The sequence below is a fragment of the Ooceraea biroi genome, chromosome 8 (assembly GCF_003672135.1).
Source record: "Ooceraea biroi isolate clonal line C1 chromosome 8, Obir_v5.4, whole genome shotgun sequence".
Taxonomy (NCBI): domain Eukaryota; kingdom Metazoa; phylum Arthropoda; class Insecta; order Hymenoptera; family Formicidae; genus Ooceraea; species Ooceraea biroi.
The window spans coordinates 2,257,090-2,401,268 of record NC_039513.1 but is presented as its reverse complement, the minus strand read 5'-3'; the positions used below and the strand labels follow the sequence as shown (position 1 = coordinate 2,401,268).

Genomic DNA, 144,179 nt, shown 5'->3' with positions numbered 1-144,179 from the left:
CGTCTGGTTGCGCCCTTCCTCGAGCTCACGGAGCTCTGGACGTAACACTATCAAAGGCCAATGTATTGAATGTAATACAGAAATTCATTTATATACAACCTAATATCATCGCGGACACTGGCAACGTCTGATGGATGGACAGAATTATTATTATGATAGCAGCAAGCCAACAATTCGTTGAACATACTGCAGCTACTTTTACTCCCCTACCCCTCTACCCCCAACTATGCGCCAACATATCGTTAGACTTTATAACGTAGTGATCTCTTTTACGGAAATAATTAGATGAAAATACTCCATGGTTAATGAAGAATTTGTAATTAATAGTATTTCGTTGTGAAAAAATACCACCCCATGCCAGGGTTCGAACCTGGGACCTCCCTCATTCCGTGCGGGCGTCTTAACCAACTCGACCACTTGGGGCATGTGATATCTTCTCACAACGAACGATATAAACATCTTGTACGCGCGGTGTGTGTCAATAACAAGTATAGATATTCGCCAGGTAATTTTAATTCAACGTAATATCATCGCGGACACTGGCAACGTCTGATGGACGGACAGAATTATTATTATGATAGCAGCAAGCCAACAATTCGTTGGACATAATGCAGCTACTTTTACTCCCCTACCCTCTTTTCACAACGAAATACTATTAATTACAAATTCTTCATTAACTATAGAGTATTTTCATCTAATTATTTCCGTAAAAGAGATCACTACGTTATAAAGTCTAACGTTATGTTGGCGCGTAGTCGGGGAGTAAGGGGGTAGGGGAGTAAAAGTAGCTGCAGTATGTCCAACGAATTGTTGGCTTGCAGCTATCATAATAATGATTCTGTCGGTCCATCAGACGTTGCCAGTGTCCGCGATGATATTACGTTGAATTAAAATTACCTGGCGAATATCTATACTTGATATCTATACTTCATTTATATAGTCTAACTGAACCAACTGCTGACGGAATTGATTTTCATGTATCGACTCTAGATACGCGAGGAATACTTCACACAAAAAAACGGCAACTTCGAGGAGATAGAAGAAAACAAGTAGCTCAAGAACTGAAAGGAAAGTCGGCATACTTATGGCAACATGCAACTGCGCACAAGCGTATGGATTTTGGTGATAATAAACCTGCTGATTTATATTCATCAGAAGTCCTGCGTAAAGTGATGCAAGAAACAATTGAAAAAGAACTAGGATTAAAATCTGGAGAAAATCCAATTATTTTCCTGTTTAAAATAGCACAAACTACTGAATATGCGGGAAGTATTAGACAGATATGTCTCCATAAAGCATTTATCATGTATTGGTTACCGGAACAAATTACACTGTATAACTTGTTCTTAAAAAATGACAAAGTACGTGCCATTAGTATTGATGCCAACCGGTAGTTGTACAAAACCGCTACCAACAACTGATGGTTCAAAGAGTATCATTTATTTATATCAAGCTGTGACAGGTTATAATGGTAAAATACTTCCATTATTTCAACTGATATCTGAAAAACATGATGCAAATACGTTGTGCTATTGGATACGAGAGTGGATACGCTCAGGTGCTAAAATTCCAAAAGAAGTTATTACAGATTATTCTTTAGCACTTTTAATTACTTCTTCGTTGGCATTTAATCAGCGTAATCTGCAAAAAAAATTGGATGAATGCTTCTATCAAATATTTTCATCAAGTACGTATTTGGAAAGAATGTGTCTTTTGCGCATCGACATCGCTCATCTGATAAAAATGATTACTCGATGGCCATGTTTTTCTAAAGATCAGTCTTACGTAAAGGATTTTTTTACACGATGTGTTGCATTATTAGCTCTTCAAACAGACGTTACAAAATTTGAAGATCTCTTGCTAGCCATATTGATAGTAGCTTACTCCCCAAAAATTGATGAAAATGAAGACAGTGATCTCTGCTTCATATCACGAGAGAAGCTTTTAAAATTTATGAAAACTGGTCTTGATACTTGGAAACCAAATGATGATGAATCCAGAGATGACATTTTTGCAAAAGTAAGTAATTTGAATCGTACTACTGATGAAAAGTATGAGAATGATAACAGACCAATTGTTAACTTCATAAAAAAACATCGAGAAGAAAAGTCTGCAAAATATAATATCAAAAGGAGTTCCTAATATATATATGTGCAGAAGTTTTGGGAAGAAGCTTACTGAATTATCAAAACAATTCGTTTTATGGACTCATATTATGCCAAACCTTTATCGTAAAAATGAATATCATAAGACTGATGAAATTGAGAGAGCATTTTCGGCACGCAGTGAAGAATGTTTTAAAGATGTTAAAAATTTTATTCTGCAGAAAAGAAAAACTCTGAGACTTGATAAGGTTATAATCCAGCATTTAAAAGTTTTAAGTGGTACTGTTAACTTGCTAGCACCGAATAAACACGTCAGTAATCTATCTACCAATGATGATAGTTCAAGAATCAGTGATGATGAAACTACTAATATAAGTCAGGATACTAGTGCACAAGACACATTAATGGAAAGTGATAAATCACTAATACATTATACACAATTTAACCGAACTGGAATTGTGATTAGTGAAACTGAAGAGGAATTATCTTCATCGATTCTCGACAATTTAAATTATAATAGTAATCAATCAACTGGATTAAAGAATCTCCGGATGAGCCCATCACTGTTACAGATGTATTACAGGATATTTTATCAAATCATGAAAATTTTTATTTAAATAAAGTAGATGAATGGAAAGGATTGCTCAACAATAAGAATCAAACAACTGTATACTTCAAAAATTGTTCTGATATTGAGAACCTCCACAAACGTCCAAACTTAACTAAAAAAATATCACTTGTGATAAATGGCAATAGTAAACCTCCTATCCAGACCAGTGCAGGATTACTCAAGTTCTCAAATACTTGTTCCATTGATTCGATCATTCATTGTATTCAAGCTGGTTATACGGACTGAACTCCGTATAATGAGTACGTGAATCAATCCAATAATAAAATATTTGACATTATTAAAGTACTATGAACTAAAGGAGCAATTAATTATGTTTATAAGGCTCGTGCAGAAATATTGTTAAAATTCAAGAAACCTAAAAGCAATATTGTGAATTGTGAGTCGAATATTAGCAATATTATTGACGAAATATTTCACGATGAACCTTCCATTATCATGAATCAAGTATGCAGTGTTTGTAAGGAATCAAAAACGAAAATTAAATCAGTATTGGAAGTAGATTTGGTGCCGTTGTACAAAAAGGGTTTAAAAGGACTTCAAGAATCACTAAACAATTATTGTCAACATAAACTACAAAACTGTAAAACATGTAATGAACAAAAGACAGTTGTTTTCAGTCACGGATCTCATTTATTTCTCGACTTTGAAGCATTACAATGGACCAGTCTTGCTAAAAATTTTGGATATTCAAGTACCTATGAATATAAATTTTCTTTAGAAGACCTACCAAATAATTTGTACTTTAATGACCATTTCTATAAATTAGTTGGGGCCATTGAACATATTCCAGCAAAGAGTGAGAATTTTATATCCCACTATCAAGCGTTAATTTTGCGAAATCGAAAAATGTTTGATTTATGGGAACTTCACGACGGCCTATCTCCCACGGCAAAACCATACAAACTTAATAAAAGAGAGAAAGAACAAAAAAGGTTTATACATGTCCTTTTTTATGTAAGGTCTGCCAAAGCTCGTGCTAATATTTAAACACATAAAACCAACATTAAGAAAAAAAAGCAATATTTATTGTATTTATTTTATATATTATTATTATTATTATTATTAGCTGGCATTCAAAACTCGAAAGTTCATAGCTGCAATTACCAAAGTTCGCCATCGATCCCTGTCCTGAGCTACTGCCTCCCAATCCCCACTCTCGGCGCCTATATCATTGAGATCCGACTGAATATTGTCTACCCATCTACGTCTTGGTCTACCTAACGGTCTCTTGCCATTTGGTCTACCCGTCATAATTTTATACGCGGTTCTATCCTTTCCCATACGCGCGACATAACCCGCCCACCTTAATCTGCGTGATTTAATTACATTAATTATATCCGGACTATCATAAAGTTTATGCAGTTCGACGTTGTGTAGCCTCCGCCATTCCCCCGTTTCCTCATCGCGTTTCGCCCCGAAAATTTTCCGTAATACCTTATTCTCGAAAACCCTAAATTTCTTTTCACCTTGTAAAGTAAGTGACCACGATTCACTTCCGTACAAAGCTACCGGGAGAATAATGGTTCGATATATTCTAAGTTTTAAACGCCTAGATAATAACCGCGACCCAAGTAATTTACGGACCGAATAAAAGGCTGCATTTCCCGCGTTGATTCTTTTCTTAAGTTCTACCCCAGTATCGTTTCCCTGATTAATAATCGTTCCCAAGTATTTAAAATTGTCTACTCTTTCGAATATATTATCGCGAACCTATAAATTATCGTTATCCTGATCCCTACTAGTTACCATGTATTTGGTCTTTTCCACACTAACCTGTAAACCGAGATATTTAGCATAATCTATCAATAATTCCGCATTTCTTATAATCGTTTCCTTATCGTCGCCTAGCCACGCAGTATCATCCGCATATGTTAAAACTTGAGTTTTACCGTTCAACTGCAGGCCATCCCCACTCTTCTGTACTTCTCTAATTGCATATTCTAAAACTAAATTAAATAAAAGAGGGGATAATGCATCGCCTTGTTTTAGCCCACTATAAATATCAAAAGTGTTTGAGATTTTGTTACCGACTTTTACTCTACCCTTTGTCTCTTTTAAACAAGCCTGAATTAAACTATTTAATTTTTTGGGTACCCCTATATAGGCCAGAATTTTAAACAGTGTCGCTCTGTTAATTGAATCGTATGCTTTTTTAAAATTTACATACAATTGATGGACTGGTTGACCAAATTCCCATTTTTTCTCTAAAATTTGTCGAAGAGTAAAAATCTGATCCGAAGTTGACCTATTTTTCCTAAATCCGCATTGATGATCCCCGATTATATCTTCCGTGTATGGTGTCAATCTCGCGAGTAAAATGTTCGACAAAACCTTATACCAAGTTGATAAAAGAGAAATTCCACGATAATTATTGCAATCCATTTTGTCCCCCTTTTTAAAAATCGGAACTATCAACGATTCTGTCCATTGTTCCGGCAGCTCTTCTTTATTCCAAATAATTTTAACTAATTTATGAATTTCGTTCGTTACCTTATTTCCCCCCAATTTTAATAGTTCTGCCGGAATCAAATCTATACCCGGAGCTTTGTAATTTTTGAGCCTTTTAATTGCGTTTTTAGTTTCTAACACCGTCGGTTCGTCGATTAAAGGTTCCGCCGTATATACTTCTAAGTTTTCGACAGCCGGATCATTTTCAAATTGAACATTTAACAGCTGATCAAAATAATTTTTCCACGTATCCAAAATTCCTGCCGTGTCCGTAATTAAATTCCCGTTTTCGTCTCTGAGCATCTCCGTTTTAGGCTGAAACCCTTTTCTCCAGTTATTTATTCCTATATACATCCCACGTACGTTTTTATTTCAACAGTTTTCATCGATCTCCTCTACCTTACGTTTTAAGTAGTGACGCTTCTTACTTCTAACTAAATCCCTGGCCGATTTACTACTTTTATTATATACCTCTTTGTTAGTGTCCGATTTATCCGATAGCCATCTTAACCGCGCCTTAGTTCTTTCTTTAATCATGTTTTCGCATTCCGAATCAAACCACGATTTATTTTTACTTCTTCTGCAATAACCGATCGTACTTTCCGCCGATTTAATCACAACATCCCGCACGTTTTCCCATTGCTTATTAACCGCGTTATCTTCCGTTTCGTCGACTTCTTCTAATGCCTCGAATCTATTAACTACTTCGACCGCGTATTTGACGCCGTTGTCTTCTTCCGCGAGATTACGTACGTTTATGCGCTTAATTCCGGCCGCCTGTTCTTTATTTTTCCTTGTCGAAAGACGCTCTCTAATTTTTGCAATGACGAGAAAATGATCTGAATCACAATCTGCCCCTCTGTACGACCTAACATCAAGAATATTCGTGTGTCGTCTCCTATCCACGAGAACATGATCGATTTGATTAATCGTATTTCCGTCCGAAGAAATCCACGTTTGCTTATGTATGTTTTTATGTTTGAAGCACGTGCTTTTGATAATCATATTCCTACCGGTCGCGAAATTAATTACCCTATTACCATTTTCGTTGCTGCCATCGTGTAGGCTTTCCAATCCGATGGTCGGTTTAAAAATTTCCTCTTTACCAATTTTCGCGTTAAAGTCCCCTAACACGATTTTCATATAATCGCTTGGTAACTGATCTATGATGTGTTCGAGCTCGTCGTAAAATCCGTCTTTAATTTCGTCTTCCTTATCTTCGGTTGGCGCGTATGCGTTTATTATCGCGATTTTATACCAACGACCTTGTACGACAAGTAACCCTAACCTTTCGTTGACGAACCTAATATTCCTGATCGCGGACGAGATTTTGTTGTTAATAAAAAAACCGACGCCAAAACTATGGGTTTCCGACCCCCCATAGTGTAGTGTATACGCGCCCGAATTTACTGCCCCATTCCCGTCCCACCTAGTTTCTTGTAACGCGACGATCTCCGTTCCGTATCTCCCTACTTCCCGTATCATCATTTGAAACGCGCCCGATCTATATAAGCTTCGAACGTTCCACGTACCTACCCTAATATCCCCCCCGTTTTTCGATTTTGTGCCGCATGAATTCCTCGAAGTACCCCTCACCCGGAGATCCGAACGGAGGGGTATTTTACCTCCGGAAAATTTTACCCCGAAAGAATCCATGGCGACTTCTGATTGTTTCTTGATAATAGTCGTTTTACGGTGTGAGTTTATCAGACCTACGCCCAACCCCCGAACAGGAGGGCCATTTCCAGTCGGCTGTCCGCGGCTGCTTATTCAATTTATTCGCAGCTAGCCCCACATAGAGGCCGTTCCTCTATCCGCAACCTGAGGACGTGCTGTGTCATGGTGTCTGGGACCCACTCTCTTAGAGAGTTACTACACCTAGTTAACCTACCCCTAAGACTAGCGGCTGTTGTGCTAGCACAGATTTATTTTATATATTACTATATTAATTTTATATATACTATTTTAAAACTTACTGAAAAATATATAACACAGAAAAGCAATATTATATTTATTTGGGTAAAAGTTCAGAAAAGGGGACCCCCCTCCAATGACCTTCACCTTGACATATGTTGTCAAGGTCACCCTCCTGAGTGACCTTCAGGAGGTTTTAGCCATCGCTCATTGTTTAGTAAAAAGTTATTAACAAAAAAGTTTAATGATTTCGCAGGAATTTTTAGCTGTCCACGTGAAGCAAGAACATGATATTGACATATATTACAAAGGTCACCTTCCCGAATAACCCGCACTAGGTTTTAGTCGTCGATCGTTGTTTATGAAAAAGTTATTACCAAAAGAAATTACGAAAATATAGTAGTTATTTTGAATATTGAAAGATATAAACGACGAATATGTATATGAACGAAGAAAGGAAAGTCATTTAAAGCAGTGAATTGTTAATATATAGAATAGTTTCTTTTAATATAAGTACAAAGTATTCTTCACTTTAACCAAAAGCATAAACAGTTAAATACAAAGTATTCTCTGCTTTAACCTAACCTAACCTAACTTAACCTTGGCGGGGAGGAGCGAAGCGTATGTGTTCTGGGCTCCAGTTTCGGAAAATAGAACCGGATTAGGTTAGGTTAGGTTAGGTTGAGTTTCTGCAAATTTATCCTATTAATAATAATATTGCTGAATAAAGTATATGAATCTGAAATATTTTTTTTTTCTTACTTTGTTCTTCTTTTGTTAATAACTTCTTAACAAACAACGAGCGACGGGTGAAACCTTCTACGTGCTACTCGGGGAAGTGACCTTTGTAATATATGTCAAATTCAGGTCCTTACTTCGTATGAAAAGTCCGAAATCCATACAAAACCACTAAACTTATTTTGTTAATAACTTTTTAACGAACAACGAGCGACGGCTAAAACCTCTTGAAGGTCACGCAGGAGGGTGACCTTGACAACATATGTCAAGGTCAAGGTCATTGGAGGGGGTCTCCTTTTCTGAACTTTTACCTTTATTTGATATACTTTATACAGGGTGTTCCACGTACAGTGTCCAATCGCTCTGCTGCAGGTGAATCTTATTAAGATGAACAAAAAATTTTTATACCATTTTGCAATTAACCATGTAAATTTCGAGTAATTAAGTAAAGAAAGTTCACTAATTTAACGGACGCGACTGCCAGCGAGGGAAGTAGGCATGAATGAAACGGCTAGTCACGCGCGCGACGCGATATCAGCGAGTATCGGATTATGGCGGCAAGCGAGACGACGCGTGGACAATAATTTCTCAGCGTCTTATTCATGTGCTCGTGTTGCCGAGAAAGTGTTGTCCACACGTCGTCTCGCCTGCCGCTGTAATCCGATACTCGCTGTTATAGCGTCGCGCGCGCGGCTAGCCGTTTCTTATTCATCACAAAAAGTCGTCTCGCCTGCCGCTATAATCTGATACTCGCTGATATCGCGTCGCGCGCGCGACTAGCCGTTTTTTACGTTAGTCACGCCTAGTTCCCTCGCTGCCAATCGCGTCCGCTGACTTAGCGAACTTTCTTTACTTAATTACTCGAAATTTACATGGTTAATTGCAAAATGGTATAAGACTTTTTAGTTCACCTTAACGAGATTTACCTGCAGCAGAGCGATTGGACACTTTACGTGGGACACCCTGTTATAAAAAGTAATATTTATTTTATTTAGTTTATTAACTTTACTATATCAAGCGACGCGTAGCATCGTGACACCAAGTACATAATCAAAAATAAGGTTCCGAACAATGAGAGTCACTGTATAATATCGAGTGTTACCAATTTCATTGCATAAACGTCGCGCGCTACCAAGTAGCTTATCTGGAATTCATGCCATTTGACAGGTCATATCAACTTATGATTAAAATATCTCAGGAATTAAAGCCGTAATCAAAAATCTAACGGCACTTGTATAATAAAATGTGAATGCGAGCTTTCGATCGCGATCAGTTCGAATAAGATTGGTGCAGACAATCCTGAGATATTATAATCGTACGTTAGAATCGTGACGTTCCGTTTTCCGTATTCTGGTTCAGACTCACGTACGTATGTTCGCACATACACATGCAAAGCGATTTTGTCCCTCAAGCTGTTGTTCACACATGCATGATTTAATTTATTATGAATTAAAAATGATTTTAATTATTATTAAAAAATGTATTCACGGGAAATGTTTTATTTTACGATAAAGATATAAATCGCAAATACTATAAAAAATGTGATATATAGGAAATGTTTTATTTCACAATAAAGACATAAATTGCAAGTAATTGCAAGCAACATCATCGACGACGACGACTATGACATTGCACCACGTCGATGACGACGACAACAACGACGACGACGTTGCACCACGTTGATGACGACGACACAACGACGTTGGACCACATCGACGACGATGACGTTGCACCACGTCGACGACGACGACAACAACGACGACGACGTTGCACCACATCGACGACGACGACAACGATGACGATGACGTTGCACCACGTCGATGACGATGACGACGATGACGACGATGACGTTGCACCACGTCGATGACGACGACGACGACGACGACGACGACGACGACGACGACGATGACGTTGATGTGGTGCAACGTCGTCGTCGTCGTTGTCGTCATCGACTTGGTGCAACGTCATCGTCGTCATCGTCATCGACGTGGTGCAACGTCATCGTTGTCGTCATCGTCGTCGTCGTCGTCGTCGATGTGGTGCAACATCGTCGTCGTTGTTGTCGCCGTCATTGACGTGGTGCAACGTCATATTAGTTAGTGAGAAAGAGATTGACTGCATCAATACCACGAATTTCATTGCATAACGGCGAGCGCTACCACATTCATTGCATAAAATTATAAAATTCGTAACAATGATTTATGTGAAAGTAAAGTTATATTGTTAAAGTTATAATAAAAAATATTGTAAATCACATAGAGAAATTTTGTTAGCAAAGCAGAAAAAGTACTTCAATGTCGTCATGTGATAAGAGAGTATGCATGGAAAACATTTGGATAAAATACTCAAACTGAATTGCTTCGAGGGACTTGGCTAGTTAACTATTGATTTCATATTTAGTTTTGATTTTTATAAATAGCATTTTAAACTTTTTGTTGCATACAAGGTGAGATTTTTTATGTACTTAGAATACTTTTTTCACCTTTATAAGGTTTTTTTAATGGGATCTCATTGCTTTTTGCAAAAATTTTTTATATATATTTTTTCTGCAAAAAATATATATGCATTTTTAGCATTTCGAGGCCAACTGCACTTTTGTACTTTCGAATCATTTATTAATTGCCATTCGGTACCTTTAGCACGTACTATGTTTGTATAATGTCCATCAATTGTACGTTCACCTTGATGAAAAATTCCACTAATAATTTTATATATATTTGCACCAATACAGATCTTTTCTGTAGGTACACCTTTAATTTTTAAATCTGTTATTTTTATAATGTTTGTATCAGTAATTTTAAATAACATTAACTGTAAGATGATAACATTTCCTGTCATTAGTATGCATAAATACCCATTGGAGTTGGCGCAATTTGTTCATATCATTAGTTTTGTAGAGTCCTTTTTTGAAAGAACTTCAGGCGCGTATACTTGGCGCTTTTTTTGTACCTTTTTTTAAAATTAGGAACTACCTACTGTTTGACCTTGAAAGTATGTAACCAACAACATTTGAGTCTGAAAATTTGTCGATCTGTCCTATTCTACAGTCAAAATTAATTTCACCATTGAGAATATTCACATGACCTTAGAAATTGATCCGCGTGGTACAACTTGAGTAATGGGTATTGTAACTTTCAAGTCTTATAACTCGAAAAGTACTTAATGAAAAAATACTTCATTATAGTGTTTTGAAAAGCTCTCGAGGTAAGCTATGGGAATATGCAATGAAAAATTGGGGGTTCTATTTAAAAAATTCGAAGTGACCTTGCCCTGACCTTGACAACGCCACCCAAGGTCAAACCAATAGTACCGTCTTATGTCCCCCTGGAAGTCACAAAACGTTTGTTTGAAACATTTTTCGATTTAACGCAGTGTTTCTGAAATATTTTAGGGGAAACGTTAAAATGGGACACCCTGTATATACAGGGTGAGTCATTTTAATGTACCACCCCTAAAAACTTATTTGTTTTTAATTTGAGAACAAAATGTTTCAGACAAAAATTATATGGCTTCGAGGGGGCAAGATGATGATATTATCAATTTAATTGTAGATGGCGCTACTTTAGAGATTTCATCATGGCGGCCATTTTTTAAATGGGAGGCGATTTTTCTCTCGAAGTAAAAGTTGTAGCTGACAATGAGATGAATACAACGAGTTTTTGTTTTTTGCAATTGGACCATTTTTCAGTGAGTTACAGCGTTTCAAAGTTTATAGCGTCTCTCCATGGTCCGTAATAATGAGAAATATTGAGATCCATTTTACAAAAAAAAGTTAACCTTCACATAACCTTGACAGGTGCACCCGTTCTATCTACTATCCTACTTTTAGCGCTACTCAGGAACAACGGCGTGGACGTAGTAGATTTCTGAGGCCCTGTTCTCGACGCACATGAATCCTTTTCCATATACAGAACTAGCTCCGTCAACGGAAGACTATCGATAGCTGAATTGTTTCGTGAACGGAACTAGTTTCGTGTACGTAAAGAGTTCCGTTGACGGATCGTAAAATTAGTTCTCATCATACAAAAGAATTCACATATTGAGTGTATCACGTCAACGTGCACCAGGTAAATAATAATTAATTTCAAATAAAGGACTTTTATTAAGTGTTGTGAGTAAGTGACATTAATACATTTGAACCTATAACCTCATTAAAATGCTATCAAGAAATCGCCAAACAGTAAATCCTTTAGTTATCCTGTTAGGAAAAAATAGATAATTTTCGTAGATATGTATATTTCGATCATATTGGCAATAATTTGGAAGTAATTGATGATGAGGATAATTATCCTCGGCGGTTGTATGCTCCTACTAATCCCTTTGAAGAGCTATCAAGAAATCGCTTTATAAAAGTGTATCGTTTAACGAAAGAAAGAGTTTCAGAAATAATTGATATAGTTCGTCAATATCAACTCATACCAGCACGACGATCAGCGTTGGATGTTCAAAGTAATTATTATAATAAAAAATAATAGCAATAAATTGTTAACGAATTTTAAGTTACCAATAATGTTAAATTGTATGTAGCTGATGCGACTAAAAGTAAATAAATAAATAAACAGAAAATGTTTGTAATATTATGAAGATTTTAAATTTTTAGGTACTGACCGCCTTGAAATTCTTCGCAACCGGTAGTTATCAATTAGACATTGGTCTTGGCAGATATTCTGCAATAAGTCAATCATCAGTAAGCCGAAGTCTTCACACAGTCATAGATGTGTTTAATCGACCAGAGATATTTCAAGAAAACGTCTTTTTTAGAAATATTGCAGAAGTTCGTGCATCTCGAAACAGGTATTTGGCTGATAATTGAACTTGATATTTCTATTGCTTTTTTTTAGTTTGAATGTTATTTAAGTTTTGGTTTAGATTTTTTGAAAAATTTAACTTCCCTAATGCAATTGGATGTATTGATTGCACACATATTGCAATTGTTCCTCCAATAAATAATCATCCAGTGTATCCTGAAAATGTTTATATAAATAGAAAGGGATGGCACTCTTTAAATGTGCAGTTGGTAAGTCAAATTCTAAGAGGATAATAATTAAATAAATAAATAAAAATATCTTGTATATATATATATATATATATATCCAATGTAATGTACACATATTTTTTGGCAGGTTTGCGATGCTGATTTAAAAATTTTAAATGTCAATGCAAAATATCCAGGAAGTTCGCATGATACCTTTATTTGGAATAATAGTAACGTTCAACCTTTGATGCGAAGATTTTATGCTTATGGTAATGAACGCTTCTGTTTACTAGGTAAGAGAAAACTTGATTGAAAATACAGAATGTAATTGTAATTATATGCTTGCTTTCTTCGTATTCAATTCTAATAGGCGATGCAGGCTATCCCTTACACCCGTGGCTTATAACACCATTCAAAAATTCATTGCCTGAATCTCCAAAAGAGAGGTTTAACAATACATTTTGCCGTGCAAGATCTATTATAGAACGTGTTAATGGAATTTTAAAAATGCGATTTCGTTGTTTATTGAACATCGCGTACTACATTATACGCCAACTACTGCAGCAAAAATTGTCAATACATGTACCGTTTTCCACAATATGGCCATTGAGGATGGTTTACAATTTCCTGAAGAAGCTGCAAACATTTGGATAAACAATCCAGACTTCGGGCTTTTCAATGATGAAGGACTTAATGAGATAAACCCTGAAATAGCCCGCGTCAACCCAGAGTTGGCAGCAGGCCGCAATCTTCGACACCGGATTGTTCGTGAATGGTTTGCATAATGAAAAGTTGCATTAAATAGAAGTTTTCTCGAAGGTAGCATAAGTGAGATACATGTAAATATGCATTTTTTAATATTTAAAGCATATTTGTAATAAACATTTCGTTGATTGTGAACAAAACATCTTTTTTATTGATACAACTCAAACGCTAGAATATCTTCTGTACTAAAATAAATCACAATGAAGTAATTATGGTAATAATTATTTTTTCATCAATATATTACAGCCACACATAGCTTAATCACATCATATCACATAGGTTTTTTTAACTTAAAAATAATGCACAAATATAAAATTATAATTTTCATTGACTTTTCAGTCTGTAATGATATATATTAATTACCACGGTCGAGTAAGTTTATTGCTCATGTCTATCAGTGCTTTTACTTTCATATTTTTCAATCGAACTTCCTTTGATAAGAGATATGTCTTTTGTTCATAGTATTTCTTCTTCATAGCCAACTCATCGTTAAATATTGCAATAGCATTTTCGCTATTTTTTAGGGATTCTTTTTGCCGATGAATTGCCAATGATCTTTTTTTTGGTGGAAAAGCTGAAAAAATATTAATACTACTGTTTATTTTAAATGTTATTTTTTTAAAACCATAAATATTATCATTATTTTTTTCATATGTACCTTTTACTTCTTTTCTGTCTGTAATTGTTGAAGGCTCTGCAGCTGAATCTGTAAGTAAAAAATATTAATATCACTATTTATTTTAAATTTCATTTCCTTGTTAATCATAAATCATTCAATAACATGTACTTTGCCTTTTATAGCTAAATTGTAAATAACTATAAATATCGCGAACTAATTTCTCTATATGATTTGGTAACTTCTTAGATGCATAAGAAGCACATAAAGCCAACGAATGGCAAGTACATTTTAAAACAAATATGTTTGGAATATCATTCTTAAGTAATGATTGGAAAGAATTGTTAGCACCCATCATTACATTGGCTCCATCTGCCCCTAATCCTATCAATTGTTTTTTGTAATCAATAGAATTTAATTTTCAACAAAAAAATTTATTACAGCATTATATAAATTTTGAGTTGTTGCGTTACTTATTGGTAATAAACATAAAAATTCGTCTTTAACAGTAAAATTAATTACCATATACCTATGAGATCCCTGGTAATGGAAGTCTGCACCTATCTTCTAGTTTGGTCGAGGAATAGTATAAGGGAAAAATAGAAATAAACACACATATATTATATTATATATTTGTTTATTAAATTATATATATTTTATCAATGTTTTTATTGATGAAAATAAACAATTTTGTTATAATATGTAATATAATGTATTGTGTAACAATATTGAAACAAAATTACAAATAAAACAAATTGTTAATACAATTTGGAATAATGTAAATATTTATGGGTCAAAATTATAACAAAGATGATGGTCATGAAAGAAATATTGTATACAAAGAGATTTCTTATACCATGCGCAAGTAATTATAGCAATGCCGCCGCAAACATCGCATGTCGGTTTAAAATTTTTTTAAAACAAAAGTCAACTGGCGTTTCAAATTCCGCTGGCCTATGTTCTATATAACCGCTTTTATACCATGCATATTTAAATACATTTCTAAATCTTGGTGATGAAAATTGAAAATGTGTTAATGATTGTAATTTTAAAATGGCATCTCGCGAATGAAGGTTGATTTCTAAATCTAGAAGTATGACAATATCCGAAAAATGTTTTATAAAATTTTTCCACAAGCGAAAACCATACACATCTAATGGTTGTATTCGACCCGTTGTCCCTGCTGGTATAGTTAGAAAAAATGCATCTTCTGCAGATTCTGGTTTATTTCTTGCAATTACATTTGGACAATGTCCACTCCAAAAATCCAGTAACAAAACCGATTTAGAACCAACATTTGGAAAATAAACTTCTCTTAACCAAATCTCAAAATGATGTGATGTTAATTTTCCAGATTGAGAAGCCATAACATAAATATTGTTTTCTCTAAACATTACTTCTTGTACTCTCGGACCGAATGATCCAGTGCGTTCTTTTAAAACAATAAAAAGAGGCGATAATAATCTACCATCAGCTGAAATTGTCGGTTGTATAGTGTAACTATGTGTAGTTGCCGATATCGACTGTGCCGTGCATTCAACATTTTTTGTACCTTGGATTGCTAAAGAACGACCAGAGTGAAATTCTAATTGAAATCCGCTTTGATCTGAATTATAAACATTTTCAAGTCCATAGCACGTAATATAATCTTTAACATTGTCAATAAACCTATTGCTTTCGGTTATCAGATTTTCTTTTGATTGCAAAGTCTTTTTTGTAACAAATTTTGTAATTTTTCGGGAAACAATATTATGTTCTAGCTTAAATCTTTTTACCCATCCAATTGATGCTGTAAATCCTGATGCATTTATTTCCTGTTGCGCTTTCAGGGCCCATCGAGTAATATCAGTGTCGTGAATAATTACTCCTTTCTCAAGACCTTCTTTGAATTTCTCTAATGTATATGATGCAATTTCTTTTAGCTTCTGCAATCTAGTTCCACCTCTATTCACTTGTTCTTGCCATCTTCGTAATTGGCGTAAGGATGTAACTTTCCGAAATCTATGTTTCACAGACTCGAGAGGTTTTGTCTTAATTGAATTAACAGGTTTCCAAAACTCAACAGCATTTCTTTTATATTCAATTGGAATATCATCATTTACACATATCATTTCCTTTACATATGTTATTTCGTTTTCATTTTCTTCGTCCTCTGCTACTGGTTCTGTTTCAGGTATATCAAATGAATTTTCAAAATCAAGAGAATCTTCTTCTTCAATTTCGTATTTATCCTCGTACATTTTTTGCAGCATGTTTTCTATTTTCTCTTTTACTTCCATTTCCTCATTTGTAACAGGAGTTTGTGGCAAATTAAAAGTAGCAGCAGTAAACAGTAGTATTATGACGTTTCTCGGATTGAATTGCATTTTGCTTTAAAAATTATACATAATAAATTACGTACATACATGCATACATGTTTAAAACATAATTAATAATCGTGCTTAAAGAATAGTAACACATTTTATTGTATTTACATTATAATACGGCATTTAAATAAATATTTTATTTTATTCTCATTTTAATAACAAGCATACATAGTATTGTGTACCTTTTTTAAAATCTTTGTTTTTCAAGGGAGGTCTGTTTCAATAAAGAAGTTGAATAACGTAATACATAAACGTCTGCGTATTTTCTACATATTTTCTACAAAAGATCCGAAGTACCAAGAAATATCTTTGCTATACTGTAAGAAAAACATGACTAATATAAATTTATATTATATTTGACAAAAAATAATAAAAGTGTAAAATTGTAAAAAAAACATATAAAGATTAGTAGACATTTTCAAAATATCAATACATACCTATTACTCGTAGCTATTAATAATTCACACTGATAATAGTACACGATAAGACAGTGTAACGTACTAGAGTGACGCTGGCAAAGTGACGGCATTTTATACTATTGCTCAAATGATATATATATATATATATATATATATATATATATGTCTACATTATCTATTTCATATCACTTACAACGTTCTTGTATTGTTCTATTACAATTCAATTTTTCCACCTATTTCATCTTTTCCGTAGATTTTAAATTAAAGTTATAGAAATAGCTGCGATCTATGATGTCTTAAGATATTAATATCATTTCTACCTAAAACAATAAGTAATAAATAAGTGCAACATGTAATGTATACATCTATCCATCTATTGTTATTAATGAAGGAAGCATCTAAAATTAGTCTGTCTCGCCGCATAGTAATCTGTTACACGACGCATTCAACTTGACTTTTGACATATTAAAGTTCTCTTTTGTTCGTTACAAAATATGTTTTACCAGTTATTATGTAGTCATCTGTTATTAAGAGAAGATGCGGACAAAATGTGTTGCGTAAAGAAATCGGTCACATGGACGGGCACAAATAGCGTATATACGGAGGCGTTTATAATTAATTATCGAAAATGATTTCTCGGAACGCAACTTTATTATACATGGTTGAATTCGTAAAAAAATAAGCTTTCTATTGGTGATAAAAAAATTTCAAAATTCTGAAAAAAGTGATGAGTGGTGGGGGTATTTTGAAAAATAAAAAACTAAAAAATTTTTTTCCTTATTCTCTTTTAAAGTACTCTCAAAGCCATTCATGTTTTATTCGAAAACAATTTTTCTATCTTTAATAGTTTCCAAGATATTCGCCTCGAAAGATAAACACCGACTTTTTCAAAGGGGTGTTTAACCCCCTAAAAGTGAGTTAGGACACGTATAAAAAAATACGTGTCCCTTATTTTGAGCTGAAAAACAACATATTCAAAGCTCATCAAAATCGGAGGGGGACACTTCCGTACCTTTCCTTGTAAGTGATCTGCTGTTTGAAATGAAATGTTATGCTCAGTAATAAACATTGCTACTTTTATTTCTGCAATCTTAATGTTTTTGGAAAGATTCATATTTCGGGATGTCGAAGGCATATTGAGCACAGATGTTGTATTTTTAACAGTATTAAAGTTACTGGTATGTTTTCTTGATAAGTTGTGTTTTTTCACAGCTGAAATTCCACCCAAATAATCTTGATTACACACCTTGCAATTGAAATATAAGATGCCTTTCCTACTTGGGGCGATCCATGATTTAAACTCTTTATGTGTCTCCCAGCTGATGTTGTACTTGTGAATAAACTTTTTCTGCTTCTTTCTATTTGGAACTGACTTTAACTTTTCTTCATCAGTAGTGTAATCAGATTGAGATTATGACATCTTTAGATCATAATCAGATTCTAATAATATGAAGTATTTTCTAAAAGAAGAATATTAAACTAATATTAATATATTTTATACTAACAGAATTTTAGAACTGTATACCTTTATAATTAACAGAAAATGCTTACCTTTGAAAAACTATGCCACAAAGGACAAGAACTAAAGCAACAGTACAGCAGACAGCAGAGTACAGAAGTATGAATGCAAAAGATGTCTCAATATGCACGTTACAATTAGAATAGAAAACAGGTGTTCCACAATATCTAATCATCTAAAATAGAGTAAAGAAACTAATTGTGATAAGAATCCAATACCACTTGCAATTTTGAAGGGCTCTTACAAAGAAGAAATAATGGTAGCAACATGGGGATAGCGAATGGTTGGTGAGCGCTTCGGACTGTAAATGTAAATACTGTCTACGGCCTTCTGCACACCAGCGCGACGCGACACGCATATCGCACGTCGCGTATCGCGCATCGCGAGCCGCGTCGCGCTAGTCTGCAGAAGGCTGTGATTTTTCAGTTTTCACCAACTTTTTCCTACTTTTATAAAATACCCAATAATTTCCCCACTGAGTTAAAAAATCCCCAACTTGAGGAAAATCGCCACCCCTGGCAACACTTTCGGGCTGACTAATAAGAAAGCTCAAGCGCGTTTACTGGAGCGGAAGGATTTGGATTTCGAGGAGGCAGTACGAATTGCAGTAACCATAGAGCTATCAGAGAAGAGTTCCGAGCAGATGAAGGCCGGCAGTTCTACTACAAGCATCGACTTGTTGAAAGCAGGCAAGAAACCAGCGAGCAAGAAGGCAGAGGATCCGAAGGGCAAGCAGATTGTCAGGAAGCCTCAAGGTCATACACCGTCCAATTCCCGTCCCAAAATTAAACATAAGTCTAATATTAAATGTTTCAGATGCGGAAAACCTCATTTAGCGAGTGAATATACGTTAAGTCGCGATGTTAGATGTCACAGTTGTGGAAAGCAGGGGCATCTGCGTACAGTCTGTAAGAGTTCTGAAGCGAACCAATTACAGGATATTATGAGCTTGGAACACACGAAACACAGGGATAAGTTCCTGGTCTCGCTTATCGTGGAGGGTAAGCCAATCGAATTTAAGGTTAACAGCGGGGCGGCAGTTACAGTCGTAAGTGAATCAGATATTGTACGTCTTTTTCCGGGAGCGACCATACACAAGACCGATTTGCACTTAGTTTCGTATTGCGGACGCGTGTTAAACAGTAAAAGTTATATCACGGTTAATGTTAAACAGTAAAGGTTATATCACGGTTAATGTTAAGTATAAGGATATTATAACAAGATTGAATTATATGTAGTGGCAGGCCAACGAAAACCTCTTATGGGTAGAGAGTGGATACGTCAGTTAGCGGGCGGACGTAGTTTTCTAGATTGCAGTGCTTCGATTGACAGTGTGGCTGAACGGTGCATTCCGGTGCATTCAAAATTATATCCGTTGCTTGAGAAATATAAGAACGTACGTTCACCAGAATTTACAGCCATTAAAGGAATTCAAGCGTCGTTGACGTTAAAACCAAATACTAGTCCAGTGTTTGTGCGTGCGAGACCCGTTCCATTTAAATTGATATTATTAGTTGAGCAAGAGTTAGATCGCTTAGAAAAAGCGGGGGTGATCGAGAAAGTTGCCACATTGAAATGGGCTACTCCAATAGTTCCGATTTTAAAGAAAAACGGACAAATTCGTGTGTGCGGAGATTATAAAATTACCGTTAATCAGCATTTAGTGGTCGATGATCATTCGTTTCCTACGGTAGACGAGCTATTTGCGAAGCTCACAAACGGGAAGAAATTTTCCAAAATAGATTTGACACAAGCGTACTTACAATTAGAACTCGCACCAGAATTTCGTGAGGTGTTAACTCTTAGTACTTGTAAAGGTTTGTTTAAAGTTAATCGGTTAATGTTCGGCATTTCTTCAGGTCCTACGATTTGGCAAAGGGAAATCGAGAACATTCTTCAAGGTATTTCGGGAGTCGGAATATTTTTCGATGATATAGTTGTTACGGGAGAAACCGATAAATTACATTTGCAGAATCTCGAAAAAGTTTTAGCGAGATTACACGAATACAACGTTCGAATCAATTTTGAAAAGTCTAGTTTCTTTTTGGATCAAGTTACGTATTGCGGTTACGTGATAGATAAGGAGGGCTTACGAAAAGAGCCTAGCAAAATGGAAGCGATTAAGAAGATGCCGCAACCGAAAAACGTTTCGGAAGTCAGAGCATTCACCGGCATGATTAATTATCACAGGCGATTCATTTCGAATTTGAGTTCGATTTTATTTCCGTTAAATAAGTTGTTACGTAAAAATACTCCGTTCGTGTGGTCAAAACAATGTGATATCGCGTTTTGTCGGGCAAAGGAAGCTTTTACGAGTAATAGGATATTAGTGCATTTTGATCCTAAACTTCCGTTAGTGTTGGCTACGGATGCTAGTTCCTATGGCGTGGGAGCTGTGCTCTCCCATCGTTATCCTGACGGTTCTGAACGCGTAATACAGTTCGCGTCACAGACATTTTCCGCTACGCAGTAAAAATATTCGCAGATCGACAAGGAAGCGTACGCGATTATATATGGAATTAAAAGGTTTTTTCAATTTTTGTACGGCAATAAGTTTACACTCGTGACAGACCACCGACCCTTGGTGCAAATCTTTTCACCAACTTCCAGTCTTCCGATTTACACCGCGATGAGAATGCAGCACTATGCTATTTTCTTACAAGGATTTGCGTACGATATTCAGTATAGGAAATCGGAAAATCACGCTAATACGGATTGTTTATCTAGGCTTCCAATTCAATGTAACGAAAATATTGCGGATGTAATTGATGCATTTCAGTTGGAAATTTTTGATACTTTTCCAGTAACGGCGAAACAGATCACGCATGAAACTCGCAAAGATAAGGATTTACACGAATTAATGGACGCGATACAATCTGGAAAACAAATCCACAAATCAAAATGTTTTAATTTACCACAGATCTAATTTAGTTTATTTAACGGAGTCATTATGCGAGGACATAGAGCAGTTATTCCGAAAAAGCTACGTCCATTAATTTTGAAGGAGCTGCACTCGGGTCATTTCGGCGTTATTAAAATGAAGAGATTAGCTCGTGGATATTGTTGGTGGGCTAACATCGATAACGATATCGAGAACGTCGCGAGAAACTGCAAATTGCAATGCACATAAAAATAATCCACCTAAAGTCGATACGCATGATAGGAACCTGTGTCTGCACCAATGCAACGGGTTCATATCGATTTTGCCGAACCATTTCTCTGCAAAATGTTTTTAATCATGGTTGACGCATACTCCAAATGGCCCGAAGTTCACGTAATGCCAGATATTACTGCTAAGTCGACAATTTTTAAGTGTAGACAAATATTTTCGGCGTTTGGTCTTCCACAAGTAATGGTGACCGACAACGGCAGGACATTTATTTCACATGAGTTTCAACATTTTTTACGAATCAATGGTATTAAACACAAGGTAACAGCTCCGTATCATCCAGCGACTAACGGCCAAGCCGAACGTTTTGTGCAAGTACTTAAACAATCGTTAAAACGTGCGAATTGTGATATTTCCAATGTACAATTAGTTTTAAGTCAAGTTTTGTTGCAATATAGATCTATGGTTCATGCGTTTACTAATAAGTCACCTGCGGAATTATTTTTAGGCAGAAAGTTGTATACTCGACTAGATTTAGTATTACCGACCAAAGAAAATAACGTTTTTAGTCACAGTCAGCAATGTAATTCTTTTCCGGAAGGGGCGAGAATTGCTTCTCGGAATTATTCCTCCGAGAGGAAGTAGAAGTTCGGTCGGATTGCGAAGAAAATAGGTAGGTTACATTACAAGATAGCTCTCGATGATGGTCGTTCCTGGACGAGACATACAAATCAGATTAGGTTAATAGGCGAGAATACTCCTAGCGAAAGTGATTCTCAAGCCGAAAATTACTGCTGGAATTCACAGGGAATCAATAGAAGCACCGGTTACGAACGACATAGTGCCTCAGAATGAGGAAGTGCAAACCGCAGCCAGACGCAATACACCTGGATGCACCCGCTTCTCCACCGACTGTACTAGAGCCGGATATTCAGAGACGTTCAAGTAGAATTAAGAAAAAACCGAATTATTTATCCGAGTACGTACCAAAGTAATTTTTGTTAACGCGAGAGGGTGTTACGCGGTTATGAATGTGTCATGCGCACAAGCAGCAAGAGTTTATATATATCCGTTTGAAGATTGTCTTTTGTCAAGTACCGCGCGTTTCCCGCGTTAGTTGGTTAAGATATTCATTCGCTGTTCGCCATTTATGGTATTCACGCGCTACACTTCGTGTACAAGTTAATCCAGTATTATTAAACCAAGTCTTGAGGAAGTCTATGCATATATAGACGACATCGTCATCATAGGTTCCACCCGACAAGAACACGACGAACGTCTACGCAAAACTCTCCAACGTTTACAAGAACGAGGCTGGAAACTAAGAATCGAAAAGTGTTGTTTCGGGCTCGAAGAAATCAAATACCTTGGCTCAATCATAAATGCACAAGGTATATCAGCTGATCCGGATGCCACTAGTGCTATCGCCAACATGCCAAATCCAACGTCAGTCGCAGAAGACGGAGTTTTCTGGGAATGGTGAATCATTACGGAAAATTCATTCCTCACCTACACCAGATGAAACAGCCGTTAGAAGATCTTACTCGTAAGGATCGCCCTTGGTCTTGGAATCGGACACACGATCAAGCAATGGACCAAATCAAGGAGGTCATGCTCAGTCTTCTTCTCCTGGAACACTATGATCCCTCGAAGACTCTCATCGTAGCAGCAGACGCCTGCGCTATTGGAATCGGTGGTGTTCTCTTACAACGAGATTCACACGGTCATGAGCGTGCTGCCTATCACATGGCACACAGCCTTACAGACGCCCAGCGAAATTACTCTCAACTTAAGAAGGAAGCGCTCGCGCTCGTCACGGCCGTCGAAAAATTTCATAAGTTCGTCTGGGGACGGAAATTTATACTTCAGACGGATCACAAACCTTTGGTAGCTCTACTGAAGACAGAAAACACAAAGGGTCTCAAGTCTACCACAGCAGCTCGACTAAAGCGCTGGGCGCTACGACTGTTAGGCTACGACTTTGCTATCGAGTATATTCGCACCCAGGATTTTGGTCCGGCAGACGCATTGTCACGTCTCATCGACAAATTCCGCCGCGACAACGCAGATGAACTTCAGGTCGCCAGAATCCAAGCGACTGAAGCTGAAATTCTTTACGTAAAGAATCTTTCAATCGATACCTTCGGCAAGGAACTTCGCAACAAGTTGAGGAAAGATAACCCTTGAGGACCCTCTTCTACGCTCCGTTTTCCAGGCCATCAGGGAAGGTTGGAAGGCGAAAGGAAACGCTGAGCCCTTAGAACATTTTAGACAACGCGCAGAGGAACTCAGCATCATCGATGATACACTACTCTTCGGAGATCGAGTAGTCATACCAGAGAAGCTCAAGCCGACGATCCTAGCAGCTCTTCACAAAGGTCATCCCGGCATCAGACGCACTAAACAGTTAGCGCGCGAATTTGTGTACTGGCCGAAAATGTCAGAGGACATCGAACGTCTTGTTCGACAGTGCGACTCTTGCGCACTTAATCAAAAATTGCCAGTGAAGGTACCAATGGACCCATGGCCTACTCCATCGCATCCTATGGAACGTGTACACCTGGATTACGCTGGCCCGGTCGACGGACATTACCTGCTCATATTCGTGGACGCTTACTTCAAGTTCTTAGACGTAGCAGTTACGACCACAATTTCAGCAAATCGTACAGTTGCCTTGTGTCGCGATTTTTTTTCAGATACGGCCCTCCGGAAGTGCTCGTCATGGACCATGGCACTCAGTTCACGTCGGAGCTGTTTCCTACCTTCTGCAAGGAAATGCAGATCTCTCATCTCCTATCAGCGGTCAATCATCCGCAATCGAACAGCCAAGTGGAGAGGATGGTGGACTCCGTAAAACGAGCTATATCTAAGGACTTGACCAACTGGAGGAGACAGCTACTTGATTTCCTTTACAGTTACCGCTACACACCGTGCTCCGCATCTCCTGAGAGCAAGTCTCCTGCGGAACTATTTTTCGGTCGTCCCATGAATTCTCCTTTCACCAAGTGGCTTCCGAAATCGGATAATCTGGAGCACGTAGCGACAGATTTGCTTGCCAGGAAGCGGCAGGACATTGAAACACAATTTTCGAAACACCATGGCGCCAAACCACGACAACTATCAGTAGGAGTGGTGGTTCTAACGCGCAAGAACAAACGCCAACAAGGTGTCATTCACAAAGTTTTATCCAAAACTCGTTATTCCGTATGCCTCGACGACGGTGGGGTCATCGACCGGCATATCAACCACATTTGGAAGGGAGGCTTCGCTCCACCGACTTCAATTACAAGTCTTGATGACGACTGGATGTTTTTACCTACACAGGCATCGCAGACCCCGCGACAAGAGTCTCCACCTGTTCCAGAGAACATCTGTCAGCCAGCAACATTACCCGCAGTTCAGTCTCCAGCTACTCTAATCCAAGAGCCGCCCATAGTTCAGACAACTCCGGTTAGTCCCGTCTGTACTCGAGTGGCTCCGAAAAGACTGATCCTGGATCCGGCCGCCAAAAGCTACTCGCAGCGGTGACTTCCCAGGGGGAAAGATGTTGGGTATTGCCGATCGTCTCGTGCGAACGGCACTGTCGCGCAGCCGCATGCGCGTCGCGTTAAGCAAGTCAGTCCGGCTCGGCCAAGGCTACCGATACCGCGCATAACCTCGTATAGCCTATGTATAACGTTAAGTGTTTTATCACTAATAAATATTTGCTCATCATAACTCGCCTTGTGTTCACTGCGATCTCCCGGGTTTCCGTTCGCTCACACGGAACCCAACACTAATATTGGACCAATAAAATAATTTCAGTTTTAAGTAATATTGGCTAACAATATACATCTAATTTTTTATGTTGGTTCTGAATTACTTTCTTATATTGGTCCAATATTGTATAAGCAAAGTACTCTGTTTTTTAGCCAATTATACTTAATTTGATTAAATTTAATTTGAAAACAAATTTAATGACTTCTTCAATCAATATATATTTGAAAATTTATATTTATTTATATAAAATATATTTATTTATACATTTATATAAAATATATTTATTCTATATGTATTAACATACAATATGAGTTTTTAAAATACATACATATATATGGGCGCTTTTAACATAAAGGAAACATACATTTTGTTTTTATTCAGAGTTATTTAGTCTTTCTTTGTTCTCTCCTTCCTTTCTCCTTCTCTGTTCTCACTTTCTGCAAGGAACTTGGAATTGTTTTAAGAATTTCACTTTTCGATGCGTTTTCTAATTTTTTTGAAACAATCTCTAGAAACAAAAAATTGTATAAATAAGTTTCTATTACTAACTGCTTTTTAATATAATCACACACACACGCACACGCACACACATGCATACACATTTATATATTTTATATTAATAAACTCAAAATATGTGTGAAACATTTTACTTTTAATTATAATTATTAATTATATTAATGAATTATAGTAGGATAATCATATATCAATATATAAACATATATCAATATATACATTAAATTTGAACAAAAAGTAGAAAAGTATATTATGCTTAATGTATATTGCATTTTTGTAAAATTTGAAAAATTTTCTTCCCTTTTGTTAATATGTATAGAGGAAAGTCCCCAATTATGAGATACCATATCGATTTTGCCGAATGTGAGGAAATCTATAGGCAGAATTTAAAAATGTAATACGTTATCTTGAAGAGAATTTAATAAGCTTTAGGTTGGTAAAATGAAAAATCTAATTTAAATATTATTTTTTCCGAAAATTAAAAAAATTTTGAAAAAAGAGCTTTACGCAGGATCGAGAAAGTGTGCTCCTAATATAAGATACTTCGAGAAATCGGTGTTAAAAGTGCAAAATACATCAGTATTGCAATTAAAATCTTTATTAGATAGTTTTATAAAAATACTGCTACCACAGCCTTTGCCAAATCTTCACGATTCCACTATCGACGCTTCCTCGTATCTCTAACCTCCATAGTCAGATTCTATAACAATTAAATACACAAAAATTCGTAATATAAATTCGTATTAACTTTTCTTTAACCTTAAGTAGTATTTTCTTTCATTTTATTACACTACATAATCTTCATATTCGAGCAATAATTATCTCATATTAAGAGTACCCTGAATATCTCATTATACGAGCCACACGCCTAGCGGTTCCGCGATCATGAAATCTAACCTCTACAATTAAGCAATTCAACAAATTGCGTATTTTCCTGTTACTATGATTCTACTCTATCATTGCATACTGAATTTATTGCCAACCATTTCCTTATTATATAATAAACAAGGTTTAAAGACTTACCTCAAGTTCCTTTGACATGTTCACAATTTCACAAATCTTTTCTTGCAAAGGCTAAACGCAATAACGAACAATGAATTTTTCACTAAATACATTTTACACCAAGAGTAATAAGTTCATGGTGGAACTAACAGATGGTGCTCACTAGTTTAGCAGAAACCCCATTATCTCATATTAGGAGCATATCTCATAATAGGGGATTCTCCTCTGTACATGAATTTTGAAGATATTTTTACTGATAAAAAAATAAAACTTACTAAATACTGCAGCAGCAACCTTAGTTGCAGAAAAATCCCGTTTTTTTGTTTTCCACAACCACTAAAGTTAATTGCAACAGCTTTTTTCATAAGTAACTTCATTATTGATGGCACTAATTCTTTTATTGTTTCTCCAGAAGCAAGGTTAAGATATTTTACCTAAGAATTAAAATAATTGTTCACATAACAAAATTAAATTGCTTTGAAGTGGACATTATGAAATTAATTTCATTATTGTTTTTATATTCTTACCAAAGATATAAAGTCTTTTTCAGAACTTATCAAGCATTGATCAATTTCATCAAAAGATTCCATTAAGGAAATTGGAAGTAGACGGCTAAACTTATTGATAATCAAACCAATATTCTTTCTTAACACCGCCAGTAGATAATTTCAGTAAACGAGTACGATTAATATTCGACACAACTGGCTATAAATTCTCTTTATTAGAACGACGTTTCGACCATACGGGATGTGGTCCTCCTCAGGTGACAATGTTACATCTAAATTACCGTAAAAATTAGTAAATTACATATATAATAATTAAGTAAAGAAAGCGTATAACTTACAAATGAAGTCGTGTGATCAAATTTAAAATTACAATCGCAAACCAGCATCTGTAGACATAAGGCGCGTTACAGCACGTCTATATCGAACAAATAGCACAGATGATCTGGCGAGCCGACAAACAAGAAGCAAAACAAACGGTGTGTAAGAGAAATTCTAGTCAACACAAACTGTCATATACATTATTCAAACTTTCGGTGTCAGTTTGTAAATTGATGGTATTGTCAAACTTTTTTATAAAATACATTTCCGCAATCTGTCTTTTTCTCCAATGCTTTTCTTTATGTAATATTTTCGGGTTTGACCAATCGAAATCATGGTTGCACTGGAGACGATGATTTGTTATCACCGAAATTTGTTTAGAGGAATTTGTCTAGTGCGCACTGAGTGCATACTAAGGCTTGGTTACAATCAATTTTTATAAGAAGAAACATAAGAATATAAATATAAAAATTGACTGTAAACAAGCCTTGGTGTGCACTCAGTGCGCACTAGTGCATCCAATCGAATTCGCCATTAGTTTGTTCAACATATACCGAGTTGCAGTCTTTACAGTCAATGCGATACACTACATTAGTTTGCTTACAATGTTCAAGTCTGTCCTTGCCTCTGCGTATCAGGCAATCAAGCTTCTTCGGTATGGTATGTAAAACGTCAAGATTAATTCCACGCAAAATACGACCAAACTCGTCGCCGTGTGAATCGCAATAAGGAACAACAACGCACTGTCTCTTTTCTCTTTGATTAGATGTCTTCACGTTAGAATTAGTCCGCGTCTTTAATTCTCTGATGCGACGATTGATCACTTTCCTAATTAACTCAATCGGGAAACAATTGTTGCATAAAATATCCTCGACAATCTTAATATTTGCATCATGAAAGCGAATGTCCGATAACAAAATAGCGTGGTCAACTAAATTTGCCACAGTATTCAACTTATATTTTAATGGATGACTGGAGAAGAAATTGATGTAACGGCCGGAAAAGGTCGGTTTCCGATACCAATTAGTCAACAATAAGCCATCACTTCTATGTACAGTTGTATTTAAAAAGTTAGAGAATTTATAGCCAGTTGTGTCGAATATTAATCGTACTCGTTTATTGATAATGTTAATGTTGTTATTTTGTGTGAGCAGGGTATCTAATTTTATTTTTATTTCTTGCTGTTCCTTTTTTACTGCAATTGTTTCAAATCTGACTTCTTCTATTACTTTAAAAATCTTTTCCAAAACTCCTGAAATAATTATATAAAAATTATATTTACTTAATACAAATAACTAAAATCAAAGTATTATTAAAAATATTATTTCTTTTTAAACTAAGATAGGATATAATAAAATCTTACGTTCTTTAACATTCTCTTTTTGGGTTGAAGTAGCTTTAACGTTCTCTTCTTGGGTTAAAATAGCTTTAACGTTCTCTTTTTGGGTTGAAGTAGCTTCAGAATCTTTTTGTAATATTTTTCTATTATGTTGCTCTGTTCTTGCTAACTTGCAATCTATAATAAAAAATTTTGCCAAATTTTAGAAACTTTGAATAAAAACATCTGAACTTGATACGTGTTCTAATAATCTACACACTGTCTATAAAAAAATGTTATAAAAAAATAGTTAAAAAAATGTTATAAAGAAATAGTTACAACAGTATCAGTGAAACAATCAAAATATTAAGTAATTTACAGTTATTAAGTTATTATTTCATATTTAATACATTAAATTATCTTATGATTGATTATCTTAAATTATTGACTTTACCAAACTGTGTAATCAAAAGATTTACTAAAGATTTTGGAATGACTATTTAATATTGTTAAGTTTATCAACACAAAATATTTTTATATATTTGATATTCAAACTATTCAAATTTTTACCTATAATATACATTTTTGTCAAATAATTTATTTCTATAATTTTTGTAACGTGAATTATAAATAGAATTGTAAACATAATTATATTTCAAGTATAACATCAAAAAAATGTACAGAAAAAGATTGCAAAACAGTAAACATGTATGTGATTATCGTAAAATTCATTTCATTTCAGAGATGCAGTAAATATACAAAAAATAAATTATTTGGCAGAACATGCTATATCCCAGATAGCACAAACCTATTTTGTGAAGATTCTATAAATATTTATTGAGAATATTAGAATATTCTGAGAATGTACTGATATGATGAAAAGCACATTAAATAAATGTGCAGAGAATAATAAAATGGGACTACTTATAATATGCTGAATAGAGCCACAGAATATTCTTTGAAATATTCTTGTAATATACAAAACAGAGTTTGGGAATATTTACAGGATATTTTATATAGGTATAATTTATACATGAAAATTTACATTACTTAAAATATTTTAAATATTTGAGATATACCAATTATTTTTCACGTGTCTACTATGCATAAATATTTTGTGTATAATTGCTTTTTAAATTGTAGATATTTATGCAAATACATATTTTGATAGACAAAGGATAGAATAATAATACTTATTAAAATCATAATCTATTTAAACATTTATTATGAAAATGCAGTTTTCTATATTTATATGTTAACAGATATTTTGATTTTGTTATACTGCGAAAAATAATTGTAGGTATTTGAAATTGGTGTATTTGAAATATTTAAAATGTTTTAATTAATGTAAATTTTCGTTTATTTAAAATAAAATTAGAAACAATATAAATTTTTAATATTTTATTATAATTAATATATTATCATATAATAATATCACAATAATAATATCAAAGTATTCATCAGTATAAACTAATCACAATATTGTGATATAACATTAAGTTTCCACATAGTAAGCAAATACGAAAATAATTCTAACCCTCTCACGGTATCCTCTTCTTCTCGTTTCTTTGCCAGTACTGCTTCTTTCCACTTCATACAATTAAGGACACATTGAAATGCGAACAGTATACGAGTTCTTCTTGAACTGGATTATATCCTTAATCCTCAAAAATATTTATATCCTTAAAAAACGGCGATCGCGAATACTGACAAACGCGATAGACTTGTGTTGTATTCGAACCCGATTATTAAATCGGCAGTGTTGAAAATCAATATGCGATGGAATATCGTCGAGGACTTCACTACTTTACGTGGGAGCGTTTGTAAAAACCGAAACACAATAATGATTCTTTTTCGAGTCACTAATATTGAAGGAATTATTCGTACTAAGTACTACGTCGTGCTTTGATGATGTGAACAATTCACTAGTTCCTAACCATTCTATTTTCTAACACTATCTGACTAAAAGTTGTATATTCTTTTAACGTTTTTGAAATATTCTTAGCATATTCTTATTAAATACTTTTATAATGTACTACATACATTTATAGAATGTTCCTTGAAAACAAAAATATTCTAGACATATTAATACATAATTCTGAAGGAGTATTCTCATATAAGTATATTTGACAGTAAATAGAATATTCATAGAATTTAATGTGCTATCTGGGATATTGTACATAAAAATGAGTATGAATATTACATATATAATAAAATAAATATCTATTACATGTATAATATAATAAATATCTAAAAATGATTAAAATAGAATCGTTGTTTTATGCTCAGATATTATATGCAGATATGCTTTACCTTGAAAGTCAGGAAATGGTGGAATAACAGGACGAGTTCGTTTTTCTAAATTCCTATGCTGCTTTCCTGATGTTAGATTTTTGTCATCGAAAAAGTCACTGCTTTGAAATCGAAGTGGTAATTTTTTCTGTCGTTGTGATGTACAATATGTCTCAAACTCAGAGTCATTACTCAAGTGTGACGTTTCTTGTGTCTTATATGCTTTTCTTGTAGCATCAGCAAGATTGTCTATAAAAATATTTTTCGATGGATATTACCATAATGTAGCTCAAAAAAATAGCAGAAACAACTTACATAAAAAATATAAAAATAAATATAGCAGTATAAAAATATAAAGTTTGTACCTGTATATCCCAAAACTCTTATATGGACAAAGCTCCAATCATCATTGGATGCAGTACTGTTTTTTAGGTATTTTTTTAGGATGGATGGAGTTATATTTTTAGGCCATAATGCAGTTTTATTATGAGTGACGCCCAGTTGCGCACAGAATAAATCGGACACAGCAGGTTTAGTGAATCGGACACGGACCCAATCGGACACAATAAGAAACGGACACACTGCGTGTGGAATCGGACACAGTGATAATCGTACACAACGCTAATCGGACACAGTGGCAATCGGACACATTGTCAATCGGACACAGTGCTAATTGCGCACAGTAGGAAACGGACACACAGTGGTTGCAATCGAACACAGTAGGAAACGGACACATTTTCCGTGACAGTTTTATTCTAATAAGGAAGAGTCAAAATTAGATGTAAAGTAAACATTGCTTTGTCTTGCAAAGTACATGCGTGGATACAGTGTGGATACTTTCCCAGTATAAACTTTCTTACTTTAATATTATTAATTTTTTATACTGGGAAAGTATATGCTTGGGTGGAAGAGCACGAGGAGACGGGCTTCGCCCGTCACCTAGTACTCTTCCACATAAAAAAAAACTTTGGGGTGACCAAAAGTACTGCGTGGAAGTTACAATGTAGAACTTTGCTTTGCGTGGAACCTCGCTTCATATACTCTCAGCATATGCTTTCTAAATTTATTAAATATCGCGCGTATGCGCAAAGTAAGCATGGTAGCATCGCTACGCCATATAAAGAAATAGAAATAGAAAAGTCCTTACAAGTAACATTTCCAGGTTAGGAAAACTGTCACGGAACATGTGTCCGTTTCCTACTGTGTCCGATTGCAACCACCGTGTGTCCATTTCCTATTGTGTCCGATTGCAACCACTGTGTGTCCGTTTCCTACTGTGCGCAATTAGCACTGTGTCCGATTGACACTGTGTCCGATTAGCGTTGTGTACGATTATCACTGTGTCCGATTCCACACGCAGTGTGTCCGTTTCTTATTGTGTCCGATTGGGTCCGTGTCCGATTCACTAAACCTGCTGTGTCCGATTTATTCTGTGCGCAACTGGGATCATCCCCTTTTGCATCTATACACGGAAAAAACTAATAGGTTATAAATGAAATGACACGATTATATGTATAACAGTACACTTTATTCATTTTATTTATTTAACACAATTACAAGTACACTTCATTTTATTTATTTAACACAAGTACAAGTACACTTAACCAAAAAAAAGATACGATCGTATTTTATACAATAAACAATCGGATCAGATCGAACACAAACACAGATCACGCTGCCGCACTGACCGTCCATATTTGATAAACGACAATTAAGTGTGCTAATTAGTTCCTTGCTGCTCGATAATTGTGTCATTTTTTACACGATTTTGCAAGATTCATATATAGAATCCTCTCTAGATAGTTCCACTAGAAAACTTCTGTTGCCCAAACAATTGGTTTTGGTTATCACAACTGAATTTCAACGCGTCCAAGAACAAGAATCTCGTGTCATAACTGTATAGCTGTGTTATGACATAAAATATTTCAGTTGGTACAACCGAAATCTTTTAGAAGAATTTTCCTGTTCCTATAACCCAGTTCTCGTTTGGTCTCTAGGAAACAGAAAATTTCATTTGTCACAATCGAAATTCAGCTGTATTAACGGATTTTTTTTCCGTGTATGTATCAGAATGTTTATATAAATGACTTCATTGGAAAAATATATTATTCGTAAAAAATATTTTCAAATACATATTAGTGTCATCAAATCAAAGACATTGAAAAAGAAATTATAATTTCAACAAAAACATAAATGAAATATTATCTTCATTATCTATATAGAAACTATCTATGTAGCAACTGTATATAAAAGAGGATATGCAATATATGAAATATTGTCTTCAAACACAATGCATTTGGCTTCTATTTCTGATAAATTAACTATTTTGGTAATTATGCATTATAGGGGAGCCAGCCCCGATGACCTTGACCTTGACCTTGACATATGTTATAGAGGTCACCCTCCTGAGTGACCTTCAGAAGGTTTTAGCCGGCGGTCATTGTTTATTAAAAAATTAATAACCAAAAAAGTTTAATAATTTTGCACAAATTTTCAGCTATCTACGCTCGTTCACAGCCCGCTTCGCGGGAGGGCGGGGAGCAGGGGCTTCGCCCCTTCCCCTCGCCGGAGCCAGTGTAACAAATTTCACCGTACAGAGTTCAAATTAAAAAGTTATTAACAAAAGAAGTTTCGAAATTGTAGTAGTTATTTTGAATATTCAAAGACATAAACGACGAATATGTATATGAACGAAGGAAGGAAAGTCATTTAAAGCAGTAAATCGTTAATATATAGAATAGTTTCTTTTAATATAAGTACAAATTATTCTCTGCTTTAACCTAACCTAACCTAACCTAACCTGGCTTCGTCCCTCCCCCATCGGGATCCGTGCCGTGTACCACGTGATCAAAATCTGTACTGTGAAATCTGTTACACTGACTCCGGTGGGGGGGAGGAGCGAAGCCTCTGCCCCCAGCCCTCCCGCGAAGCGGGCTGAAAACGAGCGTATGTGCCCGGGGCTCCACTTTCGGAAAATATAACCTAACCAAGGTTAGGTTAGGTTTGGAGTCTGGACGGATGCCTCGAGCTGAGCGGACGTGTCTTCGGTACGCTCCGCACTCGCTGCTTTATCCGGCCTTTCAATTCCAGTTTTCGGTGTTCGCTTTACGCTGGTTTAGTGTATTCAAGTACGCGCTTTCCGATTCTCGTCGAATTTTGCCGCAATTCCGGCGCAATTCCGAGTTTTCGTTGATTTTTGTGTCTAAGTAACAGGCCGGCCATTTTAGGGTTAGCCCGCTCGACATCGCGAGTTTATTACCGCATTCGCGGTTGCTTTTTCGGGTTTTTCGCGTGCACGATGTGTTTTTGCGGCTATTCCGAGGAATCCGGGACACTCTGGTGCCCGCCAGACATTCCGGAAAGCCTTAGTTGGACTTGGTGTTGTGCCGGTGACGGGTCGTGGTCTCCGGCCACCTCATACATTTCGGACGCTTTTGTCGCTTCCCAGGACATTTGCTCGCGTTGTGCGGCTTTTCGAGAGTGCGGATATTGTGTGCGGTGTTTGTACTGTGGCCTTTTTGCCTGTGCGAAACGTGTGGGACTTCGTTTTCTCCTGGCGACAGATTTTCGGCGCGAAGCAGGTTAGCTGCCATTGTAAGGTAGGACTAGACGCTTTGAAGTGTTTGTATTCTCGGTTTGTTCGTAGTATTGCGTTTGTCCAAATTTTGGACAAAATTGTATTTCGTTCTGGGGAATTTTCCCTGGATTAGTGTATTTGCATTTTTGAAGGTTTTTCATTTAAGATGCCAGAGAGAAGCCTGAGAGCGGTCACGCTCGCGTTTTAGCTGGAACGCCTAGTCGCAGCGCCTCTATGTCCATAAAACGTGGACATTGAACTACGTAGCCATGTCCACGAAATATCCGCATGGTAACACGCTATGTCCACAACTCTTGGTTCTCGCTATGTGCACATAAGAGGAATAGATAAGGAAGGCCGATAATCATACTGTCCTTGTTTTTCTTCTATCGTGGAGATGTATCGTATGCAGCGAGTGCGGTCAAGCATGAGAATAAAAACAATGAAAAAAATGAAAACAAATATTCCCCCTTAACTCCCTATTGAAGTCGTATGGTCTGTAAGAAATATATTTCGATATCGTGACCGCGTGTTAGCACGATGAGAGTAATAGGATGTGGGGAAGAATTTCATTTAATAAATCATTTTGCGATTTATGTTTATTTGTTACATATTGTGTATACATGTACGTATGTGTACACACACGCGTGCGCGCGTAATTAGCTATCATTATGTGTATTATTAATATCTTCAATGTATGACAATTTCTATAGAAAATATATACATAAAAAGATATAAAGTCATTATTTCCAGGACATTCTTTATATATATACGGACAGACTAAAGAAAATTCTTGAGAGTACACGCTACTTTTTAGTGTTGGCTACTATAAGTGAAGAGGAAAGAATTTTACATAAAAACTATTAATATTCTATTTTTGGAGCAGGAGGGAGAGTATGTACACCACAAGTTATCTATCATGCAAAGATGACATTTAGTTTTTACTTAAAAAAAATTATTAATGTAGAAAGAAGTATTTTAATACCTATACATTTTACAAAAAAAAAACGCAATAAAATGAAGAGAAATCATTTAAACAATTTTTGAAAAAAACAGCCTGGTTATCTTTTTCTGGCTCTGATTTAATAATATTTCCTCGTCACTCATCACTAGCATTTCGATATTTTGAATCACAGTTATAGATAAATGCTCAGTAAGAAGGAATTTCGTCACTCTTTGAATTATTTTCTAAAACGTAGAGAATTCCTGCATGATTTGATTTTTTACTTTGATGTTTTGAGAGTACGCGGCGCATACTCTGTATTTTTTAAACATTTCTTCAGAGTATGCGGCGTTTACAGCGCCTACCGTTTCAGTCTGCCTCTGTACACACACACACACACACACACACACACACACCACACACACACACACACACCACACACACACACACACACACACACACACACACACACACACACACACACACACACACACACACACACACACACAAAAGGTGTCTGACATAAGGCAAAAACCCTCTCGTCCACAGATAGATCTCGTTAAACTGAAGTAAAAAGTCCTGTACCAATTTGCAAATAACCACGTAAAATGTCGAGTAATTAAATAAAGAAAGTTTGCTAATTCAGCGGATAATTGGCAGCGAGGGAAGGTAGGTCAGGAATGACCTACAAAATATGTATGTAGCCGCGCGCGCGACGCGATTCTTACAATTATATAGAAGAACGCGAGCGACGATTGGTCTTACAAGAGATAAGCGACAATACTTTCTCGGCGTCTCATTCACGTGCTCGCGTTTCATGCTTCATTGGCAACGCCGAGAAAGTATTGTCACTTATCTCTTGTTAGAAATACATCATCGCGCCTACCTACTGCTGTAATCCGATACTCGCGATATCGCGCGCGCGGCTAGACGTTTCGTAGGCCATTCCTGACCTACCTTCACTCGCTGTCAATTGCGTCCGCTGAATAGCGCGAACTTTCTTTACTTAATTACTCGAAATTGTACGTGATTGTTTGCAAAATGGTACAGGACTTTTTAATTCAGTTTGACGAGATCTATCTGTGGGCGAGAGGTTTTTCGCCTTATGTCTAACACTCTGTATATATATTGAATACTTTCGGGTACTTTTTGTTCAGCGTATATATATATATATATATATATATATATATATACATCTGTTCTTTGACAGATGTCAATATTTTTATTGATTGTCGAGATTGAAGCAAACAATTATTCAACGATAAGGCGGCTCGCAGGAACGTCGCAATTTCAGCGACTCACCAGTTCCGCGAATATATTTTTCGCCAAAATCTCGGTGACCACTAGATATCGACATGATTCAAAAAGCACAATGTTCTACGTACTGTGCATTTATAGGATAGCCGCATTAGAATTTCACGAAAACTATATCTTCGATTATTAAGGCGAGAGAGCGCGTGACGTTATCGCCTGGAGACTTTCCCGCCTTTGGTCTAATCGATAAATGTTTTATAGTGTATAACATACATCGGCAATTCCGCGATCGTCTCATTTGCGAGATAAGAAAACGGGCGGCGTTGGCGAGAAAAACAGTTGCATAGCGTTAGAATCTCCGCGAAGAAACTGTCGCGATGCCAGTCTGATGCGTGGCTTAACTGAATACGCAACGATTGATTCCGCTGTACGATCTGATTTTCGACTTGTACAGCAAGTTAGTAGTGTGATTTTCAGTAAAGTAGTGTTGGAAACTGATTTTGTTTTTTCTTTTGGTTTGTACTTTTTCTGAAATAGTGGTAATAATTTCGTGGGCCTAATTGAGAAAGACTATTTTTCTTTGCTCTTTGTTGCGTGAATTCATTGAAAAATTCAATTTAGATGCAAAAAGGCATTTTTTTTCAAAACGTTAGTAATACATTCCACAATAAAAGAATAATGAGTAATCAGTGTCGTGTGGACAGTGTTTATGATAAGTGCGCATATAAAAACTGCCGCAACGGAAGATATTCGACAGGAACGCATCTATATCGATTTCCACTTGCTACAGATGGGAGATATCACTTGTGGATTCGCAACAGTGGTAAGCCTTTCCATTAAAACGTTTAATATAATATAAAACGATTTAATATAAAATGATTTATAACAAATTCTAATGTTATTAATGTAATTCCTTACATTTTCAAGTTGAATATAATACTGTATTTTCCATCGTATAAATTATTTTCGACACGAAATCTTATTCTTGTAGCTTGTGAATGCAATTAATTTATTACTATCAATATCATGTATTGAAACAATAACAGTTTCGAATGTTGGACTACAACAATTGTATCATAGAAACAATGCATTCATATTTTATTATGGGCAGTAATATTTATTTACTATTGTTACGACACAGTCCAGCATTGTGTCGGCCTTTGATCACGCGAAAGACGATCTCCAGCTGTCATACCTATACGTGTGTTTTCTCCTCTTCTGCTTGTTTGCCGTCGTACCGGCACTATTCCTTTTTTACCACACGGTTGTTGCGATCAAAACCAGGTGATCAATACCGCAGGACACATTGAAAGCCACATGAGGCTGCCACGGTCATAATAATATTAAATAATTATTACATTTATAAATAAATTAGTGCTCATAATAAAATATGTATTGCATTGCTATTAATTGTTATAACATTAATTATTAATGTAAAATATTAATGTTTTGTATCGTTATCCTGTTGCAGGAAATACAAAACTGGAGCAATGGTCTGCCAATTCCGTTCGTCGTGCTGGCTTATGTGCAGACCACTTTAATGAAAAATGCTTCAAAGGTAGGAATAAAAAACGTTTAAGACGCGATGCAGTCCCGCTGCGATGGACCGATATTTCTTCACATGAGGAAATAGATACTCAAGGTATATTTTTAGAAAATGTAGAAATGGTGGAAGACGTGACTCATTCTCAAGAAATAGATATTAACGATGAAGTGAAGGCAAATAAAAGTAAAGAAATATCAGCAGCAACATTGCCTGCAATTGTTCAAAATAATACGCTCATAAAACAAGTATCTCAACGGCCTCCATTACGAACCTATATTTCACCACCTGTAACTTTTGAAATTCCATTAGAAGAAGAGAATATAAGAGAATGGGTCCATCTGGAACCGCCATCATTACATAATATTAATTCCACGCCTCAATTAACAAGACAAGAGAATAAGGATATGGAAAAAGAAGATTCCATAGAAATAATTAAGCATTTAAAATATGAGAATAAACGTTTGCGTGCAATAATAAGACGTTTAAAATTTCGTGTACGCTCTAGAAAAGTCTGTAGGAAACCGACAAGTAAAAAGAGCGAAAAACAGATTATTAAAAATTATATTGATAAACAAAACTTGCATCCAGTGGCGAAAGCAATGATTAATTTACAGTTACATACACCAAACGCTCCATATACGAATGAAGAAAGAACTCTGTCGCAACAATTTTTTTATTATTCAGCCACTGTATTACGGCGTTTACGAAAGGCAGGTTGTAATTTCCCTGCAGAGCGAACTATTAGAAGATGGCACGAAAAATATAATATGATGCCAGGATTTTGTGATTTCATATTTTGTAAACTGGAGGAAAAAATATCGAAGTTACCTGCAGAAGAAAGAGTATGTGCTCTGAAATAGGACGAAATGTACATTAAATCGTATGAAGAATATTCTCTTAAATTAGATCAAATAGAAGGGCTTGTTGATCTAGGCCCTTTAGGAAGAAAATGCGAGAGAGCAAAATGCGTATTCGTTTTTTGCCTCGATAGCATAAATGCGCGTCATCCATGGCGTCAACCTATAGCATATTTCCTTCCAGGAAAATGTTTGAAAGCCAGTGAAATAATAATTTTATTAAAGCAATGTTTAGATAGATTAGAAAAAACAGGTGCTGATGTGCGACTTTTAACATATGATCAAGGCACATGTAATCAGAGTGCCTATAATCTACTTGGTGTGCACGCGGAAAAACCAGTTTTTATATACAATAACAGAAAATATTATGCATCGTATGATTTTCCACATTTAGTGAAAAGATTAGCCAGCTTGTTAAGAAGACACCAATATTTATATTGCGATGGAGCAGTACTGGCATCATATGCCGATTTTGAATTGACGTGATCTGTTGATGATGCCGCAAAAGGAGGTTCCAATTTATTATCGCATATAACGGAAGCGCATCTTCGTCCAAATAGTTTCGAAGCGATGAATGTTAAAAGAGCCTTCCAATTATTCAGTCATAAATTTGCAGCCGCAATAAGAACAGCCGGTCACGGAAAACAGTTACAAACACATACATGGGAAGCGACGGCTGATTTCACAGAGCGTATGAATAATGTAATTGACGCCTGTAATTCATATAGCTTTAATATGAAATTTAGAGGAAAACGATTATTATCCCCAAGAAATCCTGACATTCAAAATCTGTTAATAGATTTTGTCGAATGGTGCTCAAGATGGTCAACGTCATCTGAAAAGGTATTACAGATACCGTGCTTGAGAGGCTTTAAGTTGACTGTGCAAGTTATTCTGGATATATATAATGAACTCCGAATGCAATACGAAACATTCGAACTTGCTACAGGATTATGTAATCAAGACTCAGTCGAACATTTATTTTCCACATTAAGAGGGCGCGGTGGATTTAATCCTAATCCTACGTCAAGAATGATCCGACTTTCTCTCAGACATGTATTATGTACAGGATATATCCAAACAAGTGAGAAAGGTAATGTTCAATGTCCAGAAGTGGAATTGTTTTATTAATCCATCGAGTGAGCTTGTTAAGACGATAGAGAAATCGTTGAGTGCAAGCCATAGTACTGTACAATATGACATTGATTCTGAAGACGAATTATTTGCAGAAGATGTTGAAATTCTAAGAAAACATGCCAATGTAGAAGATACAGAAAATTAAAATGCACTTAATAGTTATGATAAGAATGCTATTGCATTTTTTGCTGGATATGTGGCACGAAGAAGCATTACAAAAACTAATTGCGACAATTGTCGTAGCATTATGACGAAAACGCCAATGGATGACGCGACAGATAATGAAAAATATATTGAATTTATGGAGTACCAAAATCCTGACGAAGACGCTCCTGCAGTTACAAAATTAGTACGACCCACAGCTCTTTTCGCAAATGTGGTCGAAACACAGTTAAATGCATTTAATCGCACTTGGTAACAACACTGGGCGTCCACAAAAATTCTAGAGGACATAAGTACTGAATGTATAAATTTCACTAATAATGTACATCCTCAGTGGCTAAATAGAAATAATGCATGCTACAACCATCGGCTGCAAGCATTGCAATACATGATCCGCGTTAAATTATACAGCCGCACAAGATATAACAATCGTGCTGGAAAAAAACCTGGTGCACCTTATAGAAAAGTAAAGAACTTTTCCAATAAGTAACATAGAAATAATCATAGAATGCAAAGTATGAAAAAAAAACCATCTTGAGCACCATTCCATAATAAAGGAGAACAGAAGAAAATGATATTTAATGCTACAATATGGAACAGATAATATAGAAAGAAAGAAGTAAAGGCAGTAAAAATGAAGAAAAACAGAAGGTAAAAATAAGAAATCTATAAAGAAGCAGTAAGAGAAACAGTAAAATAACATAGAACGCAGAAAATTAAAAAAATTAATAATTAATAATTGAAACATGTAAGAGAGTATTTCTTATAATTTCTTATTGTTTGTATCTTGCAATTTCATCATTGTGAACAAGAAGAAAACATTATGATATTGTACTCATGATTTTTCGATATAGGCAAAAGTTTGTGCATAAATTATACTTTGAAATTATTATGTTCGTGTTAAGAGAAACAGAAGCATGAATTTATGAATTCAGTAGACGATCGCAATCACAGTTGAAATAATTGTGTAAATCGTGGGCTAGCAGGTCACGTCACGGAATAAATAAAAGGTTCGAATGCGGTCATGCTACGAATTTTTATAAAATCATGTGTTTTCTTGTTACTAATGATGAAATAGAAGATACAAACAATAAGAAAGTTTTAAGAAAGTACATGTAGCATTTTACGTTGGCACACGGTATTCTACAATTACAGGGCAAGGTTCGAAAGAATACCGTAATATGTACATTATACACAGACTGTGATTTTGATAAATCACACTTATAAAATAATAAGACGTTCTTATACATAAATAATAGGGAAAAAGAACGTCAGAAATATAACTGAAATCCTCAGTTATTCAAGGAAATCTACATCATGTAGATCTCCCCGTGACAAGACCTGCTAGTCTTAGATTTATGCAATTGTTTCAACTGTGATTGCGATCTTTGCGCATGCAAATAACATTAAAGCCAACGAGAATTGCATTTCTGTTTAAAGAGGCCTATTTTTACATTTTCGCATATGCGTTCTATGTTTCAATTTTCAAAGTACAATAAACTTTGCCAAATATAAATTAATTCAGGAGCGCCCCTTTGCTCTCATTGCAATTGGACACAGATCAATCAAATTGCTTAGTTCGGTTGGATTAGGTTAAATTTTATTGGCTGTGAAAGTGTAATATCCGCACTCGGTACCCTCCCACTTAATTCATCTATCTTTTTAAGAAACTTTGATTTTCATATTTAATTTTGATCTTATTGTTAGTTTTAGGAATACGGTGATAATAATGATAAAACTAAGAAAGGTGTAATTGTGCAAATGTTATCAATAAAACACTTTCCAGTATATTTGTAAGAAGTACCTGATTTTACGAATAATAAAATAATTAATGATATTTTCATATTTATCTTATTTTTATATCCAGACGTACACAGTGCAGAGTTCATGCTATAGTCATTATTGGTAAAATTGGGTACTTGTATTATTTTTTTCTATACCTACCCCGTCCTATCCAAAATATTAATAATAAATATTCAATCCATATTTAATGTTAAATGTAGCATTTTACTCCTTCAGTCATACTTTAGTTTAGTAAATCAGACTATAACGAAAAGCCACCACACGCGTCTATTAATAAATAAGTTATGCAAAGTATTGATGAGTCTTCTAATATATGAAAATTTCTGTTACATCTTCATATCCTAAGAGAGAACTGTTCTGTATATTGTAAATTGTTCGTATATTTTCGTATAATGAGTTTCGGAACGGTGCGCATGCGTCGCCGCAACGTGCTACGACGATACGACGATCGAGCAGGCGAGCACGTGTTGCGAGCAGTTGGCAGGTATCAGCTCGGCGGGATGGATGTAATGTAAGTATATACATAAGAACAAGAGTTTATTAACACGTTAACTGTCGTGCTCTTGTTTATTTTTCATGCATATTGTTATGTACACCACTGTTGCATTTCTGGATATCGTGTAATAATTAATGTTATCATTTTCTTTTTCAGCAATACAAAAACGAAGGAAACGGTGGATGAAACCGCCGCTGGTCGTCGATCATCGACACGGCGTCGACGATGGTTGCAGCGGTGACGGATACCGCTGGTGAAGCGGTCCCGATGGCAAGCGCGACACCGACGACGAGTACGGCGTCGACGACGGTTGCAGCGGTGACGGACACCGCTGGTGAAGCGACAGCGACAGCGACAGCGACGACGACGACGGCAGCGACGGATTTACTCGTCCTAAGTATAAGTAACATTTTTTACAATAACATATTGTTATATCCGGGTTTGCCACCCGGCATAACGAAGAACCGGTCAGCTGCCGATCAGCTGAGCGTCGTCGGATCGGCCGTCGGAAAGAAGACGCGAGCCTCCTGGCGACGGGTCGCCGGGGTCGCCAGGAGAATAAATAAACAACAGCGAAGGGGGAGATTCGGACATGACGTGGTATACGACGGACGCGTATTATATCCCGCTCTTATTGTAATAAATCTCTATCGTTCTTTCATAAGAGTGTCGTCTGGTGCGCGAGTGCGAGTGGTGCGTCGAGCGGAATCCGCCGCCCGGACGTAACAATATATATACATCTTTTATTCGCTAGGGAGTTCTTTTAAATACATATTTTTTTTAATCGCGTTATCTGGCCATATCTGGTGGTCGGATAATTTCTTTCTACTTATTAATTAAATTAAATTAATTAAATTATGAAAACAGTAACTATAAGGTTACTTTATTTTTTATACATATTACTGTCGCATTATGAATATTTTACATGGTTATACTCATGGTACCACGTACATTTTGTTACAGAAAAAAGACTTAGAAACAATTATTACGGCCGCTGTTCGCGGGAGAGGCCATGGCGGGCGCTGGCGAGGACGAGGACGAGGTGGAGGCCGTGGCGGACGCGGGCAAGCACAAGGTGGTGCTGCAACTTCACGAGGGGGGATTATTATGTACAATTATAATCAGTAAAATCCACACGACACACACACACACACACACACACACACAAATGTATTTATAGTTACACACATGCACACGTGTTTATCGTTTGATACAAAATAAATTAAAGTAAAAGTAAACATAAATCGCAAAATAATTTATTAAATGAAGTTCTTGCCCACATCCTATTACTCTCATCGTGCTAACACGCGGTCACGATATCGAAATATATTTCTTACAGACCATACGACTTCAATAGGGAGTTAAAGGGGAATATTTGTTTTCATTTTTTTCATTGTTTTTATTCTCATGCTTGACCGCGCTCGCTGCATACGATACATCTCCACGATAGAAGAAAAACAAGGACAGTATGATTATCGGCCTTCCTTATCTACTCCTCTTATGTGCACATAGCGAAAAACAGAACCAAGAGTCGTGGACATAGCGTGTTACCTAGAGACCCTCTAATAAGAGTCTGGCTATAGAGCGATTTGGTCAAAATCGTGCGAGAGAGAAAGATATATTATTCGCTAAGAATGCGCTCACGCACGCGCTACAGATAGTCCACGATACATTTTAATCAGTATATACTCATTAAAATGTATCGTGGACTATCTGTAGTGCGTGCGTGAGCGCATTCTTAGCGAATATATATATCTTTCTCTCTCGCACGATTTTGACCAAATCACTCTATGGCCAGACTCTTATTAGAGGGTCATTAGTGTTACCACGCGGATATTTCGTGGACATGGCTACGTAGTTCAATGTCCACGTTTTATGGACATAGAGGCACTGCGACTAGGCGTTCCAACTAAAACGCGAGCGTGACCGCTCTCAGGCTTCTCTCTGAAGGTGCTAATTCATGAGACGCTGAAAAGCAGCGTCGAGCGTCGTCACGTGACATCACATTGACGCTAGCGTCAGAGAAAAGAAGTCGAATAATTTCAACTTCAAGCGTCAAGGTAGCAGAAAAAACAGCGTCACTTGATTAAAACGAAAGTGAAAGAAATATGGAAAAGATAAAAAATTTTCATTATTAGTTATCAAAAACGATATGTTAATTACGAAAATGATATTATACACAATAATTCAGTTCTAATGAGTGTGTTAAGAAATATACCAGTAAATACTGTAACCTAACATTCACGTGCTAATGTGACGCTGAAAAGCAGCGTTGAACGTTGACACTGGAACGTCGACGCTGGAAATTCGACGCTGAATCTATTGGCGAACTATTGGCGCGATTTGATCACGTGACCTGTTTTGACGCTAAAAATGAGCGTCGAGCGTCAGCATGAAAAAGCACCTTTATATTTTTCGGGTTTTTAGGGTAGTTGTGTATTCTCCTCGGTTGGGAGAATTTGTCCAAAGTCTAGTGACTTCTGGATTTTGGCGGGTTTTGGTTTTTGAGTTTTTCTCGAGGACCAGTAGTTAGATTTCGAATCGTTTAAGTAGTATTGATCGGTTTTCGGTCGCGCTTATTTTAGGTGGGCCTAGGGAATTTCCCCTAGGCCTAGTTACTTTTTGGTTTTTGGCTGTTCGCCTTTTGGAGTGGTTTTTACGTGTTTCCTGATGGCTGACGCGTACTATTGCGACGAGCCTCTTCCGCCGGAGAGCCCTTTTTCCGGCATGCCTTCACCGGAAGAACCAGGCACCTCTGGCGCCTATGTTGAGCCTCCTTCTCAGGCAGCTCCCCCCGAAGTAGGGATTATTGACGCGATTGACCTCACGGACGTCGTTGCGTTCCCTGACGATGACGATATGTCCGTCTGTTCGCACCTGTCGCAGGGGTCCAGCGCTTCGCGCGCATCCCGTGCTAACAAGCATAAGAAGCGTAAGGCTGATAATCGCCTTTCTGATGGAGACTCCGACGGGGGTGCATCCTTCCGTCCCTGCGACGACTCTACGTCCTCGCACGAGATCTGCGCACGTATTACGGGATACGTTGAACGCGTCGACGACATCCGCAAGAGGAGCGGAAAAATGCAGGGGAAGCTGAGTGGGGATATGAAACGTCTCCTCCACCAAATAAAGGATGCCACCTTTATTTTGGCCGGCCGTGGCGGCGATGATGAGTCGGATCATCTGCGTCGTTCTTTGACCTCCCTACAACGCGAGGTCACTGTGCTCCGCGATTCAAACGTGCATCTGCGTCGCGCATGCGACGAAGCACTGGCGAAGGCGTCTATGCCGCCTCCGACGCCTGCCCCTCCGGCGAAGCAAAAGCCAATTTTGGTTTCTAGTGAGATGTGTCCAAGGGTTCGGTTGGTGAGAACGGACCCACCGGTCTGCGCGAGCGCTGATCGTCGTTCCGCGAACGCTGATCGTCGTTCCGCGAGTGTTGACAAGCCCGCTGTTGGAGAGTCGCCTTCGCCCTCTCCCCCGACGGATGTGCAGGCTATTACAAATACCGTTGTTCGAACGGTCATGGATGCCTTACGCCAGCAGGGTGTGCTTGGTCCACGCCCGCGAAGCGCGTCTAAAAGTGTTAGCCGAGGGCGCCGTCAGCCCTCTAGGAGTACTTCCCGTGGTCCTCGTCGCGATGTTCGTGGTTCGACTCGGCCTGCCGCGCGTGTGGCTGACTCGTACTATTCGGATGGCCCGACGCAGGGATATGATGAGGTTTACGACCGCAATTACCCGTCAATGGGTCATAGGGGTCCTCCGTCTGGAGCTTACCCCTCCGACGCGTATGATCCGCGTTTTGTCCCCCCGTTGTCGTACGCTGGGGCTGCTCGCCGTCCAGCCGCCCCACCGTGTCCACCCGTGGATGCACGAGGATCGGTGGATCCTCAGCGCCACTGGAATCCGGCTCTTACCGCTGCTGAGCGTGTTTCGCGTGATCGTCGTCGTCCCCCCCGTACGTCAGTCGTGATGGTAACGCGCGCGGAGAATGGGCCTACGTACGCGGCAACGTTTACTCAGGCCAAGGCGAAGCTGCCCGATATCGGGCTGGAGAAGACCCGCGTCCGGTATACGAATACCAGCGCTCTTCTCATCGAAGTCGGTGGTCCTGATAACAGGACCAAAGCGGACGCGCTCGCGGGGCATCTCCGGGAGATGCTCCAGGACGGCGCTCGAGTAGGTCGCCCTGTGAAGATGGCCAAGCTCCGGTTCGTGGGGCTGGACGAGTCGGTCACGTCGGGGGAGGTCGCGCAGGTTGTTGCGCAAATAGGCGAGTGCTCGCCACATGACGTTCGCGTCAGCAGTATCCGACCTCTGCGCAATGGCCTGGGGATTGTGTGAGCTCAATGCCCGTTAGTTGCAGCGATTAAAGTGTCCAATCAGGGCAAGGTACGCCTTGGTTGGATGCTCGTGAGGGCGGAATTGATGAAGGCTAAGCCTTTGCGTTGTTACCGATGCCTTGAGGTTGGCCACGTCGCACAGGGCTGCACACGTCCGGATCGTACGGACGTGTGCTTTAGGTGTAGCGCGCCGGGCCATAAGGCTACCGCATGTACGGCTGCGAGCCCGAATTGTCTTTTGTGCCGAGAAGCCGGGTTGCCCGCCGAGCACCGCGTGGGGAGTGCGCAATGCCAGCCGGCCGTGGCTAATACGCGAGGGGCGGGTCAGAGGGCTGCCCCACCTGCCGGTTCCCATCCAGCCCGTTAATGGACTTATTGCAGTTTAACTGCAATCATTCGAGAGCGGCCCAAGATTTGGCCTTTCAAGCAATGGCGGAGCGCGGTGCTCCCATTGCTCTATTCGCGGAATCATACCGGGCTGACGGTGCTGGGAAGTGGGTCTCCAGCCTTGACGGGACGTGCGCGATATTTTTACGTTCCGATACGTCGTTTTCGTGCTCCTGGACGCCGCGTCACAGGGGCGATGGGTTTGTCTCGGTGGAGGTTAACGACCTTTTGTTGATGTCGTGTTACTTTTCGCCGAACAAACCTCAACGGGACTTCGAGCGGTTTTTGTCGCGCCTCGAGGACGTCGTGCGCGTGTTCTCTCATCGTAAGTTGATCGTGGCCGGCGACTTTAACGCCCGTTCCGCGGAATGGGGTGATACGCGAACTTCCACTCGCGGTGAGTGTTTGGGTGCGTGGGTGGAATCTCTGTCGCTCCACCTCCTAAACCGGGGTAATACCCCCACCGTAGATCGGTACCAGGGTCGTTCGATCGTCAACCTTGCGTGGAGCACTTCCGCCCTTTTTCTGTTCCTGCCCGTTTGGCAAGTCCTGGAGGATGAGTTTCTTTCGGATCACCGGATGATCCTTTTGCGGGTCGACAAACTTACCGCTCGACGCGAGCGCGATATTGTGGTAAGGGACATTCGGTGGGCCCTTAAGAAGCTGGACAAGAAGCTCGATACCATGCTGGCGTTTGCGGCGTGGTCTTCAGGTGTGGTGGATGCTGGTGTGCCGGTCGATGATCGAGCGGCTGATCTTGTGACCAAGGTCGCGGATCTCTGTGACGTGGTCATGCCACGTGTCCGCCGTGCCGTGGACCACTGCGGCGTCTATTGGTGGAGCGAGGAACTCTCTGAAGCTCGTTCGGCGGCTAATGCCGCCCGCTGTAAATATACGCGTGCGCGTTGTAGCCGGAACGCCGCTCGGGTGTTGTTGACGCGGGGGACTTACGTCGCCGCGCATAAGTCCTATCGGCAGCTTATCGTTCGTGCCCAAGAACGCGCGTGGGCTGAGCTGCTTGGTGAGGTTAATGCGGATCCGTGGGGCCGGCCCTATCGCATAGTTTTGAAGAAGTTGCATAGTTCGGGTGGACCTGCACCCCTCGCTCTTTTGTCGTCTCCGGATGCCCGTCGCATCATCTCGACGTTGTTTCCCCCCGCGCCGGATATTGTAGCTTCGCGTACCGTTGCTTTTATTCCTCTTCCCCCGTCGTCGTCGGGGGATTGGAATGCGCCATACAATATCATCGCAGCGGAAGTTACGCGGTGTATTACCAGGGTCGGCAGACGTCATACTGCACCTGGTCCGGACGGTAACCCGGTCTTATTTGGCGGCACTTACTTCGCTCTACCCCTGACGAGATGATCTCCGTCCTTAACCAGTGTATCGCCACAGTATAAGGATATACAGTAGGGACAAGCACCCGTTTCGAGTCAGCCGCGCAGATTTGCTTGCGCATCCCAAGCGGCCATGTTCTTAGACGCACCAATCCCGTTCACAGTAAAGAACGCACATTATCGCCGTAACTGTGATCAGAGAAATATAACCAAACATAAAAATGTCGAAGAGAATACGTCGAGTGTGTACAGTGCAAACTTGTTTGCACAATGATTGTGACAATATATAATTTTTTCGCTTTCCAAAAGAGAAAGAAAGGTATGCATTACTTATGTATTTATTGTTATTACTATAATAATATGAATAAAGAAAGATAATAATAAATATAAAAATATTCTTATTTCAATATAGTATTTGTATGTTTATGAGCTATAACGAATATAAATTTTTATATAAAAATATAGCTAATTATATTATACCCAGACAGTACAAAAATCCAAATGACATCGTAAAGACATCCTTTAGACATCTTTTGATCAATTAATTTTTGTGCTGTCTGGGTAGGTTTTTAATATATATCCAAGCTCGTCAAGAAATGCACTCCGCGGCCGATTTTCAACTCGCTCCGCCTGCCGCTGCTCCCCTTACCTCAGCGTCCCGCGCGCAGCCTACGAGCCGCTCGAGGCTCAGGAACGTATGACTCGCGTATATTTCCAATAGTTTTCCACGTCACCCGTGAGGTACTATTGTTGACGCGTTTTTTTTAAGTGGTATCCCCAGTAGGTCTAATCCACTGATGACTAAAGCGACCCATTAACTAACTACCTAACTAAAACAAAATATTTAAATAATAAATAACAAAATAAAGTAGTAAAATAAAAATTATTCCTATTGATCAGACGACTTTCGAGATTTTTTAGATACGAGAGAAGGAACATCAATGTCTATATTAGACGTAGCAAGCCGCATAAGACGCGGTAAAGAATTGTCGCTTAGAGAAGAACGTTTTTCATTTTTTATGAATTTCATTTTTGAGAATGAAGTCTCACATAAATATGTGGATCCAAACATGGAATAAATTCGAAGTCCGAAATTACGAAGCTTAGGGTATGATGAGTGTGATAAAATTTTATAAAAATCAGCACCGGTTTCTTTAACCGTTTTAAGAGAAATATCATTGTGTAGATCACACAATTCATCTTGCAAGTCAAGATGCTGTTCTTCGATTGGTGCTGTAAGGGGATTTTCGAAAAGAATTAATTCGGTTCTAAGTTTTTCAAAACAAGTAAAACATGTATCAAATCTGTTATAAGAGAATCTACAATAGAAATATATTGTTTGAAATTACAGCTACTGCCGTATTCTTCGAGAAGAATCTGGCAAGAAGGAAAAAAATGATAAATGTCATTATTTAAATGAGTTTTGAATAATTGTAATTTCCTTCGGAAAGAATCGACATGACTAACTAATTGGGAAATATTTTGATTCTGTCTTTGCAGTTTTAAATTGAGAAGCCTAAGATGATTAGTCATGTCTGTAATAAAAGCAAGTTCGGAAAGAAATGTAACATCTTCTAAAAGAGATATATATTCCTGAAATTTGGAGTTATTCATTTCTTGCAAGAAAAGGAAGATCTCTTTTCTTATCGCAAAAAACCTTTCTAAACATCTTGCAGCACTAAGCCAACGTGATGGACAATGGAGAGGGACATCTGTATGAATAGCCTTATGTTCAGTAAGAAATAATTGAAATTTTCTATGCATGAGAAATTTCTGTCCACCTTTAATTGTATTAATTATTTTGGTTACTGTTTTCATTCCTGTTGACAATTTTACGACTTTGCCACTAAGTGCTTCCTGGTGTATTATACAATGAATAACGGGAATATTAAAGTTTCGCTGCTTTAATTGGCCGGCAAATCCTATCTTTGAACCTATCATAGCTTTTGCGCCATTAGTTGTAATCGAAGAACATTTACTAAGATCAATGTCAAATTTTTTAAGCGCTCCTTCGACAGCTAAAAAAATATCCAGACCCGTTGTTGTGCCATGTAACGGGACGAAATCTAAAAGCTCCTCGACACATGAGAAATCGTTTTGAACGATTCGAATAAAAATACTCAATTGACTTATGTGCCGAATGTCGGTGCTCTCATCAATGCATAAAGAAGAATACGTACACGATATTAAAAGATTTTTCAACTTTTCCTGTATAGAATTACTGATGTCAGTAATTCTTGACGTTATAGTCTTTGCACTGAGCGGAATGCTCATTGCTTCATCGATTGTTAATGAATTACCGAAAGATTTTACTGCTTCGATGATACAGTTTTTCATGAAAGTACCGTCAGTAAATGGTTTTGAATTTTGTCCTATAAGTAAGGAAATAGCATAAGAAGCTAATAGAGGTTTTTCAGAAGAATTTTCAGGAGGAGAAGATACTACATCGTCCTGATAAACTAATTTTAACGCTTCGATGATATTCAATTTTTCTGTATCTGAATAATTGGAGTATTGTACCGAGTGACAACGTCTGAAATGTCTATCTATTACAAACTTTTTTATTATTGAAGCCTCGAAACCACAAAGTAAACAAATCGTACGATTGGAAATATAATTAAAAAAATAATTAATTTCCCACGATCTATCAAATTCTTGAATATACTTTTGATTATCCATCATCAAGTATGAATTGATAAAAGGAAAATACAAAGACTTTCACCGCTAATGATTGCTGCTCGAACTTCGTGTGACTTGAACTTCGTGTTGCAAATATCAGAATGTCATAGTGGCTGTCAGTGCGGTTATATTGACAATTTTATTTATTATTTTTTAGGAACGTGAAAACGGCAGCTGTCAATTCTGTCAAATGTGCATTGATGAAACACGATGAAATAAATAACACCTTTAACGCCTTTTTTAGAATAGGATTTGTGTCATTTATTATATAATAAATAATAGATGAATATTATTATTCAAAAACATTATTAATATTGAAAAATAAAATAGCGCGCGTACCGCGCGCGTGTGTTGCTGGTATAGCAAAAGACAAACGACGATATAGCCATCGCCTACAAACGGCCGCCGTCGACAATGGTTTTTAACGGTTTGCAACGTACCATTTACAAAGCGACCACAGCAGCGGATAGCAGCAATCATTAGCGGTGAAAGTCTTTGTATTTTCCTTTTATCAATTCATACTTGATGATGGATAATCAAAAGTATATTCAAGAATTTGATAGATCGTGGGAAATTAATTATTTTTTTAATTATATTTCCAATCGTACGATTTGTTTACTTTGTGGTTTCGAGGCTTCAATAATAAAAAAGTTTGTAATAGATAGACATTTCAGACGTTGTCACTCGGTACAATACTCCAATTATTCAGATACAGAAAAATTGAATATCATCGAAGCGTTAAAATTAGTTTATCAGGACGATGTAGTATCTTCTCCTCCTGAAAATTCTTCTGAAAAACCTCTATTAGCTTCTTATGCTATTTCCTTACTTATAGGACAAAATTCAAAACCATTTACTGACGGTACTTTCATGAAAAACTGTATCATCGAAGCAGTAAAATCTTTCGGTAATTCATTAACAATCGATGAAGCAATGAGCATTCCGCTCAGTGCAAAGACTATAACGTCAAGAATTACTGACATCAGTAATTCTATACAGGAAAAGTTGAAAAATCTTTTAATATCGTGTACGTATTCTTCTTTATGCATTGATGAGAGCACCGACATTCGGCACATAAGTCAATTGAGTATTTTTATTCGAATCGTTCAAAACGATTTCTCATGTGTCGAGGAGCTTTTAGATTTCGTCCCGTTACATGGCACAACAACGGGTCTGGATATTTTTTTAGCTGTCGAAGGAGCGCTTAAAAAATTTGACATTGATCTTAGTAAATGTTCTTCGATTACAACTAATGGCGCAAAAGCTATGATAGGTTCAAAGATAGGATTTGCCGGCCAATTAAAGCAGCGAAACTTTAATATTCCCGTTATTCATTGTATAATACACCAGGAAGCTCTTAGTGGCAAAGTCGTAAAATTGTCAACAGGAATGAAAACAGTAACCAAAATAATTAATACAATTAAAGGTGGACAGAAATTTCTCATGCATAGAAAATTTCAATTATTTCTTACTGAACATAAGGCTATTCATACAGATGTCCCTCTCCATTGTCCATCACGTTGGCTTAGTGCTGCAAGATGTTTAGAAAGGTTTTTTGCGATAAGAAAAGAGATCTTCCTTTTCTTGCAAGAAATGAATAACTCCAAATTTCAGGAATATATATCTCTTTTAGAAGATGTTACATTTCTTTCCGAACTTGCTTTTATTACAGACATGACTAATCATCTTAGGCTTCTCAATTTAAAACTGCAAAGACAGAATCAAAATATTTCCCAATTAGTTAGTCATGTCGATTCTTTCCGAAGGAAATTACAATTATTCAAAACTCATTTAAATAATGACATTTATCATTTTTTTCCTTCTTGCCAGATTCTTCTCGAAGAATACGGCAGTAGCTGTAATTTCAAACAATATATTTCTATTGTAGATTCTCTTATAACAGATTTGATACATGTTTTACTTGTTTTGAAAAACTTAGAACCGAATTAATTCTTTTCGAAAATCCCCTTACAGCACCAATCGAAGAACAGCATCTTGACTTGCAAGATGAATTGTGTGATCTACACAATGATATTTCTCTTAAAACGGTTAAAGAAACCGGTGCTGATTTTTATAAAATTTTATCACACTCATCATACCCTAAGCTTCGTAATTTCGGACTTCGAATTTATTCCATGTTTGGATCCACATATTTATGTGAGACTTCATTCTCAAAAATGAAATTCATAAAAAATGAAAAACGTTCTTCTCTAAGCGACAATTCTTTACCGCGTCTTATGCGGCTTGCTACGTCTAATATAGACATTGATGTTCCTTCTCTCGTATCTAAAAAATCTCGAAAGTCGTCTGATCAATAGGAATAATTTTTATTTTACTACTTTATTTTGTTATTTATTATTTAAATATTTTGTTTTAGTTAGGTAGTTAGTTAATGGGTCGCTTTAGTCATCAGTGGATTAGACCTACTGGGGATACCACTTAAAAAAAACGCGTCAACAATAGTACCTCACGGGTGACGTGGAAAACTATTGGAAATATACGCGAGTCATACGTTCCTGAGCCTCGAGCGGCTCGTAGGCTGCGCGCGGGACGCTGAGGTAAGGGGAACAGCGGCAGGCGGAGCGAGTTGAAAATCGGCCGCGGAGTGCATTTCTTGCCGAGCTTGGATATATATAATATATTAAAACTTGGTTTGAAATTGAAACATAATTATTTATATATGCAGAGCCATAATTTGGGCGAAAGCAGCTAGGCGAGACGATTTAATACCGAATGCTGAGAAATTATATAACTCTCATCGTTTATGTGCTAGCCACTTTGAGGAAAAACATTTTTTAAATGATTTAAAAAACAGACTAATGCCAAATGCAGTTCCAACCGTGTTTCAATATATATTACCGTTGAGTGAAAATGCAACTGAAGAAAACATAGAAAATGGTATAAACTGATATAATTATTGATTAATAGTTTTTCATGTATTTTTTCAATCTATTAATTTATATAATCGAAAGTTCTTAACGATCAGACTATTAATTTATATTTTAATTTTTAGATTCAATTAACACATTAGTTTTGAATGAGAATAAAAAACAAGTACATCAAATAACACACACAGATTTAGTAAATCTGGAAGATGTAGAATCTCAAATAGAATTGGAGGAAATAGTTCATATAGAGAAAGCAGATAAAGGTGTTACAAGAGCAGTACAGACTTCCGACCGGATGTATCAGAAAATGGAAGATCTTAAACATAAGTATAAAAAGCAACAAAACCGTATACGTTATCTTGGACATAAACTTAAAGATGTTGAAGAAAAAGAAAAAATGCAGGAGCTTTCATTTGATGAATGATCTCAATATTGTACAAAATTTTTATCTCCAGAATGTGCAACATTTGTACAAAATCAAGCACTTTATTCTAAACAAAAAAAAAGTTGTGAAGTACTCCAACGAATTAAAACAGTTCTGTTTAGAATTATATTTTAAAGGCCCAAAAGTATATCGTCAGTTAGAAACTATATTTCACTTGCCCACAAAGCGTACTTTAAATAGGTATATACAAAACTGCACATTTCAAGCTGGAATAAATGAACATTTATTTAATACTCTCCTAATAAATATAAGCGACTTAGACGAATTAGATAAGTACTGTGTATTATGTTTCGATGAGATGGCATTAAAATCACATTTATATTACAATATAAGCGAAGATAAAGTGCTTGGTTTTACAGACTTAGGTGATCAACGATTATTTGAATCTTGTTCTTCGGCAACAGTATTTTTAATTCGTGGAATTTATAAAAATTGGAAACAACCAATTAGCTATTTGTTACCGCGTACATCGTGTACGGCTGCAATATTAAAATCTACACTTTTACAGTGTATTAAAAAATTGAAAGAAATAGGTTTAATAGTTTGTATAGTTGTTTGTGACATGAGTTCCAATAATGTTGCATTGTGTAATTTATTAAGAATTACACCCGAAAATCCATTCTTTTTCGTTGATGATCAAAAAGTATTTTTTGTTTATGATACATGTCATTTGCTTAAAGCAACTAGAAATAATTTATTATTACATTCATACAGTTTTGACAACAATTTTACATCCTGGAAGTATATATCAGACTTTTATAATAATGATAAATCAAAGACAAATCGATTATGTCCGAAATTAACTGACGCTCATATACAACCAACCAACTTTGAAAAAATGAAAGTAAAATACGCTGCACAAATATTTAGTTATTCACTTTCTTCTGCAATGTCAACGTATATATATTTTGAACAATTGCCTGAAGAAGCTATGGGAACAGTAAAATTTATAGAAACATTCGATAAGTTTTTCGATATTCTTAATTCATCAGGATTAAGATCAAAAACAGAATTTAATAAACCATACAAAAGTACATCAGAACAAGAAAGCTTTATGCTTGAATGTTTAAACTTTTTAGATAATGTAGTAGTTAAAAACAAGAAAACTGGCAAAGATATAACTAATTCTATAAAGTCGATTCAAGGGTAGAAAATTACAATAAAAGCTATCATGCTATTGTGGGATTTTTTGCATCAAAAGGGATATCAGTTTCTTTTAACTCGTAGAATAAATCAAGATGCTCTTGAAAATACTTTTGGCTATTTATGACAACAAAACGGAAATTGTGTAAATCCAACACCCATTCAATTTATTAGATCATTCAGAAAAGTATTTTGTACGAGACTTTTTCACAATGGTAGTGAAAATTGTGCTGCAGATTTTAGCGATACGCTTTTACAATTTCGCAATTTTCACCGATTACATGAAGAAGCAGACATCGATATGTTACCACAAGATTTACCTATATGTAATAAAGATTATCAGGAATGTGACATCCTGGAACAAAATTCAATTCAATATATATGCGATTTTCTTATCAAAAACTGTCTTAAAAAACATACTTGTGATGTTTGTACTTTATATGCTACGAATCAACAGCATGTTGACGATAGAACATTATATTCTCATTTTAAAGCCTATACTGGTAACGTGGATAAACCATTTGGCTCATTGTACATGCCATCTGACACTTTTGTACATTTTGTTAGTCAAATGAACACAATTTTCTTTGAAAGATTCGAAGAATTTGTTATACAAAATAATGTTGTAAACAACTTTTTGATGCAATTTAAAAACATTCATTTTACACATCCATGTAAACATTTTCCGTATAATTACGTAATACATTTATTTGCATGCATGAGATTATATTTTACTTTGAAATTTATCAATAGAAACTTTAAAGCTAGAAGTAGTAAAAATAAATTACTTATTTGGCAAAATAAGTAATATAGAATATATATATATAATTTATAATATGCAATAGAATAGAAACAATGTTTTATATAAGAAATGTTTCTATTTTATTGTCTATATTTTTGTGTACCACATTCTTTATATTAATAAACAGTTTGTCAGTTTGTTTATTTCACTAATAAAATATGTAATTTTTTTTTAAGAAAACCACATTTATGTCGAATAACAAATATTTTACTACTTATAGGTAATCCTGTAATTACAGGTAAATCTGTGATTACAGATTACATAATGAATGTTTGTTTCTTTTAAAAGTTTAAAGTTTTTAAAAGTATAAGTATTTTTTGTTTTTACTCATTATTGTTATATGTATATATATTTTATATACATATGTTATATATAACCAAATGTTTGTTTCTAATTTTTCAAAGTTTATTATATAAATTATATAATAATAATATCTTACACACTACAATTAGTTATTATAAAATATAATTTATATTTACCTTTCCTTAGCATATAATTAAGATATAAAATATAATTTATACTTCTCTTTTATTATACCTCTCCTTAACATATCCATTTATATCTAAAACTTATTTTTATAATTTGTGAATATTAAAAATATTTCCTAATAGCGGTGGTTTCTAATATTATTGATACGCTACTTGCCGCCCGAAGACATGGCGGATCGGCTGAAAAAAATCAAAGGTGCCGACGCTCGTTGTCCCTACTGTATATCCTTATACTGTGGTATCACCTTGGGTGTGTTCCCCGCTCAGTGGAAGCAGGCCAAATTGGTCTTGCTCAAGAAGAGTGGCCGCTCGGACGACGATCCTGGAGGGTATCGTCCTATTTGTTTATTGGACGAAGCGGGTAAAGTTCTTGAGCGCATTGTCGCTCTGCGCCTTACGGAGCATGTCGCGCGCTGCGGTGGTATTAGTCAGTATCAGTATGGCTTTTGCATCAATAGGTCGACGTGTGATGCTTTACGTTTCATGGTTCGTACGGCTCGCGCGTATACCACACGGGGTGGTTTTTGCATCGCGGTTTCATTAGATATTAAGAACGCGTTTAATACCCTTCCGTGGTCCGTGATTTTAATGGCGCTTGAGGATTGGCACGTTCCTGCCTACCTCATCGCCTTGTTGCGATCGTATTTGTCTGACCGGTGGGTTTACGCGGTTTTAGGCGATGGCTCCGTCATTCAACACCGGGTCGAATGCGGAGTACCACAGGGTGCAGCATTGGCTGCGCTTCTCTGGATCGTCACGTACGACCAGGTGTTGCGCACCGCACTGCCGCCGGATTGTTTTTTGACAGGATTCGCGGACGATACTATCCTTCTCGTCGGGGGTCGCGACGAACGCGAGATGCGCACGCGTGCGACTATCGCAGTCTCGTTTGTGTTGAACGCCATCAAGCGTCTTGGTTTGCAGGTCGCACCTTCGAAGACAGCCGCCGTGGTCTTCGGTGGCCCTACCCCGTTTCTGCAGGAGCGCGGGCTCCCCGTGGATGACGGGGTGGTGCCGTTCACCCCCGTCATCAAGAGTCTTGGCGTTCAATTCGATAGTAAGCTATCGTTTGTCCCGCACGCCGAGTACGTCGTCGAGAAGGCTACTCGGGTCGCGAACGCGCTGTCACGGCTGATGCCCAACCTTCGTGGGCCCAGCGAAGACAAACGTCGTTTATACGTGTATACCGTGTTGGCTATTCTGTTGTACGCGGCCCCCGTGTGGGCGCAACAGGGTATGCCTCGTCGCGTAAAAATGCTGATGACCCGGGTTCATCGGCATTTGTGCGCTCGCGTTGTATCGGCATACCGTACCGCCTCGGACACGGCGGTCGGTATGTTCGCTCGTGTTCCGCCGGTTGAATTCCTGGCCGAAGGACGTTTGTGGGGGTTTAACCACCTCTTGACTATCCGCGGGACGCGATACGCGGTGACTCCGGTGGACCCACGACATCGCGCGGGCCTGCGTAAGCAGGTGCGCGACCGGATACGTGAACGCTGGAAGACGGCTCTTGCGGAGATAACCCCCAGTGATTCGGGGTATAGATGTCGGCGCCTTCTCCTCCCGATCTTCGATCAGTGGATGGATCGCAGTTATGGACGTCTAAATTACCACGCAACCCAGTGGTTCACCGGTCACGGAGCGTATAACTCCTTCCTGGCTCGTATCGGCCGGAGGGAGTCGGACGAATGTCCATATTGTTTAGCGTCCCCTGAGGATCCCACACACATATTGTACTTATGCTCCACTTGGCTTGATTACAGGTCATCCATCGACCCACCAGGACGCAGCCCTTCCGCGGCTGAAAGGCGTCTGGTCAGCCACATGCTGACCAGCAAAGAGGAATGGAGCAGGGTGGTGGAGCTTCTCTCCACCATCTTTATGCTCAGAGAGGAGGATGGCCGCGAAGAGGAGCGGACGTTGTTGGTGCGCGGGTTGCAGTCAACAGGGGCGTAGTTTAGTTAGCTAACCCGGCAGCATGACCCACCCGCGGTATCGGTACGGTTTTGGTTAGGGTGGGGCATTCTGCCCGGTTGAGGCAGGGTTGTTCTGATTTTATATGGACGTGCGCAGTCCGGATGGAGGGGGGAGGGCGGTGGCCGAACCTCCTGGGGACCTGGGGGCTCACAGGGGGACGTAGGTCGCACAATATCGCCCTTTTTAGCCGGGAGCGTGGCACCGGCGAAGAGTCCTGATGTAATGCGCTTTTTGGTTCCGGGACTCTTTGCGAGCGGCTTGGTTGGTGGGATAAAAAATAAGGTTAGGTTAAAGCAAAGAATAATTTGTACTTATATTAAAAGAAACTATTCTATATATTAACGATTCACTGCTTTGAATGACTTTCCTTCCTTTGTTCATATACATATTCGTCGTTTATGTCTTTGAATATTCAAAATAACTACTACATTTTCGAAACTTCTTTTGTTAATAACATTTTAATAAACAATGACCACCGGCTAGAACCTTCTGAAGGTCACTCAGGAGGGTGACCTCTATAACATATGTCACGGTCAAGGTCATCGGGGCTGGCTCCCCTATAATGCATAATTACCAATAATTCTCATATTTTGCAAATTGCTTACAAATTAAATCGGTACAACATATGTCTTGTTAATTATTAAGAACAATATTAAAAATTTGTACAATATTTCCATTCTTTAATAACGCATAACAATCACATTTATGACAAGTCACAAAATTATATTTGTCAATAATTATCTCTTTTTATACTGACTTATAGAGTTTACTAACCCAGTAACAAGTGGCCCACATTTATGTTTACGTTTTAACTCCCAATTAAAAACATCTTGTCCAGAAATAGAAGAACTTTCAGAAAGTCGTCGTGATAATTGTGATAATGGTTTCGTTCCACCCCGAAGAGATCTTTTTATTTTCCCAAGTAAATTTTCAAAATCAAATGCACTTATATCATCTAACGGCCTATTAAAATTTCTAACATCATCTGTAAGATGAACAAGATTATGAACATTGTAAACTTTAGAGTATAGACCATAAAACTCATCAAAAGACTTAACAAATTCTATCAGTAAAGCTTGTGCATAATTACATAATTTAACTGCTAAATTTGGATGTGAAAAAATAAATATAGCGGTATGAAAAATCTTAAAATGTTCGAGATGATTATTTGAAATAATTCCGTTCAAAACAAAAAGTCCAGTATACAGGGTGTCCGGCATGAAGCGGACCAACGCTCGTGAGCTGGTAGAGCACAGTGAACTGAAAAGAAAAGTCCTGTAGCACTTTGCAATTTTCGCAATATTAACGGAGTTATTAATTAATGAATATAAGCGAATGAGGGCGGTGCGTGCAGCGAGATAGGTCGGTAGGAGGGCCGCGCGCTCTTCGATACACCGCGAGCTGGGCGGGTGGCGGGGGTGAGGGAGAATAGGTATCTTAGATACTGACAATAACAAGGGCGCACGGTCCTCCTACTGACGGCTATCTTGGAAACTGATAGAAACAGCATGTGACGCTGGGGCCCCGCGCTGAGCGATAATTGATTCATATCCTTTTTTCCAAAATAGTTTATTTTGTGGCAATTTTATTTTAAGGTAAAAGAAATTGTTTTTAAGGCAAAGGAAAGGAAAGCTATCGTTTCCTCACCACCTTGCGGTATATATTCCGTTTGGTGTGAACGTCGCCTCGTCCGTCCATAAAATTCGGTCGGGAAATAACAAATTCCGCCTACATTGTGCGAGGAACCCTGTTTGCGTTTTGTTTAATTATTATTAATTAATATACCTTGAAAACTATCGCAACTATCGAATGAAAATAATTACAATACCTTCACAAAAATAGATGCGTTGTTCTGCATCCCTCGGAAGGAGCTGTTGAACTCGCTGAAAATGATACGGGTGCAACGCGTTCTGACGTAAAGTACGGTGCACCACGTATCGCGAGTAACCGAGCGCATGAGCTGCACGGCGCACACTGCTTTCTGGATTTTCTTCGAACATCCGCAGGATCCTTTCTTCGTCATCGGCACGTATATGTGTCGTGCATTACACATATCATTTCTTCGCGGCTGAAGAGATCCTGTTTCTCTCGCACGTTGTACACATCGCATAATTCTGCTGTTATTTACATCTGTGTTTCTTCTCTTGTTACGAAAGTTCGTGTCGCATAAATCGTGTCGTTCCTCGAATAGTTCTTTCGTTACGATGCGTTACCAAGATAATCATGATTATTTGTTACGGATAGCCGAAGAGAATTTCGTGAACGGCACGCATTTATGCGGAGCGATTTCCGAGCGAGATGACACCATCAAAAAATACAATTATGCGATGTGTACAACGTGCGAGAGAAACAGGATCTCTTCAGCCGCGAAGAAATGATATGTGTAATGCACGACACATATACGTGCCGATGACGAAGAAAGGATCCTGCGGATGTTCGAAGAAAATCCAGAAAGCAGTGTGCGCCGTGCAGCTCATGCGCTCGGTTACTCGCGATACGTGGTGCACCGTACTTTACGTCAGAACGCGTTGCACCCGTATCATTTTCAGCGAGTTCAACAGCTCCTTCCGAGGGATGCAGAACAACGCATCTATTTTTGTGAAGGTATTGTAATTATTTTCATTCGATAGTTGCGATAGTTTTCAAGGTATATTAATTAATAATAATTAAACAAAACGCAAACAGGGTTCCTCGCACAATGTAGGCGGAATTTGTTATTTCCCGACCGAATTTTATGGACGGACGAGGCGACGTTCACACCAAACGGAATATATACCGCAAGGTGGTGAGGAAACGATAGCTTTCCTTTCCTTTGCCTTAAAAACAATTTCTTTTACCTTAAAATAAAATTGCCACAAAATAAACTATTTTGGAAAAAAGGATATGAATCAATTATCGCTCAGCGCGGGGCCCCAGCGTCACATGCTGTTTCTATCAGTTTCCAAGATAGCCGTCAGTAGGAGGACCGTGCGCCCTTGTTATTGTCAGTATCTAAGATACCTATTCTCCCTCACCCCCGCCACCCGCCCAGCTCGCGGTGTATCGAAGAGCGCGCGGCCCTCCTACCGACCTATCTCGCTGCACGCACCGCCCTCATTCGCTTATATTCATTAATTAATAACTCCGTTAATATTGCGAAAATTGCAAAGTGCTACAGGACTTTTCTTTTCAGTTCACTGTGCTCTACCAGCTCACGAGCGTTGGTCCGCTTCATGCCGGACACCCTGTATAAGAGAAATTGGCGTAGTTCAGTTGCTTTCCATTTTTTTATTTTATTCAAACTCTGTGGTTTTCTTGCAAAATCTATCGGAATGTATTCGTGCAACAATTATAATCTTTTGGATAAGAAATTAATTCTTCTTGTATCTAATTTACAAAAATAATTATTTCCTTGCGTCAGTTAAAAGAGAATTCTTTTCATAACTCCCAAATAAACTAGATGCATTGGATCTAATATAAATTTTGTAACCATTGGAAAATTAATCTCTGTTAAAGGGGAAATGCCATTATGGTGCGCCAACTGCGTTTGTAATAAAAAACTTTCATGTATTCTTATTTCAGCATCAATTTCATTAAATATTGTTGCACCAAACGGATGTGCTCCTTTTTGTATGCACCTTTCGCAACCATAAAAACCATTATGTCCCTTAATTACTTTAACAAAAGATCTAGCAGGCGCGGTACAAATAATGCCTGAAATCGAAACTGAATATAGTTTTGAATCGATAAGTAGGCAAACATTACAAAGATTTTTGTACTCTTGTATAAAATTTTTCAAATATTCGTTTACATCTGGAGGTTTAGATTGACCACAATATACAGCAACGATAAAAGGGTCAAGTTTACATAATGATTGATTTATTTTGCACAGTATCAGCCAAAATTGAATTGATGAACTATTGGCTAATGACAGACCATCAATGTTAATAAACAAATTTATTTCTTGTAGCGATTTCAGTACAGGTACTTTTGAAAACAAAATGCGTAGGTTATTGGCAATTCCAAAATAGCAATATTTTCTATCATACATATCAAGCATATTACTATTTCTTGGTGTTTGTAATAAAGTCCTAGCATCAGAAAATGCAATAAGATCGTATTTTTTTAATGTACGTAAAAGAGAATTTAATGCTGTATGGGAAATTTTGTGTTTAAGAGCCCACTGGGCAAGATTACTTGTTAAGTTAGGATTAGTACCTTCTACAGAAGTTTTTAACACCTTACAATTATTATTAATAGAACATTCTACAGTATTATTGTCGTTCGACCTTTCTTCGTTTAACTCTTCATGTAAATAATATTCAATAGAACATGAGCTGTCAGATTCATTATTAATGCAATTAGAATTTATACTTTCAGTATCATTTATTAACGAATCACAAAGGAATTCATATTGATTAAATTGCTGGCAATGATCTGATAAGTCAGAATTAAGAGATTTCTTCGAATATTTTGATGTGATTGATTCTTTAACATTATTTGTTTCCTTATCCTCTATCTCAAGCAAATGCTTTCTAACTTTTTCATTTATTCTTTTCCATTTAGTACGTTTCTTTGAAGACATTGTTACCGTTAACTGATAAAATACGATCATCGTTTTTAGAAAATAGGGTTGAAATGGATATAAAAATTAAGGAATTGCAGGACAACAGTAGTATAATAATAAACAGTAGTGCAATAATCTGCAAGATATGATTTCAAATTTAAAATACTGAACATCTAATACGATATATTTCTAACAGCACACATCATGTAATTACGTACAAATCTGAATAAAAGGAAAAATTAATTAATTTTTACCTTTGTTGGAGATTGCCAGTCTTCCTCTCTCATATAATTTCTCAGAAACGGACGACAGATATTTAACTTCTCGTTCGAATGCTGAAGTAACATTCACGCGTAGCATAGAAAAGAGATCGCTCAGAAAAACACAAATCTAGAAAGGTCGGAACGTGTCTCGGAACAATAGTGCAATATAATAACCTACAAAATATGAATAGAATGTATAATTAGAGAAATAAAATACAGAATATCTAATATATTTAATATTTCTGAATATCTAGGAACGATATATTTATAACAGCACATATCACGTAATTATGTACAAATCTAAATAAAACGAAAAATGAAATTTTTACCTGGAGATTGCGAATCTTCCGAATCTTCCTCTTGTAACAATTCTAATATGGCCGGAACACGAGTCTCACACCGTGGCTCGTGCAAGCAGCACGAGTTCGGCTGGCTATGGTTACGTGATAACGTTTGACCAATCCACGTACGTTATCAAATGTAATGCACATGGATCAGCGATATCACGTGATATCGGTCCAATAACGTACGTAATTGCCGTTGCGCACGCAACGCTAAATGAGCGCGTTAACATGGCGCCATAAGGTCCTATCCAGAAAAATAACTTACATTATAACTAATTGTGTATGCATAACGATATTGATTACCCATTTCTTTATGCATTTGCTTATGGATATTAATCAATAAATTTTCATATGCATACGCTTTATAGTTAAGCAAGTTGGTCTGGATAGACCTAACGCCGAGATAGATATGTGATTTTTATTGCAACAAATTTTTGAGATTTATTGCACATCAGATTGGTTTACTGATATTTTATAAAAATGCTAATTTCCCAAAAATAATTCAATTTAATTAACTGTAAAGAAAATATCGCAAAATATAAAACTATATTAAATATAAAATAAAGTATTCGGACATAAATGAGCGTGCAATATTGACAATATACATTAATATCAAGCGATGCGGTAGCGTCGCGACGCCAAGTAAATAAAAATAAAAAAATGTTAATTTGATAACCAATATTGATGTCATCGCATGGGTGTAAGATATTGGTATTTCATTTACATTCATTTTATAACCAATATTGGTATTATCATGGGTGTAACAATATTGGCAGCAAATTTATCTTTATTTCGTAACCAATATTGGTGTCATCGTGGGTGCAAGATATTGGTATTTCATTTACATTCATTTTATAACCAATATTGGTATTATCATGGGTGTAACAATATTGGCAGCACATTTATGTTTATTTCGTAACCAATATTGGTGTCATCGTGGGCACTACAATATTGACAATGTACCTGCATTTTATCAGTAACCAATATTATAATTTCATTGGCAAATAATGGCCAAGATATTCCCAATATAACCAATATATAATCAACGATTAGCCAATGTATTGTGCTACTAGGGAATACTCGCCATACAGTTGATTTTGAAACTTGCAAGGTATTTGCAATTTGCTTCATACTTGTTGAAGCAGACTCCTCAAAAGAGTTTAAAATTTGTTCTTCAACTTGTGGTCTGCGCACTACTCTGTCTCTTCCTGCATTATTCCTACATGCCTCGAATTTTCCGTTTTCTCTCAGTTGTTGATGAATACGTGTAAATGTTGTATGATGTGGGAGTCGACGATTTTGGGAATGCTGCGGCATAAAATCGCCGAGCAGCGAGAGCATTGCCACGTCCATAAAGGAAATGAATATCAGCAAGTCCTTCAAAGCTAGTAGGATATAAGTGAGGGTTCGAATCCAGTTCGGGAGGGGAGGGGGGTATCACTGGGCGCGTGGTGTATGACGTCACGCGGGGGTCTTCGAGCGCCGGTACCAGTCAAAGGGATGTTTATGTAAACATACTACTAGGAACCATGGTATTGTTATACAGAAGCGATAAGAAAATTGTAAGCGCCAATACCCGGCTGCTATCAATTGCGACAAAGACGTTACTGCGCCGAGACGGGAATAATTCTAGCCCATGGGGCTCCGAGGGGGGGTGCGGGGAGGAGGGTTTCTCTAGACCAGGAGCTCCGAGGGGGGTGCGGGGGAGGGGGAATCTCTGGGCGCGTGGGGTATGACGTCACGCGGGAGGTCTTCGAGCGCCGGCTGCAATCAAAGAGATGTTTATGTAAACATACTACTAGGAACACCATGGGATTGTTTTACAGAAGCGATAAGGGTTGATATTCAGCTGCAGGGCAGAAAGAGATGACGATGTCATATTAGCAGGCGGAAAACGTTTAGCACCACAGTCGATTGCGAGTGCTCCATAGAAAAAAGTGTCTCGAAAGTCTCCCGTGTGAAGTTTTGTGCGTGCAAAAACATGGAGCAGTGAACGTGACCTGTTGGAGGAAGCCAACAATGTAGCTACTTTGGGCGAATATTTCACGTGGGTGCAACAATGTGACGAGTTTATTGAACAATCGGAAGAAAATAGTTGTGCTAAGCGTCCGCGGCTATCCATCGGAAATAGACAATCGTTAGTGGCTCGAATCGCGCGACTCGAGGGATTGAAGAAGCGTTTGGAAAGACGCTTTATACACTTCGGTGGTGATTACGCCGAACAGCCTTCCAGCGCAGAACTCTCGTGGCGAGAGATTGATACCGCATTCGAAAACCGTATACTAACCGGTGCGGTGATCAACGCGAATTACATCGAGCCGCGACGATTCCTAGAGGACGCTCGTGATGTAGTGCTGGACCATGTGCGGAACGCTATTGAACAACACAACAGCGTAAAAGTGAACACCGTGTTCAACGGGGAGTTCGTGGCGGGTGAGAAGATCGCCAAAAAGAGTATCAATACGCGAAACCGAGCACTCTTCCCTACATCTGATCTGCAAGAATGGTTCGTGCAATACGTGATCGAGCCCACCTTGGCATCCCTCGAAGAGTTCCAGGAGCGCGATAGCGGATGGGCGTTGTTGCGTATATTGAACTTGACCATCAGCATCAACAAGCACAATCCCTTGCACGCGGGATGTCATATCAAGTCACCGATGGAGATCATGACGAAGAGAGCAGTGGTGAACGTGCAATCGACGGACAATGCGTGCTTCGCGTGGTCGGTGGTCGCCGCACTTTATCCTGCAGAAAGACACAGAACGCAAATCTTCCTATCCGCACTACACGACAGTGCTGAATCTCCAGGGCATAGAGTTTCCAATGTCGATGAAGAACATTTCAAAGTTTGAACGTCTGAACGACATCTCCATAAACGTGTACGGTACCAAGGAACAGAATAAGAAGATAAATGTGTTCCCGCTACGACTTGCCGAGCAGAAGAAGGCTAAGCACGCGAATCTGCTGTACGTGCAAGATGCGCAGGACAACAACGTGAGACATTTCGCATGCATCAAGAACCTGTCCCGCTTGGTGAGCTCCCAGATAAATAAGCAGAACAGGCAAAAATACATCTGCGATCGGTAAGTAGCATTATTATAATGAATAAATACTTATTGCTAGAAATTAGCAGTGCTAGAAATTAACAGGTTCTTTCTTTTTATTCTTGCAGATGTCTACACTACTTCTACAGTAATGAGAAGTTGGAGGCCCACACCGTGGATTGCAACAAGATGAACGATTGCGCCATCATCTTACCCAACGAAGAGGACAAGTGGCTAACGTTCAACAACCATAGCAGGAAAGAGCGAATGCCGTTCGTCGTCTACGCCGACCTCGAGTGCATCCTGCAAAAGACGAATGAAGACCCGAAGCTGTACCAGCGTCATCAGGTATTCAGCATCGGATATTACGTGCGGTGCTCCTACGACGACTCATTATCCGGATACCGATCCCGTCGCGATATTGATTGTATATCATGGTTCGTCGAACAACTAAAAGATTTAGCGCATCGCGTGAAAGCGATGTTATCGAGAAATGTCCCCATGGTAGAATTAACGCGGGATGAGTGTGAAAAGTATAATAGCGCGACGCACTGCCACATTTACGAGAAACCGTTCGCGCCGGACGACACACGGGTTCGCGATCATTGTCATCTCACCGGTCGGTACAGAGGTCCCGCGCACGCGAATTGTAACTTAAATTATAAGGATGCATATACCATTCCGATAGTGTTCCATAATTTATCCGGCTACGACACGCATTTCATTATCAAAGAAATAGCTAGCAATTTCGAGGGTACTGTCGATGTATTGCCCATAACTAAAGAAAAGTACATTTCGTTCACGAAACACGTTCCCGAGGCAGATGACAAAAAATGGCGGAATCACGTGTAATTGCGGTTCATCGACTCGTTTAAATTCTTAAGCAGCAGTCTCGATAAACTGTTATCCTATTTAAATAACGATAAACTCCGAATCGTACGGTCCGAATTTGCAAAATTGTCGGCTGACGACTTTAATTTACTTACGCGAAAGGGCGTCTTTCCGTACGAGTACGTGGATTGCGCCGAAAAATTGGAGGATACTTGTCTACCGCCGCGCGAATCGTTCTATAGTTCGCTGACCGGTAATACGGTATCCAAGAGCGATTACGCGCACGCTGTCAACGTGTGGCAACGGTTCGCCATTCGAACGCTCGGCGAGTACAGCGATTTGTACTTGAAAACGGATGTCTTGTTGTTGGCCGACGTATTCGAAAATTTCCGCGACAGTTGCATAAAGAGTTACGGTCTTGATCCCGCGTATTATTACACTTTGCCCGGTTTTACGTGAGACGCGATGCTCAAACATACACGTATAAATTTTGAACTTCTTACCGATATCGATATGGTCATGTTTATAGAACGCGGTATACGCGGCGGCCTGAGCCAATGTTCGAACAGGTACGCGCAGGCCAACAACAAGTACATGCAGTCGTACGACCCATCGAAACCTTCATCTTACTTAATGTACTTTGATGTAAATAATTTGTACGGTTGGGCAATGTGTCAACCACTGCCCTATGCCGAATTTCGATGGGTCAACGACATATCCAATTTCGACGTGAACGTGATCGCTCCAGATTCACCAAAGGGATACATTTTCGAAGTCGATCTCGAGTATCCACAACAGCTTCACGACGCGCACGCCGACCTACCGTTCTGTCCGACGCGCGATAAGCCGCCAGGCAAACGACAGGATAAGTTGCTCGCAACTTTATGCGACAAGAAGCGGTACGTCATTCATTACCGCAACTTGCAACAGTGTACGCGTCACGGTCTTCGCGTTACAAAAATTCATCGCGTAGTAGAATTCGCGCAATCTTCATGGCTCCGCGGTTACATCGAGTTGAATACGCGATTTAGAACGGCAGCTAAAAATGATTTTGAGAAAAATTTATATAAACTGATGAATAACGCGGTATTCGGTAAAACCATGGAGAACGTGCGCAATTACATCGACGTTAAGCTGTTAACGAAATGGAACGGAAGGTACGGCGCGGAGGCAATGATCGCGAAACCGAATTTTCACAGTCGCAGCGTCTTTTCTGAAAACCTGGTCGCGATCGAACTGCGGAAGCTCGAGGTGAAGTTCAACAAACCGATCTACGTGGGTATGTGCATCCTCGACATATCCAAGGTCTGTTTGTACGAGTTTCACCACAAGTACATGTTACCTCTGTATCGCGACAAATGCCAGGTCATGTACACGGATACCGATAGTCTAATTTATCATATCGAGTGCGAGGACGTGTACGAGCAAATGAAACATGACATTGCGCGATTTGATACGAGTGATTACGCATCCGACAACGTATGTGGCATTCCGCTCGCGAATAAAAAGGTACCAGGTCTTATGAAAGATGAGAACAACGGCGCGATAATGACGGAATTCGTGGGGCTCAGAGCGAAAATGTACGCTTTGAAAGTGGACGGCAAAAAAGATACGAAGGAAGCGAAAGGAGTAAAAACTAACGTAGTCGCAAGAACGATAGCGTTCGACGATTACATGCAGTGTTTGAAAGACCACATAGAAATGACTCGAGATCAATCGCGTATAACATCGAAGCTGCATAACGTGTACATCGTTCGCGAGACTAAAATCGCTCTGAGTCCGTACGACGATAAGCGCTACGTCGTACCCGATACGACCGATACGCTACCGTGGGGACACCATCGCGTACCCTTATAAAATATGTACCTTATAAACTATGTATCGTAGGATAAGGATAATAATAAAGAGTTATTGTATTTCCATATATGTTCATATATTGTATACAGTATTGTTATACAGGGTGTCCCAGACCTACCGTATCACCGGTTAATGGCAGATTCCTGAGGTGATTCTGAGACGAATGTTCCTCTTGCAAAATGTCGAGGGTAGCGTAGTTTCGGCGCTACGAAGGGTTGTAGTTATCCTATCCTTGTGTAGAATTTTCCCGCGTTCAGTGACGGTGGGTCGAAGGGGTCCCGCGCATCGCGCACACTTCAATTTGATTTTAATTTTTTGCGGCTGTTCAAATTGAAGTGTGCGCGATGCGCGGGACCCCTTCGACCCACCGTCACTGAACGCGGGAAAATTCTACACAAGGATAGGATAACTACAACCCTTCGTAGCACCGAAACTACGCCACCCTCGACATTTTGCAAGAGAAACATTCGTCTCAGAATCACCTCAGGAATCTACCATTAACCGGTGATACGGTAGGTCTGGGACACCCTGTATAATTATACATTTATATATTATATCATATATGTTTGTGAAAAAATAAAATTATTAAACGACATTGTCTTTGTGTATCCACGAATTGTGCGGTCCATCGAATCCCAGCCACTTCACGTAGACCTCGTCACCTCTCCTGCGCAGTACTTTCTCCACGAGGTACACGTCAGGATACCTCGCGCGATGCAACTCGTGCTCGTAGAACGCTCCGGCGACTGGTTTGTCGCGATAGTCCTCGAGTAGATAGGTCACGGGGTTGGTACGCTGAACTTTAGCTATGCGAAAAACCTCGGTGGTCCAGTTTGGCACGTAACCCTTCCCGAAGACCGTCTTGTATTTGCTGACGCGTACTGAGTCGCCTACTTTGAACCTTGCTGGAGCCGCTATCTTTATCGCGCTGTATGTACACAGTAGTCAAGAGTCTCTCAGCCTCCTCGGGGGTTACATCGACGAGTCGCATGCCGATCGTTCGATGTTTTCGGGTGTTGTACTCCTTGACGAGCCGCGGTAGCGCGTTGACCCACTTGTAATGTCCGTTGAGCGTAAACATCTGCCACATGGCGTTCTTCAGCGTACGATTAAATCGCTCGACGACCGATGCCTTCAACACTGAATACGTGGAATAATGATTGATGTCGTGTTTCTTCATGAGTCGTTGCACGTCCGTATTATAAAATTCCTTCCCCATACCGGTTTGCAAGTTTTTCGGGCATCTCTTGCTCTCTCGAATTATCTCGGCGATAGCCGCAGCTGTTTCGCTTCCGCCTTTGCTCTTGAGCGGCACGGCTCACGCGTACTTGCTCAACACATCGATGACGGTGAGTATGTAGTGGTAGCCTCTGTTGAAACGAGAGTACGGGCGCATCTCAACTACGTCTGCCTGCCACAGGTCATCGTATCCTCGAACTATGACGCGTCTTCGTGGAAAATTTCTTCTCGCCGGGGCATGCAGTTCCTCGACGAGTCGCCGCTTCTCGGAACTGACTTTCTTACGTCCTTCGAAGTTCATGTTTTGACGGGTGCAAATCACCGACTGGTCGACACGATATGTGTGAAGATAGTTACATTATGTCTTAAAACTGTTCGATAGCTGTTCGATACACGTTTGATACCTGTTGTTGAGCTGTTCGTTAGCTGTTCGATACACGTTTGATACCTGTTGTTGAGCTGTTCGTTAGCTGTTCGATACACGTTTGATACCTGTTGTTGAGCTGTTCGTTAGCTGTTTGATACATGTTCATACCCGTTCGTTAGCTGTTTGATACACGTTCGTACCCGTTAGCTGTTCGATACACGTTTAAACTAGAGCTCCCTAATACACGTGTACCGAACTACACGTATAATTCATGTATTTAACTTTTCTTTGTTTTAACCCGTGTTTTAATCTATACACGTGTATCCGTGTATATACGAGGACACGTGTCCTCGTATACGTGAATCGTGTATGTGAAGTGACACATCGGTTGCTAGGTTCACACCGGTGAGTCTTCAAATCAGACGTAAATAACCTGTGTTACATTCACAATAAATATGAAACATCGCAAAAGTTGGGTTTGGCAATACACTACCCGTAAAGGAGATAAAGCATATTGCGAGCTATGCGATAACACAGACAACAATGAATTCTTCTGTACTGGTGGTACTACCGGATCTTTGGGAAGACATCTGATGACAGTACATGATGTTCATAGGGAAAGTAACACAACGCCCAGTGAACAACAGTATGTTCCTCCCTAAATAGTTATTATCATTTTATACCGTAAAAGAAAAATGAAAATTTGCTACTTGATGAAGAAACACACACACATACATATACACTGCAGGTTAAAAATTTTCGGACACTTTCAAAATTAACTTATCTATATTAATTAAAATAAATGTGTAACTGTTTAAATTAAAAACACGAATATTCAATATATTTTAATAAAAATTAACTTAATACAACGATATTAAGCAGCGATAAATTACAGGCACGATCTATCAGATCATGAAGAAAACGCGAGCGTTGAAGAAGAACAAACTAATATTAGAGAAATTGAACAAAATCAGATAGCTGTTCTGTTCCAATCAAGTTCTTCAAGATCTTCTGAATCTAATCCGAAACGCCGATGGAAGCGCAACATATACAAACCAACATTGTTTGCAGTGTAGAGCGGAAGGAATTAATACACCAAGCATTGGCTAAAATGATTGCAATTAACCAAATGCCAATCTCTTTCTGCTCTAGCGAGGGCTTCTGGCAATTTATGATCGCGGTAGAGCCAGGCTTATTCTCCATGTAAAGACGAGGCTCTAAAGAAAAGATTGCATTTATTTAAGAACAATATTGAAGAGAAAATTAAAATCGCGTTGAAAGATTCTGTCGCTGTTTCATGCACTACCGATTGCTGGTCTTCTTTATCACAGGATTCTTACGTCACTCTAACCGTTCACATGTTGGATGAGAATTGGATTCCTAAATGCTTCACTCTTGGAGTATACGAAATGGAAGAACGTCACAAAGCAGCCAATTTAGCCAGTCGAATGGAGAAATTATTCATTAATTGAAACATTAACGAGAAAGTTATGACAGTAGTCACTGATAATGCTACAAATATTGTAAACGCCATTCATTTATTCCAGCAAATTACAGAAAAGTCTGGTCTCACTTGTGCTGCCCATAGTCTCCAGCTAGCGGTTAACAAAGCTCTCGTTGGAGATAATATTGAAAAATTGCTTGTGAAATCCGGCAAAATTGTTTCACATTTTAAACATTCCAATGTGGCAAAATATGCGCTTCAAGAGAAACAAGAACAACTTGGTCTACCTACGATGAGTCTTTTACAGAGTTGCAAGACAAGATGGAACTCATCATACTTAATGCTCGAGCGACTTCTTCAAAATCGAATCCCTGTCATGAATGTATTGACAGATCGTCGTAGTACTACAACTTCTGTAGCCGAAAGCTTAGAAATAAGTGAGAGAAAATGGTCACTCATAGAGGCGCTTGTGACATTGTTGAAACCTTCCGCTCTACACTGCAAACAATGTTGGTTTGTATGTTGCGCTTCCGTCGGCGTTTCGGATTAGATTCAAAAGATCTTGAAGAACTTGATTGGGACAGAACAACTATCTGATTTTGTTCAATTTCTCTAATATTAGTTTGTTCTTCTTCAACGCTCGCGTTTTCTTCATGATCTGATAGATCGTGCCTGTAATTTATCGCTGCTTAATATCGTTGTATTAAGTTAATTTTTATTAAAATATATTGAATATTCGTGTTTTTAATTTAAACAGTTACACATTTATTTTAATTAATATAGATAAGTTAATTTTGAAAGTGTCAAAAAACTTTTAACCTGCAGTGTATATGTATGTGTGTGTGTTTCTTCATCAAGTAGCAAATTTTCATTTTTCTTTTACGGTATAAAATGATAATAACTATTTAGGGAGGAACATACTGTTGTTCACTGGGCGTTGTGTTACTTTCCCTATGAACATCATGTACTGTCATCAGATGTCTTCCCAAAGATCCGGTAGTACCGCCAGTACAGAAGAATTCATTGTTGTCTGTGTTATCGCATAGCTCGCAATATGCTTTATCTCCTTTACGGGTAGCGTATTGCCAAACCCAACTTTTGCGATGTTTCATATTTATTGTGAATGTAACACAGGTTATTTACGTCTGACTTGAAGACTCACCGGTATGAACCTAGCAACCGATGTGTCACTTCACATACACGATTCACGTATACGAGGACACGTGTACACGTATACACGTGTCTTCGTATATACACGGGTACACGTGTACACGTGTATACACGGGTACACGTGAATGAAGATTTCTAAATCCATGTACACGAGTTACGTGTACACGTGAATATTAAAACACGTAAACAATCGAGAGCTCTAGTTCAAACACGTTCTTGACTCGTTCGTTTCACGTTCTTAAAACGTGCGTTCTCGTTCGTTCTACGTTCGGTACACGTTCAAACACGTTTGATACACGTTCGATAGCTGTTCGATAGCTGTTCGGTACCTGTTTGATAGCTGTTCGGTATCTCTTCGGTATCTGTTGTTGAGCTGTTCGATACCTGTTCGTTAGCTGTTTGATACACGTTCGTACACGTTCGCTACCTGTTTGATACACGTTCGTTCCTGTTCACACCCGTTTGTTAGCTGTTTGATACACGTTCGATAGCCGTTCGTTAGCTGTTCGATACACGTTCGATACCCGTTTGTACCTGTTAGTTAGTCGTTTGATACACGTTCGTATACGTTCGCTACCTGTTTGTTACACGTTCGTTCCTGTTCACACCCGTTCGTTAGCTGTTTGATACACGTTCGATAACCGTTCGTTAGCTGTTCGATACACGTTCGGTACTCGTTTGTACCTGTTCGGTACCTGTTCGTATCTGTTGTTGAGCTGTTCGGTACCTGTTCGTATCTGTTGTTGAGCTGTTCGGTACCTGTTCGATATCTGTTTTTGAGCTGTTCGGTACCTGTTCGGTACCTGTTTGGTACCTGTTGTTGAGCTATTCGCGGTCGCCCGTTACTTGTTCGTACCCCTTCCAGAGTTATTCCAGAACGATTCGCTGAGGCTGGAGCTCCGCGGGGGAAGTGGGGATCTCTGCGGGGGGACTGGAGAGCCCTGTCTTTTGCCTTTGGCCATACTTTTGAGATCCGTGAACGCCTGTCGAAGAGTGTTTAGCGTGCCCCGCGGGAGAAGTGGGAGAGGAGGATTGTCGTATTCGTTGACCAATCTTTGGAAATCCGTGAGCCCTTTTCGAAGATCGTTTAGCGCGCCCTGGTAATCCTTCATGTTCAAATTTGGTGAAATATTCCTTCGATGCGAACGAAGTTGATCGACTGGTTCGTCTTGACGATACGCGTATCAATTTATAATGATACCAGCTTCTCGAAGTTCCTCGATGATCTACAGCATCTCGTCGTGAGAGTTGTTTCCGGCCTGACGCGAAGCGTCGAGCAATCGTAGGCGATCCACCATCTCGTTGGGACTCAGTCACTTCGTCGCTGTTCAGTGTCAGGACGAGGTAATCGATCGCGTGTCGTTCATTCATGAAAATTCTGACTTTGGGTTCAGATGGCAGTAACGGCGCGATTATGTATTTGTACTTGTACCCCCTGTTACTCTTTACCTGACCCCGCGCGCTGTGATCGCGTCTATACGCGTTCGTCACCAGCAGCATACTCCTGTACTTTTGCAAATCGTTATCCGTGAACACGTCCTCGTCGGGATGTCTCTTGAAAATCAGCTCGTAAAGACCAGGTGTACCTTTGTAGCGCACATTGTCGAGAAGTATGTTATCGTCGTGGTCTATCTCGAACCGAATACTACCGAACTTCATTCCATCGTTGTCCAAATAAACTCCGTAAACGGTATCTATGTCTTTGTCACCGCGTATAACAGCCCCGATGTACCGTTAACCCAGCGGGTCCAAGTGAGCCCGCAACGCCTCCTGACCCTCTGACGTTTGCACCTCTCGTTAAATGGACGTCGCGAACGAATCGTTCGTGGTTTCGAAAACGTTCTCGTCCTCGGTTGGAAGATTCATCGGCTGTTGTACGGCTCGGATCGTAGCACGCGGCGTAGAGGTTATCAACGGCGCATCCGGTGCATCGCTCGATTCTATTCGCGGCTGTTTCGATTCGTTTGATTTGCGATCCGGCGAGCCGTCCGTTCGTTTCCTCTTTACCCTACTACTTCTTATCACGTTCTTTTTCTCACGCTTCGGGGCAGTTTACTGCGAATCTACGCCACTCGCGCTCAGGGTACTTTCAACCGCCACGCTCGGCTCGTCCTTCAGGCGCGTGGCCGAGTTGTCAACGTCTTTTGCACGGCTCGATAAAGCGAGGTGTCTCCTCACGCGATATCGTCCTCAATCTTACGGTCTTCAGGCCGATGTTTCTTGCGGATCGATTCGCTCGTTACTCAATCGCCCTCGGATCTTTTCACGCTCAGAATATCAGTGCTCCATGTCATCGATCAATCGATAACACTGGTATCGCAAACAGTTAACGTTTCTTATCGGCCGTTAGCGCTGTCCTTTCTAACTACGAAACTTACTGCGTGCAAAATGCGACAAACGCACAGAAGTCATCTACGGATATCGGATTCACGGACTGTACACGTGTTTCAATTCGTACCATCTTTTGAACAGATCACAGTTCGCTTGTCGCGTATAAGATGTTGTATTCTCGGTATCTACGAGTAAAACATCGACGTTCGAGTTTGCCCATTGCAAAATCGCTAATATCTTCTTATCGAGCAGTCATCAAGAGAAGATCGGTTTCGCGCCTCGTTGTTCTCACTTTATGAAACCGTAGCTTCGATTCATCTATCGCGACACAATTTCCAATTAGTATTCGGCTGCTGCAAACTCGGTATGTCATTCGAAAGTACACGTGCACTTCTCCATCTGTAATTCGTAATTAAACGACAGCGTTCCGTATGGGGAAGCGCATAATCAAGACTTTCATCGCGTGTAACGAAGTCTGATACCGAATGTGTGATTCTGTAACTCAAAATAGCGATATTCTGACATTACAAAATGTGATAACGAACCGTCGGTATTTAAGGTTGTCGTTATGCGTGAAAGCAAAGAAGTGACGTATCATGTTCAGATCTTGGGGAAAAACTCATAGGTTGGTATTTCATAGACAGCAACATTCTAGTAACTTGTTAAATATCGTACTTTTTTTGTTTTTTTTGGTTAATACCTGTATCTGCGTTCCAATATTCACTATTACTATTAGTATTAACTATTAGTATTAAAACTTTGTAGTGTAGTGAAATTGTACCTACAGTACCTCAAGCGCAATGACTTCTTTGCAGTAAATATGGAAAGTTTTAATAAAAGAAATAAAATATATAGGTATAATTTGTACCAACAAACTGCTATAGATATAGTGCTTATAATATCATGCAAATATAGGTCATGTAGATCTATACATGCCGAGCAAAATTGCTTATTTTAAATTTGGATTATTTTTTTCCGAAAAAATGAAAGAACAGAGACTAAAAAGAGGCAAGCGAAAGCAACATCGGCACAAATAGATTACATGGTGGACTATTTTGTGCAACATCCACACGTTGCAACAGGCAAGGTTCAAAGCCTACATGGGAATGCTGATTTAAGAGGATCATGGCAGGAATTAGTTTCTCAATTAAATAGTATAGGAAAAGATGGAAAGACCAAAGACATAAAGTCATGGAAATCAGTGAGTGAATAAAAATAATACTTAATACTTAATACTAAATAATACTTAAATTCTTATGTGTAACATGTAACTGCAGTAACTTTACATACTTACTTGCTGTAACTTTAATAATGTTCTAGACATGGCGAGATAATAAAACTGCAGTTTCCCAAAAGATAGCAAAGATTCGTGCTAATAAAGCTGCGACAGGGAATGTTGGTGGTCCTCCTAACAAATTGACGGAGAGAGAGAAAAAAATTTTAGGTCTCATGAGTCTTGATTATGTGGAAGGTACAATGTCCTGATTCGTTTCCAGAGGAACAGGTAATGAGAACTTTTTAAATATAACTGTAAAAAGTTTAGCAATATAGAATGTTTTTATTTTACTTCAAAATTTCAAAAGTTTTCGTTTCTAATGTACAATAAGGTGCATTGATTCGCGTGGTAGCGAATATACAGGGTGGTCCACTTAAATCGATCATCTTAGATATTTCACTTGTTTTTGATGATACGAAAAAATGTCTAAGGAAAAAGTTGCACCGTTCGAAGGGGCTATCATGATGACAGAACACAAATTTTTTCAAGGCTATTTTTTTCGGAGATTCAAAGGTCAAGATAATTTTTTTAAATGGAACTACATATTTTTGTTTACGCAATTTTATAGCCAACATCGAGAGGAGTTCAGCGACCTATGACAACATGACCTTTAAATGATCTTGAACGCGGGAAACAGAAAAATCAAACTTTATGCTCTTCAACACAAAAATTTATTTAAGGAGGTGTTCGAAATGATGTCCTCCGACTTCAATACATTTTCTAAGGCTCCATGGACGTTCTACTTATCGAAGCCACCTTAGATTTTCGACGGTCCAGTAGTTCATATTTCTTCTATTTACTTGTCCATGGTTAGTGAACATTGATTCATCGGTAAACACTTTTATGTTCTGGAATTCAATGGAATGTAAGATTTAAATAATTCCATACATGTATTGTGTGCGTGTGTGTATGTGTATGCAAATATTTATGATCGTGAAATGCTTTCGCAGTTCAGTTCATTTCCTGAGCTTCTCGATATCAGAGTTTAAATATGACTGATTATACGAAAGAGGAAAGAATAGAAATGCTTTTTATTTACGGTGAAAGCGGAAGAAGCTCTACAGAGGCGCAGAGAATGTACGGCCAAAGATACCCTGAAAAGCGTTTACCGTCTCGCGCTGCTTTTGACCGTCTTATTAAAACATTTCGTGAAACTGGAAGTGTTTGTTCACGTAAGAAAATGCGACCTCGTTTGCAAACTAATGAACCAACAGAAGTTACTGTTTTGGCTGCAGTGGCAAATAATCCACATATCAGTTCTTGACAAATACAAAGAAATACTGGTATTTCCAAGACAAGTGTTTTACGCATTCTTAAACGCCACTCATTTCATCCATATCACATTGCATTGCATCAAGAACTTCATGGAAATGATTTTATTAATCGAATAGAATTTTGTCAATGGGCGCTACAACAGTTGGAGGTCAATGAATTCTTCTTCAACAGAATATTGTTTACCGATGAATCAACTTTCACTAACCATGGACAAGTAAATAGAAGAAATATGCACTATTGGTCCGTTGAAAATCCAAGGTGGCTTTGACAAGTAGAACGTTAATGTCCATGGAGTCTTAATGTATGCTGTGGTGTTTTACACAATCGAATCATTGGCCCTTTCTTTATTGATGATACATTAAATGGTCAAAAATATGCTGATTTTTTGTCCCAACAATTACCAAACTTATTGGAAGAGGTGCCGTTAGAAACTCGTTTACAAATGTGGTATCAGCATGATGGTTGTCCGGCTCATAACACACGTGTTGCACGTACAGTTTTACACGAAATGTTTCCGGAACGCTGGATAGGAAGGGGAGGACATATCAGTTGGCCAGCACGTTCTCCTGATTTGAATCCTTTAGACTTTTTTGTGGGGAAGTTAAAGAACACTGTTTACAATGATGTACCAACTACACAAGAGAACATGAGAGAGCGCATTTTGAATGCATGTGCTAGTATAAATTCAGAAATGATAGAAAGGGTAAGAGTATCATTTGTGCATCGTATTAGAATATGTATTGAAGTCGGAGGACATCATTTCGAACACCTCCTTAAATAAATTTTTGTGTTGAAGAGCATAAAGTTTGATTTTTCTGTTTCCCGCGTTCAAGATCATTTAAAGGTCATGTTGTCATAGGAGTCGCTGAACTCCTCTCGATGTTGGCTATAAAATTGCGCAAACAAAAATATGTAGTTCCATTTAAAAAAATTATCTTGATCTTTGAATCTCCGAAAAAAATAGCCTTGAAAAAATTTGTGTTCTGTCATCATGATAGCCCCTTCGAACGGTGCAACTTTTTCCTTAGACATTTTTTCGTATAATTAAAAACAAATGAAATATCTAAGATGATCGATTTAAGTGGACCACCCTGTATATACAGGGTGGCCCATTTAAATTTATACAGTCGATTTTTTAAAAAAACTAAAAGAGATACGAAAAAATGTTTCAGACAGACATGTCACGATTTCGAGGGGGACATAAGATGATACCATTGGTTTGACCTTGAATAGTCGTTTGAAGGTCACGCGAAGATCACCTTCAATTTCTTAAACTGAAATCCCAACTTTTTATTGCAGATTCGTATTCTCCATCGAAAAGTAAGTAACTTTTGTCTGAAACATTTTTCCGAAAAATGTCATCTTATGTCCTTAAAATGTCCTCAAAACTCATCTTGAAGATCATTTTAAGGACATAAGATGACATTTTTCGGAAAAATGTTTCAGACAAAAATTGCATGTTTTCTCGCGTAGAATCCGAATCCGTAATAAAAAATACCATGTCTCATTAAAAAACAATTTCAGAATTCTAACTTCCGGTCTGAAATTTTTTTTAATGAGACATGGTATTTTTTATTACGGATTCGGATTCTACGCGAGAAAACATGCAACTTTTGTCTGAAACATTTTTCCGAAAAATGTCATCTTATGTCCTTAAAATGATCTTCAAGATGAGTTTTGAGGACATTTTAAGGACATAAGATGACATTTTTCGGAAAAATGTTTCAGACAAAAGTTACTTACTTTTCGATGGAGAATAAGAATCTGCAATAAAAAGTTGGGATTTCAGTTTAAGAAATTGAAGGTGATCTTCGCGTGACCTTCAAACGACTATTCAAGGTCAAACCAATGGTATCATCTTATGTCCCCCTCGAAATCGTGACATGTCTGTCTGAAACATTTTTTCGTATCTCTTTTAGTTTTTTAAAAAATCGACTGTATAAATTAAAATGGGCCACCCTGTATACAGGGTGTTTCCTAAGTAAGTAGACAAACTTAAGGAGCATATTCCTTGGCTTATTTTAAGAAGAAAAGGTCATATAAACATATGTCCTAAACTGCTTTGTTTTCCAAAAAAAGTACATCACTGTTTTCGTTCACTTTTCGGATAGCGTGCTTTTGCAGTACGAGTCAACAACGGTGGGGATGGAGTGGGGATGGTCTCGCGGCGCCGCAAGTGAACACTCGTTTCAGACACTCCAGGTATTTTTGAGCGTGTACGTCAATCAATGGAAAGGAGAGTTGAGGCGTGTATCATGGCTGCAGGTGGACATTTTCAGCAGTTACTGTGATGTTATTATTTTTCTTTTTAGTTACTATTTTCTTTTTCGTTATAATTTTTCTTTTTGGTTACTATTGTTTTTCATTTGTTTCATTTGCAATAACACAAACTGTTCTATAATAAACGAAAAGTGAACGAAAACAGTGATGTACTTTTTTTTGGAAAACAAAGCAGTTTAGGACATATGTTTATATGACCTTTTCTTCTTAAAATAAGCCAAGGAATATCCTCTTTAAGTTTGTCTACTTACTTAGGAAACACCCTGTATATATATATATACAGGGTGTCCCAGAGCAAGTGCGACAGCCGTTAATGAGAGATTCTTGAGAGTATTTGAAGACGAATTTTCTAATACCAAAATGTTGAAAATACAATAGTTTTTAAATGAGAAGCGTTTAAAGTTGACTAATCGTATCGTCTAAAATTCGCGCGCTCAGGCACGATACATTGCACAGTAGTGACAGGCTCTAAGTACCCTGAGTTTGGATCATATGCGATATTACAATATCAATTTTTGATACTTTTTTTCAATCATTTATACGCTGATAATGAATGTATTGAACATTCTATTCATTCCAACATTCAAACATTTCATAATAAGATCTTAAAACTTTAATCTGCCAATAAAAAGCAACGTGCATCGAACTGTCAAAGCTATCACATGAAGCTATCACATATCAGCCGAGTGACGTTGCTTATAGATTACAGATTCTGCATCACGCATGTCATGTAATAATCTTAAAAATGTATATTTATAATAAAAAGTTCTGTTTCTACATTTTGTACAATTATTAGATCAACTTATTTATTTTAGAAAAAACAAAAATAATATCTTATGATGTGCGTGAAACAGAAATCTGTAATCTATAAGCAATGTCACTCGAGTGACATGTGATAGCTTCATGTGATAGCTTTGACAGTTCGATGCACGTCGCTTTTTAATGACAGATTAAATTTTTAAGATCTTATTATAAAATGTTTGAATGTTAGAATGAATGAATAGAATGTTCAATACATTATCAATATATTATTTATTATCGGCGTATAAATAAATGAAAAGAAGTATCAGAAATTGATATTATAATATCGCATATGATCCAGACTCAGGGCACTTAGAGCCTGTCACTACTGTGCAATGTACCGTGCCTGAGCGCGCGAATTTTAGACGATACGATTAGTCAACTTTAAACGCTTCTCATTTAAAAACTATTGTAGTTTCAACATTTTGGTATTAGAAAATTCGTCTCCAAATACTCTCAAGAATCTCTCATTAACGGCTGTCGCACTTGCTCTGGGACACCCTGTATATATTTATTAATACATATATTAATATATTTATATATATATTAATATTAATAAATATATAGATACGCTACCACACGAATCAATGCACCGGTGTTACATAAAACTAACATATTGAGTACATATTGATAAAACATTATTTGATTTTTAAATGTTGTAAATTTTAATTTCAGACGGAAGCAATGAATTTGCTTGCTGAGGGGGATGAAAGAATTTTACATATTATTCCTGAATCATTAACAATACGGAACAGCACAGATGATATAATTATGGAAAATGGTGAAAATGGCTATACTAGTTAGTAAAGTTTTCGGGTCGACAGGAGTGACGATAAGCCTCTAGTGGAATAGGATGAATTATCTTATCGTATTTTTCCTTTTTCGCCGTCAATAAGAAGAAAAATGGTTTATAATTGTAATATTCGTGTTCAGAAGAATCGGCTGCAGAGTGGTAAAGAGCGGAAAAATGGTTTAAAAAAATCTATCAAAATTGTTTTAGACCTTTTTTCAAACAATCGCTCTTTACCACTCTGCGGCTGATTCTTCTGAACACGAATATTACAATTTTAATCCATTTTTCTTCTTATTGAGGGCGAAAAACGAAAAATACGATAAAGTAATTCATCCTATTCCACTAGAGGCTTACCGTCACTACTGTCGACCCTTAATACACGGCGTATGTCGAACGATGATTTATATGAACTATATCAGGGATGCGCAACTGGCGGTCCGCGGGCCGCCAGTTAATTGACACAATCATATAGTTACTATATGATTGTGTTAATTAGTATTGCTCTGAAAATTAATAAATGCAGCATTTCTCATTGCTTTATTTTAGATTATGTAATACTAGACGATATTGGAAATACTATTGGAGAAACGTCATCTCTTAATATTATTCAGACACACTCTGAAATCAATAATGTGGAGACTGCAGAACACCATCGCAAAATAACAGAATCGCTGTCGGGTTCTCAACTTGATAAAGATATACGACAAACGCTTACGACTGTTACGCAGGGTTCGAGCAGGAAGCGAAAAGCAATGACAAGCACAAGGAGTGAGTATTGCTATAAATAATTATTTTTGGTAAATATACCGATAAGAAGATCATTCATTAAAGACAATCGATTTTTAAGACACTCAATGGTTGGGCACACAGCTGCAGATTGCCAGAGAAGATTTTGCGAACCTAGCTGACCGCCAAATTTCATGTATGGAGGTGCGATATGTCTAAAATTCTCAGAATGTAAGTTCTTTAAAAGAAACGCGTTATTATAATAAATTCTATGCTTTAAACGTATTTTTGTTATTGCTTCCCCATAGAGGAAGCTTTAGTTTATTAGGTGAATTAAAATGATGAGAAAGCAATGTGCACTGTTCTAATTTCTTTTCTTACATATCTTTTTTACAGATGTTTGCTAAAGCAATGCAACAAATTGCGGACAATGAAAAGGAGTGGAATGAATGTCTGCGTGCTTTCATAGAAATGGAAAAAAGTAGAGAGAAAACATATTCTCAATTAATGATAATGATAAAAGATTTTATCGATGTTAAGAGAAATAATACTCTGTGATGTTACTACTAGTTCGTTAATTCTCTGTGATATTACTAGTTCGTATTTATATTCAGTATGATGTTAAGAGAAATAATACTCTGTGATGTTACTAGTTCGGTTTTAGTCAGTTCGTAGTTTATTCTGTTGTGTTTCAGTTTATCGCTTTTGATTTGTCTTTATTAAATTTCTTAGTTAAAAGACAGTAAGGTTTCTTAATTTAAGGACAACGTTTTTTACTGTTTGCTGACTACCAAAAGATGTTTATTTGAATAAAATAAAAGATTGGTTTTATACATGGGTTTTTTCATTGATATTCATTATGCATACACATTCGACATACAGGCACATGTATTGTATGTATGTACATGTATTTACATACATATTTATAATTCCAGTCAGGCAATAAAACACATTTATTTTGACAATCACGAAAAAAAATATTCTCATTTAGGCTCAGTTCCACAACTTGCTTTAACTAAAGTTTAACTCGTTAATAAAGAATTCATACTACGTCCGATGTCCTATGTATGACGTTCAATCCAGTAGGAGTTCGTTTTCTAGAGAATGTATACGTGACGCAGTGTAAATTCTTCATGAGTTAAACTCCGGTTAAAGTAAGTTGTGGAATGGGCCTTAAAGCGTCAAACAATAGATAATAACTGAAAAAATAAACACGTTTAATTATCTTCAGCATGCTCTTCATCTTGTGCGTCGCGATAGTTGGGAAATCTTTCTCTCATTATTTGGTGTTGAATTCTTTGAGCCACAGCGCGTGGTCCTCTTCGAGCTACATGTTCATTGATATCAATAAACCCAACATTTTCATTTTGATGATTATTAGCAACTAGTAGTGCTTGCAATTCTTCAACATCTTGTAAACGATGTTGAATTCTTATATTATGCAGTACTGCACATGCATTAACTATTTTGGCAGCAAATTCTGGCTTATACAGCAACACACGCTGAAAGGAAAGACATCTCTATACAGATTTTAAGACACCAAAGAAACGTTCAACAACATTTCTTGCTTTGCAAAGCTGCTGCGTGTATTGGAATTGTCGTGTGTCTTCAGGAAAATCGGCCAAGGGTGTTATGAGCCACGGTTCCAAAGGATATCCAGCATCACCTGAAAAATGAAAAATAATAATATATTACAAATACGTTACGAATTATTATTATTATTTAATATTCAGTATTTTATAAAAATATACAAGATCTCATTTGTTACTGTATTTTATGTTGTACATTTCTTCAAAGTCGTTATTTTCATTAAATGAGACTCACCGATCAGCCAAGTTTTCCGTTCTCCTCGATTATAATGGAATTCCATTGCTCGACGAATTGGTGATGTGCTCCAAATATATGAGTCGTTTCGGGCACCTGGATATCTCGCATTGATGTTGAGCACCTTCATATCTGGATCAACAATCTGAAAGCATAAGTAGATAATGCTATACATAGACGAAAGATTTGCAGCAAAGCCACATTATATACTTGCAAAATATCAGAACTTACCGCTTGCACGTTCAAAGAATGGCGACCATGGTGATTAATGAACGCCTCTTCATGTTCGTGAGGATCTATAATGTGAATAAAAGTACAGTCTATAGCACCAAGAGCACCTTCGAATGGGTACGCAGCAGTGGAGAATTTTTCACGCGCTTTCTGTCGATCTTCTGCGGTCATCGGGAATTTTATCCACCTACGCAACAAACGCCGATTGATGGCTTCAGTTACAGTATGGAGGCAACGGCTTGTTGTTGGCTGGCTAACATTCCACTGAAATTGATTGCCGACGCTTCTTTGGTAGCTACCTTGGGCGTAAAACTGTATGGCTATCAACACCTGTAATAAACGTTTCAAGATTACATTTTGATATTATAAATTTAATATTATAAACCATTATAATAGTTTTGTTCCAACGTTACTTTGATTTCTGGCACTAAGCCGGTAAGTCGTTCATTCTGTAAATCGGGTCTTAATGCCGTTGCAATGTCGATAACAAGTTCTGGAGTTAGGCGAAAACAGTTAATAAATTCATCTCGTGGAAGATGAAAAGGGTTCTGAGCATCTCTTAGCCGTCTTCTTTCCACACGCCGTTCTAATCGACGCACTCTTTTAACCATTAACGCCATTTCCCATGCCAAATATTCAAGAGTCATATTCTCTTCAAATAAAATAATTTGTAATATACATACGCTTAAATATATGGATTGTACAGAAATATAAATTTTTATGAGTCTATAGAAATAAGAACTCGAAAGGAGTAATTTTATATCAACAATACAACGTTCCATACGTTAGGAAGAAAATTGAGATATAAATACACATCATTTTCTTGGAACTAATTATTATAAACAACGTAAACTTTTACTCACAGATTTTATTGAACGTTTTTCTTTTAATATACACGGTTATGACGTATACATGGAGACTTTGGCTGCGTTCCGAAATTCACTACCAGTACTGAAAATCTATAGTTTATGTCACGTGCACTATAGATTTTCAGTACTGGCAATGAATATCGGAACGCAGCCTTTATCAAGACAGTCACTGAACACACTTTCACTTCCACACTTCGACCGATTCCAAATGCTTCTAAACACTTTTAACCTCTAATATACAGTCGTTACGTGGTCGTTATGCGTTACCGAGGAGTACCGAACCACACGTTACGATAACGACATATAACGACATCATACCGACATTTTCGTTATGAATAGCCGACAACAGTCGTTACCACTTTACGTACAAAATTTCATTTGACGTTATAAGGTTATAGCGTTATATAACGAATTGGCAATTGTCGTTATGAGCACATAACGTCGACATAACGAGTTACAGAATCGCGCTACTGCAGGCTTATCAGAACGTTGGTTTTACCGCAGTTCGAGGGGCCGTAGATGATCGCGCGTATAGTGGTCGGCAGCACAGGGCCATGTTTGCGTTTCTCATCATTGTCCCCCATCTGTCGTAATCTGTCGTCGCAGTTCGTAACCTGTATCGTCAATGGTTGCCGCACGAATCGCATTTTGTCACTTCTAGGTGGAGGAGTGGAATCGCCTATTTATAGGCGCGTGAAACCGCGAATCGCTCAGTATCAAAATGTTTGTCACGCTGACGTGTCCTTCCGATATACTCGGTTTAACCGCTGAGCAGTTGCAATTTGTGCCAAAGGTAATTCTGTTGCGGGAGTGCGAAGACTACATCGAACACGTGTGGAACAAGCTCCCGGAACATATAAAGGCGGATGCAGAGGTACAGACTTACCGCCGTTGTTACGAACATTACAATCGACCGGGGCAACGAACGCACATCGACGGTCCGGCACCGTTGATCAGGGATTGCTGTGAATGTTGTCGGTGCTCGCGACGAACGAATCAGTGAGAGGTGGAAGTTTGCTGGATCGCGCGATAAACGCGCTTCCTTTCGAGCTGCACATCCCCGGTTATCAGTTTTGCGGTCCGGGTACGCGACTCGAGAAACGGTTAGCCAGAGGTGATCCGGGTATAAATCCATTGGACGCAGCGTGCCGCGAGCACGACATAGCATATTCTCGGAGTAAGGATCTCACCGAGAGACACGCGGCGGATAGGATACTCACCAAGAGAGCGCGAGAACGCATTTTCGTGAGGGATTCGACTCTGGGAGAGAGAGCCGCCTCCACGGCTGTCTAAGCAGCGATGAGGGCCAAGACGAAGCTCGGTATGGGTCTGAAAACGAAGAAGAAGACGACGACGGAAAAAAGAACGACGAAGAAACGAATACTTCCGGTAGCGAAACGCGGCGGTATATTGCCGATTCTACCGATGCTGGGTGTGCTCGGATCGTTGGCCGCCGGGGCAGCGGGAGTCGTGAAAGCGGTGGACGACAGCAAAGCCGTGCAGCGTCAACTGCAGGAAATGCAGCGTCACCATCGCGCAATGGAAGGTCGCGGACTGTATCTCGCCCCGTACAAACGAGGACAGGGCACAGTAACGAAGAAGAAAAAAAAACGTCAAAAAGGCGTTAAAGATGTCTACGGATGTAACCACCAATGTACAATTGGATCAACTGGCAAGGCGTATGCGCGTACCATACTTTAAAGGTGTTTTCATGCGTAACTCGTTACTGATGGGCGGTGTACGTCGCAACGAGAGCGGTATCGTGAATCTGAACGACGCACCGGGTTCCGGTACTCATTGGGTAGCATACGCAAAGAGGGGAGACCACGTGATATATTTTGACAGTTTTGGTGATCTTCGACCGCCGAGGGAACTGGTGCAATATTTCGGACCTAACGCGGTGAAGATTCGGTACAATCGAAAGTCCTATCAAACTTACGATCAGAGCATCTGCGGACAATTGTGTCTAAGGTTTCTCCAAACGGTCGACGATCAGTATGAATTTAAAGCCTAACGGGGTGCCGTGAATATTCAGTATTCGTTGGGTGGTTTCTCCATATATCGCTGACACTCACGTTGATCGGGAGGAGTAGTATTCTCACGGTAAACTACTTTCCAGTCATAGATGTGAGCGACGGTGATTACGAGCTCGGTCTAATGGACTTTGAGACCTATCACGCGATACCGAACGTGAACGCCTCGAACAATAAATTTTACTTTGGCGAAGACGACGCGGAGATTACGATTCCCGATGGATCGTACGAAGTGCAAGACATGATTGAGTTTTTGAAATGTGCAATATCAGAGAAACGGGACGTGGTTGATACCAGGGACGAATACCCGATAGTGCTCCGCGCTAATCGTAATACGATGAGAAGCGAGATCAAATGCGCCTACAGAATAAATTTCGAAAAACCAAACAACATTGGATCACTGCTGGGATTAACATCGCAGCGTATACTGCAGCCGCAACAATGGCACGAATCGGACACGTCGATCAACATTATCAACGTGAACATTATCCGCGTAGAGTGTAACGTGACCGCGGGTGCGTACAGCAACGGCGAGCGCGTGCACACGATACACGAATTTTCGCCGAGCGTGCCATCGGGATATAAGATATTGGAAAGGCCGAGACAGACTATTTACGTGCCAATCATCGTACGGTGCATTACGGATCTAACGATACGCGTCGTCGACCAGGCCGGCCGATTGCTCGACTTTCGTGGAGAAGAGATCACCGTCAGACTGCACGTGCGACGACGATAACGTGTATGAGATGATCGTATTGAGCGAAGCGAAGCAAGCGAGCAATAACACAATCTTTACGAGACCGACAGCGTCAACATTCGATAACAGCCGGTCATCCCGTTGTAACAGGAAGAAGAAGAGACTCACAGCATCGAACGTTGCATATTTGAGATCTTTGGGATTCGCAGTACGCGATATCTAAAATGACCGAGATCCTCAACATCGGGGACGAACCGATCTTCGACGATCGCATCGTCAAGATCGAGACTCACACGTACAATCCGTTCGCCAACACGACATTCGGACACAGCGACGAGATAAAAATACCCATACAGCAACAGGATCTGTACACGCTGCCGCATGAAAGTTATCTGTACATCGAGGGAAAACTAACGTTGCGCAACGGAGAGCATATTGGGCCTCGTATGGTGATGGGAAGTAACTGCGTGGCGTTCATGTTCGATGAGATTCGCTACGAACTTGACGGCGTGGAGATTAATCGTAACAGAAACGTTGGAACGACTTCGACAATAAAAAATTATACAACATTATCACCCGACAGGGACGTAGTCCTGGATAATTCCGGTTGGGATAGGTACGTCGGTAATATAGATGGGCACTTTAATTTTTGTGTACCGCTCTCTATGTTACTGGGGTTTTGCAAGGATTACAAACGCGTGGTGATCAACGCTCGTCACGAACTGATTCTAATACGATCGCGCGACGATAAAAATAGTGTGCTGGGAGATCCCGAGTGGGAGCCTGTGATCGACATATTCAAGATACAATGGCGAATGCCGCACGTGTTACTGAACGAGGTAAATAAGCTGTCGATGCTGCGTGCTTTGGAGAGCGGACGATACCTCACCATGGGTTTTCGCTCGTGGGACTTGTACGAGTATCCGCTGTTACAGAGCACCACCAAGCATTCGTGGGCCATTAAGACCGTGACTCATCTTGAGAAGCCGCGATATGTCGTCTTTGCTCTGCAGACAGGCCGGAAGAACGTCATGTCCGCGAACATTACCCAATTCGACACCTGCAAACTAACCAACGTGAAACTGTATCTGAACTCGGAATTTTATCCATACGATGACCTGAATGTGGATTTCGAGAGGAACAAATACGCCGTCCTTTACGACATGTATTCACGTTTCCCTAGGGCTTATTACAACTGCAGTCGCGCCGGGCCATATTTGAGCCCTGTCAACTTTGTTTTACAAGGACCCTTCGTGGTTATCGATTGTTTGCGACAGAACGAGTCAGTCAAGAGCGCCACCGTGGACGTGCGATTGGAATTTGATTGCAAGGAGAATGTACCGCCATTTACAACGGCCTACTGTCTCATCATACACGATCGCGTGGTCGAATACAGCCTGTTGACCAACGTTGTACGCAGAATCACCTAAACGTGATAACATTGAGAACCGCGGTATATATAAAAAACATCCGCGATGCATCGAGATCGGTTGTAGTCGACGCGTTGATACCACAACCAGTCATGTCCGTACCGACGTTCGTAGATCTGCAAGGCTTCATCATCGGCGGAAACTTCGTCGCGAAGGAAGTTGCCGTGCTGCGAAATGGATATATTCTCTCTCACTATATCTTTGGACCCTGCGTATCATGGTACGGTCTCACCAAGGCGGAGAGACGCCGTGCATCCTGGTTGATGACGAATCATCATGGATTACAATGGGACGATGGAACGGTTCCGTACAACAGGGCTAAAGATCTGATTACAAAGGCGGTGACGGACGAAGCATCATATACCGTCGTATACGTCAAGAGACGTAAGAAACGCGAATGGCTGCGGAATCTGCTCATGGACGATGATATCTACATCGAAACTATCGACGCTCACTACGAGGACGTACCATCTTTGGATAAGCTGGACGTTACGCATACTTTGCTTTGTAACACACATATAACCAATTGTGCTTTGCAAAATGTATGTAAACTGTTTAATTGGTGGTCTTACCATACGAAATAAAATATGTTATTAATGCAACACAATTCTTCTTATTTCCCCTCTCCCTTTCCTATTCGTTTATCGGTTGCGTTGCACGGATTCCATACCTTATACGTAAGCAGCGCTAACATCGGCGCTTAATAAAAATGTATTCCCCCTCCCCCTCCTTATAATTGGTTGAAGAATCGAACACGTTCGTGCACGTTCAGTATTGCGTCACCCTGCATTCCATACTTTATACGTAAGCAGCGTTGACATCGGCACTTAAAAACGTTTAACCCCCCCTCCTCTCTCCTTATAATTGGTTGAAGAAGCGAACACGTTCGTGCATGTTCAGTATTGAGTCAACCACTGTGCGTGCAAAACCTAACCAGCAGCAGCAATGTACTCCGCTGAGGGAAGCAGCATGAACTATTACGTTTCGCTTCAGGACGCTCCACCGAAGCAATGTACCAGGTACGTTTATGAATCTTCCCCTTTGTCTTATACTTTTGATTTTTTAACTATTCTTAATTATTTTTGTTTGTGATCTTAGCGTTTTACCCACGCGTCGTGCAGTTCGCATACTGGGCAGGAGATACGCGCTGACGGCTACGGGATATAAGTACCTAGACATCGGCATCAACGTCGGTCCACCGAGCTACGTCGAGATCGCGATAGACGATCATCGGGGAAACGAGCTGATCCTGTCTCTCGAAACGTGGAAGGGACTATACGAACAACGATGGGACATTCAGAACCGTCTCTGCAAGGATGTTCGCGGCCGTCCTATCACCGTTGGACCGTTGACGGTGCGATTCAGTGCGATGAACGATACCAAATTCGTGTGTCTGGAGTCGTCCGACGTACGGTTGATGATGACCGAATTCACGTTCCTCACCATGATTAACCTGGACCGCTGCATCGAGCTGACGTACGCTCAGTTGGATCGTGTCGTCGATAAAGTCGACGCAAAGGTTGCGCAATTTTCGAATAGGACTGTTACTTTTTCGAAGCTTCGAAGCTTCGAAAGACTTCGAAGCAACGAAGGAATCTTTGAAGGTACGAAGGTTCAAAGGATCGAAGCTTCGAAGCTTCAAAGGAACGAAGGAATCTTCGAAGGTACGATGTTTCGAAGGATCGAAGCTTCGAAGATGTGAAGTAGTCTTCGAAGGTCAATAACTTGAAATTATGCGGTAATTGACTACATGCAACCAATTTCAGCTTATGTTATCACGTATTTTCTATTTCTTTGCTATTTGCGATAGGATTTTCGGTGTCACGCAGAAGCAAGTTGCTAGCAGCAACATCTAAATAATCGTTTGAAAGTGAAGGCGCGTGGTCTTTGTTACAAAAAATTTATTAGTAATAAATATTATATAAATATTATATAAATATTATATTATAAAGTATTAATATTATTAAAAATACGACTGTGATACGACATTTCATATAATTCTGGATTCTACGATAAATAAAGGTACGTCGATTCTTCGTCAATTTAGAGAAATCAAGGATCTATAAAAACTAAAATTTTGTGATATTATTTACGTTTTTATTCACCGTGTTTTCATTGTTCAATACAAAATATTTATTCGATTTCAAAAGTGATTTACTTGATTATATATTGAATATATTCTTTTATTCGGATTAATCAAATATTTTATCAAATATTTTAGGAAATTTAAACATGAAAAAGTTGGGTATGGGCACATTGTGATAAAGCTGCAAACGGAAAATCGGCGACATGCCTAATTTGCGATTCGGTGCTGCAAACTCACGGATCTACTTCAACATTTTTCGAACATTTAAAGAATGTTCATTCAATCCGTCCATCAACCGAAGCGATACAACGTCCGCACGATGACAGTATAGAGTAAATAAACTATTATACTCAGAAATTTTATTATTTAATTTTTATTCATTCATTTATTATCTACATAAATAAACTTATAGATAAATAGTTAAAATTTTCAACAACGTAACCAATATTCATCAACACAATGGCAGTTTATTAATTCAAAGGTGACACGACGTTTCGACCACAACCTGGTCTTGTTCACGTGTTATATATGTCTTAATCTAAAAATACAAAGTAAATAATATAGGGTGACAATATAAACCATTAACGGACTTACTGCCAAATAAAGACACAAAGACACATCAAATAAATAAGTAAGCGACAAAGCGAACCGATCACTGTGAGAGCAAACACGCGAGTGATATTAGACAACAACATCACGGAGGAAGCGAGATGTTTTTCAAAATCTGGTCATATATACTAGGCAGACACTCAGTGTCTTTCTGCAGATTTATGGAATTATTCTGTTTACGGATAAATATCATCTCAGCTATTTCGCGTTTTCTAACATGTGTCTCCTGATGCAGAATCTTAACATTGGACCAATCGAAATTATGGTCATTGATAATTCTATGCCGGCTGCCAACAGACAAATCATCATCTCGTTTCTTTATATTCAATTTATGTTCATTAACTCTCACCGAAAGGTGCCTCTTCGTCTGACCTACGTAGCAGACCTCACAATCCTCACAATCAATCCGGTAAACAACATTGGTCTTCAAATAATTAGAGAGAATGTCTTTACCCAATCTGATGAATCTATCAAGCCTGTTAAATACGGTATAACAAACACGAAATTTACACTTCTTGTAGATTCTACAAAGCTTTTCACCAATCCCCCCGACATAAGGTACAGTTATGAACCGCTTTAACCTTTCGTTGGTATTATAATTCACATCCTTCCTGTGTCGCAGCGTCCTAAGACGTGTCGCAATGTGTCGATTGACAAATTCCATCGGGTAACAATTATTAAAGGATAGACCGAACAGTTTGTAAATTTAAATCATGGAATCGTTCGTCCGACAGTAACACCGCCCTGTCAGTTAACCCCGTGACAACGCTGACTTTATGCTGTAGCGGATTATTCGCATAAAAGTTTATATACCGCCCCGAAAAGGTAGGTTTTCGGTACCAATTCGTGATCAGGTTCCCGTTGTCTCTAATAATTGTAGTGTCTAGGAAATTAAGAGAAAAGCCGCATTCAACCTCAACGGTAAACTGCAAGCGCGGATGGTACGTATTAAAGATTTCCAACACATCATGGACCCTATCAGTTGGTAAGATAGTGAATACGTCATCTACGTATCTACGGTAAATTTTGACATTGAAATCAAGATTCTGAATGCAGCTAGTCTCCAAGTCATCTAGAACGATATCAGCCAGAATCGGTGATAGGGGGAAACCCATAGGGCTACCACAAATCTGGTCATAATACTGTCCGTCAAACACGAAGCTAGTTGAGCATAATACAATGTCAATCGCATGTAAAAATTGGACAAGAGTGAATTTAGTCGTGGGCATTATCTGGTCCCATCTTCTCTCAATGGCTTGCATAACCAATTCCTTCGGTACATTGGTGAAATGAGAAACAACGTCAAATGATACCATGGATTCATTCAGTTCAATGGTTAAGCCTGCGACTTCACGGACAAAACTCCAGCTGTCTCTTACATACGATTTAGGTTTGGAAATAGAATTAGAAAGAATGCGTTGGAGGAAAGAGGCTACATTGTACGTGGGGCCACCGACAGCAGAAACTATCAATCGTAACGGAACACCCGATTTGTGGACTTTTGGTAGTCCATAGCACCGTGGTATGTTACTACTGGTATTTAGCAAACCCTTATATGTCCATTCGTCAATAATACCCAGGTTACGCCACGCTTTAATTAGATCATTAATTTTATTTGCAACCCTCTTAGTCGGATCTTTGTTCAACTTTAAATATGTAGCCTCATCACCAAGCATTTCTTTCATTTGCGTCATATAACGGTCTCTATCCATTATAACAATGACCTGGCCCTTGTCAGCCCTGGTGACCAACAAGTCGTCACTGTTTTTCAGAAATTGTCTGCATAAGCTACCCGCTCTACAAATGTAACGCTCAATAGAGTTTAACCGCGGCCGCTGCATCAAAAACTTATGCACAGAGCTCGAAATACGAATACGAGTCTCGTTAACAATATCATCGGATGCACCAAAGCAAGTGCCTTCAAAGCTCTTAACAACGTCAAGCACAAATTTATTTATATCATACTGATCCCTCATGTCAAAAGGTAACCCAAATCTACCTATTTTATGATACATGAATGTCGCATGAAAAATAAATTAATTGACAAGTTTAATTGGATTCGCCTTAAACATGGTTCTGTTACTGACAATTCTCTTGAGAAGTTTTTAAATGTTGACAAGAGTAAATGGATCAATAATATAAGTGGAAGAGTGATCCCGATTGATGTGTTGAACATATTAAGTCTTGGCGGTAGGTTTGGGTTACCTTTTGACATGAGGGATCAGTATGATATAAATAAATTTGTGCTTGACGTTGTTAAGAGCTTTGAAGGCACTTGCTTTGGTGCATCCGATGATAGGGTCCATGATGTGTTGGAAATCTTTAATACGTACCATCCGCGCTTGCAGTTTACCGTTGAGGTTGAATGCGGCTTTTCTCTTAATTTCCTAGACACTACAATTATTAGAGACAACGGGAACCTGATCACGAATTGGTACCGAAAACCTACCTTTTCGGGGCGGTATATAAACTTTTATGCGAATAATCCGCTACAGCATAAAGTCAGCGTTGTCACGGGGTTAACTGACAGGGCGGTGTTACTGTCGGACGAACGATTCCATGATTTAAATTTACAAACTGTTCGGTCTATCCTTTAATAATTGTTACCCGATGGAATTTGTCAATCGACACATTGCGACACGTCTTAGGACGCTGCGACACAGGAAGGATGTGAATTATAATACCAACGAAAGGTTAAAGCGGTTCATAACTGTACCTTATGTCGGGGGGATTGGTGAAAAGCTTTGTAGAATCTACAAGAAGTGTAAATTTCGTGTTTGTTATACCGTATTTAACAGGCTTGATAGATTCATCAGATTGGGTAAAGACATTCTCTCTAATTATTTGAAGACCAATGTTGTTTACCGGATTGATTGTGAGGATTGTGAGGTCTGCTACGTAGGTCAGACGAAGAGGCACCTTTCGGTGAGAGTTAATGAACATAAATTGAATATAAAGAAACGAGATGATGATTTGTCTGTTGGCAGCCGGCATAGAATTATCAATGACCATAATTTCGATTGGTCCAATGTTAAGATTCTGCATCAGGAGACACATGTTAGAAAACGCGAAATAGCTGAGATGATATTTATCCGTAAACAGAATAATTCCATAAATCTGCAGAAAGACACTGAGTGTCTGCCTAGTATATATGACCAGATTTTGAAAAACATCTCGCTTCCTCCGTGATGTTGTTGTCTAATATCACTCGCGTGTTTGCTCTCACAGTGATCGGTTCGCTTTGTCGCTTACTTATTTATTTGATGTGTCTTTGTGTCTTTATTTGGCAGTAAGTCCGTTAATGGTTTATATTGTCACCCTATATTATTTACTTTGTATTTTTAGATTAAGACATATATAACACGTGAACAAGACCAGGTTGTGGTCGAAACGTCGTGTCACCTTTGAATTAATAAACTGCCATTGTGTTGATGAATATTGGTTACGTTGTTGAAATTTCTGGCTGACCGAAGGATTGGTTACTTTAAAATTTTCAAGCTTAAAATGACGATGTTTTGTAAAGTTTAAACCGCGGAATTTAATGTGAAATTACTAATTTACAAATTGGATGAATTATTATTAAATTATTATGATTATTAGATTGATTTTTAATCCTTTTTTAAGAGCAATGTAATATTCGGCAAACTCTTCTATGGTTTCCAGATTAGTACATCAGGAATCATATGTCTCTCAAGCAACAAATAGTACAGAACATTCGCAGCTAGAAGAGAGTTCTGAAGAAAATAACAGTATATCAACAACACCAATAAAACGAGCTCGTACATCATTAGTTCGCTCGATAAAAAAATCAGGATCAATTAGCAAAGAACGTGTTGAGAAGATAACAAAAGCTGTGACGAAATTGGTTGCATGCAGTCAATTACCGTATAGTTTTGTTTCTAGTTCTTCCTTCAAAGATTTTATGAAAGAACTAGAATCAAACTACAACTGTCCATGCAGCCAAACAATAATTCGTCGACTACGCATTTTGGAAGATGAAGTAAAAATAAAAATACAGAGAATGCTCGTCGGAGTGCAGTATGTGTCTATAGATACGGATTGCTGGACCTCAAGATCACAGGAAGGATACATAAGCGTTAACGCTCATATAATTGGTGATAAATGGATACCGCACAGTTTTAATGTTTGTACAGAAGAGCTCGAAGAACGCCATACAGCTGAAAATCTGGCAGATATATTGTACAATGTGATGGTCCAGTTCGAAATACATGAGAAAATAGTTGCCATCGCAAACGATAATGCAAGTAATATCTTGAAAGCTGTGCAGATGATGCCTAATGTCCCGAACGATATAACTTGTGCTGCACAAAAAATTCATTTAGCAGTGCAACATGCACTTCAAGAAAGAGAAGTATCTCATATATTAAATAAGGCAACTAAAATTGTTTCTCATTTCCGGCATTCTGCAATAGCTTCAAAAAGTCTCGAGCAAAAACAAGAACAACTTGACTTGCCAAAATTGAAACTCATATAAAGCGTATGTACTCGCTGGAATACAGATCTACAGATGGCTGAAAGACTCATTGGAAATCGTAACGCTATAATGAATGTTCTTGCAGATAAATCTGTCACAAGTCAAAAACAGGCACAAGCTCTGGAAATTTTTGAAAGAGATTGGAATGTATTAGAAGCTCTGGTGGAGGTTTTGAAACCTTTAGAAGTCGCGACCACAGTTCTATCAGGAGCAACACTTTCCATGGTGAATCCAATTATCCGCACTTTAATTGATAATCACTTCAGCACTGCTTCAAATAACTATGAAAAAAACGAGCATATTTCTTGTGTGATTAAAAATTTATTGATGCAGCTATCAGATCGTACAATATACAGCATATTTAGCTCAACCAGAAGTTGACATGAATTTGGACCCTCTTGAATAGTGGAAATCCAATGAAAATTGATTTCCGCTCGTAGCACAGTTGGCCAAAAAATAACTAAGCATTCCGGCTACTTCTGTAGCTTCCGAAAGAACTTTTTCAACAGCAGGAAACATCGTTACGGCAAAAAGAAGTTGCTTGGCCACTGAAAATGTTGCTACAAATGTATTTGTTTTTCAGAATAGAAAATATTTACAATAACATATTTAGTTTACATTGTTACACTAATAAATATTTGTATTGATGTTTGCGTAGATATTAAATGCGCTAACTACAATGGGTATTTATGCAAACCAGAAAATCTATTACTTTAGTTGGGTATTTATGCAAACCAGAAAATCTATTACTTTTTATTATTACTCTTTGGCCAATATTCATTGTTGATTCTTATTTAAGACCATCTTAAGTACATTCATAAGATATTTGAATTGATACGAATAAATATTTTAATACATATCCATATATAAATATGTCAATACAAATGTGTCTTTTGAAAATACTTGGCGCTGCTAAACCGAATAAACAATTCTAAACAAATCAAACCAATATGTTAATTGCCTTATTCTCTTTCTTCCTCTCTTGTGAATGTGTGTGTGTATTTCGGCGATTGTGTTATGTAAGTTAGGTGTGTGTGTGTCTCTCTCTCTCTCGTGCGCGCGCGCGTGTGTGTGTATGTGAGACATTAGAGTTAAGTATAGAATAAGTGTAATTAACTACATTTGTACATATATTTTATGTATTTCGGCAAGTTGTTGTGTAAATTAGAGTCTAAACAAATTATTGTAATGTTTAGATTATTTAAATACTAAGAATTTTGGATAAACTTCCGAAAAGCCTATACTTCCGATTGTTCTGCAGTTTTGTATACTATTGTATTTTGACGCGCTGATTACGAATATGACAATGAAAATTGGCGCGAAAGTCATCTTCAAGGTCAAAATGAAGGAAAACTTTTTTGTATATTTCTTTTATTATCTTCGTAAATATTCATTTTAGTGGAAAAAGTTTCAAATAAAAGTTGTTCTTCTCTTCAAAACGAAACTTTTATGTCGTATACACAAGTACTGTAAAAGCAGTCCTTCACGAGAAAAATGCTTCTTTGGCAGTTGCTGACTATTTTCGCGAATTTATGAATTGAGTTAGATTATATGGTAATTATACATTTTAGGGGCGTCAGCTCCGATGACCTTGACACATATTATACAGGTGACCCTTCTGAGTGACCTTCAAAAGGTTTTTAAACATAGGGGGCGGTGTGGGATGGTATTGGCATCGTTTTCAGCCCGCTTTGTGGGAGGACGGGGGGGCAGGGGCTTCGCCCCCCCCCCCCGCCAGAGCCAGTGTAACAAATTTCACACAGATTTTGATCACTTGGTACACGGCACGGATCCCGGCGGGGGGAGGGGCGAAGCCCCGCCCTCCCGCGAAGCGGGCTGAAAACCGAACGTATATGTCCGGGGCTCCCATTTCAGAAAATATAACCGGTAATTATACACATTGGATACCGCAAAAATAGTTTTCCTTCATTTTGACTCTGAAGATGACCTTGTCGCCAATTTTCATTATTATATTCATAATTAACGCGTCAAAATAAAATAGTATACAACATTTCAGGGAAATCTGAGATATGGGCTTTTCGGAAGTTTATCCTTGCGTTTTTCTCGTGAAGTACTGCTTTTACAGTAATTGTGTATAGAACATAAAAGTTTCGTTTTGAAGAGAAGAACAACTTGTATTTGAAACTTTTTCCACTAAAATGAATATTTACGAAGATAATGAAAGAAATATACAAAAAAGTTTTTCTTCATTTTGACCTTGAAGATGACCTTCGCGCCAATTTTCATTGCCATATTCGTAATCAGCGCGTCACAATACAATAGTATACAAAATTGCAGAACAATCGGAGGTATGGGCTTTTCGGAAGTACAGTCAAAATTTTTTATTCGGTTTAGCAGCGCCAAGTATTTTCAAAAAACACATTTGTATTGACATATTTATATATGTATATGTATTAAAATATTTATTCGTATCAATTCAAATATCTTATGAATGTACTTAAGATGGTCTTAAATAAGAATCAACAATGAATATCAGCCAAAGAATAATAATAAAAAGTAATAGATTTTCTGGTTTGCATAAATACCCATTGTAGTTGGCGCAATTTGTTAATATCATTAGTTTTGTAGAGTTCTTTTTTGAAAGAATTTCGGGTTTGAAAGAATTACAGAATACACAGCCAATCGTGCCATTAGCCAAATGGCTGTGTATTCTGTAATTCTTTCAAACCCGAAATTCTTTCAAAAAAGAACTCTACAAAACTAATGATATTAACAAATTGCGCCAACTACAATGGGTATTTATGCAAACCAGAAAATCTATTACTTTAGTTGGGTATTTATGCAAACCAGAAAATCTATTACTTTTTATTATTATTCTTTGGCTGATATTCATTGCTGATTCTTATTTAAGACCATCTTAAGTACATTCATAAGATATTTGAATTGATACGAATAAATATTTTAATACATATACATATATAAATATGTCAATACAAATGTGTTTTTTGAAAATACTTGGCGCTGCTAAACCGAATAAAAAATTCTGGCTGTACTTCCGAAAAGCCCATACCTCCGATTGTTCTGCAATTTTGTATACTATTGTATTGTGACGCGCTGATTACGAATATGGCAATGAAAATTGGCGCGAAGGTCATCTTCAAGGTCAAAATGAAGAAAAACTTTTTTGTATATTTCTTTCATTATCTTCGTAAATATTCATTTTAGTGGAAAAAGTTTCAAATACAAGTTGTTCTTCTCTTCAAAACGAAACTTTTATGTTCTATACACTATTACTGTAAAAGCAGTACTTCACGAGAAAAACGCAAGGATAAACTTTGTGTAGTTTTGTGTAGAATTGTGTAGTTTATTTACGAAGATATTTACGAAGAAAATCGTTTTGTTAGAAGTAAGATGATTTTATAAGATGATGTTGAAACAGTATAATTATACTGTGTAAATATCTTCGTAAATAAACTACACAATTACAACACATATTAACAATAATATATATCTCTGCCTACATGTAACTGTCATAACGAAAAGGAAGCGAAGGAAACTCGGTGAACGATGATGCGAAACATCGGAAAGAATATATACGAATGTAATGATTGTAATTGTAATGATAACTTCACATCACTCTTCCGGCATCAACCTCACCATCGTAAAGGAACTCATGCGTGACTCTTTATCTCTAAATGTTTCTCCACATCCATCCAACTTTCACATCACTCTTCCGCTCTCATCCTCACCATCGATAAAAGGACAGAAGTGCAATAAACTATAAGAACACACATGCAATAAACATTTAGCAATACCATGAAGAACAAAGATATAAAATGTATAAAAGTAATCATCAATAGAAGAACAGAAATTCAATAAACTATTAGATATAAAATTTAAAAAATTAATCATCGATAAAAGAACAATGACTAACGTGCTGAACGTCAGGATATATAAAATTTATGTCCTTATCTTTATATCTCTCTCTGCATCCATCCAGCATTTATCCCAGCTTCACATCACTCTTCCGGCATCAACCTCACCATCGTAAAGGAACTCATGCGTGACTCTTTATCTCTAAATGTTTCTCCACATCCATCCAACTTTCACATCACTCTTCCGCTCTCATCCTTACCATCGATAAAAGGACAGAAGTGCAATAAACTAAAAGAACACACATGCAATAAACATTTAACAATACCATAAAGAACAAAGATATAAAATGTATAAAAGTAATTATCAATAGAAGAACAGAAATGCAATAAACTATTAGCAGGTTGCGAACAGTTACCATGAAGAACATAAATAGAACATTTATAAAATTAATTATCGATTAAAGAACAGAAATGCAATAAATAAAATTAATCATTGATCAAAGGACAGAAATGCAATTATTAGCAGGTTGCGAACAGTCTGGTAACACTGGCATGAAGAACGTAGATATAAAATTATTGACAGCTAATCAACATAACCAAAAAGTACTTACAGCAGCACATGTCTTCCTTTGCTGCGTTCGGATTCTCCGCCCGGTCTCACATCTTCCTTGACATGTGTTCTTTATAGCTGCAGTGCTGGACTGTTGCACTTGAACACACTCAAACTACTTCTTGCACTTCATCACGTCGTAAACACTAATATTCACACATGGCGCGAGACATTATAGTGCTTCTTGATTGGCCAAGTCTCTAGCCAATGAAGAACGTTCTGTAGCACATTTCTTCTCCCCTTCCGCAACCCCCCTTGCCCACACTTGACGATGATGATGGAGAAAACGGAGTTTCTTAATCGTAAAATCGTCACATTCGAACTTTGAATCGCAATATCTCCGTTTGTAGGACACGTAGAAGAAAAATGAAAACACTTTTCTTATGCAAATCGAACCCAAACTATCCATTGAGCCTACTCTGAACTTGATCCGTTCAGCGGTTATTGAGATCTAATAATCTGAGTGTCTGCGAAAGCGTCGCTTCGCGTAACAGTACACGGTCGGTCTCGCTGCGCACATACTTGGCGCGAGACACTACCGTGTCTCTTGATAATTGAAATTGTTAACTCTGTCTTCGATTTTATTAATAAATGATAATTATTTTAGTTCGTGAAAAGTTTCTTGTTATTCTCTAAATCTAATAAATAAAAAATAAATAAATAATACAAAAAAATAAGTCTGTCGAAGGTTCTTGTTATACTCTCAATCTAAGAAATAGAAAATAAAAAATTTCGTACCTTCGAAGCGTCAAAGGACTTATTTATTTTTTTCATTATGTTAATGATATATTTATTTTTATTTATTTATTTATTATTATAAGTCCTTTGACGCTTCGAAGGTACGAAGTTTTTTATTTTCTATTTCTTAGATTGAGAGATTTAGATTTAGATTTAGAAACCGATATAAACCAACATACAATAAAAAAATACTTTTACATGTATAAGGTGTACTGTTCTTTTCCTCACACTCATTTCCCTTATGCACTCGAGTATCCTCTGTCGCAATTGACAGCCGGCGCTTGAAACTAAATATCGCTTCTGTAAAACAATACCTTGGTTCCTAGAAATTTGTTTATATAAACATATCTTTGATAGCAGCCGGGTACCGGCGCTCGGAAACAATTCCATGGTTCGTTCCAAATATGTTGCTTCCGTACACGTGTCTGCAGCCGGGTATCGGCTGCCCCGAAGAATTTTAATGGATTTTTATCTATATACAATCTCACGCGCGGGAACGTCTTTGTCGCAATTGATAGCAGCCGGGTATCGGCGCTTGCAATTTTCTTATCGCTTCTGTATAACAATACCATGGTTCCTAGTAGTATGTTTACATAAACATCCATTTGACTGGTACCGGCGCTCGAAGACCCCCGCGTGACGTCATACACCACGTGCCCAGTGATACCCCCCTCCCCTCCCGAACTGGATTCGAACCCGCACTTATATCCTACTAAAGCTGAATGGACATTTTGCTATAAAAAAGTAATAGATTTAAAAAAACAAAGAAAAAGCTGATAAAAAGAAAACAGAAAGTAAGAAAGAAAAATTGTGACCTTACTTTAAACGTACCAGGTAACTAAAAAAGTTCGTACCGTTTTCATCATTCAGAAATAACAACCCAGTAATGTCCTTGTACATGTAGTTTATTCATCAAAATAATCACTCTCGGCTTCAATTACATGTTGCCAACGAGTTACAAGCTTATCAATTCCGTGTTTGAAAAACTTCTTGTCTTTAGAGTCGTAAAACCTGTCGATAGCCTGCGTGACATCTTGTCGGTTTCGGAACTGCTGATCCCGTAGGTGGTTGTCCATAGCCAAAAACAGGTGATAGTCCGATGGGGAGATGTCAGGGGAGTAAGGCGGATGAGGGAGAAGTTCCCAGCCAAGTGTGTTGATCACCTCCTTGGTCGTTTTCGCCGTATGAGGTCTGGCGTTGTCTTGAAGCAAGAGAACTCCTTTCCTATTGACCAGTGCTGGCTGCTTTTGACGCAGTGCATCTGAAACCCGTTGTAACTGTGACGAGTAGACCTCGGCTGTGATAGTTGTCCCACTGTCGAGAAATTCATAGTGAATGATACCAGCGCTGGTCCACCAGACACACAGCATCACCTTCTGTTGATGAATGGTGGGTTTGGCGGTCAATGACACCGAACCAGGGGACGACCAATGATGTTTTCTCTTCCGGTTATCGTAGAGCACCCATTTCTCGTCACATGTCAATATCCGTTCCAGGAATGATGCTTTTTTGTGACGTGACAGCAATGATGCGTAGATGGTGAGACGCTGGAGCTTCCCTTCAGTCAAGGAGTGCGGAACCCACTTGCTCAGCTTCCATGTCTTCCCAAGGTTATGCAGATGCAATCGAATGGTTTCGTCACATACTCCAAACCTTTGTGCAAGCCCCTGGCAGGTTTGACATAAATTCTGCTCGATTACCTCTTTCAGCGTGGCTTCATCGACACTTGATGGATGCCCAGCTCGTGGCTTGTCTTCGAGGCTCACATCTTCTGACGCGAATCGGCTGAACCACTTTCGTGCTGTGCGCTCACTCACCGATACTTGTCCAAACGCCGAGCATATTTTTCGAGCAGCTTCTGCAGCGTTGCTGCCCAATTTGAACTCATACAGCAAACACGACCGTATAACCTCCTTTGACACTGACATGTTCACGTGACGTTTGTACTTCCTACAGAACTAACTTCACCACGTCCGTCGTGCTGAACAACTCTGCACTGATTAAGGTTTGACGGGAATGTAAACATATTGCGTCATCACAGCACGATTGATAACAGCAGCCCGTTGAATTTGACGGTTCTCAAAAACGGCACGAACTTTTTTGGTTACCTGATATTATTAATTAAGAAAAAAAGATAAAAGAAGATAAAAAGAGCTTCAGTAAAAAAAACAAGTTATACCACAAAGAAAATAGCAATAATGAAATAAAGGAATAAAACACTTTTCACAGTTCAAAGCTCTACAGGCCCATATATGTAATAATCATATATGGCCAGTCGCTCTGAAACAGAGGCGTAACTATTACGGTGCGGACGATATTCTTTTCTCTGTCTGGCAGAGAACTTTGTTGTACAATGCGCATGCGCGAAAAGTTGTAAGAGACAGTGAAGTTCTAACCTAATTCACGTGTCGCTGTGTGGAAAGAATGTGAAGAAGCTGAAAAAAGTGCAAATGTAAGACAATTTTTATATTATTAAAAGATACCCTAATAGTTTTATTATCTGTATTAGCAGTTGTATAAGTCTATTTCATCTTTAACCGCTTGCGCAGAACACCTTGCGCACAACAACTAAAGTAACTTTAATATCTCACTTTCAGCGGGGGCATTTTCTCTCACTTCCATTTACAGGAACTGGCCATATATGAGTATTACATATATGTACAGGCCAAAGTTGTGTTAACACTGATGTGTGCTCGGCATGTTGACAATTATGTGTGCTCGGCGTTTAAAAACACTGATTTACTCTGGAAGATTCCTAATATTGAAGTCCTTCGGGAACATATTTTGAACGGATTTGAAATCGTAAGAAATACTCCTGGATTTTTTGAAAGAGTCCGCCAATCCATGAGGAGGAGAATTGATGCGTGCATCGCAGCAAGAGGAGGGCATTTCGAGCACTTTTTATGAAAAAATAAAGATAAAAAAGAAAATTAAAAAACGGAAGTAAAACCTTTATGTTATGTTATGTTTTTAAAATGGTATTTTCACGTACATGGCAGGGGAACGGCAAAATTGATTGCTGTATTATTTGAAATCTTCATCCTCAGTTCTAATTTAGCACATAAATAGCTCTAGTTACCAGTGGAATGAGCGAAAAGCACTCTGCGTACTAACCAGCTAGCAACTCGCCTGTACCAGGTCTCTTCACTTGTAAGGTCATTATCTTAAAAACGGTTCATCGTACGAGAAAAATGTAGTAGTCAAGAAATATTTATTTTTTAATTTCCTTTTGAGAAATAATAACGTATTTTACATTTTTTGCATTCACACGTAAATTTTGCACATTCAAATGCAGTCCCCCCTCAAAATCCCCCCTTAGAAATTGTTTAGAAAATTTTTAGCACCAGAAATGAAAAGAGCATAGGTTGAAACGTAAAGGTATCAATTTTCGTAGAATTTGAAGTAGATGTTTAGACAGTGGACAGAAAATTCAAGTTTTTTTCGGCAACTTTGGGGAGTTCTAGCTCAGAGAGGGTATATTTCCGAACACATGTTGATATGAAAAAAGTACCTTATTTTCCTGCAGAATATGTCCTTTAATTTTTTCGCATGAATTCACCCTGTATAATAAAAGTATTATTAGAATTTTTGTTACGATCTTTGTTTCCGAGATTATTTTATCGGAAAATGTAACAAGGCGAAAACTTCAGTAAAGCTATGCGGTAGCGCCTCGACGATGCCGCGCCAGCCGTATTAAGCGGCTATTTCTCATGCGGCTATTTATTTTTTTATGTACTTGGCGTCGCAACGCTACCGCATCGCTTGATATCAATTTACACTTGAGAAATAATATCATTAAATTACAATCCTTAACGCATATACAGCTGTCCTCCCCGCGATTCCATAATCTTTTTAAATATGCCTGGTTTAAAAGTGGCTACATCGAAGAACGACCACCACATTTTGAAAATCCACAATTTAAAATAGAACTTTGTTTCTCCGGAAAAGATATACAAGAAATACCACGCTGTTCCATATGTGGTGCACCTTCTATAATACGTTGTTCCTGGTGCAAGAAATATTTTTGTATGCAGCATTTTTTTGAGGGCTATCATGATTTTGGATACTATGAAATTGTTACGTCCAGAAGACTCCACGGTTCCTCGCTTCCACAGGAAAAATATTAAATTTAGAAATAGAGAAAAATAACAAGTAAGAACCCATGCATACTCTCTTACCGTATGACGACATTGAAGTACTTGGCGTATCGCGGTTTATTAGACATATCTTTTTGTAAATATCTTACAAATCTTACAATTACATGTAAAGTACGGATTATAGATAGAACAGTATATTTTAATACGAACTGGGCACGCCAAGTACTTCAATGTCGTCATACGGTAAGAGAGTATGCATGGGAAATATTTAGAATAAAATAGGTACTTCTGGATATTTCTAGGTATTTTTAAGTACTTCTAGGTACTTGGCTAGTTAACAATTGATTTCATATTTAGAAAGTGAGAGTTTTGATGATTTTTATAATGAATATTTTTTTAAACTTTTTGTTGCGTATAAGAGTATGCATGGAAAACATTTGGATAAAATACTGACACTGAATTGCTTCGAGGTACTTGGCTAGTTAACTATTGATTTCATATTTAGTTTTTATTTTTATAAATAGTTTTTTAAACTTTTTGTTGCGTACAAGGTGGGATTTTTTATGTATTTGGCGTACTTTTTTTACCTTTGTGAGGTTTTTTTAGTGATCTCATTGCATTTTCTAAATTTTTTATATTTTAAGATATCTCAAATCCGCTTGCGCAGTCTTCTTTAGAATCGTTTGTAGTTGTTTGTAGTGCTTTTCCTTTCGTTTGTAGTTGAACCGTACAAAAGTTATTACCATTTGTTTAAACGAAAAGTAGCTAACTTTGCCATTGTTGAGATATCGCGAAACAGTTTGCGCTGTCTTTTTCAGAATCGTTTGTAGTGGTTTGCAGTGCTTTTCATTTCATTTGTAGTTGAACCGAGATATCTCAACAAATGGCAAAGCTTTTTGCAAATTGTTTAATTGTTTATAACTTTCAGACGTTTCAACTACAAACGAAACGAAAAGCATTACAAATTACAAACGATTCTAAAGAAGATGGCGCAAGCAAATTCGCGATATCTCAACAAATGGCAAAGTTAGCTATTTTTCATTTAAACAAATGTTAATAACTTTTGAACGGTGCAACTACAAAGGAAAAGAAGCAACTACAAACGATTCTGAAAGAGACAGTGCAAGCGAATTCGCGATATCTGCACAAATGGTAAAGTTAGCTATTTTTTATTTACACAAATGTTAATAACTTTGGAATGGTTCAACTACACGAAACGAAACGAAACAACTACAAACGATTCTGAAAAAGACAGCGCAAGCGGATATCTCAACAAATGGCAAAGTCAGCTATTTTTTATTTAAACGAATGTTAATAAGTTTGGAACGGTTCAATTACAAACGAAACGAAACAATTACAAACAATTCTGAAAAGACAATGCAAGCGAATTCGCGATATCTCAACAAGTGGCAAAGTTAGCAATTTTTTATTTAAACAAATGTTAATAACTTTTGAACGGTTCAATTACAAACGAAACGAAACAACTACAAACGATTCTGAAAAAGACAGCGCAAGTGAATTCGCGATATCTCAACAAATGGCAAAGTTTGCTATTTTTCGTTTAAACAAATGTTAATAACTTTTGAACGGTTCAATTACAAACTAAACGAAAAGCACTACAAACTACTACAAACGATTCTGAAAAAACTGCGCAAGCGGATTTGATATATGTATATCACTGTCGGGTGCGAGTCATTCTTTAAAAGTTTTGTATTTTTTATATCTTTTAATGGATAAAACTACAAACGAAATTATTGTTACTACAAACAACTACAAATGAAATACTATTGTTTTGTATATTAAAAAATTCATTTTTTAAATGTCGAGTACTAGGTTCATAGCTGCATCAGTTTATATTCTTTATTCAATATCTTTATTTAATATTCAGTGTAGTATTCAATATTTAGTGTATCTTTTTTCAATATTCAGTGAGCACTAAAGATAGAAGACGCTCGTGTCGTTGCGAGCGCCAAGTGAAATGTACTCAACGTATCAGACGCAGTGTGAATTCTCCATAACGCGCCTATGTGAAGCACCTTGACAGCAAACTCGCTTTGCTTGTGTGAGTGCGAGCGTACGTACGTGAGTCTGAACCTTACTCTGAAAAACGGAACGTCACAATTCTAGCATACGATTACGATATCTCAGGATAGACTGCACCAATCTTATTCAATTGGTCGCAATCGAAAGCTTGCATCCACATTATGTTATAAAAGTGCCGTTTGATTTTTGATTACGGCTTTAGATCATGAGATATTTTAATCGAAAGTTTGTATGACGTGAAATTCCGGATAAGCTACTTGGTAGTGCGCGACGTCTATGCAGTGGCTCTTACCGCTCGGAACCTTGTTCTTTATATACTTGGCGTCGCGACGCTACCGCGTCGCTTGATAATAATTATTAATATCTAGATAATTATAAAATTTATTACTAATGTTTGTAATAAAAATATTCTTATATATTACAGGGAACTATCAAAATATACGGCAGCTTTTATGGAGAGATATCATCAACTATAGAATTAATGTACGGTGTTTAATGCAATGATTTCTTCATTCCTAACTTCTATTTTCATTCTGTTTACGTTTTGTACAATTTTTGATGGAACTCTTTGTTCAACCAAACGAAATAAGCAGTAATATGATTCTTATTACAAATATAGAAATATAACAAAATAAATTAATAAAATAAATTTAATATTTTATGTAAAATTAATAATTTTAAAAATGAAACGACCTTAACATTTGTTCAGGCAAAAGAGTCATGGGCATAGAATACGTATAGGTGGCTCTGAGTTATCGCCACGGTATACGCGCGATGGCGCTACATTCGGCGAACGGTGGCGTTGGCACCCGTGGAGACGGCGGGAATCCCCGCCGGCACACACGTCTCGTTACAATCTACGATCGAGCGGTGGTCCGCATATTCGTGTGAGCTTTCTCTGAGTGTGTACGTGTCTCGTCTCTCTGAGTGAATCGTAATCTTCTTCAAGGGCGACCGTACCCATGAGGCATCCCCAGGCAGATATTCTACTCGCACGAGACGTACGAGACGTTCGAACCAACCAAGGAGAGCCTCGCGACGCAAACAAGGAGAGCTGAGTTACTTCTTCGATCAACCCTGCGCATCGATGCCGCCATTGCTGCGGACCGTTCAGATAAGTGATACGTTTCTGACCGAGCTTACTTTCGTCCAACGGTCGTGGTTCACGCTCGTCTTTCCGGCTGTGGCATTAATTTTCGAGCCGAGAGATCGATCTGCGGACACGTCAGAACTCATTATTCCTGGTTTCTCCGTATACTACGGGGAAGTGACTATAACGTTCTTTGTCTATCCGTATACTACGGACACGTGATTCTTCTTACTGGTTTCTCCGTATACTACGGAGAAGTGACCATCTCAAACTTTGTTTATTTGCATAATACGGACAATTATTCTTCATTCCACTCCGACACTACGGAGAAGGACTGCAATTACCGATTCAAGATTTTCTCGATCTGCTTCTACGAAGCAGAAACGTTACAATACATAAACGCAATACCCGTTCGAGCTATTTTTACGAAGTTAATTATTTCGCTATTTGACTACGCGTTTGGTATACTTTATGTGAGCTATATGACTTATGTGGTTTATATGATTTATGTTGTTTATATACTTTATGTGAGTTATGTGACTTATGTGGTTTATATGCTTAATGTGATTTTTATGATTTACACGATTTATATGTGACTATTCAAACTATTGCGACATTTCTTTTGTTTATTGTACTCGAGCTGCGAATCGCTTCGGAGAAATCGTTTATTGTTTTGTTTTGCGTTCAGAGAACTTTGCTATATTGAGTTTAGTTAACCTTTCAGCGTTTTTAGCAAACAATTACTTTTCCTTTTATTTTACGGTATCGATTCACATATGTATTATTAAATATATTATACGACTAGTTATTTTATTCGTTGTTTGAGATTCTTGTCCGATCTGTCTCTTATCCCTTCTCTGAGCTCAGGTTCCTGCGGGAGCTTGTACAACATTGTACATATTAAATTAAAAATATATCGCACATCCGAAAATTCTGAGTTTAATGAAACTTTGTACACACGTAAGCGGGGTTAGTAGATGAATTTAGAAATTTTCCGTTGCAGTCCAAAAACGGTTTTAAGGGGTGAAACCACCCTTCAAACGTAAGACGGCTTTTTGCTTTTCTCGATATATCTCGGAAATTATTCGAAATATCGAAAAATGTTTTATACAAAAGTTTCATGGTAAAAACGCCCCTATTTAATGACCTTAATGAAATTGTTTAAAATAATTTTTCAACAATTTTTTCAAAAAAATTCATTAATGTGAACATCATTGATTTTTGGAGCGGCCAGACATCTGTAAGCATGCATCAGATGAAATTTACTAATGAACAGGGTCTTCCTACGTGTACTTTATCGATAATACCACCGAAATGTACACCATTCTGCCAACCATGTGACGTCTATTTTTATCGTCAAGTAAAGAATTTCATACGTCGTATGCAGAACTGTTCACATCTTTTGCAAACGAACAGGGAAATTACCTCGAGGGAAGATGTCATAAAAATTCACGCGCTCATTCACGATCAATTACAGGCTCTAATATATTCGAATATGTTACGGTAAGCATGTGTACATATTTCTTTGTAATAATATATTTCTTGCAATATATGTAACATTGTATTTTATTTTTATCAGATACGCATGGTATGCTGCAAAATTGAAGCCTAACAAAGAATATTTTTTGAATGTCAACCAAATTTCTTTTCCGGAAAGTATGAAAAAGGAAAACTGTAACTGCGAGGAGATCAGTTCTGCATTTATCCAATGTTCTTGGTGTCGCACATATTTGTGTTTCGAATGTTTCTATGACGAATACCATCCGACACATTGTATTCGACAATCGTAAATTTTGTATAACTTCGAAATATATTCTGTATAAATTCTGTATAAATATAATTCTGCTCAAATCGATTATATATACATAAATGTATTTACACCATAACAGATATTATAACAATTAATTAACAGTGTGTTCCTTATTGCTCTTAAAAATATTATATAAAAAATATAACAACATATTATAATAGAAAAATATATTAAAATGTAGTAACCCGGTCAGGATTCGAGGGTTATTAAAAGACACGGCTGTACTTCGAGAATAACGATATAATAGTATATATGGAATAGGTTAAGATACACTTCGTACATGTCTGACGCTCGCGAGAGATCTGCTCGCTCTTCTTGCCGAGCGCGGCGACTGCCGAACTACTACGCGAGTCAACGCACGCACTTACATACTAGCGCACAACTAATAACGTAACAAAAATCGCCAGGCAAACGCCTACAACTCGGCCAGCCTGACATTTTGATTGTCCCGATCAAGCCATAAACAAAACAAATAAATTTAAAAAACAAAACAAAACATACCATCTTTGGCATAAGTAAACCGTGATACTAGCGATCACCGCTATGTCTGTATCCAATGTTTCATGTGATCGGCGGACACAACACTGTTATACGGTATCTATGTGACTTGAAACCCAGGAATGTCGCATACTACATACCGATCAGAACCGAGGACTTTATGAACGACATAGGGTCCTTTATACTTTGGTATGAGTTTCTTATTGACGCTAACCGTAGTGTCGACGTTTGTGATCATCACATAATCGCCTTCCTTATAACTAGTCGCTTTGTTATGAGTACGATCATACAAAATCTTGTTCGCAGTTTGAGTAGCTAATACCTTTTCCGCAGCAGCTTCGCGTAAACTAACAAAGTCTCTATTAGCTGCCCCTAAATCATTGAAAACTAAATGCAAAGGATCGTCAACTTGTCCAAGTTGGTTTAAACTGTCACGTCCACCGCTACCGCAGAATTAAAAATTTCCTTTTTACAATAACAATCTCCAGCGTTAGACTATATATAGTAATAATAGCGAGCGCTAGATCATAAGGAAAAACACTTGAACAAATCCCAACGCCATTGGCCAAGTATTTGCACTAGTTCGAAAATAGACCAATCAGAAGCTGTTACATATCACTAACACTATTGGACAAAACTTGGGAATTGGGCAAGTTCCTAGAGTAAGGTTTGGACAAGTTACTAAAATCCTAGTTCGGAACTAGACCCATCAGACGACGCTAGTTGTAACTAACGTCACCAGCCCTAGTTCCTAGTTACAACTCGGAACGCCACCCGACGGAACTAGACAACACAAATCTCCGACTATATACTCGGAACATCCGCCGCGATCGCTCTCTTGTGCAGCAGCCGTCGTCGAGGTAACACCTCCAAACCTTCCTCACATCCCTTCGGGGTCTAGTGTTAGATTCTATTTTCATTATTAACCTCAAAGTTTTAGCGCGAATCAACCTACAACCAAGTTCCATTTATTCAACCATTATTATATCGACTACTATCATTACTATTATTTGTAACTAATAATTAAGCGTTTATAGATATCGCTACATTATCGTAGATTCTTTTATATTTTTCATAACGTATGTAAACTCGACTTCTCCTTTCGAGAGTATTCAATTATACATATTAATAATTGTAATCACTGTTTATTTAATTTTCTCATCCATTCTTCCCATTTCCTTCAGCGAACGTAGTAATAAATAAGTGTGCGCGTTTTAAAATACGAAGTTGTGGTGCGTATTACAAACGATCTACCACGAGAAGGACGACCACGAGGCAGCTAACCTCCAAATCCAGTAGACGCACGCTACGCTAGAGTTTTAACCTCCAAGACATGTGGCCAGCAACGGTGAGTACAACTTATATTTACATTTAAGCCCACTGCTATAGTGTTGCTTACGTAATTTAAACCATTAATTATTCACTTTGGTCGTGCCACCTTACTTATTATTCGAGCCACGTGTTGTCGTGAGATATAACCTCAACGTCTAACCTCAACGTGTATTATTCGAGCCACGTGTTCGTCGGGAAACATAACCTCTCCTCGGGCGAATAACGCTCATTTCTCGAGCGGACACTCGCTCACTACGACCGAATTCCCCGAGGAAATGGAGTTTGTTTAATAAATTTACCGAAGTAGCGTAAGCTAACCAACTGTATGCATATTTCTTTTACCTTACCCCTCTCCCCCTATACCCTACGACAAATCGAAGAGCGAACATCGCTTCTTGGGGCATGCACCGCCCTTCCTGCCCCGGTCAGCTTAACAGGACTTACTTATCCCGGAAGCGGGCGCAATAACGTGTGATGTGCCGCTTCATAACGCGTAGATTTAGCCTCTCCCGACCTCCTCCTCCCATACTGGATCATCAATTGCGGACCACCGCCACTTCGTGTATGAAGTATTCGGCCTACTTCCATCCAGAGTCTAGAAACTTGTTCTGTCGGAACTGCTATACCAACGCCATTTCCACTTCAGAGAAATTGAGTTGCGAGCTAATACAGAAGCACGATTTAGTGGTAGGATTCACACGATACATTCCTACGTGCCACGATTGCAGAAGTAACCTTGCGTCTTACTCTCCGGTGCTAAGCTGCGATACCTGTGCACTCGAATATTCGGCACTGCTCAGTTTGTTACAGGCAGCCGGTGAAAGTATTCTTGATTTCCCCGACCCGACCGTGGTGCGGGTACAGGGCGACGAAATAAGCACTCTAGCTCTTGCACCTGGCGATAACTAGACCCGTTTCCCTCTACGAAATTACTCCGATCGCGGTATCCCCGGGAAGAATTCTCGGATTCGTTAATACCCGAAAACAGCGATCCAGCCCCGTGTCATTGCCCGAGTTAATCAACAACCGCGGCCGACCGGGACGTAACATAATTTGGTGACAGCGGTGGGATACGAGAAAATTTCGTAATGGAAACGCGTTCTAAAACACCCAAGATGTTAACGGAAGCGGAAATAGAGGAGCTTCAGGCTCAGGTACGTAAGAAGGAAATACAGTTACGGGAACAATCCTCCGCTCTAGAGGAACAAAAACGCGAATTTCTCAACCTAAAAGAATCCACTGAACGCGATTTGAAAAACATCCAACTAGGGCTTCAAAAAAAGGAAGCCGAGTTGGAAAGACGAGGGTTGACATTAGACGAGCAACCCAACCCAACGAACGACACGGACTCTATCGACGACGCACTCCGCGAGAATGCCGAACTGAGACAAGAATTAGCGCGATTACGTGCAGCCGTAATACCTGAACCTACACCCCTATCCCAAATACCTTCTCATGCGAACACCATGCGATACTTTACTACACCAAATGCGCAGGCATCGCAAGAATCCTCCTTCGACTCCCCGACACCGCGAGTACACTTCCGCGAGATCCTAGAAGCAGTACCGCATTTCGATGGTTATAACATTACGGTGACACAGTTCATTCGAGCATGCCGTCGCGCTCGCGAGACCGTACCCGCATCCTCCGAAATCAGCCTCACGCGTATGCTAGTAAACAAACTACGCGGACGCGCTTATTCCGCTGTGGATGGAGTTCCTTGTAACACAGTAACGCAGCTTGCTGACTTGTTGAACCGCGTATTCGGAAAAAGGAAAACTGTACGCCAGTACCACGGAGACCTATCTTACATTTACTGGAAACCTAGCGAACACATTCTTGACTACATCGACCGTGTAAAAGACCTCCATTCCTGCATACTCGACGCGGAACGACATGAGTATGGAAGTTTAACAAGGACTAAGGCCACCGAAATCGGTGCCGAGGTAGCCGAAGCCTTCTGCAAAGGGTGCCGCCGGATTTTCGCATGCAGTTGTCCGACGGGCATTACAGGCAACCCCTCGAAGCATACTCTCGCGCAATCGATTTAGCTAAGCAAAGAGAGTTAGACAAGGAAAGATTCGAACCACGACGTAACGATAGACCAACGGAAGAATACCGCGCACGTACCAACATTCAACCTATAACATACACAAACCAAACACGTGAACACCGCGGTAACAGAAACCCTTCGCCACAAAGGCTCGCCAGATATGGACACCGCCAGGAAGGTCCCGTCATAAACAAATATCGGGACGGCCCTACCATAAACAGATACCGGGAAGCCCCTATCGCCAATAAACATCGAGAAGACCAACCGTGCAGGGACCATACACGTGCAACCCCAGAGAAAAAATGGTGCCGTTATTGTAAAAACGTTGGACACGAGATAGAGGAATGCCGGAAGCGGCAATATAACAATTCACAACGCGAATCGGGAAACGCATCTCGCCCCTCGGGTCAGAAGGACGAAGCCCGAGCGGGACATCGAGAGAACCTCACCGTCCGATCCGAATCACCGAATCCGAGCCGATGGAGAGATCAGAGTCGCCGTGCTAAATCCAACGGACTTTATATACGCTCCTACCATTTTCATTAAGGCAGAGGGGCTCATGGATGAAACATCCTTCATGATCGACACCGGCGCCGCGCCGAATCTCGTAAAGAAACGTAATCTCCACCCCGAGGTCAAGATTGATTCAAAAGCATACGTTCACCTTAGCGGTATATGCGATGACAGAATCAAATCGCTCGGGTCCGTGACAGTCAAATTCATGGGCAGGAAATCAAATTACAAGTAGTAGAGGATATATTTCCGATCACGCAAGAAGGAATCCTAGGATCTGACTTTTTGCGCGACGCGGTAAATCTAGATTATAAAAAGCGGATCTTACAGTGGCAGGGGATACACATCCCTTTCATCATAAACGAAACGGTAACGATCCCAGCCAGATCGCGTACTGTCTTCCCGCTTAGAATCAAGAACTCCGAAGTTCAACAGGTTACCTCCCTCGAATTCAAATCAGCGACCACGTTTACTTAGGTGACGCTCTGGTCACGAACCGTAATGGACAAGCACACGTTTGCGTCATTAATACGGACGGAGAAAGCTGCGACATTCTTTTACCAGACGTCGAAATACAAGAGATCGACTCAGTCTCCTTATCGCCCCCGTCGCAAACCTTCAACTTCCTGAGACAGGAAGCGGAAAACAAACAAACGAACCGCTGCCTTCACCGCCTCTAAACCAAAGGCCCCGAGTCCCCTCGGTAAATACGGGCCGAGTAATAAAGCGATAAAACGAATCCTGACCGTGGGACCTCGGGGCTTGCAAAACAAAATACACGCGGTACCGACAAGGAAAATAGCCGCAATAAACGGTCTCAGAACCCGGACGAGGACGCGCGTATCAATAGGATAAAAGAACTCCTCCGACTTGACCATCTGAACGAAGAGGAACGAAAACATGTATTGGATCTAATCTCGGAATACCCCGACATTTTTCGAATCCCCGAAGATAAACTCGGTCATACGAACGTCACTGCTCACAAAATCCCAACAACCAACAACATCCCGATACATACCAAACAGTACCGGTTCCCGCCAATTCACAAGGAAGAAATAGACAAACAAATCCAAGAACTCCTAGACAATGACATAATAAAACCATCTACCTCTCCATATAACTCCCCCGTATGGATTGTGCCCAAGAAACCCGACTCGAAGGGTAATAAACGTTGGCGCATGTCATTGATTACCGTGCCTTAAACGAAAAAACAGTGGGCGACAACTTTCCATTACCTAACATCACAGAAATCCTCGACCAGCTAGGAAGCGCCAAATACTTCAGCGTTTTCGACCTAGCCTCAGGATTTCACCAAATACTGATGCATGAGTCCGACGCGCACAAAACGGCTTTTTCAACACCATACGGCCACTACGAATTTAAGCGAATGCCCTTTGGGCTCAAAAATGCGCCGGCGACGTTTCAAAGGCTCATGAATCTAGTACTGGAGGGCCTACAGGGTATCGAAGCATTCGTTTACCTGGACGATATTGTCATTTACTCCTGTTCGTTACAGGAACATTTTGTAAAATTCCGTAAACTAGCAGATAAGTTAAGAAGCGCAGGGTTGCAACTACAACCCGACAAGTGCGAATTCCTTCGCAGAGAGGTTACATACCTCGGACATGTAATTGGTGAGTCAGGAGTAAAACCGGACCCGAAAAAGATAGAGGCCGTGCAGAACTTTCCGAGACCATGCAATGCGAAAAATGTCAAACAATTCTTGGGCCTAGCGGGTTATTACCGTCGTTTCATTCCTAACTTTTCAAAAATAGCTAAACCGCTCACGAACCTCCTGAAAAAGGATATCGCATTTGTCTGGGAATCGGCGCAAGACAACGCATTTGTGCAATTGCGAGACGCTCTTTGTCGGGAACCCATCCTACAGTACCCTGACTTCACGAAACCTTTTGTCGTCACCACCGATGCATCGGGGGTAGCTATAGGCGGAATATTGAGTCAAGGAGCAATAGGAAAGGACTTACCGATAGCTTACACTTCGCGTCTATTGAATACAGCCGAACAAAACTATTCTACAATCGAAAAGGAACTGCTCGCTATTGTTTACAGCGTCAATTACTTTAGACCTTATGTATATGGCCGTAAGTTCACTCTGGTAACCGATCATAGGCCGCTAGTCTGGCTGCATTCCGTTAAAGACCCTACTTCAAGGCTCGTTCGATGGCGGTTGAAACTCGCCGAGTACGAGTATGAAGTTGTTTATAAAGCTGGAAGGATAAACGCTAACGCAGATGCTCTCTCTAGGAACCCGACCACCCAAAAGGTTCTCCCCCTCTCCGTATCCGAGAACTCCGATAATTCACTATTCCATGCCCCTTCTCCTCCAACGTTCCAGACCGACGAGACGCAGGAACAACCCGAAACCGAACCGACAGTAATAGGAACCGAAATCGTTTCCTCCGGCGAGGAAACCGACAGCGACAGCGAAAGTGAGGGAGACGGCCCAATCTTTGATCCCATCGACGTACCTTTTCAACCAAATAGAGCCAGACTCATCGAAGTCCGAGATAACCTAACCACCAGAAAAGATAATATTGTAATCTTCATAACTCAGCAAGGATCACCGTGCGACAGGGGCGCGCGTAAATTGAAGGAAACCAATAAACTACCCGAGATAAAGGACGGAACGTTAGGACGAGCAAAAGTAACGAAAATCGGAGGCAAATACCTAATCGCATTGGTCATCAAAGATCGCGTATCAGCTATAACCCAGGTAGAAACCATAAAAGAGGCTCTACATTCGCTGTTAGACGTAACGATGGAATTAAATTTACAAACTGTCTCCATTTCTAAGGGGGATATTGAATCTGTGCCATGGAAAACGTTGCATAAACATCTAAAGAACGTGTTCTGCGACTCGCCTACCAGAATTATTGTTTGCTCGAATCAAATCACAGAGCCAGCCGACTCAGATAAAGCGCGCATCATCGCAGAAAATCACTCGACCGCGATAGGAGGACATAAAGGAGTGACAAAAACGTATAATCGAATTAAATATAAATACTTTTGGCCTCGCCTGAAGAGAGACGTACAGGAATTCATCCGGGACTGTAGAGACTGTCAACTAAAGAAACTGGTACGAGTAAAAACCCGTCAGCCCATGATATTGACGGACACCCCTGGTAACGCGTTCGATAAAATATCTATGGATATTATGGGTCCACTCCCGGTCACCAGGACAGGAAACAGTTACATCCTCACAATCCAGGATCTGCTCACTAAATACTCCCTTGCCATCCCCCTAAAACACGCAACTGCTGTTGATATAGCCGAAGCTTTCGTAAGCGAATTCGTATGCATCTATGGGGCCCCGCAAGCGCTCTTGACCGATCAAGGCACGAATTTCGTTAGTAGCCTCATGCGCAACATTGCGCGCAAGTTCCGGATTACTCAATACAAGACGACCGCGTACCGTCCGCAATCGAACGGGTCTATAGAACGGTCGCACCACGTTCTCTGGGAGTACCTAAAACAATTTACCAATAAGAATCACGAATGGGACGAACATTTGAAACTCGCTACGTTTTCCTATAATACAAGCGTGCACGAGGGTACTCAGTACACACCACACGAACTCGTGTTCGGAAAAATCGCACGCGCACCCTCCAGCGATGTACAACTAGAGAACGAACCAAATGTAGCGTACTCCGATTACCTCACAAGCCTCTTTGACAAACTTAGACATGCGCAAACAGCAGCCCGCGAAAATTTAATACAAGCTAAAATACGATCTAAGGAATACTATGATCGAAGGGCGAACCCTCGTGAATTCAAGGTGGGAGATAATGTCTACCTCCTGAAAGAACCGACGAAAGGGAAACTAGGGGACCAATATGTAGGTCCGTACCGAATCCGCGAAAAACTAGATAATCATAATGTTAAAATAGCGATAGATAAGATTAGGTCTAAAATTGTACACGAAGATAAGCTACGCGCCGCGAGGGGAACAAACCCCCACCACCCGGCTAATAAATATAGTTATAAGGCACGCCGCCAGCGCTCCAGCACCAGTCGTGGCTAGCAATCAACATGGACACCACCACCGCCATCTTCCTGGGACTCTGCACCTTCATGAGTGCACCTGCATGCGCTCTCGTAGGATACGATTGCGCCGGGGAGGGGTTGAATATAACCTCTCTCTCCCTCACGGACATAGGAGGCTGCAGCCTGGAGGAACTGGAGCCCAATACAGAAGAAGTCTATGTGCAACTACTCCAATTAAATGAGTTTGACCACACTCAGGCGATTCAATGCAAAATTGAAATCGACCGGACCATTTACTACTGCGGGATGCATTCCCACGTGTCGGTAGTACATAATGGAAGACGCGAGTACATCAGGGAAACATCTGCCAGCACCTGCAAGAAACTGATGGAAACGGGATCGATCTTCCTGGGAAACAACGCACTGTTCACGGGAATTAAACCGAACTCCACCACGTCTCATAGCATCACCTTCGCCGGAACAATCGGGACGGACGGGCGATGCACAGGCACACAATTCAGTGACCCATACGGAACCTGGGACAATGCTGTAGTTCAAGCAACGGTCAAGATAACCACCAGAAGCTTCCAGATCCCCATCAAACACTCTTCTAACGAAGTAGTCTTGCCATCGGGAGTTCGTTGCAAATCCTCAGACGGGGAGTGTCGCGACGCCGATGGAACGGAAACGTACTGGACGGTGGTACCCAGCGATAGCTGCCATTTTAACCATTACGACGCCTTGTACGAAGGAACGGCGTACAAATTAACAGCGAAGCCAGGGCGAGAGGAGACCCCAACCATATACACAGTAACAACCAAGGAGACAACGTTCGCTCTGGCCAGAACCACAGATTTCAATCTCTGTGGGTACCGGATCATCCAAACGGAGCATCCGAAATTATTCATCCTGGAAACCCAGAGGGGACGCACCTTCAAAACACGAGCTAAAGTGTCGGTCGATAACTTAGATATTTTCACGTACGTGAACTCAAAATTCATCTACGTAGAAAAACACTTGAAGACTCAACTTACCCAGCTGTATCGGGACATCATGGAACAGAAATGCGCCCTCGAGAAACAGATTCTCGAGAATGCGCTCTCCCTTTCCAGCATCGCACCCGACGAGATGGCATTCCGCATAATGAGGGCACCTGGATACACAGCCGTTACAGCCGGGGAGGTTATCTACATCATTAAATGTGTACCAGTGGAATGTCGAGTCCGCCAAACTGAACATTGTTACAACGAGCTGCCGGTAACACATACCAATGCCTCGTACTTTCTATCGCCAAGGTCAAGGATTCTCCTCAAGGGAGGAACGATGAAGGACTGTAACGAGCTGCTTCCTTCCATGTTCAGGATGCACGACTCATGGTACCGAATGATGCCACGTCCAGTGGAAGCACTCCCGCCGCCAACTATCAAACCCTTGACGAAACCAAAATGGAAATACGTAAGCCCGTCAACTCTAGCCACAAGCGGCATATACTCATCAGAGGACTTGGACCGGCTACGGAACCACATTATGTTCCCAGTCGAAAAACCATCGATGGTAAACACCTTGGTACAAGGAGCAATGGGACAATCGATCCCAGCAGGAAGCGTGTCCCTCTACAACATGCTAGATGAAAAATCCCTAGCAAAAATAGCGGAAAACACGGCAGGCCGCCTCTGGAAAGGTTTCATCACCTTCGGATCGGCCAGCGCAGGTGTACTCGCCATTCTCCTCATGATACGATTGGCAAAACTGGTGGTCGACTCCGTCATTCGCGGATACGCGCTTCACTCTATTTACGGGTGGAGCCTGCACCTCCTGGGAGCTATCTGGAGTTCCATCACTCACCTCCTCTTGTACCTAGGCGCACGGGGAGTTACCAAGGACGACGAAACGACGGACCCGGAGGCACCAAAGACGGAGATGCAACCGCTACGACAGAAAGAACAAAGCAGCAACCACGAACACAACAGCAAGGTGCTTGGTGAGGAAAAAACCATGATGACAAAAGACTATGGCGAACTTAACAAATATTTGCATAAGCTAGATGATAAGGATACTAAGAATATAGGAAATTAACCATGCGATGTCAATCCACCATAACATTTACGGAAAATGTTGGAACAGGAACGTCCAACATTTTCTTCTATGAGGGGAGGTGTCACGTCCACCGCTACCGCAGAATTAAAAATTTCCTTTTTACAATAACAATCTCCAGCGTTAGACTATATATAGTAATAATTGCGAGCGCTAGATCATAAGGAAAAACACTTGAACAAATCCCAACGCCATTGGCCAAGTATTTGCACTAGTTCGAAAATAGACCAATCAGAAGCTGTTACATATCACTAACACTATTGGACAAAACTTGGGAATTGGGCAAGTTCCTAGAGTAAGGTTTGGACAAGTTACTAAAATCCTAGTTCGGAACTAGACCCATCAGACGACGCTAGTTGTAACTAACGTCACCAGCCCTAGTTCCTAGTTACAACTCGGAACGCCACCCGACGGAAACTAGACAACACAAATCTCCGACTATATACTCGGAACATCCGCCGCGATCGCTCTCTTGTGCAGCAGCCGTCGTCGAGGTAACACCTCCAAACCTTCCTCACATCCCTTCGGGGTCTAGTGTTAGATTCTATTTTCATTATTAACCTCAAAGTTTTAGCGCGAATCAACCTACAACCAAGTTCCATTTATTCAACCATTATTATATCGACTACTATCATTACTATTATTTGTAACTAATAATTAAGCGTTTATAGATATCGCTACATTATCGTAGATTCTTTTATATTTTTCATAACGTATGTAAACTCGACTTCTCCTTTCGAGAGTATTCAATTATACATATTAATAATTGTAATCACTGTTTATTTAATTTTCTCATCCATTCTTCCCATTTCCTTCAGCGAACGTAGTAATAAATAAGTGTGCGCGTTTTAAAATACGAAGTTGTGGTGCGTATTACAAACGATCTACCACGAGAAGGACGACCACGAGGCAGCTAACCTCCAAATCCAGTAGACGCACGCTACGCTAGAGTTTTAACCTCCAAGACATGTGGCCAGCAACGGTGAGTACAACTTATATTTACATTTAAGCCCACTGCTATAGTGTTGCTTACGTAATTTAAACCATTAATTATTCACTTTGGTCGTGCCACCTTACTTATTATTCGAGCCACGTGTTGTCGTGAGATATAACCTCAACGTCTAACCTCAACGTGTATTATTCGAGCCACGTGTTCGTCGGGAAACATAACCTCTCCTCGGGCGAATAACGCTCATTTCTCGAGCGGACACTCGCTCACTACGACCGAATTCCCCGAGGAAATGGAGTTTGTTTAATAAATTTACCGAAGTAGCGTAAGCTAACCAACTGTATGCATATTTCTTTTACCTTACCCCTCTCCCCCCTATACCCTACGACAAATCGAAGAGCGAACATCGCTTCTTGGGGCATGCACCGCCCTTCCTGCCCCGGTCAGCTTAACAGGACTTACTTATCCCGGAAGCGGGCGCAATAACGTGTGATGTGCCGCTTCATAACGCGTAGATTTAGCCTCTCCCGACCTCCTCCTCCCATACTGGATCATCAATTGCGGACCACCGCCACTTCGTGTATGAAGTATTCGGCCTACTTCCATCCAGAGTCTAGAAACTTGTTCTGTCGGAACTGCTATACCAACGCCATTTCCACTTCAGAGAAATTGAGTTGCGAGCTAATACAGAAGCACGATTTAGTGGTAGGATTCACACGATACATTCCTACGTGCCACGATTGCAGAAGTAACCTTGCGTCTTACTCTCCGGTGCTAAGCTGCGATACCTGTGCACTCGAATATTCGGCACTGCTCAGTTTGTTACAGGCAGCCGGTGAAAGTATTCTTGATTTCCCCGACCCGACCGTGGTGCGGGTACAGGGCGACGAAATAAGCACTCTAGCTCTTGCACCTGGCGATAACTAGACCCGTTTCCCTCTACGAAATTACTCCGATCGCGGTATCCCCGGGAAGAATTCTCGGATTCGTTAATACCCGAAAACAGCGATCCAGCCCCGTGTCATTGCCCGAGTTAATCAACAACCGCGGCCGACCGGGACGTAACAAATGTATTCTTAAAATATTAAGTCAAAACTCGAACAATTGTGAAAGTTAGCGACCGTTATGTGACACAGACGCAAATAGCGAGGCAGGTAGCGCGTAGGACCCTTCTTTTCAAAACCATACTGGATCAGGTTAAATCGGTTTAAAAAGGTCTGTAAACATGATAAGATGTAAACAGGATAGTATAAAGGTGGGATCCCACGGCGCGTAGTTCGTCATTGCTCGTGGCTTGCTTAGGTTCGTCAATAAGCTCGTCTCACGAATTGGTAAGGTACGAACTACAACAAGCCGCATAGAACCCACGGCGCGATAGCTTGTCATAGTTCGTGGCTCGCACAGGTTGGTCTTCCGCTCATTAGTTCAAAATGGATAGTGAACGAGAAAAGATCGTGGTCTGTGCAGCAATGCATGTTATTTTAAGTAGAGAAATTTTTTGGAACTTTTTCGTTCGACCACTCCATAATGTATGCAATTGGTGACCGAATCTTCTAGACTAGAGCCTAGACGCAACGTATATGTTTTAACAAATGAATCTACGAATTGGGCGGTCCAACGGCGCGTAGTCGTGGCGGGCAGCTCGACAAGTCCTTTGACTCGCGACCTATTTACCGACTGTCGACGGGAAGGACGATCCACGAGCCACGCGCAATAGCGAGCAATGCTTATCCCACGGCGCGAGGCTCGAGAGAGCTCGTTGTAGTTCGCCTATATAAAACACAAGTCTCTTTCTCGCCTGAACTAGGATTATTTTATTAGAGCATGTACTTTTTTGTTATTGTAAAAAATATGGTCAATTTTTGTCGAAAACTCGATCTTTATTTTTCGGAACGCTAGTTTTTTAACTTCTAATTTTTCTTTTCGCTTTATTCTAGTTCATGCGATAGCCACATGTGTGAAGATTATATATCACTTTGAATTTTTTGTTTCAGACCACCTGGAGACGAGTTACGATGGTCGCCATGAAAAGAAGAATGTTCTGAGGCTGCTCGCGATAAATAATTTTACGGGCGCGTGGTTCAATAAATTTCTTCTAAAAAATTCATAAATGTAGTACAATGTTCATACAACAAGCCTATATAAATGAAATATCGATTAGGTTTAGTTTAAGAAAAAAAATTCCGGAAAAACCACCTATTTTGGAGCGCTGCAAGGGCAAATGTACCCTTAACAAAGACCCCACCAGACTGCTTAATAACAAAGTTAATGATTTAATTAAGTCATGGCTTAATCTGAACATTATCGACAAACAAACATATAGATGCTTACGTGTTACTAACGGCAACATTTCTCGTTGCTATGGCCTACCTAAAATCCACAAGCCAAATTGTCCTTTACGAATTATTGTTTCCGCTGTTGGTAGCCCTCTATATAATGTGGCTGTCTTCTTACATGAAATATTAACCGATTCCATTCCGAAACCGACATCTAATGTTAAGGATAGCTGAAGCTTTGTCGATGATGTTCGCAAATTGAAGATTGAGACAAATGAATCCATGATTTCTCTGGACGTGGTTTCCCTGTTCACAAATATACCGAAGGAGTTAGTTAAAAAAGGTATTGAGAAAAGATGGAGTTTGATTTCTAACAATACCAAGCTCAACAAAGATCAATTTTTATATGCAATCGATATTATTTTAGACTCTACTTTCTTTTCTTTCGATGGAAAATTTTATAGTCAGGTTTTTGACACCCCCATGGGGTCCCCCTTGTCACCGATCGTAGCTGATATCGTTATGGACGACTTGGAGACATTTTGTATTCAAACTCTTGACTTTAATGTTTAATTATATTTGAGACATGTAGACGACATATTTATGATTTTACCGACGGACCGGATTCAACGCACTCTCGACTGTTTTAATAGTTACCACCCACGCTTGAGATTTGTTACTGAAATTGAACTTAATAATTCCCTTAATTTTCTAGACACTACTGTCATTAGAGAAGACGAACGTTTAATTACTAATTGGTACCGTAAGCCAACATTCTCAGGTCGTTACGTTAACTATTTATCCTCGAATCCAGTTCTACACAAAATCAGTGTTGTTAATAGTTTAGTGAACAGAGCTATTTTGTTGGCCGACACTAGATTCCACGATGATAACATCGAGTTGGTCAAATTCATTTTACTTAACAACTGCTATCCGCTTAATTTTATAAACAAACACATAATGAATAGATTAAAGGTGATTAAACATAGGAACATGAAAGAGAATAACAATATTGTCATCGATGTTAATAATAAGAAGTATGGTTGGTTTGTGAAATTGCCATACATTAAGCGTCTTAGTAGTACCATCTATAATATTTTTAAACAACTTAATGTAAACATTGTACACACAACTAATAAACAGTTAGATTGTTTCATCAAATGTGGTAAGGACATTCTTAAAAATGATAACAAAACATGCGTTGTTTACAAACTTGATTGTGCGGAATGTAATGCGTGCTACATTGGCCAAACTAAAAGACATCTGGCTACGAGAATGAAAGAACATAAAAAAGACATTAAGAAGGATGCTAACTGGTCCGGTGGTCAGCAGACATAGAATGTCCGGTGCACATGATTTTAAATGGTCCGAAGTAAATATTATACATCAGGAAGAGCATCTGAAAAGAAGGGAGATCGCGGAAATGATATTTATCAAAAGAAATCCGAATGCGATTAACCTACAGAAGGACACGGAAAATCTTCCGAGTGTTTATGATCCCATTCTGAATAACATCTAGCAGTGTTACTGTGGACTTCATTCGTTTGCTGATCTCCACCACTAACGGACGTGTTTTCTTTTCTTATTTTTCTTTCTCTTCTGTCTTTTAATAAGTTAAAAATTTTTTGTGTCTTTTTCTGGTAGTAAGTATTGCTAGTTTGTTATGTAGATGTTGCTTCAAAGTATATATATATATTTATTTTTTTGTTTATGTGGTTGTATTATAGAAGAAGACATTAATTTGTACACTGAAGAGGACCAAAAGCAATGGTCGAAACGTATGGAATTGTACTTATATATTAATAAATTGCCAGTTGGTGTCGACAATAAGAAGATTTATTTATATTTTTATTCTAGCGAAGCAAACGCTTGTTCTTAATACATAGGTATATTATGATACATATATTATGATTTTTATATTATTACATATTACATTTACAAAAACTTTATATAATAAATGATTTAGAATATAAACAAATGTGTGGTCTTCTTTCGCTCACGGTTGTCTGAAAAGAGAGTACGGATAAGTAAGCGTTATTCTAGCGATACGTGCGCGCGGTCGGTTGTACTTACTCCGATGGCGGTAGTTTTATTTCGGTCACTGTCCACCTCCTAATATAAAGGCTTTTGTGACATCTATTAGATGTCACTTTGAAGAGCTCTTTGCGACATCATTTCTATGATGTCTTCATTTCCTCTAAAATCGACGCATTGGACAACATTATGATATCATTATGTTATCTTTTTGATGGTATTGTAAGACATCATACTCTCAAATATGACCTCTTTAAGAGCTCATTATGTTACCGTTTTGCTGGCTGGGTATACATATTTTACATTCATCTGCTTTCGGTTCGTACTATGCTTATTTTTTAATCACAATTTACCTTTTTAAAACGATTCTGTACAGTAGCAACAGATAAACGTCCTCTTTTTCCACTGTTCCAAAATTCAACCGCTCTTTTTTTATAACCTAGATCTATACTTCCACCTTCGTTATCTATAATGCAAACTTCATCGTCATCGTAATTATCTTCTTCAGCATCAAAATCATATGAGTCTATAAGTTGTACACTGTCCGTCAATGAATCGATAGGTCATGCAGTAGCCGGACTTATCAACCCATTTTACCCACAGAGTCGATAATGAGTAACGCGCGCGCACTTTGGAAAGAGCGCACATTGGAAATAACATAGTAACATAGAATAATAAGAAAAATAATATATAACTGATTTTTTATTTATTCCACTCTTCTTTATTCTCTCTCTAATTTAGAGATGCATGGATTATATCTTCCTCATGTTAAAAATTCGTACCGATCTTTATATTTATCTGTAACGATATATATATTCCGTAACATATTGTGTTGTGAACTATATATTTGTCCAGATGGTTATAAACAACAAAAAGAAACGTATAAGAAGACGGAAAAAGATTATTAAACAGGTCATTTATTCATTTAAAATTAAAAGCAACTTATTCTTTTTAGTGAAAAGAAAATTATGCATGCAATGCATCCAATCGGTTCAGTATCCTTTTCAATTGCAATTAATTGTTGCAATCGTCTTTTCACGAAATTGCTCAAATTTATAATTGTAGCTTATGCCTTAAAGATGCTTGCTATAGCTGCACGACACAAATACTACAAGAGATGGAAAACAAAACATAATCGGCTATTTATTTGTTTTAACCTTTTTCATTTCGTGCAATTATGGCAGGCAATCTGGATATTGTTCATCGTGGCCGCATTATTGGGATGTGGGAAAGTGGCATAGGTGTGCGAGATATTGCACGTCGTATTCCGTGCAGTGAAACTAATGTGCGTAAATGGATCAAGCGGTGGCAAGAGGAGGGAGCGGAGGGATTGAAGGATAAGCGAGAACACAATCGTAGGCAGCGATTGACAACCACTGAAGAAAATAGACTTCTTGTCAGTTAAACAGATTCGAATCCTTTTCTTCCGGTGTCGCATTCTATAAATCAATTACATTTACAAATATCAGATAGGACAGCGCAAAGACGTTTACACGAAGCGAACGTGCATTGTTATCGTGTTGCACGTAAAATTGCTCTAACGAGCAAAGCTCGCAATAATCGTGTCGCTTTTTGCGCTGCATTAATTAAATACAGCTTCACCGGACGATTGGGTTCGAACTATCTGGACGGACGAGAAAGTATTTTGTTCGGCGCATGACAGACGTTTACAAGTGTGGAGGCCTAAAAGTCACCGTCTTGATCCAAAATACGTAGTTCCTCACGAGCGGAGTGGGCGCATCACTTGTGCTATGTGGAGATGGATAAGTGCACATTGTTCTGGAGAACTAATTGAAGTGTCGCCGCATATGAACGCCTTCGAATATGTGAATATTCTGGAGACCGTGTTGCTCCCCAGCGTTCGAAGGATATACACCGAAGAAGATATGCCGACATTTAGATTGGTTCAAGATAATACTGCTGTCCATACTGCCCACATAGTGAAAGAATGGTTCGCTCAACATCCGGAGATTGAACTTCTCGATTGGCCACCCAAATCCCCGGATCTCAATTTAATTGAAAATATTTGGGGAGTAATTGGGAATTCGCGGGATTGTGGTCAAGAGAAAACTAGAGAAAATCTGGTTGCGCACGCGAAAAATGTATGGGAAGGCTTAAGACGTAAGCCTCATTATTTTGAAAATTTAAGCGGTTCGATTGGCAAAAGATTGCAGCAAGTAATTGCCACGAGAAGGTTATTGGACCGACTACTGAATCAGTAGTTTTCTAAGTTCCTTTCAGAACTATCAAACAGTTCTTTTTAGAACCATTAAACAGTTCTTTTCAGAACTACCAAACGGTTCTTTTCAGCACCACCAAATTTTTCGATAATGGAACACTCAAGTACGCATAATTTTTTTCACTAAAAAGAATAAGTTGCTTTTAATTTTAAATGAATAAATGACCTGTTTAATAATCTTTTTCCGTCTTCTAATACGTTTCTTTTTGTTGTTTATAATCATCTGGACAAATATATAATTCACAACACAATATGTTACGGAATATATATACAGGGTGTAACAAAAGTCTGGAAACGGTCGAATATTTCATAAACTATGCATTTTAGAAAGAAATGTTTCAGACAAAAGTTGTTTGGTTCGAAGAGGCACATAAGATGGTGTCATTGGTTTGACCTTGAGTGAACATGCCAAAGTCAGAAAGAGTTCAACTTTGTTTTTTTAAATTGAACACCCTATTTATTATTGAATATCCTTGTAGCTTACCTCGAGAGCTTTCCAAAACACTATATGAAAATATTTTTTCACTCATTACTCTGTGAGTTATGAGGCTTGAAAGTTATTAGTACCGCCGGCATTAGCATTACCCAAGGTGTACCGCATGGAGGTTGCACGGTCGGATTTACACCTCGTGTGTGTGTGTGCGCGCGTGTGTGTGCGTGTGTGTGTGTGTGCGCGTGCGTGTGTGTGTGTGCACGGCAGGAAGGGTTGGAGTCTTGAAATACCGGAGCAGTGACGAGCCCCGGGGTCCTGATCCCTGACATTTTCGAAAAATCGAATTGCACTGTTATGAAGTACATTAGAAGCCATAAAACTTTTACTTGAAACTTTTTTTATATTTTTTATTGTTTTCACGGTATTCGCTAAGAAATATAAAAACCGATTTTTTTCAAGAGGGTGTTTCACCCCCTTAATAGCGATACGGGCCCGTATAAAAAAATACGTGTCTCATATTTTGACCTAGACAACAACATATTCAAAGCTTATCAAAATTGGCGTGTGGCACTTGGGTAGTGTCGCTTGTCAGTAATATTACTAATAAGTAAATGCAGCTTTCACAGTTATATTAATAGATAAATCAATACAATGTAAGATACATATACAATATGTATAATGCTGAAACAAATGTAAGTATTATGTTTGTTATCTATATATAAATAATAGTTACATTAACAATGTTCGTTATCACGACGTGATCGACTTGAACACAGGAGCATCGATAATCGTTTTGTTAGAAGATAATAGACAGGATGAAGAGAGCGAGATTTACTGCAACGTAAAGAGAAAGAAAATTAATAGAACAAAATAGAAAAACGCGCTCATTCACTATTAGACTTTTTCTTCATCAGGAATGGCGATAGGGTATTAATATTAATTAATAATTGGTGCGAGACACTACCATATACTACCATTATGGAATCAGGAATGGCGATAGGGTATTAATAAAAAGAAAACATATATACATATAATGTATTTTGATTTATTAGTTTTTATTAAAATATATTAGAATGAGAAATGGAAGTACTGCACGTTTACGACGCGCCCGCCACGGCCGCCTCGTCCGCCGCGCCCGCCACGGCCGCCACGCCACAGATGGCGGCCAGCGCGTCTCCATCGTTCTGAAACAAATAATTTATATTAATATATATGTAGACACTGCCGGGATTTAATTGACAATTTCTAACCTATTTCGTTGTCAACTCCCACTGTCCCCCTCTTGCCGCGTATTGTAATTGTATTTCTAATCTAGCGGCATGTATCTTGTTTATGTTTATTAGCGTCCGGTACCTCGTTTCTAAGATACGCGCGGTAAAAGGGAGACAGTGGGAGTTGACAACGAAATCGGCTCGAAATGCAACTAAATCCTGGCACTGATAGATTGATATATATATAAAACTCGGGTGTCCCATGGGAAGTTGCTGAAACTAATCAGCTGTCATTTTTAAACGTATGCAGTTATTGAAAAAACAAAAATTGCGTTGGAAAGAGGAAAGTTTGCAGTTTTTTAATGGGTATAAATAAAATTTAGCAAAATGTTTGTATATCAGTTTATTTTATTAATGAAAAATATGCTAATAATCAAGTAAGCTAATGATAAATATTTTCAAAGTGTACACCATCTGAATTTGTACAAAAATCAATTCTTTTACGAAAACTTCTGAAAACTTTTTCTAACATGTCGTCTTTAATGTTGCTGACGACCTTTTTAATAGCTACTACTAACTCTAACACTGTTTCTGGATTTCCGGCATAACAATGGTCCTTAATGTATCCCCAAAGAAAGAAGTCACATGGATTTAAATCCGGCGAGTACGGTGGCCATTCTAGTCCCCCCTGGACAAATTTGGGGTATCCCAGACCGATGACTCGATTGCCATAAACTTTATGGATTGTTTCGAAGACCTCCTGGGTTCGATGTGGTGTCGCTCCATCGTGCATGAAATGAAATCCTCCGACCAGGCTTCTTTTTTTGCATGAGGGAAGAATTGTGTTTCGAGAAGCTGCTTGTAACTTTCACCAGTGACTGTTGATTCGAAGAATTGCAGATAAATTCCTTTTACCGAGATCGCAGCCCATGCTGTTATTTTTTGTCGATGTAAAAGTTTAGCCAGGGAAACGTTGGGATTTTCCGACCCCCAAAATCTATAATTTTGTTTATTAACATAACCATTTAGCCAGAAATGTGCTTCGTCCGTGTAAATTATCAATTTTGCATCAAGTTTGCCATCTTCAAACATTCTATTTATCGTCTTGCAGAATTCCACAGGTTTCGTCATAGCGCGTTTGGATAGCAATTGATGCGATGTTATTTTATAGGGATGCATTTTCAGGAAATGTTTTAAAATCCTGTGTAACGTTGTTTTGGATATTTCAAGAGCTTGGGCAGCTTTCCGAATGGAAGAATTTGGATTCTCTTCAAAATACTTCTTAATATCTTCAATGTTTTCTTCTGCAGCTACAGACACAGAAGGACCTGGCAGATCATGTCTACGGTCTTGGATAGTTCCATACTGCATAAAATTATCGATAATTCTGATAAAAATAACACAAAACATTATTTTAATGCAGATTTATTGCTAAAAAATGGAGTGACGTACGCATACGTTTAAAGAAATAATAAATTCTAACCTTTTCAGCGTGTTTTCGCTCTTAACTTTATGTGTTCCGTATTTAGTACGAAACCCCCTGTAAGCATTGCTATAAACTTTTCCTCTGGAAAAGAAGCACTTGACAAGATAAATCTTTTCTTCCGTCGTCAGATTACTCATTTTGACGCGCACAGACTTGCATCTACCACAACCAGAATAAAACTGCGGACACTCAGATGAACGACCGTTAACCGTAAGACACTTTCTGAAGTCATGGAGGGGAGAACCCATCGTTTACCTTCAGCAACTTCTCATGGAACACCCTGTATATATATATATTTTATATACTTACTCGGTACAATCTTTCCCTCCGCTGTCATCCGAACCGGGGCCGCTGTCGCCGGGGAGGCTGGGGCCGGGGCCGCTGTCGCCGGGGTCGCTGTTGCCGGACGAAATCCCGTTAACACAAGAGGTGGTGGTGGCGGCATTATCTGCGGTGGTAGCGGTGGTGATACATGCGCCGCCACCACCTGTGTTAACGGGAACATAGGCGAAAGAGGCGAATCGGGATATTCTGCGTCGATAGCTGCAACAAAATACATATACACTACTCACAAAAACTAGAGGAACACCATACTTTTCTTAAAAAATAAGCAAACTTCAAGCAGCTGTAACTTTGTTAAAAATGAACGAAATTTAAATTCAAAAAAAGAATTTTAAAGCTTGAAACTTCTACTTTCGAACGGTTGCCATGAGTTTAAATTTCTGTGACGTTTGGTAATTTTTACATACACAAAACTGCGAACTAGACAAAATAAGAAATTTTCTTTTCATTTTGAAGGTCTGTCACGTATCAAAAAAATATTCTGCGAAACTTCTCGATTATTTATTGTAAAAGATTGAAGTTTTTCCTACAAAACCCTTTTTTTTAAATTTTTCTACGAGTTTTTGTTACTGAGTTATCGCCGATTAAATAAAAATTGGCATTGTTTACTTTGATTGCTCATAACTCCGGTAAAAATCATCGCACAGCAATTTAAGAAACGGATTCTTAAAGCTGAAACTTTGCTCTATTGAACGGTATACTTGCCCAAATTTTTTCGAAAACATGTAACCATGCTGAAAATGGATGAATATAACGTAAAAATGAATGATTTTTCACTTTGTCATTTTGACCTTAAAAACAATCGTAGAGAATGACAAAAAAATTTGTTCACATTTTTTTATACTTTTCAATACCATGAATTTGACAAAAATTTGCCGAATAGCTATAAGATTTTTTTCATGGTGGCCACTGTGGTTTTATGGGACAAAACTGAGAAATTGCTAAATTTCAGTAAGATACATACAATGGAAAATAATGTTAATTAATGTTAAAACATTGATTTCTAGCGCACTATATTAATCTTTATTAAGTCAGCAATAACAAAGTACACACTTTTCTACCAAAAGTTGAAAAAATTTGTGAACCGCCGGCGTTAGTTTTATCCAAAGCGTACCACGTGGAGGTTGCACGGTCGGATTTACGCTTAGTTTTGTGTGTGCGTGCGTGTGCGTGCGTGTGTGTGTGTGCGCGCGTGTATGTGAGCGCTCACGGATTGCACGCAACTAGTGGAAAGTCTTGCCGCTAGGCGGCGACAAGACGTAAGACGTTTCTCGTAAGTGAAAGAGTTCAGCTACATTACTTAAGATCGCTCATTTGTACTCACATGTGCTTATGCTTACATACGCATACGTATACTGAGCTGTTCGGAGTTATGCTATTGGCGATTTTTGATACTGTCTGATATATCACTAGTTAAGGTTTTTACTTATTCGTTTACTTATTTTTACATTTCTTCTTTTCTTTTATCTATTCTGTTTTCTCCTACTTCCGTTTTCTGCTCGTTGTTCTTTTACGATGCCTATGCGTCATTTATCTGAGACAGATTGTGCTCGTATTGTGACTCTCCTACAGGAGAATCACAGTCAATGGTACGTTGCCAACCAGTTTGGAGTAAGTCCGTCCGTCATTAATCGGATTTATTCCCGGTTTCGAGAGACTGGCTCATACTACAGACGGCCGGGTCAGGGCCGTTTTCGTGAAACAAGCGCTCGGGAAGATCGAATGATCGGGCAAGTTACACAGAATCGCTTTGTATGCACATGTATTGGGTCGTCCGGAAAGTTCGTACCGATTTTTAATAGATGGCGTTGGAACATGTCTGAATATATCAATGTTATTGAAAACATACGATTTATATACATATGCTTAAAGGTGACATTTCAACGCATCTTTAGGCAAAAAGTTGTTTCAGATAAATTGATTCGTGTCAGTTTTGTACTCTTTTGAAGATGGAAGAAAACAAAGAATATTTTAGACACTTGATGTTTTTCTATTACCGGAAAGGCAAAAATGCCTCACAAGCAACAAATTCGATATGTTCTGTTTACGGAGAAGGCGCTTTAGCTGAAAGAACCGTACGTAAGTGGTTCGCTAAGTTTAGAGCTGGTGATTTTAACCTTAAAGACCAAGAACGCTCGGGCAGACCCTCTACTACTGATGATGACCAAATCAAGACACTGATCGAGAATAACCCGCGCTACACGACACGTGAATTAGCAGAGATACTGAAAATATCGAAAACCACTGTCCACGATCATGTAGTGAAGCTTGGTTACGTAAGTCGCTATGATGTATGGGTTCCGCATAATTTGGCCGAAAAAATTTAATGGATCGCATTTCCATCTGCGACTCGCTGTACAAGCGCAACGAAAACGTACCATTTTTGAAGCAATTAGTGACGGGTGACGAAAAATGGATCATTTACAACAATGTAGAACGAAAAAGATCCTGGGGTAAGCGAAATGAACCAGCATTAACCACTCCGAAAGCCGGCTTTCATCCAAAAAAGGCATGCTCTGTGTCTGGTGGGATTGGAAAGGAATCCTATATTATGAGCTCCTACCACACAACCAAACGATAAATGCAGATAAGTACTGCTCGCAGCTGGACGAATTAAAGACAGCGATTCAGGAAAAACGTCCAGAATTAGCTAATAGGAAGGGCGTCGTGTTCCATCAGGACAATGCCAGACCTCATGTTTCTTTGACTACCCGACAAAAATTGTTGGAGTTTGGCTGGGATGTGCTGCCTCACCCACCGTATTCACAAGACATTGCACCTTCAGACTTTCACTTATTTAAGTCTTTGCAAAATTCTCTTAGCGGCAAGAACTTCAACTCTTTGATCGACATAAAAAACCACCTTGAGGAGTTTTTTGCCGAGAAACCTAAGAAGTTCTGGGAGAATAGAATCTTCTAGTTGTGTGAAAGATGGACAAAGGTTGTGAAACAAAACGGTGCATACATAAGTCAATAAATATTTATCGACATAAAAAAATGTTGCCTTTGAATTTTCCTTCAAAATCGGCACGAACTTTCCGGACGACCCAATAGAATTGCCGGCGATATTAATTATGGTCGACAGCATCCGATCTCGGCTTCAACGATAAGAAATCGTTTGAGAGAAGCGGGATTGCACGCTCGTCGACCAGTGCAAGTTCCATACCTTACCCATCGTCATTGTCGCTTACGATTACATTATGCTCATTCTTTAGTCAGTAGGCGACCTAGGCAATGGAATTCTGTACTGTTTAAGGATGAGTCTAGATTTTGCCTTTTGGCAATGACAGACGAGCCCGAGTTTGGCGACGTCAAGGAGAACGCTATTCCGAAAACTGCAACAGACCGGTTCGAGCTTTTCATGGTGGTTCTGTAATGGTATGGGCAGGAATATCTCGATTTTCACGAACACCTCATGTAATTATCCCTCCACCAGGATTAACTTCTAGACGATATGTTCATGAAATACTAGAGCCATATGTTCTACCAATTAGAAATCGAATTGGTCAACGGTTTCGCCTAGTGCATGACAACGCACGACCGCACACTGCTCGTTACACCCAACAGTTTCTGAGAAACCATCAAATCAGTACATTATTGCATCCGCCAATGAGTCCCGATTTGAATCCAATCGAGTATGTTTGGGATATGTTAGAGCGCCAAGTACGCCAAAACTATCCCAACCTAACATCGTCGATTTGGCTTCGCTTTTCACAGTTCTTTGTCGAACTTGGCAGCGAATCCCTCAAAGAGCAATACGTCGTTGCATCAATATGCGAAATCGATTGCGAGCAGTTATTTTGAATAGAGGCGGAAATACACGTTATTAAATTCTTTTTAGCGTTAATCACTCCATCTTGCATTAATCACTGATACACTCCACATAATACATACGCACACACACGCACGCACACACAAAACGAAGCGTAAATCCGACCGTGTGACCTCCACGTGGTACGCTTTGGATAAAACTAACGCCGGCGGTTCACAAATTTTTTCAACTTTTGGTAGAAAAGTGTGTACTTTGTTATTGCTGACTTAATAAAGATTAATATAGTGCGCTAGAAATCAATTTTTTAACATTAATTAACATTATTTTCCATTGTATGTATCTTACTGAAAGTTAGCAATTTCTTAGTTTTGTCCCATAAAACCACAGTGGCCACCATGAAAAAAATCTTATAGCTATTCGGCAAATTTTTGTCAAATTCATGGTATTGAAAAGTATAAAAAAATGTGAAGAACAAATTTTTTTTGTCATTCTGTACGATTGTTTTTAAGGTCAAAATGACAAAGTGAAAAATCATTCATTTTTACGTTATATTCATCCATTTTCAGCATGGTTACATGTTTTCGAAAAAATTTGGGCAAGTATACCGTTCAATAGAGCAAAGTTTTAGCTTTAAGAATCCGTTTTTTAAATCGCTGTGCGATGATTTTTACCGGAGTTATGAGCAATCAAAGTAAACAATGCCAATTTTTATTTAATCGGCGATAACTCAGTAACAAAAACTCGTAGAAAAATTTAAAAAAAAGGGTTTTGTAGGGAAAACTTCAATCTTTTACAATAAATAATCGAGAAGTTTCGCAGAATATTTTTTTGATACGTGACAGACCTTCAAAATGAAAAGAAAATTTCTTATTTTGTCTAGTTCGCAGTTTTGTGTATGTAAAAATTACCAAACGTCACAGAAATTTAAACTCATGGCAACCGTTCGAAAGTAGAAGTTTCAAGCTTTAAAATTCTTTTTTTGAATTTAAATTTCGTTCATTTTTAACAAAGTTACAGCTGCTTGAAGTTTGCTTATTTTTTAAGAAAAGTATGGTGTTCCTCTAATTTTTGTGAGTAGTGTATATTGTGTATTGTGTGTGTGTGTGTGTGAATAAATTGTACAATAAATAAATATTTTATAAAATATAATGTATAAGATATCAACTCACGTCCTTTCTCCATGGCTCTCTCTTTCAATATGGTCGCTTCGTCTTTCTAGCTGTGGCGTTACCGCAACGAATCATAAGGCAATTGTTTCTTTGTGGCGCATTTTCACATATTGCATCCTAATGAACCAATAGCGCGCGGGCACCGCGGACGTGGGGGGAGCGGCGGGCGCGTCATTAATATTAATATTAAATACTTTATACCACAAATAAATATATTATATTCTATCAAGATACACGGTAGTGTCTCGGACCAATATTATATATTTTTATTAATACCCTATCGCCATTCCTGGTGAAGAAAAAGCCTAATAGTGAATGAGCGCGTTTTTCTATTTTGAGAAGTTCTATTAATTTTCTTTCTCTTTACGTTGCAGTAATCTCGGTCTCTTCATCCTGTCTATTATCTTCTAACAAAACGATTATCGATGCTCCTGTGTTCAAGTCGATCACGTCGTGATAACGAACATTGTTAATGTAACTTATTTATATACAGATAACAAACGTAATACTTACATTTGTTTCAGCATTATACATATTGTATATGTATCTTACATTGTATTGATTTATCTATTAATATAACTATGAAAGCTGCATTTACTTATTAGTAATATTACTCAGTAATAATCGTACTATTAATGTGCCATATAAATCCTTAATAAGAAGGTGAGAAATAGGCTCATCCCTTTCTTCAATATACTAATCTAACAAGTGACCACTCATCCAGAGTATGTGGAATAGCCATACAATCATGTGGAGGAAAGATAAGCATGCATGAGATATCCTTTTGTTATATTATAAAAAATAAACTTACACTTTTCTATAAAACTGTACTTTTTTTATTGCTTTGAATGATCTTTATTACGATTGACCGAGCTGTCAGAAAGTGAATGAGGATTACATTTTAAATAACACAACTTTAATATACCGTAACTCATAAAATACATATATTGATTATTAGACATTATAAAGATGATTCAGGATCCTCTTCTTTTATTAAGTCTTAAACAACTATTCATAGACATTTATATCTAAAGTACAAATCGAGTATTTTTCAAAAGTAAGTAAAGTAAGTGTGTAAATACAATCATTTTCGAAGGTATGCGATATATTATGGATATTTTGAACGATATGAAGGACTTCTGACATGTAGAGATTGGTGGGATAGGCCTGAGAACTTGGACCGACTCGAATGAATTGGTGAATCCGATTTGTACGGAATCCTGGAAGCATATCGTTAAAGATTCAAGAATGGAATAGTAGAACGACTCACACGTTAAATGAATTATTGAGCTTACAGCAGACTCGGCTTCTCCATTAGCCAATTTCTGCAGTGTTGCAGGAGAGGATACAAATCGGTTAGCTAAGTTCGTTAAGGAATAAGCGTGTCGAAACGACGTTCTGTTTACTGTGTCCAGCCTTGTGACGGAGTCAGGGGCGCGCATTGTTTCTCAAAGTCTCTTGATTCCTGTACATAATCGCGTGATTTGGTTAAACAATATTATCGATACGTTATTACGCCGTTTATAACTAATAATATATATATATATATAATATTGAAATGTAAAATTAGCGCGCAATATTAATTCCATATGAAAATGATCACACGATTTGAAGAAATTTAGTAAAAATTGTTCTCGAGATCTCACCTCAAGATCTTTAAACTCGTCGATAGATACGATATCTTGGTGCGCTTTAGTCAGAAGTTCAAAAGCCTTTGTGTGAAACCTCAGTTCGATGGTGACGAAATCCAATAGTACAGATTTCAAATCGTGCAGCTTTCGTCGCTCGAACGAGTTGATCTGCTCCTCCAATTCCTTGACCACTCGGGACACCTCAACGGATGCTTTCATCAGTTCAGACTCGGCTTGTGACTAATAAATATTCCTTTTTAGATAAAGATTTGTAACAAGGGATAACTTGAGTAACATAGTTATATTAGTTTGAAATGATTGCATCAATATATTTATTGCGCGATTTTATTTATCGTCTAAATGATCTTTCCATTTACAATTACGAAGTAATTATGTATGTATTCGTTTTAATTAATTAGACAGATTAGAGCATTATATCATTTTTTTCTTTATATTTTCGTAAAAGATATGTAATTTGAAGAATCGTTTTTACCTTATTACCTATAATCACCGACGATTGATAACGTTGCGGAAAAGTTCGCCAATCCAGTACTCATGGATCGATTTATAGTTCCGAATCACCATAGACCTGTATCACTTTTGCAAGCTCGTCACTTTTATCGCGCAGTCTGAAAATAATATTGCTGGTGAATAATAAACGGAAATGAGGTTTTACGTCGAAGCGATAGCGAGTAAAGGGTCCGTGTGTATCGCTGAGAAAAAATAATCGATAGAGTTAGCCGGTCATCACCTAGTCGCTTTCCTGGTAAACGCTGCAAATATCGTGCATAGTTCAGCGAAGTGCTTCTCCACACCTGTTATACGATTTTGTACACATTTCGCCTCCTGCTCACTGAAAACAAAATAGATTTATTCAAACGACTCACCATTCACGATCTGTCAAATAATATCGCGAGACTAAAAGTCGGATGCTCGACTGATTGTATTCTTCAACTTACTACACGCTATTCTGGGAGGGCACTCGAAGCATTTTCCCCTCCGTGAAAGGATTTCGTAAAGTATTCAGTGAATGAACTTACAGCGACTGATTATTTCTCTACAATAATCTCTCGCGAAACTAGAAACGGTTCTGGTAATTGTTTTGCTCGTCTATGTGCGAGACACATTTCGACCAACTGTCCTGGCTGCAAAAGTACAAAACCGTATATAGAAAATTAGAATGTCTAAATTATATCAAGAATGTCAAAACGAAATTGTTGTCATTAACGGAAAGTGCAATTGAATCAAAGAGAACTCGAGTAAACACGCGTGATTTACTTGGGCCGGTCAAACACTTTTATTTTACTTCTCTAATATTATTAAATAATACTAATAATCAGAATAAAATGTATAGGTTACTTACATTGTATTCAATCTCACTCAATGGAATAGGTTATTTAACGACGAACTAAAACAATAACACTTCCTCGGCTGCGGTCGGATCTCTCACCTGAGTCTTCCTTCACACTCTCACTCAACTTCTTTCACTACACATCGCAACGACCGCAACGTCATTCTGTCTTTATTGCTCACTGAACATTGAATAAAGATAGAATGACGTTGCGGTCGTTGCGAGCGTCAAGTGGAACGCAGCCACAGTGCAGTACAATGTACTATTTAATTGGCGCGAGACACTGCCGTGTCTCTTGATTGATACGCGTATCAAACGATCGGTGTAACTAGGTCATTATCATGGTCTATGACTTACGTCAAATGGGTTTGATACATCGACCGTCAGTGACTGGTGTCTACGCGTGTCTCGGATTTGCATCGTAGCAACGTTTTACGCAGTTAGCCATAGAAGGAAGGAAGAAGAGTTATCAAAATACGAACCGTCAAAATAAGAACCGAGAAAAGGTTAATTTAGGTATGTCGAAATATAATAAAAGTGTTTTCATTTTTCTTGTACGTGCATTAGTCGCTCGAGTAATGTTGTCGCTCGAGTAATCAGAATTTGTGGATATTTTAATGGTGCAAAGTACACTTACTTTGCACCATTAAAATAGTGGTATGTTTGCTCGAATTTGCTCATAACAATTGCTCGTGTCGCATTTCCTCGGTAATTATTTTCTGTAAAATTTCTTAGTGTACGAATACTTTTGATTTCAAGATTCTCTTTTTGAAACAATGCCATCTTATTAGGCCGGTATTCATAGTCGCATCTTATATTATATTTAACACCGTCTTAAGTTTATCTGCAGATGCTGTATAGATCATGATATCATTGGCTACGGAGTATCTGAAGATACACTTAAGATGGTCTTAAATATAAGATTCGAATATGAATACCGGCCTTAGTATGCGAATCATGAGATGTTCTTATTATTAGTTATATAGTTTAAAAATGTTTTGTTTCAGGTTACGTTGGTTATATTTAAGTAAGTCTTTCTTTTTTTCTCTTTTCTATTTTTCTTTCTCTTTTTCTATTTCTATTTCTTTCTATTTTTACATTTTATTTCATTTACTCTCTCTCTTTCTCTCTCTCTCTCTCTCGCTCTGTATACATTCCCTTTTCTTTTCTTTATTATTTATTTTTAAATTAAGGTCGCTTTGCGCCCGTATCTATACAAGGATACAAGGTCGCTTTGCGCCCATATATATACAAGGATCGCTTTGCGCCCGTATCTATAAAAGGATACAAGGTCGCTTTGCGCCCGTATCTATACAAGGATACAAGGTCGCTTTGCGCCCGTATATATACAAGGATCGCTTTGCGACCGTATATATATATACACACACACAAGGATACGAGGTTGGTGAGAGTAAAAGAAGTGTTACATAGTTGCAAAACAATTTGTAAAGGAATTTAAAATGTCTCGAAAAGCAAGGGACGTTATTTTGATGCCTGCAGAAAAAGATATAATTACCAGAGGAGAATGGCTTAGCGATATACATATTAATAATTTCCAACGACTTTTACAAAATTGTTCAGATTATAGACCTGTGGATACAGTGCTAATACAGCATCTTGATTCAATAGAACCCATACCGAGAAATAAAAAGCATATCCAGATACTACATAGTTCGTTGGGAGGAGGACATTGGGTATGTAGTTATTATGATACAAAAAACATATGTATTTACGATTCTTTAAATAATAAAATGTTACATGAGCATCATAAACAATTCTTGACGAAATTATTCCCAACACATGACTTTATCAAGTATTCTGTCAAATTTCCTACTGTGCAAAGTCAACCCAACGGTAGTGATTGCGGTGTTTTCGCAATAGCTTTTGCAGTTTCATTGTTATATAACATTAAACCAGAAAAAGTAAGGTATGATCACAGCTTAATGCGTTTGCATATAATAAAAATTTTTGAGACAAATATTATTGAGCATTTTCCTCAAGATTTAAACTATGGCGTTCCTCAGAAAGTGCTTCCATTAGCAGTGGTAAGAGCAAGACAAGTTGAAGCGGCCCGTATACGTATAAAACGTCAATATAAAAAGGAATATGACATATTGAATGAATTAAAAG

At 38.7% G+C, this 144,179-nt stretch overlaps 9 protein-coding genes, 1 non-coding gene and 3 pseudogenes across 10 annotated transcripts; 6 read left to right on the top strand and 7 right to left on the bottom strand.

Annotated features, from left to right (window-relative positions):
* Positions 1 to 349: 349 nt before the first annotated feature.
* On the bottom strand, positions 350 to 423 carry Trnas-gga. The gene has a single exon. It is a non-coding gene; the product is annotated as a tRNA-Ser (tRNA).
* Positions 424 to 5,414: 4,991 nt separating this feature from the next.
* LOC113562380 (craniofacial development protein 2-like) lies at positions 5,415 to 6,965 on the bottom strand. The gene has a single exon (XM_026971796.1). The coding sequence runs from the start codon at positions 6,838 to 6,840 to the stop codon at positions 5,557 to 5,559; it is 1,284 nt and encodes a 427-aa protein (XP_026827597.1). The 5' UTR covers positions 6,841 to 6,965; the 3' UTR covers positions 5,415 to 5,556.
* A 16,158-nt stretch (positions 6,966 to 23,123) lies between these two features.
* Positions 23,124 to 25,133, top strand: LOC105278969 (uncharacterized protein K02A2.6-like). The gene is made up of 3 exons (XM_011338429.1): positions 23,124 to 23,723; positions 23,821 to 24,227; positions 24,302 to 25,133. The coding sequence occupies exons 1-3, from the start codon at positions 23,124 to 23,126 to the stop codon at positions 25,131 to 25,133; spliced, it is 1,839 nt and encodes a 612-aa protein (XP_011336731.1).
* A 12,632-nt stretch (positions 25,134 to 37,765) lies between these two features.
* LOC113562470 lies at positions 37,766 to 40,772 on the top strand. The gene is made up of 3 exons (XM_026972050.1): positions 37,766 to 37,910; positions 38,559 to 39,127; positions 40,560 to 40,772. The coding sequence occupies exons 1-3, from the start codon at positions 37,766 to 37,768 to the stop codon at positions 40,770 to 40,772; spliced, it is 927 nt and encodes a 308-aa protein (XP_026827851.1).
* Positions 40,773 to 50,336: 9,564 nt separating this feature from the next.
* On the bottom strand, positions 50,337 to 51,886 carry LOC113562379 (general transcription factor II-I repeat domain-containing protein 2B-like). The gene has a single exon (XM_026971795.1). The coding sequence runs from the start codon at positions 51,835 to 51,837 to the stop codon at positions 50,413 to 50,415; it is 1,425 nt and encodes a 474-aa protein (XP_026827596.1). The 5' UTR covers positions 51,838 to 51,886; the 3' UTR covers positions 50,337 to 50,412.
* Positions 51,887 to 52,330: 444 nt separating this feature from the next.
* LOC113562381 (general transcription factor II-I repeat domain-containing protein 2B-like) lies at positions 52,331 to 53,860 on the top strand. Its single transcript, XM_026971797.1, has one exon. The coding sequence runs from the start codon at positions 52,360 to 52,362 to the stop codon at positions 53,782 to 53,784; it is 1,425 nt and encodes a 474-aa protein (XP_026827598.1). The 5' UTR covers positions 52,331 to 52,359; the 3' UTR covers positions 53,785 to 53,860.
* A 24,059-nt stretch (positions 53,861 to 77,919) lies between these two features.
* Positions 77,920 to 85,042, top strand: LOC113562386 (annotated as a pseudogene).
* A 339-nt stretch (positions 85,043 to 85,381) lies between these two features.
* On the bottom strand, positions 85,382 to 86,866 carry LOC105282456 (annotated as a pseudogene).
* Positions 86,867 to 90,042: 3,176 nt separating this feature from the next.
* On the top strand, positions 90,043 to 91,248 carry LOC105282455. The gene has a single exon (XM_011344407.1). The coding sequence runs from the start codon at positions 90,043 to 90,045 to the stop codon at positions 91,246 to 91,248; it is 1,206 nt and encodes a 401-aa protein (XP_011342709.1).
* A 2,619-nt stretch (positions 91,249 to 93,867) lies between these two features.
* LOC105282454 lies at positions 93,868 to 95,919 on the bottom strand. Its single transcript, XM_011344406.1, has 3 exons — positions 94,784 to 95,919; positions 94,073 to 94,419; positions 93,868 to 93,872 (listed from the first exon to the last, which is right to left on the bottom strand). The coding sequence occupies exons 1-3, from the start codon at positions 95,917 to 95,919 to the stop codon at positions 93,868 to 93,870; spliced, it is 1,488 nt and encodes a 495-aa protein (XP_011342708.1).
* Positions 95,920 to 104,527: 8,608 nt separating this feature from the next.
* Positions 104,528 to 105,550, bottom strand: LOC113562469 (histone-lysine N-methyltransferase SETMAR-like). The gene has a single exon (XM_026972049.1). The coding sequence runs from the start codon at positions 105,548 to 105,550 to the stop codon at positions 104,528 to 104,530; it is 1,023 nt and encodes a 340-aa protein (XP_026827850.1).
* Positions 105,551 to 118,266: 12,716 nt separating this feature from the next.
* Positions 118,267 to 121,100, top strand: LOC113562468. The gene has a single exon (XM_026972048.1). It carries the CDS (start codon positions 118,380 to 118,382, stop codon positions 121,098 to 121,100), a length of 2,721 nt encoding a protein of 906 aa, XP_026827849.1. The 5' UTR covers positions 118,267 to 118,379.
* An 18,887-nt stretch (positions 121,101 to 139,987) lies between these two features.
* LOC113562467 lies at positions 139,988 to 142,188 on the bottom strand (annotated as a pseudogene).
* Positions 142,189 to 144,179: the final 1,991 nt, after the last annotated feature.

What these genes read in the sequence shown, in the direction of transcription:
- LOC105282455 (XM_011344407.1), top strand. Translation starts at nt 90,043, where the DNA reads ATGACCGAGATCCTCAACATCGGGGACGAACCGATCTTCGACGATCGC.
- LOC113562380 (XM_026971796.1), bottom strand. Translation starts at nt 6,840, where the DNA reads ATGGATTCTTTCGGGGTAAAATTTTCCGGAGGTAAAATACCCCTCCGT.
- LOC105278969 (XM_011338429.1), top strand. Translation starts at nt 23,124, where the DNA reads ATGAAACAGCCGTTAGAAGATCTTACTCGTAAGGATCGCCCTTGGTCT. An exon ending in CTGAAGCTGAAATTCTTTAC is followed by an intron (nt 23,724 to 23,820) that starts GTAAAGAATCTT and finishes TCCGTTTTCCAG; the next exon opens with GCCATCAGGGAAGGTTGGAA. An exon ending in TTCGTGGACGCTTACTTCAA is followed by an intron (nt 24,228 to 24,301) that starts GTTCTTAGACGT and finishes ATTTTTTTTCAG; the next exon opens with ATACGGCCCTCCGGAAGTGC.
- LOC113562379 (XM_026971795.1), bottom strand. Translation starts at nt 51,837, where the DNA reads ATGATGGATAATCAAAAGTATATTCAAGAATTTGATAGATCGTGGGAA.
- LOC113562468 (XM_026972048.1), top strand. Translation starts at nt 118,380, where the DNA reads ATGCATGAGTCCGACGCGCACAAAACGGCTTTTTCAACACCATACGGC.
- LOC113562470 (XM_026972050.1), top strand. Translation starts at nt 37,766, where the DNA reads ATGAGTAATCAGTGTCGTGTGGACAGTGTTTATGATAAGTGCGCATAT. An exon ending in CTTGTGGATTCGCAACAGTG is followed by an intron (nt 37,911 to 38,558) that starts GTAAGCCTTTCC and finishes ATCCTGTTGCAG; the next exon opens with GAAATACAAAACTGGAGCAA. An exon ending in TAAGACGTTTAAAATTTCGT is followed by an intron (nt 39,128 to 40,559) that starts GTACGCTCTAGA and finishes TATTATGTACAG; the next exon opens with GATATATCCAAACAAGTGAG.
- LOC105282454 (XM_011344406.1), bottom strand. Translation starts at nt 95,919, where the DNA reads ATGAGGGATCAGTATGATATAAATAAATTTGTGCTTGACGTTGTTAAG. An exon ending in GGGAACCTGATCACGAATTG is followed by an intron (nt 94,420 to 94,783) that starts GTACCGAAAACC and finishes CGTATTTAACAG; the next exon opens with GCTTGATAGATTCATCAGAT.
- LOC113562381 (XM_026971797.1), top strand. Translation starts at nt 52,360, where the DNA reads ATGATGGATAATCAAAAGTATATTCAAGAATTTGATAGATCGTGGGAA.
- LOC113562469 (XM_026972049.1), bottom strand. Translation starts at nt 105,550, where the DNA reads ATGTCAGTGTCAAAGGAGGTTATACGGTCGTGTTTGCTGTATGAGTTC.